At 28.9% G+C, this 101,112-nt stretch overlaps 2 protein-coding genes and 1 long non-coding RNA gene across 26 annotated transcripts in view; all 3 read left to right on the forward strand.

Annotated features, from left to right (window-relative positions):
- Positions 1 to 1,950: 1,950 nt before the first annotated feature.
- Positions 1,951 to 9,969, forward strand: LOC139425947 (uncharacterized). 2 transcript variants are annotated; one of them, XR_011637112.1, is made up of 3 exons: positions 1,951 to 2,041; positions 4,197 to 4,485; positions 9,746 to 9,969. It is a non-coding gene; the product is annotated as an uncharacterized lncRNA (long non-coding RNA). The 2 variants fall into 2 exon arrangements; XR_011637111.1 differs by lacking the exon at positions 9,746 to 9,969 and adding an exon at positions 5,833 to 7,616.
- Positions 9,970 to 21,946: 11,977 nt separating this feature from the next.
- Positions 21,947 to 79,214, forward strand: LOC107453710 (uncharacterized). Of its 23 annotated transcripts, XM_071183041.1 has the most exons (27): positions 21,947 to 22,077; positions 29,418 to 29,435; positions 32,567 to 32,584; positions 35,666 to 35,701; positions 36,020 to 36,052; positions 40,148 to 40,183; positions 46,312 to 46,347; positions 52,454 to 52,474; positions 52,846 to 52,872; positions 53,289 to 53,315; positions 55,807 to 55,827; positions 56,278 to 56,304; positions 56,722 to 56,748; positions 58,897 to 58,917; positions 59,289 to 59,315; positions 59,732 to 59,758; positions 62,204 to 62,224; positions 62,673 to 62,699; positions 63,971 to 63,997; positions 65,173 to 65,199; positions 65,397 to 65,426; positions 67,120 to 67,146; positions 67,633 to 67,659; positions 68,956 to 68,979; positions 69,924 to 69,950; positions 72,220 to 72,915; positions 79,103 to 79,214. In XM_071183041.1, exons 1-26 carry the CDS (start codon positions 22,017 to 22,019, stop codon positions 72,900 to 72,902), a joined length of 1,383 nt encoding a protein of 460 aa, XP_071039142.1. In that variant the 5' UTR covers positions 21,947 to 22,016; the 3' UTR covers positions 72,903 to 72,915; positions 79,103 to 79,214. The 23 variants fall into 23 exon arrangements, with proteins under 23 accessions (XP_071039142.1, XP_071039153.1, XP_071039152.1 ...); XM_071183043.1 differs by lacking the exon at positions 36,020 to 36,052 and having other exon boundaries at positions 21,948 to 22,077; XM_071183042.1 differs by lacking the exon at positions 32,567 to 32,584 and having other exon boundaries at positions 21,948 to 22,077.
- Positions 79,215 to 91,924: 12,710 nt separating this feature from the next.
- The window catches only part of LOC122270485 (uncharacterized), a gene marked incomplete in the record, with an annotated part of 34,920 nt that continues 25,732 nt past the window's right edge, over positions 91,925 to 101,112 (forward strand). The window contains 1 exon segment of the mRNA XM_071183064.1: positions 91,925 to 92,169. Coding sequence (XP_071039165.1) covers positions 92,109 to 92,169 — 61 coding nt within the window.

Raw genomic sequence — 101,112 nt, forward strand, 5'->3', positions numbered from 1 at the left:
GCTCTCCATCGTAGTTCTTCAGGCAAATGATGCCTAGAGGTCATTATTACGAATTGGCTATCTCAGATTTTCAATGTCGCAATCACAGTAAAATTTGTGTGCTTTCTCTCAAACTTGGACTTTTATGCTCCAGGCAGATGACGTAAGCCGAGTGCAGCGCCACTAATTTGCATATTGCAATTTTACTCAGCTACTCTTAGTGGACAACATATGCAAATTTTGCACGGTTTGGCTTACTTTTGAAAGAGTTATCGCTATTTTTGTGATTTTTCCTTAATTTATGATAACCAGTGTATATATATATATATATATATATATATATAAAGAGAGAGAGAGAAAGGGTTGACAAAAAAATGGAAACTCTTCTATACTGGAAATTTTTTTCATATTCCAAAAATACTAAGAGAATTATTCTATAACTTTAGAATTGTTTCCATCCTGCAGTAAAATGAAGTTTAAAACTTTTACAGATAGAGGGTTCGACTATAAATTTTAAAAGGAAAATAATATTTTCTGACACCCTGTACCAAAAAAATTAGCAATAAGTTTGTAACTTGTGACTGTTATTTTGGTTACAATAATTACACTAAGTTTAGCTTTAGTAATTATGGAAGTAAGGATATTTTTATAAAAAAACTAATCTTTTGTCTTACGTTTTTTGCTATAGCCCAAAAATATTCAATGAAGTTAAATGAAATTTTAAGAACAATTCAAAAATAATTATAAAAATTTTTGCTTTAAGCTTTGATAGAAATTTGTTTAAAACTGCTCACGATAGGAGTAATTAAATTAATTCTTTGGTGTTGCTCATGCTCGAGAAAATTTTAATTTTTTTTCTTAAATTCGCACTGAATTGTAATTGACAACTAATAAAAAATTTCAGAATTAAATGTCTTAAAAGGTTAAAAAGCAACTTTATAAATTTTATATTTTTTATATTTTCCACTTTATAAAATATTGCTCAAAATGATACTGACTTTTCCGTATATTTCATTTTGTGCCATTAAACAAGATTCATTAAAAAGGACACCGACGTCGATGGGAAGCATGTCCCACAAAAGTTTCTTTTTTTTCGCCTGTTTTCTTTTCTCATGAAATTACATTTCGGTGTATGGACTTTTATTGGTTTAGTGTAAGTTATTATTTTTTGCAACTGCATTTTGGCTTATATTACAAAATAATATTTGTAGGAAACCCCTTATTATTTTGAGGAGACCCCTTATACTTTGTAAATAACCCCTTATACTTTAAAAGTTGCTTGAAGCTTTTCAATTGCTTAAGACATTCAATTCAAACATTTATCATTAGTTTCCAAATATAAATTCGCTACAAAATTAAGAATTTTTTTTCTCGTGCATGCGCAGTATTACTTAACTACTTTAATCATATCTTATCTCATATCTTAAATTAATTTTTCTCAAATTTTAAGGAAAAATTTTATAGTTAAATTTAAATTGCTATAAAAATGTTGTCTAATTTTATTGAGCATTTTTAAAGTTATAGCAAAAAGAAGGTAAAGTAATTTTTATTTTATTATTTTTTATAAAAGCCATATTTCTATAAATATTTCAGCGTATCTTTCGAAATTTTGTGTAATTATTGCATATAATAACTAATATAATTGTCACGTACAACTGTTACTGTTCAAAAACATTAGTTATGGTTTGTAAATTTATTCTTGGTCCCTCATACCTCTAAAAGCTTTAAGCTTCTTTCATATGTATGTAAAATCGCATAATCTGAGGTCACGTTAATGAAGCGGGTTCATGTCATGAGATTTATACTTCAGAAGTAGGAATGTTTTCCTTATACTATCAGTTAAGTATCAAATACGTGAAGATGTATTTTAAATGATTATCTCTATACGAGATAAAAAGAAGAAAAAATTCGAAGAAAAAATTTAGAAATATATATATATAGATGTAGCTTCTTTATTTCATCCCATTTCGCAAGAGATTGTAATATAATCCATATTTACAAATGTTCTCTATTAAAATTCAAACTTGGTATTTAATTGGTATTGCTGTTTGCTTACTTTCTGGTAATGTCCATTCACTTTAATATTTAAGGAAAGCATAGAATAAATTTCTAGTTTAAGACATGTGTAATAAATTTTCATGCATGTTTTATTTTTATATATTTATAATAGATATTTTCTATTTTATATTGTATGAAACATTTCTGGTATCTGGAACAAACTCTTTTATTTTTATTTCAGACTCGGTAGTGTCTGAACTCTACTTTTCCTAAACAATATAAATTTAAGATAGTTAAAAGATAATCAACAGAATATTAAATATAAAATTAAATTAAAACATTTGTTTTAAATTTTTAGTTTTTAAAGCATACGTTTTGGCACATATTGCTTTCAAAAAATAAATTTATCTGTTGGAGGTTTTGAATTTTCTTTGAAGTATAATTATATAGCTTGCGTTCATTCCAAATTTTTGAGAAATTAGGAACAAAGTATTAATGTTACATTCGAATTGGCACATTATATGTACCGAACTTAGTAACGAAAAATGATTTAAAAATTACTTCGTTTTAAGCAATATTAAGTGTTAATATAAGGAGTATTAAAATGAGTGCCGTTAATATATTAATACATGTTTATAATTTTTGACATAAAAAGAACTATAATACCTATACATTTGAAAGTAACATGTAATTATAAAAATGGGAAAGAACGCGTTAAAAAACGAAAACGCTGATACTATTAGAATTTTTTTTTCAGTGTTTTCTGACAAATAAACTGTTTTTAACGATTTTAATTCCATCGTTTTAATTAGATAGCTTATGTTATATAATTATTCAAATATTTTACTATTTATATAGTGCATTTTTGAACTGATTTATATGATATTTTTGAAGAATCGTAACAATGGATCAGCGAGTATTCTGTATGCGCGTCAGAAAAAAATAACAGTTTTATTACGAATATATCTCAACAGATAAGTTGATATACTGCAAGTATGTCTTAAGTGCGTATTTAAACTTCTAAATAATTCTAATTTAAGTGAAAAGTTTGAATATTTGAAGTTAGAGGTATTATAATATGGCCAAAACCTTAAACTTATACTTAATTGTAAGTATAATTGCAATTATTTAGGAGTTTATTCGTAATTCAATTATTGAATTTTAATAGTATTACGCTGAGTCGATAACAGTCTGAAAATAATTCTCGTTAAACATTTGTTCAATCAAATAAGACTAATGATGAATTTTCGACTTTATTAAAAAATCATTAAATAATGTATATTATTGAAAAAGAAATATTCCTCCTTAGCATTCAATAAGTATTATGAATCCCTGTCATTGAATTAATATTGCGTAAGGACTTAATCAAAACGATTTACGTTAATCTATTAACTCCAAAATTCTTTTAACGACATCCAGATGAGTTAATGTCCTTATCAAAATTATACCTCGAGTTAGTCCATGAGATCACCTACTTTCGTTTATTTCAATGATGAAATACTTATTTCATATAAAATAAGTCCAGCTAATAGAGACAGCGTTTAAACTCCCTTTTGTTGGACCGATTCAAAAAATATATCATATGCCGGCAGGAATGAGTTTTTCAGAAAGTGATTAATTTATAGTGTTATTTTTATTTAATTCTGTAAATTGCAAAATGTTTTAAGATTTTCAATGAAAAAAAAAATTTTGTTTCTTCATTTTGAAGTCTACCTTAAAAAGGCAGCTAATAAAAACCAAAGGACTGAACAAAAAATTCTTCAAAATATGTGAAAAAATTTTCACTCTATTATATTTTAAAGTAATAATTACCTAATGTAATGTACATACATACAGCTATCAAATTTTCTAAAGTTCAGCGCAGTTGAACTAAATATTGAAGTAAAGTGAATACAAAGATCAAGCCTTAATCCATCAAACGTTAAAGTACCTAAGCGTATACGTGTGTATTCAGTTCAGAAAATGTTTTAATTTATGAACGCAAGCAGATAAACGAATTTTTTCTCTAAAAAATAAAAAAAAATTCTTTTCGGAGGAGTTTGACTTTTAAAATCCAAGTTGTCTCTATGTGAGGAATATGATGAAATAAGTCAAACTTTATAAATATTTATAACTTATGCAACTATATATATGCATTACAATTCAAAGAGCTAAACTTTTTAAATAGTAATGAATATAATTATTTACAGTATTTTTATAATATTAACGAAATATTTTAGGGAAATCTGTGTATCTCAGGAGATATGGAGTACGCCTCCGTATTAGATGACCCGGGATCGAATCCCAGCGATATTTGGTACATACGAATTCTGCACGTTTTCGTGGTTTTCTTCTCCGTGTAACGCAAATGCAGGTAAGTTTCATCAAAAACTCCTCCACGAAGGCAAATTTCTCCCAATACTTAATCCAGGAGAACCCTTGTCTTCTGGATTGGATTACAAATTACAAGGCTGCAGAGTTGAACATTGGTAGTCGAAAACGCAGAAATGGATCAGATGCCAAACCCAGGTAATAAAATAAATTAAAATAAAGGAGTTCTCATCAACATAAACTTCAAATGCGAATTTTAAAATTCTATTTACTCAGTTTTTTTCATTTTGTGCTTCAAAAATGCCTTAACATTATGAAACAAATCTATCGCAATTCAAATTTGAAGAATTACAATATTCTTTAGCTAAAAATCATAAATCTCAAAATTTCTCTCTTAAATTTCAGTATTTCTGCCTTCCAAATAGCAGATATTCAAAAAATTTAAACCTTTGCTATGAAGATTGCATTTTATCACTGATTAAGGTGTATTATTGTTGCGATTTTAATACATGCGAATAATATTTTATTTTTTAAAGTAGTAATTTTTTTTTCAGTTGCGCAGTCATCAGCCGGTGAGTAATTAATCGCTTTTGCATAAAACTAAAGGATTAACTATGCGAAAGTATTTTTTAAACTCAAAACTAAATTCGAAACTCTAATCTGAACTTTATGCTAAAAACCATACTACAAAAGTATAAATTTTTTAAAAATAAATATTTTGACTAACATTTTAGAAACGATGCCTATTATATTAGGGTTTCTACTTATCAAAGCTGTGTCTTCAATCGGTCAAGAGTCTAAACTTAGACACAGTGCGACAAAAGCGAAACGAACCACAATGATTAACTTCTGATCTAATGATCTTAATGGCTGGCGGGGGGGGGAAACAAATATGCTAATTAGTGCTTACGATAGTTTAAATTACGAAATTAGGCACACAAATTTGCTTTCTCTGAATAAGCATACCTTTTTTCCGATGAATTCGGATTTTTGACCATCAAATCATAGGGGTTGGTTGCAATCTCGGAAATATGGACCCAATAGTTTGGTCAGGAGAAAGCTCCAAAGTTTGGACCCAAGAACGTTTATTTTACTTTTTGGGTATTTCGCTATGTTTTGAGGACTTTTTAAGGGAATTTTGCACAGAATTATAAACTTTGTTTGACCAAAGATAATTCCATTTAAAAGCAATTTTAATAAATATTTATTATTTTTTATTATTTTATTTAATAATGGTTGAAAAATGTTGAATCGTAAACTATGCAAACATTTACACCATTTTAAAGAATGCAATTTTATTTGGCAAAATACAAAATTTAATAGAAATCGGTTAATGCTTAAAAATAATGAAAAAAATATTGTATTGCAATTCAGATTTTAAAAGAATACAATATTTCAAAATCTAAATTAATAAAAAAAATACTTTTATCTTTCAGATGCGAATTTTTAATTAATTCAAAATACGTAATTTAGATGCATTACTGATAATAGTGTATTATTGTTGAAGTTTTAACTTTTCTTATTAATAATATTTTATTTTTTTAGGATTTATTCCATAGAACAGAAAGTAGAATTATCGCGCTGAAAGAAACAGAATCCAGATGACTAATGACACTGATTTAATGTTCACGCCCGACATACATGGAACAGAGTAACTGCGTTTCTTTTGAAACGTATGAACTTGTATACAATTAAATAAGGAACAGGAAATGATGTAATAGTAGCTTCTAGACACTTCTAGCGGACATTTAAATAATTAATGAAATCTTAAACAGCATATATATATTTAAATTTTATTCCACTTGGGAGGATAGAATTCCGAAACTCTGATTCGCCAGGGCGATGACTTTGACCGCTCGGCTACTCGGACACAGGTCACAACATCCTCTTTAGAAAAAACCTGCGACCTCAATGTTTCACTTTATTTGACCTCTGGAACGGGATGTGGTGGTAGCACATTAATATGCTATCTTACTCTGGTTTTATTTGGTGTTAAAAGTCTGGTATTTTTTGGTGTTTCGTTATCGAAGGATTCTATTTGTCATGATGGATTTTAATATAGTTTCATGCTCACCACGTTCGTGGTGTCCGTAGTTTAACCTTAGAAAATGCTCGTTTTATACTATAAGATCCAAAATATTTTTCGATAACTTTTCAGACAACCCAACCTTTCAAGCAGGCATAAAATTCCAAGCAACTTCTCATGATGTATAAGAGACCGGCCTGTGATTTGCATTGCGTCTCATCTTGTGTATAGAGTTTACGCAGACGAGCAAGTTACTTAGCTTCTTCAGTTTTTCAAGGAAGTTGATAGGATTCATTAGTTTTAAGCCCAAGTTGATGAGGAAACACAGTGTTTAAAGTAGTTTCAGCCTCATAGCCATGGAGAAGATAAAATGGCATGAAACAAGTAGTTTCTTGATTGGCTGTGAAATAGGGGAAGGTGACGAAAGGTAAAATAATATAATGGTATAATAATATCAACATATAACATATAACACAACACCACCAATAACATATCAGCCGACCTTTTGAAAACTTAGGGGATAGAGAATTCGCCTTGCAATGAAGTGAACCTGGTTCAAATCCCAGCGATGGGTGATCGATACAAATTCCGCACCCAGCTCGCACCGACCACAGTGCTGATTTAAAATATCCTCAGTGGTAGACGGATCATGAGTTAGAGTCAGTTTACCATCAGGCTGACTGTGAGAGGTTCTCGTGGTTTTCCTTTCCATGGAACGGAAATGCAGGTTATTCCATTAGAAAAGTGCTCCACAGCTACGGAGTTCAACATTAGTAAGTCGTCAATCCAAAAATTAGGTTTGCTGTTCAACGACGGTTATAGAATAAAATAAATTATTTCTGTTAGACCATTTGTCTGAGAATGGTAGGCTGAGGTATTTCGATGTTTAACATTAGAGTTTCAATAATTCTTCTACCACTTTCGAAACGAATACCGTTCCACAGTTTGAGATTGGCATTCCTGGTGAACCATGCTTTTACAGAACATCTTCAAGTAGAAATTTCGCTTTCTCTGAGGCTTCAGCATTGAGGGGAGCGAGTGGGATAAGTACCGGAGAAAATTTTTGATTATGGTACTTTTTTTACTATCAGGAGTTGGTGTCGAGTAATAGAATTATACTAAATGATTGTGTTCGTATATGTTTTTAATTTTGTGCATGATTTTGCTATGTAAATCAATATCGATTTATTGGTAAAATGGGTCTTGGTTTGGATTAGATGGCGTTCACGCACTATTCAACTGCGTTCAAGAGTAATAGTAAACAGTGCGCATGCGTCGTCGTCGCATGCGTTGCTATGGCAACCGCTGCTGCTTTTATTTTCACTAGCAGANAACATTATGAAACAAATCCATCGCAATTCAAATTTGGAGGATTACAATATTCTTTAGCTAAAAATCATAAATCTCAAAATTTCTCTCTAAAATTTCAGTATTTCTGATTTCTAAATAGAAGATTTTCAAAAAATTTTAGCCTTTGTTATGAAGATTTCATTTTATCACTGATTAATGTGTATTATTGCTGCGATTTTAATACATGTGAATAATATTTTATTTTTTAAAGTAGTAATTTTTTTTCAGTTGCGCAGTCATCAGCTGGTGAGTAATTAATCGCTTTTGCATAAAATTATAGGATTAACTATGCGAAGGTATTTTTTAAACTCAAAACTAAATTCGAAACTCTAATCTGAACTTTATGCTAAAATCCATACTACAAAAGTATAAATTTTTTTAAAAATAAATATTTTGACTAACATTTTAGAAACGATGCCTATTATATTAGGGTTTTTACTTATCAAAGCTGTGTCTTCAATCGGTCAAGAGTCTAAACTTAGACACAGTGCGTCAAAAGCGAAACAAACCACAATGATTAACTTTTGATCTAATGATCGGATCTCTCGTTCTAGGACTCAATCTTAATGGCTGGCGGGGGTGAAAACAAATGTGCTAATTAATTAGAGCATACGATAGTTTAAATTACGAAATTAGGCACACAAATTTGCTTTCTTTGAATAAGCATACCTTTTTTTCCGATGAATTAGGATTTTTGACCATCAAATCATAGGGGTTGGCCACAATCTCGGAAATATGGACCCAATAGTTTGGTCAGGAGAGAGCTCCAAAGTTTGGACCCAAGAATGTTTATTTTACTTTTTGGGTATTTCGTTATGTTTTGAAGACTTTTAAGGGAATTTTGCACAGAATTGTAAACTTTGTTTGACCAAAGATAATTCCATGCATAAACAATTTTAATAAATATCTATAATTTTTCATTATTTTATTTAATAATGGTTTAAAATTGTCGAATTTTAAATATTTGACTTTTTTTAACATTTGTTAACACTTAGTAGTTTTTAATATAACTAATAGTTATTTTTTGCGTGGGAAAATATTTGGATAAAAAATTTTAATAATTGTATGCAAACAGTTTTCGTCACTTCAAAAAATCTCGAGCTATAGTGAAATACGCAAAAAGTAAAATTAAGATTAAGCGGTCCAAACTTTGGTCTGCTCTCTTGACCAAATTATTAGGACCCCATTTCCCAGATTGCGACTACCCCCTTCATTTTGTGAGTTAAAAGTGCGAATCTGTACATTTTAAAGTTTGTTTTTGCAACTTAAAATATCCTCTGCACTAATTAATTAGCCCCTTTGAGCAAGTAAGATTGAGTCCTAGAACGTGAAGGTCAAAAGATCAAAAGTTTAGTCAATTTTTTTGGAGCACTGTACATCACTTATTTACAATAGACAATTTTAACTTCTAACTTCGACACAAAGACAATGACAAAGACACAAAGACAATGACACAATCTTTTTTATTTCAATAGCTTATTATGAACTAAAAATTTTAATTTTATAGTGGAAATTGTATTAAAATTTACAAGAATTCTCTTAAATTTTTCAGATTTTAATCTAGAACACATTTCTAATGGATTTGACTTAGTAGCGAGTGAAGCAAGCATGGTTTATTCAAAGCAAATCATTTAAGATTGCATAGTAATTTTCGGGGATAGGGGAGATTCAGGGGATAGGGGAGTGTCAGCAGGCAGTGGGATTCAGCTCACTAGCTCATATTTTTTTTGACAATGTAACTAAAAAACTGAAATCCAAATTTCAGAAATCTTGGGGAAATTGTTACCAAAAAAGTGCAATCTTACGTATAAGAATTTTGAATTTAAATTGTTCAGAAGCCTTTTAGTTTCGTGTTTTAAAAATGCTTAAAAATAATAAAAAAAAATATTGTATTGCAATTTAGAATTTAAAAGAATACAATATTTCAAAATTTAAAGAAATAAAAAAAAAATACTTTTATGTTTCAGAAGTGAATTTTTAAATAATTCGAAATTCGGTACGTAATTTAGATGTATTACTGATAATAGTGTATTATTGTTGTAGTTTTAACTTCTCCTATTAATAATATTTTGTTCTTTTTAGGATTTATTCCATAGAACAGAAAGTAGAATTATCGCGTAGAAAGAAACGGAATCCAGATGACTAATGACACTGATTTATTGTTCACGCCCGACATATATGCAACAGAGTAACTTTTGAAACGTATGAACTTTTATACAATTAAATAAGGAAATGTAGATGATGAAATAGAAGCTTCTAGACACTTCTAGAGGATATTTAAATAATTAATAAAATCTTAAACAGTATATATATGTATTTTATTCCATCTGGGAGTATAGAACTCCGAAACTCTGATTCGCCAACTTTATTTGACCTCTGGAACGGAACGTGGTGGTAGCTCCTTAATATGCTATCTTACTCTGGTTTTTTGGGTGTTTCGTTATCGAATGATTATATTTGTCATGATGGATTCTAGTATGGTTTCATGCTCACCACGTTCACGGTGTCCGTAGTTTAACCTTAGAAAACGCTCGTTTCATACTATAAGATCCAAAATATTTTTCAACAACTTTTCAGACAACCCAACCTTTCGAACAGATCTAAAAGTCTAAGCAAATTCTCCTTTTACATAAGAGACTGGCCGGTGATTTGCATTGCATCTTTTCTTGTGTATAGCGTGTATGCAGATGAGCAAATTGTTCCGTCTCTTCTCCTTTACAAACAAGGTGAGAGGCATTATTAGTTTTAAACCCAAGTTAATGAGGAAATATAGTGTTTAAAGTTGTTTCAGCTTCATAACCACGGAAAAGGTAAAATGGAATGTGAAACCAGCAAACGTGAAACAAGAAACTATAGTTTCATGTTTGGCGGTAATATGAAAGTGACGAAATTTGAAGTAGTATCCCAGTCAACAGGTATAAAAATCCAAACAAGTTCTCCTTATGTGTAAGAGACCGGTCGGTGATTTGCATTGCGTCTCATCTTGCGTATAGAGTGTACGCAGACGAGCAAGTTACTTAGCTTCTTCAGTTTTTCAAGGAAGTTGATAGTATTCATTAGTTTTAAACCTAAGTTGATGAGGAAACATAGTGTTTAAGGTAGTTGCAGCCTCATAAACATGGAGAAGATAAAATGGCATGAAACCAGTAGTTTCCTGTTAGGCTGTGATATAGGGGAAGGTGACAAAAGGTGAAATAATATCCTAGTCTTTTTGATCAACATATAACACAACACCACCGATAACATATCAGCCAACCTATTGTTAACTTAGGGGATAGAGAATTCGCCTTGCAATGAAGTGAACCTGGCTCAAATCTCCCCAACGATGGGTGGTCGATACAAATTCCGTACCCGTCTCGCACCAACCACACTGCTGATTTAAAATAATCTCAGTGGTAGACGGATCATGAGTTAGAGTCGATTTGCCATCAGGCTGACTGTGAGCAGGGCTAAAGAGAATAGAAGGGCTGGTTCACTCCTTTGAAGTATCTCTTGCCGCGCCGATCCTCTGACTTCACTCTAGTGACGTCACTTTGGCGCAAAGCTCGCACTTTTACTTCAAGAACGGAGCGTTTGGCCTTACTAGCTCTAACTAATATTAGATCATTTCATTTTGCGAGATATTCTAAGACATTTGCTATTTTCTATAATGACTTTCCTCAGTTTTTGCAGTGAATTTACAAGAATTTAAAACTATTATCGAAATGCCNATAATAATAATCGTTTTTATTAGAATAATAATCGTTATACAATAATAACGATTTTATTTATAATAATATCGTTTTTATTTATAATAATATCGTTTTTATTTATAATAATAATCGTTTTTATTAGAATAATAATCGTTATACAATAATAACGATTTTATTTATAATGATATCGTTTTTATTTATAATAATATCGTTTTTATTTATAATAATAATCGTTTTCATTTCTAATTTTTATAATAATAATCGGCAATAAATATCGTTTTTGAATAAGCTACATTTTTTGTAATTTTATTCAAAAATAAGTAAGTTTTATTAATCAGTTAGATAGTTCACTCTTGTCGGTCAGAACTGTATTCTTTATTTCAAAATGATTTAAAAAACACTATTTATAAGTAGATTTTAATGGTTTAAAGAAGTTTAGTTAATTGTGCAAAAATGGTTACAGAAGCTTATTTTAAAGTTAAAACACGCAAAACAAATTTTCTTTGAATATTCCCAAATTATTTTTCTAGTCAAAAGCAGGAAGTAAATTTTAAACAGTCACATTTCTCTCTGGTTTAATACATTCAAAATTCCATCAAAATTAGGTGTTTTCACTGAATTTAAGATAGAATTCTTGTTCATTTTTTTTTTGCATTTCCTTCATTGTTTGTCTTTTTTTAAATGTTGTAGGAAAAAAATTAATTAATTTGCCTGAATATAAATGAACACAATTACAAGGGGGAATAATTGACTTTCAATTTTTTTCTGATGTAATTCAGAATATTCGAGACAATTAACTCGAAATAAGAAAAAACACATATCTCGTATTAAAGTCATTATCAATTTACCGCCGATATAAACTTTAACGTTTGTTTCGTTCTCTCTACTTTTATTAATAAAAAAAATATATATTGGACATCCATTTAATAAAAATGAATGTTTCTTTTTATCTTTTAGGTTAAGAGCGATCGTAGCTTCAGCTCTAAGAGCGGAGTGAACTAGCCCTTGTATTCTCTTTAGCCCTGGACTGTGAGAGGTTTTCCTCTCCATTGAACGTAAATGCGGGTTAGTTCCATTAAAAAAGTGCTCCGCAGCTACGGAGTTCAACATTAGTAGTCGTAAACCCAAAAATTAGGTTTTCTGCTCAACGACGGTTATAATTATTTCTGTTAGACCATTTATCTGAGGATGATAGGCTGAGGTATTTCGATGTTTAACATTAGAGTTTCAATAATTCTTCCACCACTTTCGAAACGAATACAGTTCCACAGTTTGAGATTGGCATTCCTGGAGAACCATGCTTTTACAGAACATCTTCAAGCAGAAATTTCGCTTTCTCTGAGGCTTCAGCATTGAGGGGAGCGAGTGGGATAAGTACCGGAGAAAATTTTTGATTATGGTACTTTTTTTACTATCAGGAGTTGGTGTCGAGTAATAGAATTATACTAAATGATTGTGTTCGTATATGTTTTTAATTTTGTGCATGATTTTGCTATGTAAATCAATATCGATTTATTGGTAAAATGGGTCTTGGTTTGGATTAGATGGCGTTCACGCACTATTCAACTGCGTTCAAGAGTAATAGTAAACAGTGCGCATGCGTCGTCGTCGCATGCGTTGCTATGGCAACCGCTGCTGCTTTTATTTTCACAAGCAGACATTTTCAATGTATTTACATAATAATAATTTAAAGTATTTTTATATCTTTTTTATTATTAACGTATTACTGGCTTGGTTGTGCTTTCAATATAAATATGAATGCTGAAGAAAGAAAAGTTTTTTTTTGACGTCTTGAAATATGTACATAGTCAGGATAGGAAAATCTATCCGAAGACAAACATCAATTGAGACTGTTTTTGCAACCCATGATTTGTAATGTTGTGGCGTTTAACGGAGTGTGGTGTAATCATCGTACTTGATTCGAGAAGTTCATGCTCTGGCGATCCTGAAAATTTCAACATACGCTCAAGGTATTTTTCGTAATCTCTTTTCTTGAACTTCACTTCAGTTCAAAGAGATTATGAAAAATACTTTGAGTGTATGTTGAAATTTTCAGGATCGCCAGAGCATGAACTTCTCGAATCAAGTACCATGATTACACCACAGGAGTCAATCCAGAAAGAAGAAGCATTTAACCAATGGGTGAACAGTGATCGTAATAAGGCGATTAAAACTTTTTTTTTTATTCGTTTCGTTATATTTTTATAATTTTTTTAAACGTTTTATTTTAAAATTTATTTTATTTTATTTGATATTTTATTTTAGATTTTATTTTATTTTATAATTTATTTCTTTATTTAATCCCTTACTTTGTTTTATTTTTTGAGGACAGAAAACTGCTTTGGCGAGTGTAAACAGTCACTAGATTTTAGCATGTTGAAATAATTGTTTAGTTTTACTTCAAAAAGAGACAAAGTACAGAGCTAGTAGCAATAATGACAGACTGAAGAAGTTGCCTAAGAACAGAATAATATTTATTTTCTAAGAATCATAAGCAAAGAAAATTTCTATTGAAGCTATATTAAGGGTCATTTTTTCTTGTCTCATTTAATTATTGATTCTTAAAAAAACACAAATTCCTCCTTAATGTATGGAATCTGCTGCTTCAAGTTTCCAATGTAATGCTGACGAATACCCTGTCTATAAGAGGAAAGCGTCGCTAGTGACATAAGGCGACATTTTCGTCAATGTGTAATTTTAATCCTTATGAAGTACCCTACCCTCCACTTTAAATTTTTCAACTGCTGTACTGAATCACCCTGTAAGTATTTTTTTAAATCTCAGTTAATGGAATAACAGAAGAATTAGGATTAAGTGTTCTAGGTTCGTTTGCACAGGAGACGGGAGGAGCAGGAGACTGGAGTGGAGGAGCTGGAGACGGAGGAGAGGATTTCCTACTGGATTATTCAGAGGATCAGGGGTGAAAGCTAATCAGGTAATGCAGGAACATGAGATGGAAATGGAGGAAGATCATGAAGTGGAGAAAGAGGAGACGGAACTGGAGGATCACACAGAAGAGTATCAAAAAGTGGAAGAATAGGAGACGGAAATGGGGGAGGATCAGGAAGTGGAGGAACATGAGATAAAAGTGATGGAATTGATGGATTGAAGAAAAGGACATGGGAAAAGAAGAATACGCGTGAGGAATGGCGAAAGTAGAGCGGGAAATGAAATATTAGAAACTTAGGACTGAATTGTAGTACGTTAGCTAGTTTCTTAATTCATAGATTTTTTTCTTATAATAAGCATTAGCAATAACAAAGTAACAAACAGTATGTCAAGAGTGTGTTAGAAATCCATGACTAGGTTAGCAACAGTTATAATTTATTACCAAAATTATAATTCTCTTTTTATCTAACTAGAGCCCCTGAATTAGACAGGCCGACTTATCATTTATTTTTGGAGCAAAGTGCTAACATAAGCATATAACATAACTAATACTAACATAACGTTAACTTGCGAACTTGTTTGCTCCAATATTGCTTGATAGGTCAGCTCTGATAGTATAGGAGCCTTATATCTAACTAAAATGAGCAGGCTGTGGAAAATAATAACGACTATTTCATAAACATTGTAGAAAATTTATAGTGGTTATGGAATATTTATGTAAATGTACATGTTAAAGAAAGAATATATACGAAATTTGATTTCCGTTACGAAAGTTTTCAGAGAAAATGATTAAATTCAAGTTTAATTATTAAATGTAAGGAAATATGTCCATGTCACCGTAATTGTGAAGTATAGGAAACTTTGTAACTGTAACTTTGCAGCTAGAAAAATACTGAATAGAATAGAGTTAAAAGCTTCACTCTGGGGGGGGGGGAACAGATGTGTTCGTGGAAAAATGAATACAAAATAAATTACCCTTCTGTAAAATTAATATAAACAAGCATTTACTTGAACTAAAGGTAAATTTTAATAAAAGTTTTAAAATTGTCATTATGAAGACCGTATTTTTAGTCATTATTGCCTTTATTAAGAGAAGTATTTTTAAATAAAGACTGTTTCTTGTTGTAAAGAGTTTATTTAGTTTATATGTGTAACAACATGATTTTATTTCAGTTTTAAAAAATTTTGATAATTTTATTGTAATTTGATTAATTCTCTATAAACTTCATTCCTTTCAACTTCAAAGAACTACTGTTATATCTGGGTTATACCGTATTTTGTGATAATGTTTTCCATAAGAAAAGATTAATTATGTGTAAAATGTGATGACTGTAGTTTACTCTCTGAGGTAGATTTTGTTTTTACAACATTTAAAATTAAAATAGTTTAAATAATTATCAGCTTATATAGCTTTAGTGCCTGGGAAAATATTATGTATAGATATATGCATTGTCAGAACAGGCTGTACTGCAAATAAATCTTTTATACAATAAAATGTTTTTAAAAGTATCTGATCGTCATGATTTTGTAAGCATTTATAACGAACAGAAAATGAGCTTTTATGAATTCGTCACAAAATAAAGAGCTGGGTGGTATTGCTTCATCCGACGAAGCATCTATTTTTCAGTGTATGAGCATTGTGGTCCTGGATCCCCGAAATTTAACTCTTTACCGACATTAGCAACGCTTTAAGGGTATCAATATTAGAATGGCGATTTTTTACAGTTCCTATAGCCGAATAAGTAATTTTACTCCATTAATTTGGCTTTTATACATAGCTTATAATTTTTTTTTAAATATGCAACTACTACCTTAATTTAATGAGCCTCATTAGTGTGAATAATAGTACAGAGATATTTTTTTGTTTATTCAAAACGAATTAGTACCACCTTTCCGTTAATGTTACCATTTAATACAATTACATGTTTTTTTCATTTCAATTACCACATATTTTAAGTTGTTCAATTATATAGAGATGTCTAAGCTGTCTTCCTTCACTTACTTGATCAATCAATCAATGATCAATACGCGAGATTTATCAACCAATAGGAATGCATTTCTACTGGGATGGAAATAGGTATCGTCCAATAGGAATATTGCAAACGGCTAGTTATTATTCACAATCACAAAATTATGACAGTGGGTGGTTTTATTCCACTCAAGGATGTAGTTCAGCCTCTGACTTGGACATCTCTTCAGAAACGTATTGTGAAAGATTTTTAAAAAAAAAATTAAAATGATGCTTCAGATAACTTTTAAAACACTGAGCCCAAGCTTCTACGCTAAATTTGATCATTGAAATTTTCTGACTCAGCAAATAAAAATAAAAATGTACAAGAGGTAAACTCTTTCGTTTTTGATCAAATAGAGCTATAAGCTAACAAACAATACTGGTGTGATCGTTAAAATATTTAAAAAATAGAATCGTCGACAGTTTAATCTAAAACAATGGCTAACGCTCAATCGATGAGAGAAATTCCATTTTTCAATAGCTCCCTCAAACGATCGTTTATATCATTAGTTAGTGATATTAGTGATATCATTAGTTAATATGTTAATAGTAGCGAAATAGATGATTAAATAATTTTGAAAAATAATTGACTGCTGGAAAAAAAAAATTTAAGTGGAAAAACAAAAAGATTAAATTTTTTTTAACAAGTGTTGTCTGTAAAACTCTATCCGTAATGTCGAGCTCAGTTAAAAAAGTATGATAATATCAAGAAAAATAAGTAAAAAGAATCTAATAAACAAAATCTAACGCTTCGATTTAATCCCTCATTTAATAAAAAAATTACTCCCATTTTTGGGATAGGTATAAGTATCTTGAAGCAATTGCATGCACCTTAACATCTAACGCATCTTATCTACTCATCATTTTTAGTTGTGGTATTGTGTTCTTCTCAACAGCTAATACACCAATATTTATCGAATTCTAAACTTGTAGGTCCCGCAGTGGACTGATCGTAAAGACATGGTTTCCAGTAGAATACCGGAGTTAAGCATTACTGGCTGCGGTCAGTCAGCGGGTGAGTGACCACTTTGATCAGCGTGCGTAGGGACCGAGGGTGAGCTGTCTCGTTCCTCGTTAATCTGTTTTACCTTAAAGTGCTCGACTTCGAGGGCAGGTATTTGAGCTACCAAAGCAGGAGAGCCATCCCCTCTGCAGAAGATCAAATTTGCGATGGTATGTCTTCGGATTATACCCAGGAATGTTTCCAGACTGTCGCCAATAGCCCATTGTGCAGTTCTAATGCGACGTAAATAAAGTACCTAAATTTGTAGATAATAAAACATGTTATGATAAAATGATAAAAAAGGCTCCTAAAAATGTAACAAGAAATATTCTCAAGACTAAAGGTTGATGCAATTGGCTCTCTGCCCACCATGCCAAATAGAAAGAAATACTTGATCACTGCCCTTGTATGTCGTCAGAATGCGTACATTAAAATAATTAAGGAAGTTGGAGTAAAAATTGAGTTAAAATTAATGCACATGTAAAACATAATTCATTAATCTCAAAATTGCTGTGCAAACAAATAGCATCTTAGAATAGCCGTATTAAAAGTTAAATATAATGAATAAAATATTATTAGTATTGTACCACATGGTAACCTACGAATATTTGAATATACAAAATTAATACCACACGAGGTGGTACAAAACTGAATTAAAAGTAGAAGTACAAATAGCGAAAAAAGTATTCTCTAGAAGTTAAAAATAATTAGAACAAGATATGTTAAGGCTGAAATAAAAAGAAAACATTAAACCCGCCAGAAAGGAGACAAATAAAATATACTCACAAATATACTCATATTTATTGAAGACATTATTGGCAAAACAAAATTAAGGAATTAAATAAAATTAAGCACTTAGCAACACATGCTACTACAACTCCATCATTATAAAGTAATTAAAAACGTTTCTCCTGCATAGTCTCTCGGATTAAATCCGATCAAAAGAAAATGTAACACTTGCTACTGAAAGGGCACGACGTTAAAAATCTCACAGAAGAGAAAAAATCAATTGCTTGGGGGCCGAAGCCCCCTCACATAGCTTCACCACTTCCTTATCCCATCTGCTTCACAAAAAAGAACCGGCTAGAACTTTCTTTTTAAACGTTGCCACTTTCTATCAGTAAGGTCATCACATCTCTCCATCACCCAGGTGGTGTCAGTGTGTAGATGTCTCTGCATTCCTGCGGCTGGTGGTTGCAAGGTGCACCCCGACCTAGATGTCTCTGCCTTCCCTTAGATGGTAGGATGGTAAAGTGTTGGAAGCATAAATAAGTTGTGCTCGTTACAAAAAAAAAGTGTTCCATGGAGCTTGCGAAATTGATCATGAAAAAGTGTTACAAATAAGAAAATGATCACTAAAAGTGTTACGAAATTGATCAATAAAAGGTGTTACAATTAAGTTGTAACACTTCTGCTCATCACTCATAGTCTAATCCCGTAGACATACCAGTATACTCTACACTGAATTTTTTAAGACCAAAGGCCCCCGCTTGGCATACATTAGCCTGGTATGCCCTACACTGATGTTTTTTTTTTTAAAGTTAGGTGCCTTAGGGAAGAAAAAATAAATTAATAAAAAGCAAAGTATTCGCTCAACAAATGAGTAACGAACACAAAATACGGGCATCTGCATCCAAAGTAACGAAGCACCTAGCATTGTCAAATTGTTTACGAGGGGGAACTACCAATACGCACGCGTATTGGAAATCTCAAACCAAATTCCTTGATAATTAAAACATTGACCAAACTTAACTGTCAATAATATCCGGCGGTAATTAAGATTCGTCGATTAATTACATTGATTGTAACATGCTCATATTTTTGGAATCTTTGTTAAAAATAAAATGTAAAACATATGCATAAAATGGGTGGCAAATTAATATTTATGTAATGCAAAATTCTAAATGCTTTTGAATTTTAACGAATTACTTCTAGAGAAAATGGGTCTAAATACATCAAAACATCTCAGATTTTCAGGATAAAATATAAATGTGATTATTAGAAACACATTCAAGTTTCATGAAATTCAAACTGGCTTTGGTATTTTCAGTTTCGCCTGTCACAGTAATGTAAATTGCTAAATTTAAACTAATTTTTTTCATCGTTTGAATCTGAAAAAAAATTAATTTTTTGTCAAGGTGCCCCCCCCCCCAAGAAATATAATAAGGTTTTCATTAAGAATTTCCTGTATATTTCCTATTTAAATTCTAAACTGTATGCAGATTTTTTATGTCAAATAATGCAGCAACCGAAAGGTAAAATTAAAATAAACATTTTCCTTTCATGTTCCTTTGCTTTAATAAAAGCAATTTATTTTTGATCAATTAGTTACATAAAATGAATTATTTCTCGTTTAAATTTTTTGTCGAAAATATTTTTGAGCAAAGATATAGGATAGATAAGATTATTATCCATTAACTGTGATTTACTTAGTTATATTTTATCCTTGTACTGCTTTTAAAAAAATTCATATTTATTGTTAACACACAGCACAAAAGAAAATATGATATATGTCCGTTTAAACATTTTTAAACTGTTTCATCCCTTTAGTAAAATTATATTTCATGATCACCCTAGTTAAAAGCTCTTAAAAAGAGTAAAATATTATCTCTATCATTCCTTTCTATTTTTAGTTACTTGAATCATAGGTTATATTTCAAAAAATTAAATGATCTAAATCACGATTTAAATCAGTAAATTCAATAACTTCATATAAATACCTATACAAAGTTGAAACGAATTTAATGAAATTAAATCAAATTATTCAATCAATCAAATTAAATTTTTGTGACAGACACTTTCCTAGATACGCAAATCACGTATAAAATTAATTTTGCCTTTGAAGAAATTACGATAAAAATACCAAAAACTACAATTGTTTTTCTTAATGCGTTGGTGTCACGATATACATCCCGCAGACGATGAGCCCTTGCAATAAGACCAATTCAGAAATTTCATTGTCTGCATTTTAAAAGGCTAAAACTAAAATATTTCCTATAAAAATACCATCTCTTTAGGTTACAAATTTCAGAATTTTACGAGTATTTTTCAAAGTAACAATTTGTTTGCCGAATAAGAATTTCATTAACGCGGAATTTTTATTGAACATAATTTTCATTTTTTTTTATTAATAAGGTCAAATATAAGTGAAAAATATTATATTTACCATTTTAATTATTTATGGTTAGGAAATATAGCATGAATCACTGGTGTATTTCTCTGCGGTAAATGTAAAATATTCCAAACACCACTCACTTCCGAACATCAATTTTTAAAAAATTTGTGAATTTTATATTTTAGTGCAAATGTAATTCTGATAATCTAAGATATTTTTTACTATTTATTAGACAGTTTTTATGTTTAAAAAATATCAAATATATTTTTGCCTATAAATAGAGCACTAGAAAATATATGTGTAAAGGCCGCCGGTATCCCATCTGTGTCAAAGGACTATCAGAGAAATTTTCTTCAATTTTATTTAGAATAAAATTTAATTTTTATAGCGTTTTTGATGATATGTTCCCAATTCTTTGCAAATAATTTTTCAACTTAAAAGTTTGCAAATATCTCATCAACCAAAGTCAAAACGTTCATTATTTTATGAGTTTTATTTCAAAATCAAATAAAATAAATATTGAAAAAGTAGGCTTCATTGATGAATGTCTTTCCAATACCTGGTTTGCTCGTAAAATTTATAACACGTTTTATTTATTTCTTTTATATTAAGTTATGATGTCTCCAATCATAAAAATGGTTTTAAATTACAGATTTATAGTGAATTCAAACATAAAATTAACACTCAAATTTATACCAAGTCTCTTAAATGATATCCCCTTAAGAAACTAGTACAAAGTTTAACAAACTGGTAGATGTTAATAAAAGTAATAAATGATTAAAATTGTACTAATTTTGAAAAGAGTAGGGATATTATCTTTAAACTAAATTGTAACTACACTGATATATTAATTAAAACGTAGTATTAATTTTAAAAATCTTTTTTAGTTGATACTCTTGAGCAATTGATCTGAAAAAAATAGTAATGTTCTTTCATATATGGAATTAAAATGAAGTCTGAAACGAAGCAATGTTGAATCAGGATGTGAAAATGATGTCTGAACAGAAAAAAAAATTTTGCTCTATTTGCTCAGATAGATATTTCATAAAAAAAATTTTGATTTTATCGGGCAGATACTTGTTTTTTTCAATTACTTGTTTTTTTCAATTTTAAAAAATATAACATTTCAGCGTGAAATAGTTGGATTAATTTATATTTAAAAAATACCTGAAATTATTTTTTGAAATCTTACAGCATTTAGATGCGTTCTTTTTATATTTTAAGATAGAAACTGGACTTCTAATTCATTTTTAAAAGTTAGATATTTTTGAGGATTTATTTTACCAAAAACACTTCTGAATAAACTTTCGCTCCAATCAGATGTCGACTTATACTTTCCTCAAGATCTAAAAAATCTATTGTATTTGACAGGTATTCAAAAGAATCGCTGATTAAATATCTTTCACATTCAACATGAGTATTAAGATGAAATATTAGGTCTAAAAAAGATAAGGTATTCTAATAAGGCGAGTTCATGTCCTAGGATTTACATTTCATTACATTTTCAAGCATCGCTTACGTGTTTAAAGGAATTATATCTAGCCATGATAATAAGGAAAATCTCTAAAACAATATATATAGAAGTAGCTCCTCCATTATATCGCATTTTATCATAGATTGTAACATAATTCCGCATCGTAAAAATGTATTCTATCAAAATTCAAACAGGGTTCCTGATTGGTATTGTCGTATGCTTACTTTCTGGTATGTGACTATTTAAATTTATATTTAAAAAAAGCATATGATTTGCAACATGTGTAAAAAATAATGTTTTATATTTTCTACGAAATTTCCTATTTCCTGTTTTATATTCTATGAAATATTTCTAGTGTTGAAAATTATGTCGCGATGAGTTTACAAATTTATGAAATTCCTTTAATGATTATGGAATTACAGTATATTTGTGACAAACTAAAGATAGGTTCATTAATTAGTTTCCGTTAACCTTCTACCTGCCGATGTTCCCAAATGGGAAAATTTTTGGCGAATTTTTTTTTTTAACCTAATTATTTACTTAGATTTGTCATATTTTCTGAAATGACGCAGAACAGTATGAATTTATTTTAGATGCTCTTAATTTTTGGAAAATTTTTTAATTTTTTTATAGAACTAAAGTCAAATTTACTTAATTTCTGAACTTAAAATTTTCTTAAGGTTTACAGTCTCTAACTTAAAAAAAATAGTTATAGAAAATGCATTTTATTGGCGTTATTTAGCAGCCAGGGGACATATATTTCGTTTTAACTTAAAATATTTCCAATTATTATTTCTAGGGAGTTATTTCTGTTAAAATTAAAATGTTCCCATTTGACATCCGCGTTTGGACTATAGTATTTGAGGGGGTCTTTCTTAACTCGCAAAATTTGAGTGAGATTTCTCTCTGTCTTTCACAATTATTTTGTGAAAGCAAACAACACCTGTCCACAAGACCCCCCCCCCTGTTTTTTGTTGTGGACCGGGGCTTGATTCCTTCATTCACGTGTTCAACGAACATCTGTTATCAGCTTGCCCTTCTCACCCTTATTCCATGTAATTCGTTTTCTCTATTGTTAGTCAATCACGGTTTCTCGGTAGGAAATCTTCATGTTTTCTACCCAATTCAATTTTTAAGAATTGCATATGAATTAAGAATTGCATATGAATTTTAAGAATTGCACTTTCCTTAGAAATGTATCACGTGGCTAACGGGGAGGTAAAGACACTTGCAAAGACATTAACTCGAGCAAGCAAAAATTCAACCTGAAATACTTTTTTAGGATTTTGCCGAGATCACTTAATATTTCTGATAGATTTATTTGTCAATTGTAATTCATAGCACTTTTCCTTTACTCCATCTTGAATAATAACATATGAGTAATGCAAATCAATTTATATCGTTTAATACGTATTAGATAATATTAGCTCGGATTTATCTTTAAAACAAAAGTGCTGAAATGGAAATGATTCGGGAATTGCAGTATATTTGAGACAAACTAACGATAGGTTCATTAATTAGTATCCATTAATACGTAATAGAAAGGGTCGTACAGGACATGCAAGGTACGGCATGTAAAAATTCTGCAATGTTTTGAGCTCTGAAGGCAGAGTGCCCAGCACTTTATAATTGAAGGAAACAGGAAAAAAGATAATTTGAATGATTTAGATATTTTATATTCTCTCCGATGTTTTGAAAGCTTATAACAAAAAAATGTTACTAACACACCAAAATTTTTTTATTTTACATAACATTACATTTTTTTTTAAAAATTTGCAGTTTGTATACGTCTGGTGATACATAGCCTGAAGTAATATCCATGCCGTAAGAGCTGTAACTTGTCAAGATCTGTAATAGCGATCGCGGTTGTGATCCTTTATCACAATGCCGTTTAATCACAAAACATACGGCATTAACACTCCCTCTTTGATATAGTCCCATAAAAAATTACTGGCTGTATTGTCTGGGAAGCCGGTGCCCATGGAAAAATTCGGGGGGGCGGGGTTCGTCGACTGACCCATTCTATCCAACTACTAGGAAGTTCGTTATTTAGGAAATCATAAACGTCTGTCTGATAATGAGTAAGATGTTCTCTCTCATTGAGAAATGAGGAACGCATAACTTCATGCAATTGTTCGATATGCGATATGCGGCAACTACAGTTGCCGCATATCGATGAAGGAACACAGCAGCATTCACGACCATTGTTCGTGGTATGTTTCAGCCATCGCAGCAAGAATTTTACTTAAAACTGGAAGCCTGCGACATCACGAAATTGCACATTTAGGATAAAAAATTGCGTTGTAAGCATTCCAAACCACACAGGGAATTGGGATACACTTTGTATATACATATATATATATATATATATATATCATCTAAATATTCCGTAGTAACACCATTGTAACACGAAACTTCGATATAAATTTTAAGATAATTGAAAAGCAAAGATAATTAAGGGACAATTAGCAAATTATAGATGGAAGTTTGAAACGACATATATTCTAGTTGTTTCGATTATTAAAGCATTTAAAATCTTGGATTAAAGCATTTAAAATCATCTTCGCAGGCAAAGTTCTGAGACCTGCCCCCTTAAAAATAGTTTTCTACTGTAAACGAAAGTTGACAACATTATTTTTACCGTGAATGACCGAGAACAAGAGAATGTCGACTTTCACCGGTGAATGTCAAAAATCACATAGTCGTTTTGGTAAATGTCGCGAAATATTTGTTATATCCGATTTGATATTAATTTATTCGGTGATATCGTATTTATTCGATATTTTTATACCTGTTGAGGATAGATTAGGAGAAACATCAGTGTTCGGAGTACCGGGCAAATGCATACTATGCATTTGCACTTGACCTTACAAAAAACATTGATGTAGGTCACACCGGGCAATTGCACGTAACTAAACCTAATATATATTTCGGACATGCAACTATGTGTTATCAAAATCACCAATTTTGGATTCACAATGATTCAGAGGATAGAGCCTTCGACCTCCAATGAGGTGAAGAAATGGTTCGAATCCCGGCTGTGGCTGTCGATATGAATTCCGCATCCGGTTTGCATCGACTGCAGTGCTGACGTGGAAAATCCTCAGTGGTAGACGGATCATGGGTTAGAGTCCCCTTTGAAGTCACGCTAAATGTGAGAGGTTTTTATGGTCTCTTTCTCCATGTAACGCAAAATAAGGGTTAGCTCCATCAAAAGTCCTCCACCAAGGCAAATTACTTGATCCCTTGTCTTCTGGTTGGAGTTCAAAATTAAAAGGCTACGTAGTTGAACATTAGTAGTCGTAAGCCCAAAAATTGTGTCAGCTGTTCAACGACGGTTACAAAAAATCACCAATTTCGGTCATTCTCATTCTATAATTATAACAAATCATGCATTTTTTTCTTACATAACATTGCGGACAATCGTTGTTGCCAAGAGTTTTTTTCTAGCAATAGTAAAATGTGTATATTAATATTTTGGTTTACATTAATAAATATGAGTATCAACTTGTAGTTCCCCAAATTTTAACCCTTCCGCAACGTGTTGGTCCTTAGGAAAGATGATAGAAGAGTTTCTGAAAAAGGGGCTCACAGAATATTTACCACAAGATTAGCTATCCTGGTTTTTGTTTCACAGCATGGGATTTGGTCCGGACTGGTTATAAAAGATATTAACGAATGGGATATTGATTCCCAATTTCCAAGAATCTGAGACATATGTCGCCTCATGTCAAAACAATGAATAATTTGTCAGAAGGAGCTGTGAAGCTAATTCAAGATTTCTTAAAACGCAAGAGCAGTTTTTGTTACAATTGGTTATTTTGTCATCGCAAAATAATCTCCATTCTTCTTAAAAAAAGAAACAATAAACAAATTTAATTTACGATGATTGTGATTATTAATTAAATGCATAATGTACTGCCTAATCTGAGCCAAATGTTTTAGTTATTGCTTAATATAGTTAGCTTGTTCTGAAAAACTGATTTCTATTAAAAAAATAATTTTGTCCTTGCCTTAGTGCGTATGAAAACGACATTGCTTAAAGATTAAATCAGTAAATCGTGCTGAGTGATCGAAAAATCGATAACTGGCATAAAATTTCATAAACATTCATATTTTTCTAGTCTGAACGTCATAGGGCAGGTGCGAGTTCGACTTTTTATAAGTATTTTTTTCACATACATTCATTCTAGGTGCGTTATTTGCGTTATTAAAAAAATAACACCGTAATTGAAAATGTAATTTACCAAATAGGAAGGCATGCAATAAATATTACTTAAGTATGAACACTAACATAGAAATATTTTTATTCGAGTCAAAAATTTGAATATTTCTTAAAAGTTATAATTAATTATAAACTAACCCTGACTAACTCAGTGGCGCGACAGCCCATTAAGAGGGCCAAGGCCGACTGTGCCCATCTCAGTTTTCTTGACCTTGGGCTCTGGGGTGCAGGAGCATATGTTCCGGTCAGGTGGTCAGCCGAACGCGGAACCCCCAGTGTTAGTTCCCAAGCATGCTTGGTACTCATTTTATCGACCCACTGAAGGGATGAAAGGCTGAGTCGGCCTTGCCAGGCCCAAGGATCGAACCAAGGACCTGTGGCACGACAGCGCGAAGCGCTACCGCTCAGCCACCGGGCTTCATAAACTAACCCAAAACTTGTAATTATTCAGATAATTTGTAAACTTGTAATTAGTTAGGAATTTCTTCAATATTCAAAAATAGAATTTCTAATTAAATTACGCTGATTTCATGACTTTCTAAAAATAATTCGTTTTAAATAAATTAGCTCAAAATTTTTTGTAGAATAAGAATAAATTTTTAACCGTAGTGAAATTATCATTAGATAATCGTTATCGTTAAATTAGGATAATCATTATCTTTGTGAAAGGAATATTTTTCCTTATTATTGAATAAGGATAAATTAAAAAATAATATATAAGCTTTTTATCTATAAGCTCAATTCATTTCTTATAGTATACTGATGAGTTAGTAAACTTATTGAGATAATTCCTGGTATTAATCCATGAGCTCACCTAATTTTTTGCATGTAATGATGATATAAATTCTTGCTTTATTGAAATAACTCTAGTTAATCCCATCAGCGCCTACAGTTTTTTAGGGAGAGCATATGCTCTCAAAAATTAATTTTTCAGCAAACAGGCATATTTATAATATACATCATTAATTAGATTAATTTTACTAAATTGCATAACAAGTTAAAAATTCCAAAGAAAAATAAAATTTTCTTTTTTTCAGTTTTAAAATCCACCTTAAAAATGCTAAATTCAGCTAATGATTTTCAGGATTGTACTGACCTCTGTACTCGGTTGTAAAAATCTCAGAGGAAAATTTTAAATTGCTCAATTGCAATTATGTTCAATCTATGCTATTAATCTATGCTTCTTAATCTATGCTCGACATCATTAATTGATTCTCTTACCAATTGTTTTAAAAAAACAACAGCATCATTTTAAAAAATAAATCATTACTAAAATCAAGATGCTGAAACAGAAACATAATATACAGATTTCGACTCTTTTCCCGTCATATACCTAGTTTGTACTACATTTTTGAAAAAATATTACAAACCACTCGAATATGCAACATTATTTTCTTCTAAATGTTCCATCTTTTTTCAATAACGGCTATTTTTACTTAACATACATTTTATGTATATTTCTTTACTTGAAATTTAAAATCAGAGTTGCTAAAGTCAAGTTCTACTAAAATTTCAAATTGATTAAAATTTACAATTCAACTTAATTGAGCCATCATGGGTCAGGGGATAGAGCATTTGCCTTCTAATGAAGTGAACCGGGTTCGAATCCCAGCTCTGGCTGAACTATACGAATTCCCCATCCGGCTTGCATCGACCACAGTGCCGACGTAAAATATACACAGTGGTAGACGGATAACTAAAGGGTCCCCTTGCCGTCTTGCAATCCATGGGAGATTTTCGTTGGCTTCCTCTCCATATAACGCAAATGTGGGATAGCTCAATCAAAAAGTCCTCCACGAAAGCAAGTTTCTCTCAATACTTGATCGGGGAGTTCCCTTGTCTTCTGAGCAGGGTTCAAAATTGCAAGGCTATGGAGTTGAATAATAGTAGCAGTAACCTCTAAGAAAAGTTTGGTCGGCTGTTCAGCGACTGTTATAAAATAAAATAAAATTCAACTAAATTTTGCTAATAAAAGGACCAACTTGCCTTCTACCACTAAATCTCTCAGACCTCATTTAGAAAGCCGATACGCCTATTTATAATGCTGAAACTCCTATTTATAAAACTAAAACTCCTATTTATAAGGCATATCAGACTCTTATTTATAAAGCTGAATATTTTCTTCCACTGAGAAAAACAAGATAAAACAAATAATACTGACAATTTTTGCAAAGTCCGAGATTTCTCAGGCTAACCATTAATTGCAGAATGCATAAACCCGAAATAACTGTAGATACTTCAATATCTGGTTAAAATTTATCTTCTTTTTAGAGGGAGGGGGTTTAGAAATCAAACAAATCTGCAAGAGCTTCGTCCGAAGAGTGATTCATCTCAACAACCACCAACAAATTTTCCAAACATGCAACGCTCATGAATGTCAAAGCCCTTATAAATTAAATTTAGAATGAAACAGAATTTCGGATGAGGACTTTAATTTCTGTATCTGAAACTTTCATAGTGGAGTACACAAGTGTGTTATATCAGGTAGACAATACATGGAGACACATAAAATGGATATCTAAATCCATTAGAAAACAAAAAGTCAGGAAGAGATTTATTCGAAGACTGTTTTGAATAATTCATTTCAATAACCTCTAAAAAAGTTATAAGAACAGGGTTTTAGAATGTCGAAGTCATTAAAATAACACCGTGAGATTTATGCGAATTCTGAATAAAGATTTTAATTTTTTTTTGTTTTGTTTTTGAAGCCTATATAACCAGCTGGGTGAGAAGTGTATTCCATCCGCAAGAGGTTAAATGGAACATTTTAATTGGATATGTAACTCACATTATATTTTCAGGAGTTTGTAGATCAGACCTAGAAATTAATAACCACACTTTGTAGTTTTTAGAATTTCCGGATGATAAGGAATGAAGTGTATTGATTCATATTTGTTTTCCATAGATTACATGAATAAATTATATTTTAAATTGTTTGACATTTAACACTAAATTCCAAAGCTTCGTTTTTAACTTTTTAAATAAAATATAAAGCCAAAAAATTTTCCCGAAGGAAATAAATTACTAGCATTGTTCTTATTGGTATTCGAACATTTAATAACAAAATAGAAATTCTAATTGAAAAAAAACATGAAATTTTAGAGATGAATGGATTAAAAGTTATAAATGCGCTGCACTTGCAGAAGTTTGTAACATTTGAGATTAAGCTTTTCTTCCGGATCTGTGAATCGTTGCAATGGTGTTTAATTCAGACCATTAAAACAGTCCACAGATCCAGACAAAAATCCCCCTCCAATATCCCTTTCCTTTTTTTTTAAAAAAAAATCTTACACATTGCATATGTAAAAATAAATACATAAATTTAATGTATTGTATATTTTACAGCTAATCTGGCGTCGGCTGGTAAGTTAATCTTTCTTTTATGTAAAAATCATTCAATGAAAGCATACATATTTATTATTATTCACTCCACCCTAAATTAGTTGTTACATTTCAAGTAGGTGGAGTCCTTAAAAACTTCTTTGCTGTTAATTAGATCATCACTGGTAAAATTACACAACTAAATAATTCTATAAGCTTTATAAGCTATACTCTGTTCCAAGTTAAGAAATGACTCTTGCTGTAAAAGATTTAAGTAATCATCCACGATTGCGTATAGTTCCGTTTTATTTCGTTATCAAATTATACAAATATGCTTTCAAAACAAGATAAAAAGCTTTTAAAATTTAAACACCTCAGTTAGAAAATTAACTTACGATATGAATCATAAAATTATTAAAAATAGGTTATAGTTTCGTAGTCTTACTGGATTTCTAGACTTGGCGATGTATTTCAGTTTCCGTTTTTCAAAGCGCTATATGTTGAGCCACCTCAGCTAGATTTGGCATGTCACATTTTAGCGGCAATCATTGGTCGATTCGCCGTGCATGAGAAATAGTAACGTAAACAAAACAAAGAAAACGTTGCCACCGGTGGAAAAGAAATACAGCCAAAATTTGGGAGCCACATGAGAGAATTATATATATTAGATTTTATTGACTCTGCTTACTTGATAATTGATTATAGTTGTTAATAAAAAAGCAAACAAAAGGAGGTTGTGCAATGTCGTTTCAGGAATTGGCGATATTGATATATGTTTTCGCTGAGGCTTGGCATCCATTTGGCGTGCACTTCGATACAAACAGGCTCACTCCATAGAGATAATGGTTTTTTCTTAACTTACAATAGAGTATGGAAGATAGTTTTATGCGATTACAGGACGAAGTGTCCTTACGAAATGGGGCGTGGCTTACGAGCGTGTGAACCTTGGGGTCTTAAAACTAATTTGGTATTGATTTAAAGAGGTAACGAAGGAATATAAGTAAATGTTCTTCATTGATAGCATAGTAACCTGAAATCTCTGAAAAATTTCCAAACAGAATCATAAAACCATCCGTATCAATAATCAGTTTAAAAGTCTTCACAAGTAGCAATTAATTTGAGTCTTAAGAAAGTATAATAATTATTTAATGCACTACTTTTAAGGAAAACTTTAACTTTTTTTCATATCAACTAAGAAACATATCAACTGCATCAATTTAAAAATGAAAACTAATATTTTGCAACCAGAAATGTATCTAGAAAAGTTGCTTATGTTGACTTGTAAAAAGTTTATAAAAAAATGACTTGGTGAAATACTTTTTGTAACAGTAAAGAGACTGTAACTAAAGCAAAATGAAGAGGACCACTATTTTGAAATTAAATTTGAAGCTAGCTCACCTGTACCAAAACTGTAAAAGGAAAAGTCAATTATGATGAAAAAGACTTATCCTAATTTATGAAGGAAAAGTTTATGGATGGCACTTACAGCAGTAGAATGCAAAGGTTAAATTTCCATGACACATACTAGAGCCCGAGTAAAATAAAATTTAAATAATAATAATAAATGAATAAATAAAAAACAGGTCTCCTGGCAAAAGGTTATTCCTAATTGCGCTACACTTGCAGAAAATCAAATTGTTCGAATTTAAACGTTTCTCGTATTTATGATTTCCCTAATATGTGTAATGACCTCATTCAGGTCATAGGAACAATCCACAAATAGAAGCAAATGATTCTCCATTTATTTTAAATCAAAATTTTCTAGTATATTGAAAATTTAAAAAAAAATTCATAAAAAAAAATGGATTGCATATTTCATTACAGTTATGCTCAAGTTAATATTTCTTTTTTGCACAAAACTTTCATTCAAATCATAAATCTTCAATATTGTAATAATGTTTCATTTTAATACATTTACACTAATATACATTACATTATTATATAATATTAATTATAATACATTCAATTTTAATAAATTACATACATTTGTTGATGAAATAAACTATTTCTTGGCAACGGTATTTATTTTTAACTTTTATAAACATTTTTTAGTGAAATATATCTGCTGTACTAATAAAGTAAAAATAAATATTATGTAACCAGACATGAATCGAAACCAAAGAGTTTTAATTCTTTTATCAATAAAAAGAACTATAAAACTGATTCTAAAACAGTTTAAGGCTAAGGGGTCTCATGATTACCAAACCTTAAAGGTAACTGTACTCATGAATTTTTTCTGAATGGTATATATAAAAGTAGAGTGCATTTGAAAAGTATACGTATATTTGAGCAAAGTTCCCAAAGTAAATACTTGAACCAGCGTTAAATAATACTAAAAAAATAATAAATAAATATAAGACAAAAAACAGATTCCAGACCAAAAGGTTTTTCATAAATTACACTTGCAGAAGATAGCAGGTTTTGGATTTAATTCTTTTTTTCGGATTTGTGAATTGTTCCAAGGGATATCTATTCAGACCATTAGAACAATTCGCAGTTCCAAAAAAAAAAAGAGAAGATAATAATAATTCTCCATTACTCTATTTATTTTCATTTTGAAGCAAAATTGTTTGTATATTGTATATTTCAAAATAAATCTTTAAAATTAATATTTTGTCCCTCTTATAATTGATATGAGAAAGTCAATGTTGCTTTTACGCACAAAACTTTCAGTGAGAGTATAAATATTTACAATTATAATGAAGCTTTTTTTTTAATTTATTCAATTTTAAGACATTTAGATAGGTAAAATTTATTTCTGAACAACTATATTTTTCAAAAACTGTTATAAATATCTTTTTAGAGAAATATAATGGTTCGTGAATAGGATTTATAGAAGTAGAGTGCAATAGACAAGCATATATTTAACAAAAGTTTCTTAAATTAATGTATGAGACAGCTTAAAAATTAAAAAATAAAAAGGTAACAAAACAGCTTCAAACATAAAAGATTTTTTATAAGTGTGCTACACTTGCAGAAAATTGTAACATTTGGATTAAGCCTTTCTTTGGAGCTGTAAATTGTTAAAATGGTTCCTTTATTCGCACCATTAAAACAATCTACGCATCGAAAAAGTGAAATAAAATTCGCTATGTAGTTTCGTTGTATCACTAGCTACTATATTTTATTGCTTTAATATTATTTTATCTTATTAGTAACAATTTAATTTTTAGGTTCAATGGGCGGAGGTGGTGAGTAATATGCATTATTTGTAAATGGGGGATATTTTTTGACATGTGAGGTAAACTGTGATATTCACGTTTTCAAGAGTTATTGGTCTCCAGTGATAGAAAATGTTTTCAGAACTTCTTGCGAGTCAGCAGAACAATATTAGGTCATGAATCAGCTGTTATTTCCGTGATGACTGATGCTTGCAGATCTACGAAAAATCATCTTATAAAGTTTATTTTTCTTCCAGTGATGTGCCTTAAATCCCCTCTGAAATACATATTGGCGGTTTTATTGTCAGCAAGCTAAATTAATATTCAGATTTCTTGTTCAATGAACGAATTCTATTTTCAATTAGGAAACTTTATGGCTTTTAGTTTCGTCTTTTAGTGTATGGCTTTTTTATGTATGTTTAGCATGTGAATGTGTTTATTATTGCTTTTTGATTTTTTAGTGGAAACTTAGAGATAATTCTTAGATATGAGTAGATCAATAATGAAGGCAGTAATTGTAACAGTGAAAGCAAACTGATTTCGATAATTCCTGATGTGACATGACAGTGCAAGTGGAAGGGAGGCAGATCAGGAATTATCAAAAGCTAATGATAAATCACACTCATAAAAAAAGATTTATAATGTTTCACTACGCTGTTTAGCGCTGTTAAAACTTTAACCTAAAAGAATTTCGGAAGACTTTTGATTAGACTTTGTAAAGGCCGAAAAAAAAGGGTTATATGTACGCCTTGATTTTGTTTGGTAATAGAAGAAACTAAGTAAAGAAAGATCCCACATCAAACGAAACTGCTAATAATTTGCTTCATGTTGATTTGAAAGTTTAGTTTGAAATTATAATGATGTAATTAAAATAATTAGAATAATAAACGAAATAATATACTTAAAGTGTTATTAATTACAATAAAATTGATAATATTAATGGAAATAGTTACAAAAGTATTCATAACTACAAAAAATAGAAAAACTTTTATTCCGATTTCTTTTGTTTTTATTAAAATATTAAAAAAATATATCAACATTTTTAGATGTATAGGGGGTAGAAATAAGTTTCCGAAGTTTTCTATCAAAAATTTGCAGTTTGTTGTGAAAAAAAGTTTCATTATCTTTTATTCATAGTATTCTCCAGTACTAGATATTACGTTTTCCCATCCTTCCAGGAGCATTTGAAATCCACGTTAGAAGAACTCTTCATCTATTGAGGATATCCACGAATCGACCCATTTCTTGGTGTCTTCAAATGATGTAAATTTTTGCTCAGACAGACCATGTGCCATCGATAGGAGTAGGTGATGATCTGAAGGTGCAAGGTCTGGCAAATACGGGTGGTGGGGTAGGATTTCCCATTGAAGTGTTTCCTAATAGAAAAATCAATTTCCATGCAAAATCAACTCTCAATGCGTCTTGGCTTCAGTTCGTATAGAACCCAACTTCCTTGTTTTTGGATCATTCCCGACGATTTTAAACGATGTGAAATTGCTTGCTAAGTCACTTGTAATGTAAGAGCAAGTTCTTTTAGCGTTTGTGACGAATCTTCTAGCAATAAATCTTCCAATTCCTTGTCTTCATATGATTTTGGCATTCCTTTGCGTTTTTTGTCTTCCAAGTCAAACTCCCCGTTTTTAAACTTTTGAAACCACTCACGACAACTTCTCTCAATTAAAGTAGATTCACCATATGCTTCTTCAAGCAATTGATGCCTCTCAGCTACAGATTCCTTTAAATTAAGGAAGTAAATCAAAAGTTCCTTTCAAATGAGGCTTATTTGGCACGAAGCTAGACATTTTTGCTCAAAACAAGTACTTAAAGCTTACACGGAATTACTAATACTTTAATGTTATGTTGTAACCAGATGAACAAACTTACAATAAGACGTTTAACACCAGTCAATTTCTACACAACATTCTGGTTGCGCCATCTTGTGATGAACAGCAAGAATTTATTTGTACACCCAATATAAACTTTTGTGACTGTTTTTAATATCAAGTTTTAATAGTTGATAGAATTATATTTTAGTCTATTTTAAGGCGATAAATTACGTATTACACACAGGTGAGAATTTTTTGCATAGAATATTTAAATTAAATATTTTGCATAACGCTTTACTTAATATATTAAAAAAAGTTTTTCAAACATACCTTGTAAATTCAGAGCTCTATATTGCAATTTAAGCTATGTATCCGACACAAGAAATTAAAAAAGAGTCCCAAAGTTACCCCAATTTTTCTAATATGAAATTCTTGAAAGACACAAAATATACTATGCAATTCCGTTGTATCACTGATTTATTTAAAACACTGTCGTCATTTTGATTTAATTTATGATAGAATATTTTATTTTCAGGTGGTTAGGAAGCATGTTAAGGGTAGGGAACGGTGAATAAATTTTAATGCTTGTAAATTATGTTTCGAACACTGTAAAAGTAGTTCTTTAATTCAAAAATGTATTCCACATTCTTAAAACGTAATATCTAGTCGATTTCGGTCAATTTCGAGGAGATAAATTACGTACTACCCACTGGTGAGCATTTGGACAAACATATTTTTTTTAAATATATTCCATAACGTTTTACTTATTATATAAAGATTTTCAAGAAAATTTTGTAAATTCAGAGCTATATATTGGCAATTTAAACTATGTATCCAAAGAAAAAAAATTAAAAATATTCTCAAAGTTACCTCACTTTTAATTACATGAAATTCTCGATAAACATAAAATTCGCTATGCAATTCCGTTGTATCACTGATTCTTTTAAAATACTAATGTGATTTTGATGTAAGTTTTTTAATTAAAAAATGTATTCCAATTTCAAAAAACATTTTTTATGCTCTAATAGATACTATGAAATAGTGGGAAAATTTTTGAAATAAAAATATTCTGCAGAATATTTTAGTAATTTTGGAGTACATTTGGAAAGTTTTTGTACCAGCTATAGAATGTTGGAACATGGAATTTTTTAATTAAGTAATGAAGAATATTTTTTCTAATTAGATAAATATTTAAAATTCCGCATGCTGTTTTATTGTATCCCTGATTTACATAAAGTACTGTTGTTATTTAGATTTAATTTATCTTGAAATATTTTATTTTTAGGTGATTTAGGTGGTTTAGGAGGAGGATCAGGTGGTGGTGAGTAAATTTTAAATTTTGTAAGTGATGTGATGAACCAAGTGAAAGTATTTCTTGAACTCAAAATATATTCCAAATTTTTAAAATCTTTACTTTTATGCTCTAATTTATAAATTCTAATTTATAAATGGAATGTAAATATTTTAAGAACATTTTAGAAATGAATCTTCTTTTGTGACAGATAATGGATGATGTAAAATGATATATAATTAAATGATAAATATTTAAAATTCCGTATGCAGTTTTATTGCATCCCTGATTTACATAAATTACTGTTGTTATTTAGATTTAATTTATCTTGAAATATTTCAATTTTAGGTAGTTCAGGTGGTTTAGGAGCCTTAGGTGGTGGTAAGTAAATCTTAAGTTTTCTAAGTAATATGATGAACCATGCGAAAGTATTTCTTGAACTCAAAAATATATTCCAAATTTTTAAAATCTTTACTTTTATGCTCTAATTTATAAAATTAAATGGAATATAAATATTTTAAGAACATATTTATATTTATATAAATATTTTTAGAAATGAAACTTTTTTACGACAGTTATTGAATGTGTGGGAAAATGAAGTTCTTAAAAATTTAATTATTAATATTCATTTATCTACTTAGGTGGTGGTATATTTATCAATTCTACAAAAAAATTAAGGAAAAAGGATGAAGTTTCAAACCTTAGCAAACATGGCATGTTTTATTTCAGCTTAAAGCTTAAAGTGTTTATTTTGTTTTAGTGCAACTTGGTTTTTATAAATATTTATAATTAACATTTCATTTTAAACTGAAAACTTTAGTTACAAATTTTTTTCAGTGAAATATGTGAAATTAAGGGATTAAATAAACACTATTTTAATATTTAAAAAAATATTTTGTGTAATTATTATAATTTATATACTTTTAACCACATAATACTGCAGTTTTGTTTAGAAAAACTACTTTTTCGAAAGTTTAGCAAGTACAAATACAAAAACGAAAAATTCTGCATTTGTAGAATTTCAAATGACAAATTTTTTGTTACGTTCGTAACAAAAAGTAAGTTAAAGTTTATGTACGTAGTATATCTTACGTCATTAATAGATCGAGAATTTGAATTTAAAATAAATTAAATTCTATAAATGATACTAATAGATCTAAATGCATTTTAAAGATAACAAATAATATTTTTATGTTGTTTCAATTATCCCAGAATTCAATTTTACATTATTTAGAATTTTTTTTCTGAACAACATAATTCAAATAAAATGAGTATTTTCAGATGATGTTTTGCCCTAACAAGTTGAATGTTTTGAAAAAAAAAAGAGAAAACCAATTTATGTAATGGCAACTGGAAAGCTTTCAAAAGACAAGAAACTGTGGTTGAACTTATAATAAAATTAAAGACTAACTTGAATAAAAATAATTTATTTATTCCAAACTTTTTAATACGTACGTACCTCCTTTTATCTCCGAATTGGAGCATAGGACTTCCATCATAGCTTTTCATCTCACTCTATTTGTAGCCAGATATTTCGCCTCTCTCCATGTCTTTCCTATTATTTTTAATTTGCATATAATCGTCCTGCGACAAGCATTTTTAAATCTTCCTCTTTTTCTATTGCCCCTGAGGGTTCCAATCAGGGACTTGCTACTTTGAATTTTTCAGGCTAACGCACAACATGACCAATCTCTTTTCCCTTACGTTTATGTTTTCCTTTTCTAAGGATTCCTGCATTACAAATTCTATGAAACCACTTGATACATAAGATTCTTCTTAGACAGTTGTTAATGAATACTTGAAGTTTTTTAATGTTGATTTTATTTAATCCGGTCAATAGCAATAAAAAAGATTGTTGGAGAAAGTATACAACCCTGTCTAACTCCGAAATCAACTTTGAAAAATTCTGATTGTCAGCTGGCATAGATAACTAGTATATTATAATTTTTATATTTATTTCTGATAATGCTTACGAAACATTTGGGAATTCCATAGTACTTCTATAAGTTCCAGAGTGCTTCTCTGTGCAAACTGTAGAAAACCTTTTTCAAAATCCATGACATTTATATGAATTGCTGATTACCTGTCAATTGCTAATTCGATTATAATCCTTAGTGTCGCATTGTGGTTGACGCATGATCTAATATACTTGTTTGCTTTGATCTCAGGCTTTTGTCATTTGCATCTTTTTCATTCTTTCCAGCACTACTCTAGTGAAAATTTTGCTGCATAGTGAAAATTTTGCTTTAACAAAGTGACATCTTCACATGCTCAGCAAGGCATCTTCCCTCAGGAAACCAGATTTAAATTGGACAGTGTTCACCATCGAATACGATTGGGGAGGCTCCTTGGTGAACATTTCAATCTTGTCTATGCTGTATAAAAGCATACTGTTTCTACGCCTGATTTGATGGTATTAGGTGCCATCGTAAACGACACACGATCATCCTTAATATTGATCCACGACTCCGTGAAAGTACTGCGTCACGTTCGTGATAAACTTGTGCTACATGTGTTGCTCTAGGGATCTCAGTAGCAATTCTTTAACAAGGCAATGCTCAGCCACGCGCAGAAAAAGGATGCCAGAAGAATGCCACCTCCACATTAACGCATTTCCCTGCTTTGCACTTTCCCCAGAATATCTGGGATCACATTACAAAGCAAGTTGGACTGCATCCAATCTGTATTTTAGCAGAAACTGTGGAATGACAGACCGCAGCACATCTAAAGGGAATTGTATGTCTCAAAGTTCAACAGCATCGCATCTTGCATTTGAGCTTAAGGTGGCCCAAGAGGGAACTAAAACCTCAATTCAATTACATTTTTTTCCATCAATAAATTATCACTTCACTTTGATTTTTTAATCAGATACTTAAATCAGCGCTGTTCCTTCGTAAGTAAAATTTCATTTCGTTTTGACAAATCATTTTTGGTGAGTTAATTTTTGTAGCATCTAGCGTATATAGGAACAGATGACGTAACGTTTGACATGGCAGCCTATGGGCCGATCAATCTGAGAGAGATAGAAAGTGAACTTCTTGTACATGCTCAGTACAAGTTGAACTCGGTAGATGTATGTGAGGGTTAGAAGCTCTTTTTCTGACGGTATCAGTTTTTTGCGTATTTTAAGAATGACTGACACTAATATAGAGCATTGGTCTTCTGTCAGATTTTGATTTAGATCTGGCCAACTACAACTTTTCAGAATTCCAGAAAATCTACGAAAACACTTGTTTTCTCAATAGCGCAGGTTTTTCCGTAGCTTAGGGCATTTTTATGAAGAGCTTTAACAAGAAAAAAGTCGATGGAAGATGAATCAAGCTGAGTAAGACTTTCATCTATAAGAATCGAGGGAAATAGAGACAGAATGCTAAATCTCGAGCCTTCAGATTTGATTTGACTTTCAAAGAGTTGAACTTTTATCAAAGCTCCGATTTTGAATAATAGTTTGATTTTGGACGAAGATTACCAATACTTGATCCAGTAGTTACCTTGTCTTCGGGATTGGGTTCAAATTTACAAGGCTACGGATTTGAACATTAGTAGACGTAAATCCAAAAAATGGGTTGTATGTTCAACGACGACTATAAAATAAAATACTTTGTCTGACTTCACCATACAAGAGGGAATGGTACAAATAAATAAATTATACTGAGCAAATATTGATACACCAACAAAAAAATGCACCTAATGTTTTACTATGTTATTGTTCAGTGTTTACAATTAAAGGAGACTAGCATTAGAATTTGTATATGCCATAAACTTGTGTAATATGTGCAGCCAGAGTTTTTCTAGTACAAGAAAAATGGAGAGAAAAAAAGATCCACATCCAAGCGAAGTTTATCATATCTTGTTTAATACTGATTTGAAAGTGTAGTTTTTTATTACAATAGCGTAATTAATACTAATCTAAATCATAATATTATCAAAATTGTTAATTACAATCAATCTAATAATTACCTGATAATTATAAAAATTATGGAATTATTCATAGCAATAAAAGAATTAAAAACTTTTAATTAGATTTTCTCCATCAGAAAATTATGAAATTTATATAAGATAAATTATATGTATCCTCAAACTTTTGCTTCTATATTCAATGTCATTGTTTACTATTTTCTAGAATAATATTTTAGTCCATTTGAAGACGATAAATTAGGTGTCCAAAATTAACTTCATCTAAAATGATGACTTAGTGTTAAGAAACAAATTTCTTAAAATTTTTCATGCCATTTAGTGCAGCGTTTCTCTTACAACATTGAAAAAGGTTTTGCAAACAAAAATTGCCAAATATTCAAAGCTCTACTTCGTAATTTAAACTGAATATCCGGAGGAAAAAAAATTAAAAAAGTGTCCCAAACTATCCCCACTTTGCAGTACATAAAAATTTATATTTTAAATTTTATTGCATCACAGATTTATATAAGCTACTGTCATTATTTTGATTTCATTTATGCTTAAATATTTCATTTTTAGGTGGTTTAGGTAGTTTAGGTAGTTTAGGCAGTTTAGGTGAGTAAATTTTAAATTTTGTAAAGTATGTGATGTACGAACCCTAGCAACAATTATATCTTTCCCCCTGTTGTGCTGGAAATTGGCTCAATATGGGTCCTATATGAACATGTTCCGCGGGACCAATATAGGGATGTCTGGAATCTTTCATATTGGTCCTATGCAATGTCTATATTGGCCTATATAGGGCTTATATTGGCTGAATAATGATTATAAAATATCTGGTGAATCTGACAATTCTATATAGGGTTGATATTGGTTGTAAAGTGACAGTAAAATACAGAATGAATTGGTGATTTTTATATAGAACCCATATCGGAAAAATATCAGCACTTTGAACCTTTATTGAGCCAAGATTCACCAATATTGGTCCAATGAGGTTCCAAGTAATTTTGCTGCTAGGAAGTGATAGAGTATTTCTTGTACTCAAAAATATATTCCAAATTTTTCAAATGATTTTTATAGTTTAATTTTTTAAAATAAATGGTAGGATAATATTTTTTAAATATAAATGTTTAAGAACATTTGATAAATAAAATTTTTTTTTGAACAGATAGAATGTTAGATAGATGCAGAATGTTGGAAATAGAATTGAATGAAATGGCATTTCTTTGCAACATCACATGGCAATAATACGTTTCTACGNAGTTGCTGGACAGAATGCTCAAATCACTTGTTCACCAAAAAAACCAAAATTTTTACTAATGATTTTTCAAAGATATTCTGGGATTTTCTATTCATCCAGAAATCATTTCTAAGAAATTTCTGGACTACAGTCCCTAGACAAATTACTAGACGCACAATAAGATTAAACCCAAAATCTTAATTATCAGGTAATACTATACAGCATTATTGTTCTTACGCGCGTCTGAAACCGGTTTATATTTGTTAACGTTTGTGTATCAGTTGGCTAACCATATAATGCAATACTTTAAAAATAAATACAAATGGAAAGTATATAGAAAAATTTCCTGAATAAAAGCCCTTTACATTTATGTTCAGCTATAAATGTATTGCACATAAACTCGCGCAAAACATGTAATTATTAATAATTTGGCTAAGGACTATATGGTATTAGGTAAACTAAATAGTGATAAAATTGAAGATTTAAATGTTACCTACATAAAAAATGAACACTTTCCATAATCTGATTTAAATTTAAAATATTTTAAAATCGCGGGCAATAAATATAAAACTTACCAATGACGAGCAAGAATATGTTACTAGCAAATAATGAAACCGTCACTTTTGTGATAACTTATAATATTTGTCTTTTCTTAGAGTTAATATCTAGATAATTTAAGATTCGCTATAATTTAAATAGGAATGACTGCTAAAATCATCAAAACCAGTTTGATTACCTGATGGGAATATTAAAGTTGTTTCTGATATTTCTGTTTTTAATTTTCTTTCTTATATTTAAGTTTTCAAACAAGTTTGAGATTTTTCCGTCCCACATTTCGCGGAAGTGATTCCTTAGATTTCGATAGCGTTTGTTTATTTTGTTTATTTTCTTATGCTAGCTCCCTTAATGCCGCGAATGCCAATCTTTCGATTTTCAACACGCAGAATAGAAAACATTTAAACTTGCGGTCCATCACTCAATTTTTTCGAGAAGAGTGAGTTATCTGCAACTCATGAAACTGGAGGCTGCAACTGGCGGTGCAGCAAATCATTAAAAAATACAAATTTTTTGGACATAACAAAATATGAAAACTTGTATCTGAATTAGCATTTCTTTGCAACAACTCATGACAATACATGGAAACTAAGGCAAACAACGTTAAAGAGTTTTTTGCAACAAGGTTTACTAAGGAGAACAACGTTCTTTGCGCTCTTTACCGTTGTTTGCCTTAGTTTTTATTTTATTTATTTACACTACATGGAATTGTTAGGCAAAATGCTCTAACCACATGTTCATCAAGCAATAAAAAAATCAAAGAGTTTTTATCAAAGATTTTTCAAAGATACTCTTTGATTTTCTATTACTCCAAAAATAATTTCTCAGAACTTTCGGCAATGGCATTAGGTAAACTAAATACTCATGATGAGCATACGGACGGAATTCAAGATATAAATGTTATCTACATAAAAAAATGAACTCTTTCCATATTCTAATTTAAATTCGAAATATTTTAAAATGGCAGAGAATAAATATAAAACTAACCAACGACAACGACGACGAAAAAGATGTTTGCAAGTAATAGAACTGTCACTTTTGTGATACCTTTTAATCTTTGTCCTTCATTATAGAGAATTTTTAAGGAATTTAAAATTCGCTTTGTAGTTTCGCTGTATCACTGATTAAAATCTTTTAATATTAATTTATCTCATTAATGAAAATTTTATTTCTTGGGATGTTTATCACAAATGATTGAAAACAGTGAATAAATATTTATTATTAATTAAGTGATGTAAGGAGCTAATCTAAAATGGAATAATTTTGTGACAGATGAGGCTACTTTAGAGGCTCTTACGGATTTTTGAGTTTATTGACTCTAAGTGACAGAAAAATTAAACCAAACAACTCTTTCAAAACTTCTGGTTCGTCTAAGGGACGGTATTAGGTTGTGAATCAGTCGTAATTTCAGTGATTACTTATACGTGTTGATCTACGAAAATTGCTATTGTGTGATGTTATTTTTTTCGAGCGAAGTGCTTCATATCCCATTTAAAGTTTTTGATTACGATACGTTATCGATAAGCTATTTAGTTTATTGAGGATGAATTGGGAATCCTGTTCGGGAATAAATTGCGGTGATTATGCACTAGATCTGAATGGTTATTTAATCATTCAGATTTATTGTATAATCAAGGCAATTTATAGTGAATGGCGTGATTAATAATGGTGAGAAGTTTTGAATTTTTAAAAACTTCGGAAACTTTTTTTTGCGTTCTGCACTTGAGTTACAGCAAAACGCGAAATTTTAGAAAATGGCGTAAACTTAAATATGTATAATTATGATAGTAGAAATACGAATATGCAAAACACAAAAGAGCCCATAAGTGTATATATATATANTGAAAATATCATTTATTTATATTTAGTTTTTTAACTTCTCGTTCATTAGTTCATTGCTTTTAAAAATATATATATATATATATATATAGCATAATAAATAAATACAAATAAACAAGAAGAAAATTAAAAAATACATCCTGTTACTCTGAAAGCAAAAGCGAAAGAAAAAGATTTTTTGAATTGCATTCTATACCCGATATTTTACCGTCTTATAAAGCGTGTGGTGATAAAAGATGCAGAACTTGCTCAAATAATTGACAAAAAACATGCATTTCTCAATAACGATAGTTCCAAATCTTTTTGCAAAATTAAAAATGTTATTTATATGTTAACCTGGGGTTTCTATCATATGAAATATGTTGGACAAACCAGTAACTCACTTTACATTCGAATTAATCAACACCGTTCTGATATAAACAGTAATAAAACTTTCAATAATCTGGAATTGAATTATTTCAGAGTACATAAATTTAACAATGTTAAAATTAATATTTTAGACATTGTAGAAGGTTCAGATTAAAGACTACAAAAACCAAAATTACTACATGCTTTTATACAAAACAATTTTGCCGTATTTGCGAAACGATTCCTTCTAACATACACAAATTAATTTTAATAACTCCTCAACTTATTCACTTTTTCATATGAAAGATAAACGTACAAATCGAGGTAAACGGGGATCAAGAAATAATAGAAACTCTCTTAATAGTGACAAATTAAATATAAATTTTCTTTCTAATATAGAAAAATATTTTAATAAGCATTATGACATTAAACCAATTAAAGATTTTGTTTTTTCCCTTAAGAATTATGATGTATATAAGCTTCACGATCTTATTATTAACTTTTCTTTCATTAATTTACATTTCAAAATTCTCTGTTTCGATCTTATAAAAGCCAAAATGAGTAAAATTTCGCCAAATAAAAAGAAAAATTTAGATAATTTATATTTTGTTATTAATTATCAAAATCCGATTTTCGATAAGATCAAATTTCATAATATTTTTGAAAATTTTGAAACTTTATTTCCATTAAAAGGTTTTAACATAATTAAATGCTTTAAACATAATAAATCTCTTGATAGAACTATATTTAATTAAAATAATATAAGCAAAAATTTATGGAAGATTAATATACTGGATTATGAATGTCTCTGTGAGGAAGAGAAATATTTTGATTTTGTTGATAAACATCATAAACATATTATTACTGGTAATTTAAATGTTATAGAAAACTTTGAACTTAGGAGTTTAATGACAAAAACCGCAAAATTTAGACCCATTTACCATATATCAATCAATAAAATTCAAAAATACTTTCTTAATGATCTCAATAGTTTTTGTTTAAAGATATCAAATAGATTCTCTTTATTTTTAGGTATGCTAACAGAAGGGAAATGGGGTGTTTGTTATTACTAAAAGCTTTGTTTTCAATAATAAGTATAATTTAAATAACAGTAACAATTTAACAATTTTTTCTAAAATTGTTCATTAAATTAAGCAACTTCAAAAAAAAATTGTGTAATTAGTCCCATAGACAAAGCTAACAATAATTAGGCAATTTTCTGTAAAAAATGCTATGTTGAACTTTTAAATACAGAATTAAAAAATAGTAAAAATGTTAAACTTTTAATTTAAATAATAATATTGTCGTTAAAAATAATTTAGCTTTATATAAGAGATTAAAAATTTAAATTAGCACAATACAGTTTCCTTGCTTAATTATCAAACCTAAATTTCGTAAATTTCCTGTAAAATTTAGAGCTATCAAATGTGGCTCTAATACTTATCTAACTAAACCTGGCACCATTTTCTCCAACAACTTAAATAAAAAAGAAGGTTTCTCTTGGATGATCACTTATAATCGGCCAATTTTAAAATTCATCAAGCATAATAAAATTAATTCTATTGCGAGTTTTGATTTCCAGGATATTTTAAATAGCATTCCCCTTTCGAAGCTAACAGATATCCCTTTGAATTATTACTATGATTTTAAAAATATCCTTTTTATTATGAAAAAAATTATACTCTTAGTGTTAAATTTGTTTTCAGATTTATTGATGATTTAATTATCCTTAATATTCACGAAATTATTTTAATTTTACTATAATTAAACTAATTACTTGGAATTCTAATGTTTCTAGGAACATCTATTTAAATACCACTTTTGCAATTTAAGCTATGTATCCAACACAAGTAATTAAAAAAAAGTCCCAAAGTTATCCCAATTTTTCTTATACGAAATTCTTGAAAGACACAAAATTTGCTATGCAATTCCATTGTATCACTGATTTATTTTAAATACTGTCTTCATTTTGATTTAATTTATAATAGAATATTTTATTTTCAAGTGGTTAGGAAGCATGTTAGGGGTAGGGAACGGAGAATAAATTTTAATGCTTGTAAATTATGTTTCGAACACTGTAAAAGTAGTCCTTTATTTCAAAAATGTATTCCACATTCTTAAAACGTAATATCTAGTTTTATGATTTGATAGAATTATATTTCAGTCGATTTCGAGGCGATAAATTACGTACTATCCACTGGTGAGCATTTGGACGAAAATATTTTTTTTAAATGCATTCCATAACGTTTTACTTATTATATATAGATTTTCAAAAACACTTTGTAAATTCAGAGCCATATATTGCAATTTAAAAAGAAAAAAATTGAAAAATATTCTCAAAGTTACCCCACTTTTAATTATATGAAATTCTCGATAAACATAAAATTCGCTATGCAATTCCGTTGTCTCACTGATTTTTTTTAAAATACTAATGTGATTTCGATGTAAGTTTTTTAATTAAAAATGTATTTCAATTTCAAAAAACATTTTTTATGCTCTAATTGATACTATGAAATAGTAGGAAAATTTTTGAAACATAAATATTTTGCTGAACATTTTAGTAGTTTCGGAGTACATTTTGAAAGTTTTTGTACCTGCTATTGAATGTTGGAACATGGAATTTTTTAATTAAGTAATGAAGAAAATTTTTTTTAATTAGGTAAATATTTAAAATTCCGCATGCTGTTTTATTGTATCCCGGATTTACATAAAGTACTGTTGTTATTTAGATTTAATTTATCTTGAAATATTTTATTTTTAGGCGATTTAGGTGGTTTACTAGAAGGATTAGGTGGTGGTGAGTAAATTTTAAAATTTGTAAGGAATGTGCTGAACCAAGTGAAAGTATTTCTTGAACTCAAAAATATATTCCAAATTTTAAAAATCTTTTTTATGCTCTAATATATAAAATTAAATGGAATACAAATATTTTAAGAACATTTTAGAAATGAAACTTCTTTTACGACAGATAATGAATGTATGGGAAAATGAAGTTCTTAATTATTTAATTATTAATATTCATTTATCTATTTAGGTGGTGGTATATTTATCAATTCCATAAAAAATTAAGTAAAACGATGAAGTTTCAAACCTTAGCAAACTTGACATGTTTTATATCAGTTTAAAGCTTAAAGTGTTTATTTTGTTTTAGTGTAATTTGGTTTTTACAAATATTCATAATTACCATTTCATTTTAAACTGAAAACTTTAGTTAAAAATTTTTTTCCGTGAAACATGTGACATTGAGGAATTAAATAAACACTATTTTAATATTTAAAAAAATATTTTGTGCAATTATTATAATTTACATATTTTTCACCACATAATACTACAGTTTTGTTTTGAAAAACTATTTTTTCGAAAGTTTTGCAAGTACAAATACAAAAACGAAAGTTTCTGCATTTGTAGAATTTCAAAATACAAATTTTTTGGTACGTCCGTAACAAAAAGGAAGTTAAAGTTTACGAATAAAAATAATTTATTTATTCCAAACTTTTTAATACGTACGTACCTCCTTTTTTCTCCGAATTGGAGCATAGGACTTCCATCATAGCTTTTCATCTCACTCTATTTGCAGCCAGATATCAGATATTTCGCCTCTCTCCATATCTTTCCTATTAATTTTAATTTGCTTACAATCGTCCAGCAACAAGCATTTTTAAATCTTCCTCTTCTTCCATTGCCCTGAGGGTTCCAATCAGGGACTTGCTACTTTGAATTTTTCAGGCTAGCGCACAACATGACCAATCCATTTTCCCTTACGTTTATGTTTTTCTTTTCTAAGGATTCCTGCATTACAAATTCTATGAAACAACTTGATACATAAGATTCTTCTTAGACAGTTGTTAATGAATACTTGAAGTTTTTTAATGTTGTTTTTATTTAATCCGGTCAATAGAAATAAAAAAGATTGTTGGAGAAAGTATACAACCCTGTCTAACTCCGAAATCAACTTTGAAAAATTCTGATTGTCAGCTGGCATAGATAACTAGTATATTATAATTTTTATATTTATTTCTGATAATGCTTACAAAACATTTGGGAATTCCATAGTACTTCTATAGCTTCCAGAGTGCTTCTCTGTGCAAACTGAAGAAAACCTTTCCAAAATCTATGAAATTTAAATGAATTGCTGATTACCTGTCAATTGCTAATTCGACTATTATCCTTAGTGACGCAATGTGGTTGACGCATGATCTAATATACTTGCTTGCTTTGATCGCAGACTTTTGTCATTTGCATCTTTTTCATTCTTTCCAATACTACTCCAGCGAAATTTTTGCTGCATACATTTAACAAAGCGACATCTTCACATGCTCTGCAAGGCATTTCCCCTCAAGAAACCAGATTTAAATTGGACAGTGTTCACAATCGAAAACGATTGGGGAGGCTCCTTGTTGCACATTTCAATCTTGTCTATGCTGTATAAAAGCATACCGTTTCTACGCCTGGTTTGATGGTATTAGGTGCCATTGTAAACGACTCACGCTCAGCCTTAATATATATCCATGACGCCGTGAAAGTACTGCGTTACGTTCGTGATAAACTTGTGCTGCATGTGCTGATCCAGGGATCTCAGTAGCAATTCTTTAACAAGGCAATGCTCAGCCACGCGCAGAAAAAGGATGTCACAAGAATGCCACCTCCACATTAACGCATTTCCCTGCTTTGCTCTATCCCCAGAATATCTGGGATCACATTACAAAGCAAGTTGAACTGCATCCGATCTGTGTTTTAACAGCAACTGTGGAATTACAGACAGCAGCACATCAAAAGGGAATTGTATGCCTCAGAGTTCAACAGCTTCGCATCTTGCATTCGAGCTTGAGGTGGCCCAAGAGGGAACTAAAATCTCAATTCAATTAAATTTTTTCCAGCAATGAATTATCACTTCACTTTGATTTTTTAATCAGATACCTAAATCAGCGCTGTTCTTTCGTTTTGACAAATCTATTTTGGTGAGTTAATTTTAATTGCAATTAGCGAAATTAGGGACACATGACGTAATATTTGACATGACAACCCATGGGCCAATCAATCTCGGAGAGGTAGAAGATGAACTTCTTGTACATGTTCAGTACAAGTTGAACTCGGTAGATGTATGTGAGAGCATGAAGTTCTTTTTCTGACGAAATCAATTTTTTGCGTATTTTAAAAATTACTGACACTAACATAGAGCATTGGCCTTCTGTCAGATTTTGACTTAGATCTGGCCAATTACAACTTTTCAAAATTCCTGAAAACCTACGAAAACATTTGTTTTCTCAATAGCGCAGGTTTTTTCGTATATTAAGGCATTTTTAATCATAGCTTTAGCAGGAAGAAAGTCCATGGAAGATGAATCAAACTGAGAAAGACCTTTATCTATAAGAATCGAGGGAAATACTGACAGAATGCTGAATCTCAAACTCTCACGTTTGATAGACGTTCAAAGCAATCAGGAAAGAGTTGAACTTCTATCAAACCTCCGATTTTGAATAATAGTTCGATTTTGAACTAAGATTCCCAATACTTGATCCAGTAGTTACCTTGTCTTCGGGATTGGGTTCAAATTTTCAAAGCTACGGATTTGAACATTAGTTGTCGTAAACCCTCAAAAATGGGTCGTCTGTTCAACGACGACTATAAAAGAAAATACTTTGTCTGACTTCACAATACAAGAGGAAATGGTACAGATAAACGAAGTACACTGCGCAAATTTTGATACACCAACAAAAAATGCACCTAATGTTTTACTATGTTATTGTTCAGTGTTTCAGAAAAATTTACCACTAAAGGAGACTTGTATTAGAAGTTGTATATGCCAAAAACTTGTGTTTTATGCGTTCTAGTGCAATGGAAAAAAAAGTACAAAATGGAAAAAAAAAGATCCCACATCCAAACGAAGTTTATCATATCTTGTTTATTGCTGACTTGGAAGTGTAGTTTATAATAGCGTAATTAATACTAATCTAAATCATAATATTATCCAAATTATTAATTACAATAAAATTAATAATTCTATGGAAATTATAAAAATTATGGAATTATTCATAACAATAAAGGAATTAAAAACTTTTAATTAGATTTTCTCCATCAGAAAATTAAATAATATATATATAAGATAAATTATATGTATCCTCAAACTTTTGCTTCTATATTCAATGTCATTGTTTACTATTGTCTAGAATAATATTTTAGTCGATTTGAAGACGATAAATTAGGAAGACGTAGTGACAAGAAACAAATTTCTTAAAATTTTTCATGCCAATTAGAGCAGCGTTTCTCTTACAACATTAAAAAATGTTTTGCAAACAAAAATTGTCAAATATTCAAAGCTCGACTTCGTAATTTAAACTGAATATCAAGAGGGGAAAAAATTTAAAAAGTACCCCAAACTAACCCCAATTTGCGGTACATAAAAATCTATATTTAAAATTACGTATGCAATTTTATTGTATCACTGATTTACATAAATTACTGTCACTATTTTAATTTTATTTATGCTTAAATATTTCATTTTTAGGTGGTTTAGGAGACCTATTAGCGAGTGGTGAGCAAATTTTAAATTTTTTAAACTATGTGATGAACGAACCCTAGCAACAATTATATCTTTCCCCCTGTTGTGCTGGAAATTGGCTCAATATGGGTCCTATATGAACATGCTCCGCTGGACCAATATTGGGATGTCTGGAATCTTTCATATTGGTCCTATGCAATGTCTATATTGGCCTATATAGGGCTTATATTGGCTGAATAATGATTATAAAATATCTGGTGAATCTGACAATTCTATATAGGGTAGATATTGGTTGTAAAGTGACAGTAAAATACAGAATGAATTGGTGATTTTAATATAGGACCCATATCAGAAAAATATCAGCACTTTGAACCTTTATTGAGACAAGATTCACCAATATTGGTCCAATGAGATTCCAAGTAATTTTGCTGCTAGGAAGTGATAGAGTATTTCTAGTACTCAGAAATATATTCCAAATTTTTCAAATGATTTTTATGATCTAATTTATAAAATTAAATGGTAGGATAATACTTTTTAAATATAAATGTTTGAGAACATTTGATAAATAAATTTTTTTTTGAACAGATAGAATGTTAGATAGGTACAGAAGGTTGGAAATAGAATTGAATGAAATGGCATTTCTTTGCAACATCACATGGCAATAATACTGTTCATGGAGTTGCTGGACAGAATGCTCAAATCACTTGTTCACCAAAAAAACCAAAATTTTTACTAATGATTTTTCAAAGATATTCTGGGATTTTCTATTCATCCAGAAATCATTTCTAAGAAATTTCTGGACTACAGTCCCTAGACAAATTACTAGACGCACAATCAGATTAAACGCAAAATCTTAATTATCAGGTAATACTATATAGCATTATTGTTCTTACGCGCGTCTGAAACCGGTTTATATTTGTTAATGTTTGTGTATCAGTTGGCTAACCTTATAATGCAATACTTTAAAAATAAATACTAATGAAAAGTATATAAAAAATCTCCTAAATAAAAACCCTTTGCGTTTATGCTTAGCTATAAAAGTATTGCACATAAACTCGCGCAAAACATGCAATTATTAAAACACTGCAGTTCGTCTAATAGTTTGGTCTAATTATTATAATATACTAACATAATACCTGATATAATAATTACTCTATGTTTAAATAATATGCAGTCTAATTCATCCAATCGTCGAATTTATATGATATGTCGTCCAATTTTACCAATTGATATACGAACGTAAACAAGTGCAAACCGGTTTCAGTCGCGTAAAAGCAATAAAACTGTATAGTATCACCTTATAATTAAGATTTTGCATAAAATATTTTAGTGCGTCGAATAATTTGGCTAAGGACTGTATGGTATTAGGTAAACTAAATAGTGCCAAAACTGAAGATTTAAATGTTACCGACATAAAAAATGAACACTTTCCATAATCAGATCTAAATTTAATATATTCTAAAATATATTCTAAAATAATTCAGGCAATAAATATAAAACTTATAAAACGACGAGCAGGAATATGTTACTAGCAAATAATGGAATAGAATTTTTTTTTTGTCCTTCCTTATAGTTAATTTCTAAATAATTTAAGATTAGCCATAATTTAAATAGGAATGACTGCTAAAATCCTCAAAACCAGTTTGATTACCTGATGAGAACATTAAAGTTGTTTCTGATACTCTTCTTTTTAATTTTTCTCTCTTATTTTTAAGTTTTCAAGCAAGTTCGTGATTTTTCCGTCCGACATTCCATGGTAGTGATTCCTTGGATTTCGATAGCGTTTGTTTATTTTTTTTATTTTTATTATTTTTTTTATCCTAGCTTCCCTTATTGCCACGAATGCCAATCTTTCGTTTTTTTACACTCAGAATAGAAAACATTAAACTTGTGGACCATCTCCCAATTTCTTCGAGAAGAGGGGAGTTAACTACAACTGATAAAACTGGCGGCTGCAACTGGCGGTACAGGAAATCATTAAAGAAATACAAATTTTTTGATCATAACAAAATATGAAAACCTGTATCGATAAGCTATTTAGTTTACTGAGGATGAATTGGGAATCCTGCTGGAAAGGATTAAAAGTTGGCAGATATATATTCGTAAGAAGAGTCTATATACAGAGCCGGATTATAACTTTCGTAGGCCCTAGGCACAGAGCTGGATTATACCTTTCGTGGCCCCTCCCCTCCTTCCCCCACTCCTCCCCTCTTTTCAAAATATATGCTAAAATTTTCTTGCATATTTTTTTTTACATTTTTATTAATATGGATTTTAATTTACAAATTTGTTTATCGAACTTTATCTGCAATACCGACATACTGCCGATATTGCAGTTGATATCGATAATACCATTATGATTAGTTCGATCGATAACTANGATTGTTATTTCTTTTTGATTTAGTAACAGGTGGTCTTGGTCTTGGTAAGTAGTTTTCACTTATCTATTTCTTTTTAAAAAAATTTTTTGTAGATTTTGTTCTATTTTTTGTCTATAAGAAATGTTGATGAAAATTATCAAAAAATTTCAAACCTTAACATGGTTTGATGAGGAAGGCTAAAGTAAAAAGAAAGTAAATTAAGAAAATTATTGATTCCGAGTTTTAGGTACAGTTATTTTATAACTGTATTTAATTGTCTTTGTTTCGATTATGCCGTATGGCTTTTGATAAATAAAATTACTATATTTTCTTGTTGACCAGTTAGTTTTTTGAGACTAGCAAATTTTGAAAAGTTATGCTATATTGTTGAATTTTCTATGAATTTTTTAAAACTTATTTTATGGTCTCGTTTCAGATCAATTAGGAGATATTTTAACCCCAGGTGAGTAATTTATTTAGTTCGTAATTTAAAATATTTGTATTCCGAATGGATTACGCACTTGCTGATACTATAAATAAAATCAAAATTTTATTAAAAGCTTAAATATATTTGCATACCTATTATAGAATGCTAATGTATATTAGTGTGAATACTAATAGTTTATTTTTCAATTACATTAATTATTTTATGACAGAATGATGTAGGACATTACAAAACAGAAATTTTAAATTATAATAAAGTTTTTTTCCACATGGAATTAAACTGTTACAGAATAACCATAAATATTGAAACTTTGCGGTCTAACGTAACAGAAAAATATGGAAAGATTTTAATTATAGTTTTGTTAGCGATACTTTTTTAATAAAGGATTTATTAAAAATTTTAACCATTTGTAAAATAATTATTTTTTTATTTAGACGGCTTTAAGGCATTGCTAGAACAGCGTAAGTAATTTTTCAATATTCATAATTTATGAATTTAATATATTCAAGCTGCTTCAGGTGGCTAGCTGATTTGTCAATTTAAAATTAGGAAAATTCTAAATTTAGAAAAAAAATGTTTTGAGGAAATGTTAAATATTATCTTTACATTATTTATTTATTATATTAAATGTAATTTGGATGAATAATAATTTTAACAAATTATTTTCAAAATATCAAATCATAAGTGATAGTTGTTATCCTATATCTTGATTTCTCATTTCTGGAAACCTTTAAGAAAATGATTAATTTTATATTGAAGATTTGAAAGATTTAACTCTTAAATAATTTAAGTTTTTAAAGTTGTAGTTATTTGAAATATTTTGTGTCCACATGTTTTATTAGTTTGAAGGGTACTAAGACCAAACTAAGTGTATGCTTAATTTCTATAATGGATTTTTTTTATATCCATATTTGAAGAAATTATAATTTTTGTTTCAAGTTAGTTGTTTTCAAATATGACTTTAAGGACTATGATGTCTAAATTTCAAACAATTTTTCTGCGTCAAATGAAATACTGACGTATAATTATATAATTAATTTTGATTAAAAACCATAAATATTTATAAAAAAGTATTTGAAACAACACCAGAATTTGCAATATGAGATCAATGTTCAAAAATAAACAAAAATCTTAACTACTGAATTTGAAACAAAATTGATTTGCGGTTTAAAGAGTTCTAACTAATTGATTAATTCATGCATAATATTTCTTTGTTTAGATGATTCAATGAAAGATTTCTTAGATATCAGTGCAAATAAATAAATAAACGCACCTATCTCGATAACTTCGAATCTGAAATTTGGACCTTCACGTGCTATTACTCCATATATACGGTTTGAGGGGGTGACCTCAAATATGTTAATTAATTTGCGCAGACCGTACTTTAAACTATAAAAATCAGACATAAAAAGCGTACATTTTCGAATTAATATACCATATTTCGGGCTAATTCCGATTTCTGACCCCCCAAAAATAGGGGATAGCCATACTGAGAAATATGTATATCCCATTTGCTTTCTCCTAAAATTGCTTCTAAATGTAAATTTTACTTTTTCCGTATTTCATTATCTCGAAAATTTTTTAAGCAGCTTAAAATATCTTTGTTCAGAATTGTAAAATACCTTCATTTAAAGATATTTTATTGCGAAAAAAACTTTTATTGCATATTCATTATATTTCATTATTTTATTTTACAGTAGTCGAAAAAATATCTAATTGTAAGATGCACAAATTTTTACATCACTTTAAACAATGTAATTTTAAATGGCAGAATTAACCATTTGTGAGAAACCAGTCAAACAGTTCCTGTGAAATCAAACATTAAGAATACGATATTTTCAAAGCTAACGATAGTTTCAAAATTTATGTACCAAAGTCCAACCTTCGTAAAATTCTTCTGTCTAAACTATATCAACAACATTTCCCATTTTTCGGCTACCCCCTACGTTTTGAGGGTGAGATATCCGCACCAGATCAGTCGAAAAACAAGGTACGCTTTCTTCCGAGAAAGTAAGTTTTTGTAACTTATTTCGTTGCTTAAAGTATCTCATGTTCTAATTAATAAGCAAAATAGAATTCAAGCTCTTGAATCAACAATATCTATTCCGAGAAAGAGAAGATTTGAATAATAGATGAAAAGTTATTCAGGGTATTCCATTTATCTTATTGCACACTGTATGAGTACATATATTTTATTCGTCAACTTTAGTTTTAAGCAATAAAAGTAGAAAATTAAACTTGCATACAATAACTAAGAGAAAAAGAAAAATACAGTTGTAAATGAATTATGGTTGAGAATTACTAAAGTTACATTATGTCTGTAAGTTTTTAAGGATCTTTATATTTTAGTGCAACATTCGGTTTTGTGTACTTTTTTCTTCACTTTTGTCTCTTGCTTTATATTACATGTTTATTTTAATCGGGAAAAAAGTAGGTAATATTCAGGAAAAACCATTTTTAGGCAACAGATGGCAACTAACACTCTTGATCATTTTATTTCGTGTTTGTTGATTTCTTATTTTCATGACGTTTGAAATGAATTTCTTTTTAAATTGTCTTATATGAAATTTTTAATTTTTTTTTAAATTGTCTTATAGTAAATAAATTAAACATGTTAATCCCTTTTTTAAATGCATTTTTTGGATGTTCAAAAAAATGGATATTTTTCTTTATATTTGTTTGTTAAGTTTTTTTTTATGTTTCAAAAACGTGTCAACAAATATTAAGCCAATGTAAGTATTTTCATATTAAAAACTTATTTAGTATTCCATATGGATGACGTATAAGTCCATTGGCAACATCAGAAAATTTCATTTTTCGAAGCTAGAGCTTTGAGATGAAATATGCATGCATAACTGAATCAAATATATCATATTTAGGAACATTTTATCTAGGAACATTTTATTTAGAAATGGTATTTTATTATATGATTGTTATTTCTTTTTGATACAGTAACAGGTGGTCTTGGTCTTGGTAAGTAGTTTTGACTTATCAAATTTTTTTTTTAAAATTATTTTTGTAGTTTTTGTTTTATTTTTGAGTCTATAAGAAATGTTGATGAAAATTATCAAAAAATTTCAAACCTTAATATGGTTTGATGAGAAAGGCTAAAGTAGAAAGAAAGTAAATTAAGAAAATTATTGATTCCGAGTTTTAGGGTACAGTTATTTTATAACTGTATTTAATTGTTTTTGTTTCGATTATGCCGTATGTAGTAGTAATTGTAAGCTAGATTCAATAGACTATATTTGGAAGCTAATGAAATTTTGACTAACCATTTTCACGTTAGCTTTTAATAAATAAAATTACTATATTTTAATGTTGACAAGATAGTTTTTTGAGAGAAGCAAATTTTGAAAAATTATGTTATATTGTTGAATTTTCTATGAATTTTTTAAAACAAATTTTATGGTATCTCTTCAGATCAATTAGGAGATATTTTAACCCCAGGTGAGTAATCTATTTAGTTTCATAATTTAAATTACTTGTATTCTGAATGGATTACGTACTTGCTGATACTATAAATAAAAGGAAAATTTTAGCAAAAGCTTAAATATATTTGCATACCCATTATAAAATGCTAATGCATATTTGTGTGAATCCTAATAGTTTATTTTTCGATTTTATTAATTATTTTATGACAGAATGATGCAAAACATTACAAAACAGAAATTTTAAATTATAATAAAGTTTTTTTTCACATGGAATTAAACTGTTACAGACTAACCATAAATATTGAAACTTTGCGGTCTAACGTAACAGAAAAATATGGAAAGAGTTTAATTATAGTTTTGTTAGCGATACTTTTTAAATAAAGGATTTATTAAAAATTTTAACCATTTGTAAAATAATTATTTTTTTATTTAGACGGCTTTAAGGCATTGCTAGAACAGCGTAAGTAATTTTTCAATATTCATAATTTATGAATTTAATATATTCAAGCTGCTTCAGGTGGCTAGCTGAATTGTCAATTTAAATTTAGGAAAACTCTAAATTTCGAAAAGATATGTTTTGATGAAATATTAAATATTATCTTTACATTATTTATTTATTTTATTAAATATTATTTAGATGAATTACAATTTTAATAAATTATTTTTAAATTATCAAATCGTAAGTGACAGTGGTTATCCTATATCTTGATTTCCAATTTCTGGGAACTTTTAAGGGAATTATTAATTTTAGATTGAAGCAGATTTTAGATTGAAACAGCACCACGTTTTGCAATATGAGATCAAAGTCCAAAAAAAAAGCAAAATTCTTAGCTACTGAATTTTGAACAAAATTGATTTGTGGTATAAGAAGATCTAATTAATTTATTAATTCATGCATAATATTTCTTTGTTTAGATGGTTCAATGAAAGATTTCTTAGACATCAGTGCAAATAAATAAATAAACGCATCTATCTCGATTACTTTTAATCTGAAAATTGGACCTCCACGTACTATGACTCCATATATACGGTTTGAGGGGGTGACCTCAAATATGTTAATTAAGTTGCGCAGACCGTACTTTAGACTATAAAAATCAGATATAAAAAGCGTACATTATCGATTTAACATTCCATATTTCAGGCTGATTCCGATTTCTGACCCCCCAAAAAATAGGGGATAGCCATACTGAGAAATATGTATATCCCAATTGTTTTCTCCTAAAATTGCTTCTTAATGTAAATTTTACTTTTTCCGTATTTCGTTATGTCGAAATTTTTTTAAGCAGCTTAAAATATCTTCGTTCAGAATTGTAAAATACCTTAATTTAACGATATTTTATCGAGAAAATAACATTTATTGTATATTTATTATATTTTATTATTTTATTTTACAATAGTCAAAAAAATATCTAATTGCAAGATGCAAAGATTTTTACGACACTTTAAAGAATGTAATTTTAAATGGCAAAATTAAAAATTTGTGAGAAATCAGACAAACAGTTCCTGAGAAATCAAACATTAAGAATACAGTATTTTCCAAACTAACGATAGTTTCAAAATTTATGTACCAAAGTCCAACCTTCGTAAAATTCTTCTTTCTAAACTATATCAATTACATTTCCCATTTTTCGGCTACCTCCTACGTTTTGAGGGTGAGATATCCGCATCAGTTCAGTCGAAAAACAAGGTACGTTTATTCAGAGGAAGTAAGTTTTTGTAACTTATTTGGTTGCTTAAAGTATCTCATGCTTTATTTAATAAGCAAAACAGAATTCCAGCTCTTGAACCAAGAATATCTATTCCGAGAAAGTGAAGATTTGAAAATAGATGGAAAGTTATTCAGGGTATTCCAATTTATTGCACACTGTATGAGTACATACACTTTATCCGTCAACTTTAGTTTTAGGCATTAAAAGTAGAAAATTAAACTTACAAACAATAACTAACTGAAAATGAAAAATACAGTTGCGCATGAATTATGGTTGAGAATTAATAAAGTTTCATTATGACTGTAAGTTTTTAAGAATCTTTATATTTTAGTGCAACATTCGGTTTTGTGTACTTTTATCTTCACTTTTGTCTCTTGCTTTATGTTACATGTTTATTTTGTTCGGGAAAAAAGTAGGTAATATTCAGGAAAAAACCTTTTTAATGCAAGGGATGGCAACTAACACTTTTGGTCATTTTATTTCGTGTCTGTTGTTTCCTTATTTTCATGACGTTTGAAATGAATTACTTTTCTAATTGTCTTATATGAATTGAGGAAAATGAATTAAACATTTTAATAAACTTTTAAAATGCAGTTTTAAGATGTTCAACAAACTGGATATTTTTCTTTATTTTTGTTTATGAAGTTTTTTTTTCATGTTTTAAAACTTTTTTAACAAATATTAAGCCAATGCAAGTACTTAGATATTTAAAATTTAGTTTGTATTTCCCTATGGATTAAGTATAAGTATTCATTGGCAACATCAGTAAATTTCATTTTTCAAAGCAAAAGCTTTGAGGTAAAATATGCATGCATAACTGAATCAAATATGTCTTATTTAGGAACATTTTATTTAGTAATGGTATTTTATTATATGATTGTTATTTCTTTTTGATTTAGTAACAGGTGGTCTTGGTCTTGGTAAGTAGTTTTCACTTATCTATTTCTTTTTAAAAAAATTTTTTGTAGATTTTGTTCTATTTTTTGTCTATAAGAAATGTTGATGAAAATTATCAAAAAATTTCAAACCTTAACATGGTTTGATGAGGAAGGCTAAAGTAAAAAGAAAGTAAATTAAGAAAATTATTGATTCCGAGTTTTAGGTACAGTTATTTTATAACTGTATTTAATTGTCTTTGTTTCGATTATGCCGTATGGCTTTTGATAAATAAAATTACTATATTTTCTTGTTGACCAGTTAGTTTTTTGAGACTAGCAAATTTTGAAAAGTTATGCTATATTGTTGAATTTTCTATGAATTTTTTAAAACTTATTTTATGGTCTCGTTTCAGATCAATTAGGAGATATTTTAACCCCAGGTGAGTAATTTATTTAGTTCGTAATTTAAAATATTTGTATTCCGAATGGATTACGCACTTGCTGATACTATAAATAAAATCAAAATTTTATTAAAAGCTTAAATATATTTGCATACCTATTATAGAATGCTAATGTATATTAGTGTGAATACTAATAGTTTATTTTTCAATTACATTAATTATTTTATGACAGAATGATGTAGGACATTACAAAACAGAAATTTTAAATTATAATAAAGTTTTTTTCCACATGGAATTAAACTGTTACAGAATAACCATAAATATTGAAACTTTGCGGTCTAACGTAACAGAAAAATATGGAAAGATTTTAATTATAGTTTTGTTAGCGATACTTTTTTAATAAAGGATTTATTAAAAATTTTAACCATTTGTAAAATAATTATTTTTTTATTTAGACGGCTTTAAGGCATTGCTAGAACAGCGTAAGTAATTTTTCAATATTCATAATTTATGAATTTAATATATTCAAGCTGCTTCAGGTGGCTAGCTGATTTGTCAATTTAAAATTAGGAAAATTCTAAATTTAGAAAAAAAATGTTTTGAGGAAATGTTAAATATTATCTTTACATTATTTATTTATTATATTATATGTAATTTGGATGAATAATAATTTTAACAAATTATTTTCAAAATATCAAATCATAAGTGATAGTTGTTATCCTATATCTTGATTTCTCATTTCTGGAAACCTTTAAGAAAATGATTAATTTTATATTGAAGATTTGAAAGATTTAACTCTTAAATAATTTAAGTTTTTAAAGTTGTAGTTATTTGAAATATTTTGTGTCCACATGTTTTATTAGTTTGAAGGGTACTAAGACCAAACTAAGTGTATGCTTAATTTCTATAATGGATTTTTTTTATATCCATATTTGAAGAAATAATAATTTTTGTTTCAAGTTAGTTGTTTTCAAATATGACTTTAAGGACTATGATGTCTAAATTTCAAACAATTTTTCTGCGTCAAATGAAATACTGACGTATAATTATATAATTAATTTTGATTAAAAACCATAAATATTTATAAAAAAGTATTTGAAACAGCACCACATTTTGCAATATGAGATCAAAGTCCAAAAGCAAACAAAAATCTTAGCTACTGAATTTTGAACAAAATTGATTTGCGGTATAAAAAGTTCTATTTAATTGATTAATTCATGCAAAATAGTTCTTTGTTTAGAGGGTTTAATGAAAGATTTCTTAGACATCAGCGCAAACAAATAAATAAACGCACCCATCTCGATAACTTTTAATCTGAAAATAGGACCTTTACGTTCTATGACTCCATGTATATGGTTTGAGGGGGACCTTAAATGTGTTAATTAATTTGTACAGACCTTACTTTTAACTATAAAAATCAGATATAAAAAGCATACATTTTCATATTATCATACCATATTTCAGGCGGAATCCGATTTCTGATCCCCCAAAAGTAGGGGATAGCCATACTGAGAAATATGGTCCCAATTGTTTTCTCCTAAAATTGCTTCTAAATGTAAATTTTACTTTTTCCGTATTTCGTTATCTCGAAAATTTTTTAAGCAGCCTAAAATATATTTGTTCAGAATTGTAAAATACCTTCATTTAAAGATATTTTCTTTGAAAAAATAGCTTTTATTGCAGATTTATTATATTTTATTATTTTATTTTACAGTAGTCGAAAAATTATCTAATTATGAGATGCACAAATTTTTGCATCACTTTAAAGAATGTAATTTTAAATGGCAAAATAAACAATTTGTGAGAAACCAGCCATACAGTTCCTGTGAAATCAAACATTAAGAATACGATATTTTCCAAACTAACGATAGTTTCAAAATTTAAGTACCAGTGTCCAACCTTTGCAACATTCTTCTGACCAAACTATAGCAGCTACATTTCCCAATTTTCGGCTACCCCCTACTTTTTGAGGGTGAGATATCCGCATCAGTTCAGTCGAAAAACAAGGTACGTTTATTTAGAGGAAGTAAGTTTTGTAACTTATTTCGTTGCTTAAAGTATGACATGTTTTATTTAATAAGCAAAACAGAATTCCAGCACTTGAACCAACAATATCTATTCCGAGAAAGTGAAGATTTGAAAATAGATGGAAAGTTATTCAGGGTATTCCATTTTATTGCACACTGTATGAGTACATACACTTTATCCCGTCAACTTTAGTTTTAGGCATTAAAAGTAGAAAATTAAACTTACAAACAATAACTAACTGAAAATAAAAAATACAGTTGCGTATGAATTATGGTTGAGAATTAATAAAGTTTCATTATGACTATAAGTTTTTAAGAATCTTTATATTTTAGTGCAACATTCGGTTTTGTGTACTTTTATCTTCACTTTTGTCTCTTGCTTTATATTACATGTTTATTTTGTTCGGGAAAAAAGTAGGTAATATTAAGGAAAAACCTTTTTAATGCAAGGGATGGCAACTAACACTTTTGGTCATTTTATTTCGTGTCTGTTGTTTCCTTATTTCATGACGTTTGAAATGAATTACTTTTCTAATTGTCTTATATGAATTGAGGAAAATGAATTAAACATTTTATTAAATTTTTTAAATTCATTTTTTGGATATTCAACAAACTGGATATTTTTCTTTATTTTTGTTTATGAAGTTTTTTTTTTTATGTTTTAAAATTTTTTTAACAAATATTAAGCCAATGCAAGTATTTAGATATTTGAAATTTAGTTTGCATTTCCCTATGGATTAAGTATAAGTATTCATTGGCATCATTAGTAAATTTCATTTTTCGAAGCAAGAGCTTTGAGATAAAATATGCATGCATAACTGAATCAAATTTGTCTTATTTAGGATTATTTTATTTAGTAATGGTATTTTATTATATGATTGTTATTTCTTTTTGATTCAGTAACAGGTGGTCTTGGTCTTGGTAAGTAGTTTTCACTTATCTATTTCTTTTTAAAAAAAAAATTTCTAGATTTTGTTCTATTTTTGAGTCTATAAGAAATGTTGATGAAAATTATAAAAAAATTTCAAACCCTTACATGGTTTGATGAGGAAGGCTAAAGTAAAAAGAAAGTAAATTTAGAAAATTATTGATTCCGAGTTTTAGGTACAGTTATTTTATAACTGTATTTAATTGTCTTTGTTTCGATTATGCCGTATGTAGTAGTAATTGTAAGCTAGAATCAGTAGACTATATTTGGAAGCTAATGAAATTTTGACTAACCATTTTCACGTTAGCTTTTGATAAGTAAAATTACTATGTTTTCCTGTTGACCAGTTAGTTTTTTGAGAGTAACAAATTTTGAAAAGTTATGTTATATTGTTGAATTTTCTATGAATTTTTTAAAACTTATTTTATGGTATGTTTTCAGATCAATTAGGAGATATTTTAACCCCAGGTGAGTAATTTATTTAGTTTCTCAAATTAAATTATTTGTAGTCTGATTGGATTACGCACTTGCTGATACTATAAAAAAAAGCAAAATTTTAGCAATACCTTAAAGCTTAAATATACACCAGAGAGCCATTACATTATAACCAACCTGCTAATAACATGTAGAACCGCCTTAAGCCTGAAGTAAGCGAAGATAGCTCCTTTTAAATACTAATATTTTGTTGAACATATTTACATTATGTACAAGTATGTTTGAATTACAAGGAACACCATCACAGCAGGTGATGAGAGAAATACGGACAGGCTGTCATGTGCGTTCTGGAATTTATACGTTTCTAAGAATATGACATCAGAACTCTTAATTCAGTTCACTTCAAAAATAATTAAAAACACAATTGATTAAAGACAAACAGATAATAAAATGAAATAATCTTGATTTTACGATGAGCGGCGAACCCATCACCACAAGCCCTCAAAACTGCTAGCATCCACCGTGGCATTAATTCTGATAGTTAGTCTGAGACATCTGGTACCAAGCGCTCATCAACTGGTCCTGTAATTCCCTCACCTTGCGAGGGGGTAGCGTGGCAACATGAATTTGATTTTTCAAGTAGGACCACAAATGTTCTATTGGATTTCGGTCAGGTGAATTTGGGGGCCAAGACATGACTTGAAAGTTACTGGAATGTTCCTCGAACCAATCCATGACGATCCTTATGACGTGGTGCATTATCCTGCTGGTAAACAACATCCCCGCAGGAAAAACTGTTGCCCTGAATAAGTGAACCTGGTCTGCAGTAGTATGCTTTCAAGTAACTTACAGACGTCAGGGATTGTTCTATGAGGATTACGGGTCCTAATGTGCCCCTTTAAAACATTGCTCCTGGGCGATAAACCATGAAAACCTGGGCGAGCCTATTGTTATAGATGGAGGGTGGTCATAATGTAATGGCTCTTCGGTAAATTTGCATATCTAGTATAAAATGCTAATGTAAATTTGTGTAAATACTAACAATTAATTTTTCGAATTTAAGAATTATTTTACGATTGAATGATGTAAAACATTACAAAACAGAAGGTTTAAATTTTAATAAAGAATTTTTTTCGCATGGAATTAAACTGTTAAAAAATAACCCTAAATTTTTAAGCTTTGCCGTATTTTGTAACAAAAAAATAGGAAAAGATAGTAATTATAGTTTTGTTAACGAAACTTTTAAATAAATGATTCACTAAAAATTTTAACTATTTGTAAAATAATTATTTTTTTTCATTTAGAGGGCTTTCAAAAGCTGTTAGGAAACCGTAAGTGATTTTTCAATATTCCTAATTTATGAATTCAATATAGTCAAGCTGCTTCAGGTGGCTAGCTGACTTGTCAATTTAAATTTAGAAAAACTCTAAATTTCGTAAACATATGCTTTGATGAAATATTAAATACTATCTTTACATGATTAAATTATTATATTAAAAATAATTTTGATGAATTATAATTTTAATTAATTATTTTTAAAATATCAAATCATAATTGACAGTGGTTATCTTATATCTTGATTTCTCATCTCTGGGGAATTTCAAAGGAATGATTAATTTTATATTGAAGATTTAAAAGATTTAACTCTTAAATAATTTATGTTTTTAAGGTTGTAGATATAATGTTTTGTGTCCACTTGCTTTATTAGCTATAAAGGGTCCTAAGACCAAACTAAGAATATGTTTAATTTCTTTAGTTTTAATTTATTATTATTCATATTTGAAGGAATTATAATTTTTGTGTCAAGTTAGCTGCGTTTCAAATATGACTTAAGTTGCTTTTCAAATGTGACTTTAAGATAATTATACAAATAATTTTGAGTAAAACCCATTAATATCTGACAAAAGAACTTGAAACAACACCACGGTTTGCGGTATAAGATCAAAATCCGAAAACAATACAAAAAATCTCAGTTACTGAATTTAAAAAAAAAAATGATTTGCGGTTTAAAGAGTTCTAATTAATTGATTTATTTATGCACGATATTTTCTTTTTTTGTTTTCATGGTCCAATGGAAGTTTTCAGAAGCATCAGTGCAAATAAGTAAATACATAAATGAAAGCACCACTCTGGGTAACTTTTAATCTGAAAATTAGGCCTTCACGTACTAAAACTCAATTTATGTGGCTTCAGGGGTGACCTCTAATATGTTAATTAATGTCTGCAGACTTACTTGTGCTTTAAATTATTAAAATCAGATATAAAAAGCGTACATTTTCTGAATTGCTTTTTATTACTTGCTTACTTTGTTCTTGAAAAAAGTAGGCAATATTCAGTAAAGCCCTTTTTCGGGCAAGGGATGGCAACTAACACTCTTGGTCATTTTATTTTGCATCTGTTGATTTCTTATTTTCATGATGTTTGAAATATGCATTTATAGGAAGTTCAACAAGTTTGGGATTCTTCCATATATTTGTTTTCTAATTTAATTTCTTTATTGTTTTAGAAGATTTCCAAAAATTTTTCGGCCAATGTAAGTATTTACATATTAACAATTTATTTTTATTCTGTATTGATTACGTAAAGAGTTTATGATAAAATCTCCGAGCTATATGCGATAATTATGTTAAAATATGCATGCGCAAACGAATTAAATGTTTATTTTGCTTAGGAACATTTGATTTATTATTGATATTTCATTATAATATTAGATTTTTTTTTATGATTTAGTTTCAGAACTTCTTAGTGGTGGTGGTGGTGGTGAGTAGTTTTCACATGTTTAAATAAAAGCTATTTTTTTTCTTTATTTTTGTTCTTCGTTTGAGTCAATAACAAGTGTTGATGCACATTATAAGTGAAATTCAGTTCTTAACATGATTTTATGAGAAAGGATGAAGTAAAAAATTATTGATTTCGAAATTTAGAAAATATTTAATAATTACATTTAATTGTCATTCTTTTGATTACGCTGTATTCAATTCGCATTTTAATTGTAGACTTGATTCCATAGGGTATGTTAATTTAATTAAATTTCGACTGACCAATTCCACCTCAGCTTTCAGCAAACAAACTTACTGCTAGCTATGCTTTGCAATATAAGATCAAAATCCAAATACAAAAAAAAAAAAAAATCTTAGCTACTGAATTTTTAACAAAATAGATTTGCGGTATAAAGATTTCTAATTAATTGCATAACATTTTTCTGTTTCGATGGAAAAAAGAAAGATTTTTTAGACAACACTACAAGTGTGCAGTGCGAAAAACTAAATTTATGCAACTATCTCTAAACTAGAAAATACTATTTCGCTTTATATGTCCTACATTGACCTGTGATTATGCAATAAATTTTGACTAAAAACCATCAATCTCTAACAATAACATTTGAGACTATACCATATTTTGTAATGTAAGATCAAGATCAAAAAACGAAAAATTCTTAGCTGCCGTATTTAAAACAAAATAGGTTTGTGGTTTAAAAAGTTCTAATTAATTTATTAATTCATGTATAAATTATTTTTGTTTAGATGTACCTATGAAGTACTTCTTAACTAACAGTGCAAGTGCTCAAAAAAATAAATAAGCGCTAAACTTTGAATAACTATTAATCTGAAGATTGGACCTTCACGTACTAAGACTCAATCCATATGTTTCGACGGGGTGACTTCAAATATGTTAATTAATTTGTGCGGACGAAACTTTAAACTATAAAATCAGATATACTTTTCTGGAGTACTTTTCTGAATTAACATACTTCTCTTTAGGAGGATTCAGACTTCTGATCCCCCAAAAATAGGGGGTATCCGCAATCTGGGAAATACAGTCTCAAAAGTTTTGTCAGAAGGGAAGTCCAAAGTTTGCACTCCTTAATGTTAATTTAACTTTTTGCGTATTTTGCTAACTCGAGAAATTTTTAAGCAAATTGAAATATCTTTGTATACAGTTGTGAAATTTATTTATCAACGGATAATTCCAAATAAAAAAATAAATTTTTAGTAAATATTCATTATATTTTATTTAAAAATAGTCGAAAAAATTTATAACTGTAAGAAGAAAATAAAATTACATTAATTTAAAGAACGTAATTCTACATGGCAAAATCCAAAATTTGAGAGAAATTGGTAAAATAGTTCCTGAGTTCCTATCACATATAGTTCCTATCAAATTTTAAGAATACTATACTTTTAAAACAAGTGGCATTTTCAAAATTACCGTAGAAGAGTCCAAACTTTGTCATTCTTTCGATTATGATGTATTCAATTCACATTTTAAGAATTGAAGGTTAGATTTATTAGGCTATATTAAGAATGTGTTGAAATTTTGACTAACTAATTCCACCTTTCATAATTTTATGTCGAAAGCAAAGAAATTTTGATTTCTTTTTTGGGTTGGGATGCAAATTTTCAAAAGTACTTTTAATTGTTAAATTTTTAACTAATTTTATGGTCTTTTTTAGGTAATTTAGATCAAATTTTTACCCCGGGTGAGTGATTTATTTAATTTCGTAATTTTAGTTATTTGTATTCAGCATGTTTAGTTATTTGTATTCAGCAACTCAAAAGTAGTTTTTGATCCTATGAATAAAAGCAAACTCTTCGTAAGAGCATACAGCTTAAATATATTTGCATACCTAATAGGAAATGCTAAGATAAATTTGTGTAAAAACTATGTATTCATTTGATGATTTTACTAATTATTTTGCGATTGATATCAGTAAGTCTCAGATTAGATTAGTTTGTTAATAAGGATGTAAAATATTACAACACCATAAATTTAAATTATATTGATGTTTTTTTATAGAATATTGATTAAACAGTTAAATTTTTACCATAAAATTTGAAACATTGCCATATTTTGAAGAAAATATATACAAATATAGCAATAAGAGTTAAGTGAACAAAATTTCTTGAAAACAATTTTCTTTCTGGAGTTTTTAATATTTGTAAAATAACTTTTTTTTTAAATTTAGAGGGTTTTAAAGCTCTGTTTGGAAAAGGTAAGTGATTTTTTAATGACTTTAGTTTTGTATTTTATTTAACAATAATCTGAAAAAAATTTTAATTTGAAGTATACAAAACTTTTTATCATTTTTAAGAATGTAATTTTAAATTGTAAAATACAAAATATCGGAGAAAAGAACCAAATATTTATTAGGAAATCATATTTTAAGTTACGATATTTTCAAAATTTACGACTATTTCAAAATTAACATAGAAATATCTCAGTTTTGTACTATTCCTCTGACTAAACTAATGTGATCATACTCCCAATTTGCGGCTACTCCCTATATATTAATGGTAAGATATTCGAATCTTTCGAGAAAAAAAATATATTTATTCGCAGAGAACGCAAGTTTTTGTGACTGATTTCATTGCTTAAGCAATCGTATGTTCTAATTTATTGGCAAAATAGTTGTGTTTTATGCATTAAAAGTTGAAAATTAGACTTACATACAGTAACTCACGGAAATTAAAAATTACGTAGGGAGTTATGGTAGAGAAGATAAACAGTTGAGAATTAGCAAGTTTTAGGGACTGATTTCGTATCTTAAATATCGTATGCTCTAATTATTTAACAAAATGGAATTCAACCACTTAAATCATTAATATTCAGTCCAAGAACGTGAAGATACGAACATTAGATCAAAAGTTAAAATTTATTCCGAACATTAGGCATAAATAATTAATAAACTTACATTATGACTGTATTTTTTTAAGATCTTTTTATTTTAGTACATGATTCGGCTTTGTTTGCTTTCATTTTCCCTTTCGTTTCTTGCTTTATATTACATGTTTAATTTGTTTCGGATAAAACAATTAATATTCAGAAAACAGTTTTTTCGGGCAAGAGATGGCAAGTAATACGTTTGGTTAATATTATTTCGCATCTGTTGATTTCTTATTTTCATTGCGTTTAAAATAAACTACTTTTCTAATTGTCTTATATGCATCAAAATCAAAAATTTAAGCATTTTAATGAAATTTTATTAAATGAATTTTCAATTTTTTTAAACGAAGTTAAATAAACTGGGGATTTTTCTATATTTTTGTTTACCAAGTTTCTTTTATGTTTCAAAAAACACGCTACAAATATTAAGCAAAGGTAAGTATTTGCATAATAACAATTAATTTTGTATTCCAAATGGATAACGTAAAAGTATGCATTGACGTCATAAATAAATTTCAACTTTCATCTGGAGCTTAATAATAAAATATGCATAAATGTGTTAAACTAAGGAACAACTATATTCAGATTTATTATTTTGTTATATTATTATCATTTTTCGATTTAGGACTAGAAGGTTTTGGTGGTGGTGGTAAGTAGCTTTCACAAGTCTAATAAAAGTCTAATTTTTGCTTCGTATTTGTTCTATGTTTGAGTCAATGAGTTCACATTATCAACAAATTTCGAGTCATAACATAACATGATGAGAAAGGCTAAACTATAATGAAAAGCAAAAATGAAAAGTAAAAAAATTATTGATTCCAAGTGTTAGTATATATTTTATAACTGCATTTAATAGTCATTGTTTTAATTATGCTATATTCAATTTACATGTTTAGAAAATTAGGCTGGATTCAACAGGCTATATTCAGAATCTAATGAAATTTTGACTAACCATTTCCACCTCAGCTTATAATTAAGAAACTTACCATAATTTTAAATCGAAAGCAAAATCACAAGTATTTCGATTTCTTTTCTGAATGCAAACTTTTGAAAGTTCTTTTATTGTAAAAATATTAACTAATTTAATGGTCTTTTTTCAGCTAATTTAGCTGAAAGTCTCATCACAGGAGAGTAATTTAACTAGTTGTACAATTTCAAGTATTAGTATTCGGTATGGATTACATAAAAGTAGTTGTTGATCCTATAAATAAGAGCTAAATCTTAGCAAGACCTTAAAACTTAAATATATTTGCATACCTACTAGGAAATGCTAATGTAAATTTGTGTAAATACTAACTTTTTATTTGGTAATTTTAGTAATATTTTGTGATTGCAATCGATAAGTCTTAGTTTAGATTAGTTTGTTAATAATGCTGTAAAGTACTATAATACGGAAACTTTAAATTATATTAATGTTTTTTATGGAACACTGATGAAACTGTTGAAGTATAACCATACTTTCTCAAACATTGCTGTGATTTGTAAAAAAAAATATACAAATGTAGTTATAATAGCTTAGTCAGCAAATTTTCTTTTAAATATAGGATTCCTGAATTATTTTAATTATTTGTAAAATAACTTTTTTTGTTTTAGATGGTTTGAAAAATCTGTTCGGAGGCTGTAAGTGATTTTTTAATATCTATAAGTTCTTAAATGAATATATTCAAGCTGCCTCAGGTGTCTACCTGATTTGCCAGTTTAAATTTAGAAAAACCCTAAATTTCGTAAAAATATATTTTGATGAAATATTAAATATTATATTTACATTATTTGATTATTACATAATTTATAATTTAGATGAATTATTAATTTGGTTTATTATTTTGTAAATATAAACTAAAAAGTGACATTGGTTATCCTATGACTTGCTGTTTCATATCTCCGGACTTTTGAGGGAAAGAATAATTTTATATTGAAATTTTGAAAGTACTGTACTGTTAAATAATTTATATTTTTGAAGTTATAGTAGTTTGAATTTTTTTTTTGTTCACTTGTTTGTTTTCTTAGCTATAAGGGTCCTAAACAAAACAATGAATAGGATTAATTTCTTTAATTTAATTTATGTTTTATTCATATTTGCTAGAATTATAATTTAGTTTCAAGTCAGTGGTTTTTTTAAATATGACTTCAAGGACTGAAATGTCAAAACTTCATAATACTTTTCAGCTTAATATGAAACACTGTCCTATAATTATATAAATTTTAATTTTGACTAAAAACCGTAACCATGACTCTAATAATACAATTTGAGATACTACCTTATTTTGTAACATAAGATCCAGATCCGAAAAAAACTCTTAGCTACTCAATTTAAAACAGAATTAATTTGTTTTTCAAAAAGTTCCAATTAATTGATAAATTCATGTATAATTTTGTTTCTTTAGATGGACCTATGAAATACTTTTTATCTAACAGGGCGAGTGTGCAAAAAAAAAAAAAAACAATAAAACATAAATGCTCCACTCTGATTAACTTCTAATCTAAAGATTGGACCTTCACGTACTAAAACTCAATCTTAATGGTTTGTGGGAGGGGACTTAAATATGTCTATCCATATGTTTTGAGAGGGTGATCTCAAACACGTTAATTTGTGCAGGCGATGCTTTAAACTATAAAAATCAGATGTAAAAAGAGTACTTTTTCTGAATTAACATACTTTTTTTAAGACAGATTCAGAACTCTCACCCCCAAAAAATAGAGGGTAGCCGAAATCTGGAAAATATGATTCCAATAGTAGTCAGAAGGTTAGTTCAAAGTTTGCAATCCTTAATATTAATTTTGAATTTTGCGTATTTCGTTAACTCAAGAAATTTTTAAGCAAAATAAAATATCTTTGCATACAATTATAAAAATCCTTTATCTAAAGATAATTCCATGACAAAATTAAAATTTAGTAAATATTTATTATATTTTATTATTTCTTTTAACAGCAGTCGAAAAAATTTCCAATTTGATGGTATAACAATTTTTACATTATTTTGAAGAATGCTATTCTCCATGGCAAAATACGAGTTTTAAAAAAAATTGGCGAAATAGTTCCAGAGAAATCAAATTCTAAGTACACGATATTTTCGAAGTAAACAACTGCTTCAAAATTAACATAGAAGTGTCCAAATTTTAGAAAATTCTTCTGTGTCAAACTGATGCGACCAATTTGCGGCTACCTCCAATATTTTGGGGGTGAGAGATCCGTATCCGTCGGAAAAAAAAGGTATGCATTTTCCGAGAAAGTAAGTTTTTGTTATTGATTCCGTTACATAAACTATCGTAAATTCTAATTGTTTAGCGAAATAGAATTCAGCCTCTCGAACCAACAGGATTGAGTTCAAGAACGCGAAGATCTCAAAATTAGATTAAAAGTTATTTAGGTTAGTCAATCTATTTCTTCGCGTACAGTATGTGTATATGCATTCCATTCGCCTACTGGAGTTTTATGCATTAAAAATGGAAAATGAAACCAACATACAGTAACATACTAAAATTTAAAACTACGTATGAGTTATGGTTGAGAAGATAAGCAGTTGAGATTTAATAAAGTTTCTGAGTATTAACCATCATACCAACCATCTAATATTACGCATTTTGTAAAGGAGATAATTTTTAAAATTGATCAATGGTCCAAAAATAGTAATTTATATGAATGGTCATTCACACAACATCTTTCTTTACCTTTTGTTTAATAAATGGACATTATGAATAATTCACTTTTATTTTGTTTCTGAACCTTTATTTGCTGTAGCTGGCATTATTCCTAATGACTTATTGCGTAATTCTGGCAGTTCTTTTACTCATCTAAATTAAATGATCAATACGTAATTTTTAATCTTTAGGATGCGCGTACCCTCTCTTTCTGTGTATTAAGTTAACCTGCATTTGCTTTTCATTTCAGTTAACGGAATAGGGAAAGGAAATGGAGGAGAAGATGGAGGAGACGATGAAACACCTGGAGGATTAGATGGAGGAAATGGAGGAAAAGATGAAGAAGCAGGAGGAGAAAATGGAGGAGCAGGAGCAAAAGATGGAGGAGCGGAAAAAAATTACGGAGGAGCAGGAGGAGGAAACGGAGAAGCGGAAAAAAATTACGGAGGAGCAGAAAAAAATTACGGAGGAGATGAAGGTCAAAACCATTATGCAGGAAGTAGGGGTGGTGGAGCAAGTGGGACTGCTTATGCTAGGGCCGAAAATGGAGGAACAGTAATTTATAACAGAAGATATGATGGTGCTCAGGTTGGAAATGGGGCAGCAGGAGGACAAGAGGGATATGGTAACCAATATGTTACAGGAGGTAACAGACGTAGAGTAGTTCAAAGGCGATATTATACAGGAGGTAGTGAAAGCGGAGGAAGTGCTAATGCTAATGCTAGGGCCCAAAATGGAGGAGCAGGAGGCCAAGAGGGATATGGTAACCAATATTTTACAGGAGGTAACAGAGGCGGAGGAGGATTTCAAAGGCAATATTTCACAGGAGGTAGTGAAAGCGGAGGAAGTGCTAATGCTAATGCTAGGGCCCAAAATGGAGGAACAGGAAGCCAAGGAGGTCGTCAGTGGGAAAGAAGAATTCGGACAAATTAAACTCTTCAGCTAGGTAAATGTATTTTTGCTTCATAGTTTTATTATAGTTCAGTTTTTTTTAAAAATTTCATTATTAATACGAGTAGTGTTAATAAAAAGTCAAACACTTAGCAATGTATTAGCTTGGAATCCATGCTTTTGTAAAAACAGTTATTAATTTATTACCAAGATTATAATTCTACTTCAATACACATAATATTAGTTGTTGATCGAAAAAATGTATGACAACTATTCTAAAAAATGAAAGCATTGTATGAAATCTTTATTTTTAAATACATATGTGATTGAAATATGATATAATTGCAATATAATACGATTGTAATATAATATAATATAACATAATATAATATAATATAATATAATGTAATGTAATGTTATGCAATGCAATGCAATGCAATGTAGTATAATGTAATATAATATAATATAATATAATATAATATAATATAATATAATATAATATAATATAATATAATATAATATAATATAATATAATATAATATAATATAATATAATATAATATAATATAATATAATATAATATAATATAATATAATATAATATAATATAATATAATATAATATAATATAATATAATATAATATAATATAATATAATATAATATAATATAATATAATATAATATAATATAATATAATATAATATAATATAATATAATATAATATAATATAATATAATATAATATAATATAATATAATATAATATAATATAATATAATATAATATAATATAATATAATATAATATAATATAATATAATATAATATAATATAATATAATATAATATAATATAATATAATATAATATAATATAATATAATATAATATAATATAATATAATATAATATAATATAATATAATATAATATAATATAATATAATATAATATAATATAATATAATATAATATAATATAATATAATATAATATAATATAATATAATATAATATAATATAATATAATATAATATAATATAATATAATATAATATAATATAATATAATATAATATAATATAATATAATATAATATAATATAATATAATATAATATAATATAATATAATATAATATAATATAATATAATATAATATAATATAATATAATATAATATAATATAATATAATATAATATAATATAATATAATATAATATAATATAATATAATATAATATAATATAATATAATATAATATAATATAATATAATATAATATAATATAATATAATATAATATAATATAATATAATATAATATAATATAATATAATATAATATAATATAATATAATATAATATAATATAATATAATATAATATAATATAATATAATATAATATAATATAATATAATATAATATAATATAATATAATATAATATAATATAATATAATATAATATAATATAATATAATATAATATAATATAATATAATATAATATAATATAATATAATATAATATAATATAATATAATATAATATAATATAATATAATATAATATAATATAATATAATATAATATAATATAATATAATATAATATAATATAATATAATATAATATAATATAATATAATATAATATAATATAATATAATATAATATAATATAATATAATATAATATAATATAATATAATATAATATAATATAATATAATATAATATAATATAATATAATATAATATAATATAATATAATATAATATAATATAATATAATATAATATAATATAATATAATATAATATAATATAATATAATATAATATAATATAATATAATATAATATAATATAATATAATATAATATAATATAATATAATATAATATAATATAATATAATATAATATAATATAATATAATATAATATAATATAATATAATATAATATAATATAATATAATATAATATAATATAATATAATATAATATAATATAATATAATATAATATAATATAATATAATATAATATAATATAATATAATATAATATAATATAATATAATATAATATAATATAATATAATATAATATAATATAATATAATATAATATAATATAATATAATATAATATAATATAATATAATATAATATAATATAATATAATATAATATAATATAATATAATATAATATAATATAATATAATATAATATAATATAATATAATATAATATAATATAATATAATATAATATAATATAATATAATATAATATAATATAATATAATATAATATAATATAATATAATATAATATAATATAATATAATATAATATAATATAATATAATATAATATAATATAATATAATATAATATAATATAATATAATATAATATAATATAATATAATATAATATAATATAATATAATATAATATAATATAATATAATATAATATAATATAATATAATATAATATAATATAATATAATATAATATAATATAATATAATATAATATAATATAATATAATATAATATAATATAATATAATATAATATAATATAATATAATATAATATAATATAATATAATATAATATAATATAATATAATATAATATAATATAATATAATATAATATAATATAATATAATATAATATAATATAATATAATATAATATAATATAATATAATATAATATAATATAATATAATATAATATAATATAATATAATATAATATAATATAATATAATATAATATAATATAATATAATATAATATAATATAATATAATATAATATAATATAATATAATATAATATAATATAATATAATATAATATAATATAATATAATATAATATAATATAATATAATATAATATAATATAATATAATATAATATAATATAATATAATATAATATAATATAATATAATATAATATAATATAATATAATATAATATAATATAATATAATATAATATAATATAATATAATATAATATAATATAATATAATATAATATAATATAATATAATATAATATAATATAATATAATATAATATAATATAATATAATATAATATAATATAATATAATATAATATAATATAATATAATATAATATAATATAATATAATATAATATAATATAATATAATATAATATAATATAATATAATATAATATAATATAATATAATATAATATAATATAATATAATATAATATAATATAATATAATATAATATAATATAATATAATATAATATAATATAATATAATATAATATAATATAATATAATATAATATAATATAATATAATATAATATAATATAATATAATATNAATGCACAGGTTTAGAATTTTCTACAGTGAAAAGTTTTCGAAACTTCAGTGTTCAAAAAAGTATACTAAAGCTAGACGTTAAGAATGTATCCAATGCAAAGCGAGCAGGGGGCGAAGCCTCCTAATATGTATATATTACCTAAATTAAGCGAATCAAATATATTATCACCAAATATATCAATGCAATATTTTATACCTAAATATATTTGGTACTTATTGCATAACCCTTCAACATTTGAGTTTATACATATTTGTCAGTATCAGCCAACTAAAACCAAAGTTTTAAAAAAATATATATACTGGAACTTCATAAAGATTTTGGAGCATGGCCATTTCTCTATCTGACCTCTAACTTACTGTTAAAATATTTATAAGTAGTGGTGGAAAAAATTTCTTTTAGTTATGATTCTTTAAAATATTAATACGCTATCTTGGCTACCACTGGAAAAAATATTTTCTGAAACTACGGAAAACCCGTTGTTGAAATGTTATCAAAACCAATTCGCCAATTCCCATTATACCAGTAGTACATATTACCGTCAGTGATACATATGAATTAAGTGACATCTGTGAATGGCGATTTTCTGCACTTTTCTTAAGCGAATTTCCAATTAATCTTTCTTCCATGAGCTAGGCTTTTTTCCACATAGCTTATTTTACTTTATGTCAATTAATACTCATTATCAATATTAATTTAGCATTAGTGTCAATAATAATATGCAGATTTTTTAACGGTTACCCAAAACGCGAATAAGTATCTTTTCTACTTATTTTTGCTTTTTAGTTCAGAAGTTACTTTATTTTATTTCAATCAATATATATTACAATCAATATATATTAATTAAACATCATTGTCGTCAATGATAATATGACGATTTCTTACGGTTCTTCTAGATCTAGACAAATAAATACCTTTACTCTTTTTATTTTGCTTTCTAGTATATTGCTTATTATTTTATTTCAATATGCATATATTACCTTAATTAATTAATCATGGTTGGCGTAATTAAGCCTCATTGGCTCCAATTTCTTATATTTGTCCTAAACGATTTAATACCACTTTCAAATTAATTTTTGATTTTGATTGCATAAATATTTTGTTTCTATTCAATTATCGTTGGTTTCAAATAAGTAATTCTTTAGAAACAGGTTTAAAAGAATTAATATAAATAAAATAAAAACACGTAGTATCAGACAAAGTTTAAATTTGTTGACATAAACCACGCGTGCTACCACGTAATGTTCATTAAATTCATCTGACATAGCAAATGTAAAATAATTAAATATTTAAATACGTGCAATAAACTATTTTTTGATCAAATAGAGCTATAAGCTAGCAATTATCAATGATGTATCTTTAAAATATGTGAAAATTAATCGTTAAATATAAACCAAAATCTAACGCTTAACCAATCAGAAAATTCCATTTCGTTTTTCTCTCATCCTATTAGAACGATTTGTCGTAGTGTTCTATTGTCAACTGTGAACTTCCTCGTGCTTGCCAAATTTCATAACTTTCGGTTCGATGGTTTAGGAGTCTATTAAGGACACACAGACTGACATTCATTTTATATAGATAGATAATACTAGTGGGCTGCGCCCCCTGCTCGCTAGCGCTCGCCAATCCCCGAAAATTGCTACGCAATTTTATATGGTTTGCTTCGTAAACCAAGTTCACTTCGCTCGCTACTAACTTAGGTACATTGCAAATGCACAAAATTCTAAGAATTCAAAACAATCATTCAAATCCATCTAACAAATTTTTTTTTAAAAAATTACATCTTTTTAGTAAATGCTAAGTCATTGAAATAAATTTGATTTCAAATAAATGACATGTAAATAAATAAATAAATTCAAATAAATGTAAATAAATGTAAATAAATGTAAATGATTGTAAATGTAAATTCAATGTAATGTAAATTCCAAATGCCAAATAAATGTAAATTCATTAAACCTATTAGAAATGCGCTATAGTATAAAATTTCTAAAACTTATATCTCTTTGAAAAGGTTAAAATTTTGGCTATAGATTTTTCCATCATCTCAGCATTTGTTATATTTCCCAGAGGAATTTTCTTCTTCCGCCCAGAAGTGAGCAGCACAAAAACTACAAATTTCGGTTGTGTTCGACAACATCAACAGTTAAATCTTGAATAGCAGCACGTCGTCTGCGCATTCTTTCACCACTACGTCTTTCATAGCTGTTATCAATGCTCTCTTCCAATCTATGAGCCCCTCTTCTTTCGATTGTACTTCAAAAGCGTAACCGCACGACTGAGATTCATTTTTATATTAATAATTAATAACTAATAACAATAATTAAAAAAAAAATTCATGACATAAATCAAAAATGGAAAAATAAATTCGTAATATATAAATTCGTGAAAAAAAAGCATTTTCGACAAAATACTAAAATAGAGATCTATCGACAACGACTACTCACTTCTTCCTAGCTTAATAGTATGAGATTGCCGCAGCTGATAGTATGAATTTAGGAAGTGATCACATTTGGTGAGGATGCTCTCTCCGGTTATATCAGTTTCCGTTTTTAGAAGAGCTATATGTTGAACCACCTCAGCTAGATTTCACATGTGACATTTTTAGGGGCAATCATTGGTCGATTTTCTAGCGTTGCCATTCAGGGAGCTGTAATGTGGCTTTTTTTGGTCTCCGTGTAAGAGAAATAAATATATATATATATTTTCCCCTAAAACTGTTTTGAAAACAGTAAAGTAATAAGAATAAGAAAGCACATGGTTTTCAATATACTCTATATGTTTTGCATTCACCTATGTTTTTTTCTAAAANTAATGTAATGTAATATAATATAATTTTTTTTGTGCTAAAAAAGGCTTAATAATGGAATTAATATGTAAACTGTAGTTTTATCACAGCTTTATTTTTTTTATAACTATTAAAATTATAATAACTCAAATATTTTTCAGGTTAACCTGCTTTAATGTCTGGTGAAGTATGATGTATATATATTGTCAAAAAATGTTGTATTTCTAAATTATCAGAAATTTATATATGATCAATAAATGTTTTTTAGAAGCATATGGTGTTCATGATCTTTCAAACTAACTTTAAAAACAGAATCAAACTTTTGTGAATACTTCAGATAATCACAGCAATTTACTTTGAAATTTAATTAATTTCGAGAGCACTCATACATTTAAAAAATATATACCAGGAGGAATCTTATAACTCCTATAGGAATCCTACAACTTCAAGAGGAATCCTGTAACTATATTAAAATATCCTATTATATACGCTCTTTCATTATTTTTTTTATATAAAATGATATTTTCGAGAAAAAAGAGAAAGAAAAAACACAAAAATCATTTTGTTTATAAACTATTTAATTATTATAAACCAATTTTAATCTTTTTACAATTCATTCAGTTATTTCTAGAATTTATTTCAATTATTACAATTTCATGTAAGCAAATTTTGTTAATATATTAATTGCAACGAATTAAACGATTACCAGAATTTGAAAAAATAATCAACTGCAATTACACATGAAAATAAAAGAAAACAAAATGTGTGACACAATAAGAAGAAATAAAAGAGAAGTGCTTTTACTTGTTACCATTTCAATATTGATACCAATATAACTACGCAATATTGGAATCAATATTAGAGTGGTAATTTTTTAAAGTTCCTCTAGACGAATAAGTTACTTTATTAATTTTGCTTTTGTACATAGCTTACAATTGTATTTAAATATGCAACTATTACCTTAATTTAATGAGCCCTATTAGTGTGAATAATAGTACGGAGATTTAATTTTTTCTTTTTTCCAAACAAATTAGTGCCACCTTTTCGTTAATATTACCATTTAATACAAACACATTTTTTTTCATTTTGATTATCACATATTTTAAATAGTTCAATTTTATAGAGATGTCTAAGCTGACTTCACTTATTTGCCCACTGATAATCCATCAATGATCAATTCGCTGGATAGCAACCAATAGGAATGCATTTCCAGTAGGATGGAAATAGGCATCGTCTAACAGGAATAGTGCAAATGGCTAGTTATTATTCACTATCACAAAATTAAGACAGTGGATTGGTTTATTCCACTCAATGATGTAGCACAGCCTCTGACTCTCTGATACATATTTTGAAAGAATTTTCAAAAAACAAATTAAAACGAATTTTGAGATAACTTTTGAAATACTTAGCCCAGGCTGCTACTGTAAATGTAATCAAGGAAATTATCTGACACAACAACTAAAAATAAAAAAGTACATGCGGTAAACTCTTTTAATTTTGATTAAATAGGGCTATAAGATAACAAACAACACTGATGTGATCTTTAAAATATTTAAATAAAGTGGAATAGTCTACAGTTTAATAAAAAACAATGGCTATCGCTTAACCGATGAGAAAATTCCACTTTTAATAGCTCCCTCAAACGATCTAATTGAAAATTTCGAGCAAATTTAAGGATCGTGAACTTGCGTTGACCCTTCCAGACCCTGCCTTAATTTAAGAACAATAAAATAAACGGCCGTGGAGTTAAATTATAGAGGGACAACGCGCAAAAACTCTTCATTTTATTATTATGGATTACTATTTCATGTATGCACTTTTAATTAATATGACTATCGTAGCGAAATGTATAATTAAATATTTTTGAAGAATAATTTACTTTAGGAAAAAATATTTAAAATGTAAAAACAAAAAGATAAAAAAATTTTTTTTTACAAGTGTTGTCTGTAAAACTCTCTCCATAATGTAATGACGAGCTCAGTTTTCCATCCAATTCAGTAAAAGAAAAGAGAAGTTAAAATTAGGAAAACAATAAATTTCATAAAGTAAATCATGAATAAATTATTATAATTTCATGAAAAATAAGTAAAAAGAATCTAATAAACAAAATCTAATGTTTCAATTTAATCCTACGTTTAATAAAAAACTTACTCCCATTTTTGGGGTAGGTATATTAACATGAAGCGAGTGCATGCACCTTAACATTTAACGCATCTTATCTACTCATCATTTTTAGTTGTGATATCGTATTCTTCTCAATAGCTAATACACCGATAGTTATCAAATTTTAAACTTGTAGGCTCCTCAGTGGACTGATCGTAAATACGTGGTTCACAGTAGGATACCGAAATCAAGTATCACTGGCTACGGTCAGTAAGCGGGTGGGTGACCACTTTGATCATCCTGCGTAGGGACGGAGGTTGCACGGTATCGGTCCTCGTTAAACTGTTCTTCCGTAAAGTTCTCGATTTCGTAGGCAGGTCATCCGGTTACCAAAGTAGGGGAGCCATCCCCATCAAATTTGCGAGTCTTCGAATTATCCTCAAGGATGCTTCCAGACCGTCGTCAATGGCCCATTGAGCAGCTCCTGTGTGACGTAAATAAGGTATCTAAATTTGTAGATAATAAAACAGGTAATGATAAAATGATGAAAAAGGCTCCTTTAAAAATTGCACCGGTTATACAGGAAATATTTTCAAAACTGAACGCTGATGCAATTGGCCCTTTGCCCACCATGCCAAATAGAAAGAAATACTTGATCACTGCCCTTGTATGCCGTCAAAATACTTAGAGGCCATCCCAGTAAATGATGTAGGATCTGTATGGGGGACGGATGCCTCACTTAATACTTTTTGTACAACTGGTTTCCCAGAGAAGTTCAGTGTGAACTAGGAACTCCTTTTATGAACATGCTTTCAACTGAGTGTTTGGATCATTTTATCCTAAGGGTACGGCATACTTTTGTTCTTCACTCACAGTCTAATCCCGTAGGCATACATTTGCCCGGTGTACCCAACAATGATTTTCTTAAGGCCAAAGGCCACTGCTCGGTACACCCTACACTGATTTTTTTTTAAAAAGTTAGGTGCCTTAGGAGAGAAAAGAAAAAAAAGTAATGAAAAATTATCAAAATCGTCTTGCACAAAGTATCCGCTCAACAAATGAATGACGCACACAAAATGCGGTCATCTGAATTCAAATTAAAGAAGCACCTACATCTTAGTAGTCAAGAGTTGATAACTTGGCTCTTCCTCCTCAGACGCAGAGTTCATTTCTGCGCGACAGGGAGGACAGAAACATCTCCGTTCTTAAAATTTAGACAAACCTTAAAACGCGCTAAACGCAACACTGAATTTTTTCAGTCACTTAATTTTTCAGTCACATCTGCTATTATGCCTTTCATTACTCTAGCTAATGAAATATATTTTAAATTTAAAACTTCTGCTTTCCCAGCAAAATTTCTCAAAAAAGACAAACTATTTACTCAAAAGAGAGAAATATCATCAAATTTATGAAATATTCAATGTTAAAAAAATTCGCATAAAGATTGCAAATAAGTATTTTTGCCATACGATCGCCAAATAGCAACCTTGTTCAAGATTGTTCACATCCTTCTCCCAAAAATAGTGAAATAGTATAGTCGGATACCTCGTGATGAAGGTGGAGTCAAGTGCCTATACTCCTGGTGAACGAAATATAGTATTGTCAAGTTGTTTCTGAGGGGAAATTACCATTGCGCATGCGCGAATTTTATTTTATTTTATTTTATTTTATTTTATTTTATTTTATTTTATTTTATTTTATAACCGTCGTTGAACAGCGGACCCAATTTTTTGGATTTACGACTACTAATAACAAGCTTAACCCCGCCCGCCCCCGAAGGGGGCATCCGGAGACACTCCGAAAGCTCGAAGTGCGCGCAACAGTTCAATCACATAAGCAAACATATTCAAAATTTTCAAATTAGAGTTTTAACAAATAGGTAAAATATTAAATATAAAATCCAGAAAATAGCGTTACTTAGAAATGAACTAAATACAGACAAACTTAGAAAGAAAATAAACAGTATCAATCAGAAGAGATGTCGCATCTTCGGTAGGGTTTTCAAAGTTAATAAAAGGAAACAATTTCACATGGTTAAATATAAGATATTTGTATTTCAGAATATAATTACAGCTGGCACAACAGTACTTTACTACAGTATTTTAAATACTCTTTAGAGTTGCTGTTTTCCAAAGCTTGAAGACTAGACAGGGAATCGGTATAAATTGAGTTTTATCTGTAATTCTTTGCTCTTTAATCCAACGAATTGACTGGAAAATAGCCCATAATTCAGCCTTAAACACGGAAACGTGATCAGAGATGCGAAAGGATTTTCTTTCAACAGGTTCTCCCTCCTGATAGACCACGAAAGTGCATCCTGTCTTAAATTCATTGTTAACTAAAAGTTTCGATCCATCTGTGAATAATTCTAGTCCTTTATGAGTAGGTAAATGTAGTTGATATTTAAGTAAAACTTCTTCAGCCCGATGGCAAATATAAGATGTAGGTAATTTTTATAGATTATGTGTTCTTCTTCATGTTGAAAAATATTAAGTTCAGCTTCTACGTTTACGGCCATGTCTAGAGGGATTGTCCCAGTAAGTACTTGGAGAGCGTCAGTAGATGTAGTCTTGTATGCTTCAGTGATAGATAGTAAAGAAGCTCTTTCAATTTTTTTCAATCTATCAATGATTCCTACCTGTTGGGAAAACCTAAATTGCCCCTTCATAGAAGATAAGTTTCTGAGTGCTGTTTAGGTAGATGAACATCAAATCCAATTCCCCAGTCAACCCCAGAGATTCTATTTACTTTAGCTTGAAATTTAGTAACTTTGCTAAAGATAAAGTCAAGGTGGGGCAAACCAGGAAAGCTGATAATGCAATCTAAATCCCAGATAATGAATGATTTCCCTCGTTGCAATGTTAACTCCACAGAGTTTTATAGTTGGTCGTCTTGAGACCCGTTTGACCTTGGGAAATACTTGGTACTTGGGTACTGAATGGGAGATTGTGCGACGCTGCCCAACTTTCAAATTTGGTCAAAATCTCTTAGACTTGGGATCCAAGTCTATCAAGAAATGCTACGTTGAGAAGTAATAGGAAGTCATCAGCGTATGCAATTAATTGCTCATTAGATTCCCTTTTCATATTTAAGAGAGTGTTCGCTATAAGTAGCCATAAGATCGGTCCAAGACTTGACCCCAGTAGGACTCCTCTTGCTAAAGGCCTCTCCAACTTCTCACTCAGGATATCAAACAGAATCCTTTTGTTGTCCAAAAAACTTGAAATCAGCTTAACCAAGTCATAGGAACAGTTACAGGAGTTCAATTATTCTATAATTTTGCTCCAAAGGACGCTATTAAAGGCACCTTTGATATCAAGGAAAATTTCCAGTGCGTGATGTTCATTATCCCTTATTTCTTTTAGTTTTCTCAAGTAAGGGCTTCATAGTTGTGGTAGTCGCTCTACCTCTCCGAAAACAGTGTTGATCTGCATGAAGAATGTTATTAGATTCAAGGTAAAAGACTAATTGATTTGTTATTAATTTATCCAACACCTTCCCCCAAACTGGAAGAAGAGAAATGGGACGATAGCTTTCTGGTTGGTGTAAATCCTTTCCAGGTTTAGGGAGAAGAACTAATTTAGTTTTTTTCCATAATGTAGGGAAATAATTTAGAGAATGACATTTTTTAAGGATTTCAATGAACTATTTTAGTTCGAAGTAGAAAATTGATTTAATGACTTCGGGGGGGGGTGTTGTCGGAACCTGCAGCCTTATTGGTCTTTATACTATTAACAACAACTGTAATTTCATTCCTAGTAAATACTTGATCTTTGTTACAACTTTCAGGTTCCGGCAAAGGGGAGGGGAAATAGTCCAATGGGAAATGATATTAAAGGATAGCTTCAATTGTGGTTTTTTTGTGGTGGTGATAGTTCCATCTGATTTATGTATCTGTTTAAAGTCATGATGGCTATTAAACTTGTCCCTAGATATCAAATAGCCAGGACCAAAGCATTCTTGAGTTGTAATATTTTTAAGATAATTCTTTAGTTTTTCCTTTTTCTTTTTTTAATGTTTTTTTATAGAAAGCTTTCTTTTATATTCAATTTGTTTTTTAATTCTAAGTTGAAGATCCTTTTCAGCTTGAAAAAGTCCTCTTCTAGCTCTCAGCGTCTTTCTTTGTATATAGAGGTCAACCGACCACCATTTAGGGCTATGTTTATGGCTCTTACAGATTTTCTTTTTCAAGCTATGACAAACATTGGTAATCTTCTGAGTTACCTCTTCAAGAAAATCGTCCAATTGAGATGTAGTGGTATGATGCAGTAATGCTGGGTATCAAAATAAAAACAAAACAATACTAATGAATTTAAATTAACAGGAAAAACTAAAGCTACATTTTAAAAAAAAAAATCCGACAAAAAAAGAAAATGGCACATGATCAATCAGTGAAAGTACATAAAATCGAAGCACTATTTAACCTAGAGATACTAAACACCAAAAACAAAACACAATCCTAAGGAAAACAGAGATGAAAATTACAATATACCTTTTTGCAGTAGAGAGAATAGGTCACTTTCTAAATCTAAAAAAAAAAAAAACTGTAAGAGATCATAAAAAAAAGTCAAATGTCTGAATGAATGAAGCTCTTTTTATTACTTTTCTTAACTTAGGCTTTTAAGGCAGCATCAAAAAAAATTCACAGACAGCAATCAGATGGAGAGTGTGGTGGTCAGGAACAACTGGGAGTTTTCACACTATTCAGACAGAGCAAATCCCCAAGAAAAACGCAGTTGTTGACGGATATCCAATTGAAAAATTTGGACGAAAGAATCACAAAACGCACAGGTATTGATGGAAATCAGATCTTTGCCGCAACATCGGAGCAGGTTTATGGGTACTGAAACTCCACCGAAGATAAAAATGGTCAAAATTAGAAATCCACAGTCAGCAAAATTTTCTATTGTAATTAAATCCAAAACTATAATATTTGTGTAGCAGTATTTATTGTAGTAAAAACATGATGCAGGACCAGAACGAAAAAGGTACGTTGTAGAAAATCATCATTGCACGGCAGAATTAGCCGGTGAAATGGCGTCAGATATGACGCCATCAAAAAAGATGTTCCCTTCCTCTGGAATAAGAAAGATGAGAGGAAAAAAAATTAAAAAAAACCACTGAGGTTCAAAATCACTTAGAGTGGATAAAATCTTGAATGCTAATGAGCGTTAGGCGCTCAGGATATTTATACCCTTCGTGTAAGTTGAAGCGTTATTTCCTATTTTTCACAGTGTCATTCCCTCTTTCTGAAATTGAAGTACGAGTGTTTAAAAACTAGCTCTCGATCATGGTTATGAAGTTTCGAGCAATCGCACGTATCACGTGCGAGAAAGCCGATGTCAAAGAAAGCCGATCAGATGTTCTTCCGAGAAAATGGAATGTCCGGGGGAAACTGATCAAATTGCACTAAGGTTCAAGGGGCGATGTTTGATTCGGATCAGGATTTTAAGTTAAGGCTTGTGACTCGATGTCACAAGCGACTATCTCTGCTAGAGCGTCTTTCGTCTCCCTCACAAGTCTCTTAAAGGATGACGAGAAAGTAAAGAGACCCAAGTCATGATAATTTATGCCAAAGAAGGTGATTTTTCCAAAGCTATTGACATAATTAAAATCCTATGGTCACTCATTGTTTCCTCGTCAGATACCTGCCAATCTGTTACATCGACGTCACCATGGGTAAATGTGACGTCAATCCAGCTCCGGCCCGTGATTGAGTCAAAGGTTGGAGGAGAGTTAGAGTCATTTTCAATCATCATATCCATTAGGATAACAAACTCCACCAATTCTCGACCTCTGTCATCCTCAACAGGGCCCCACAAGTAACTCTTGGCATTGTAATCCCCATTGATATTAATTTTTAGGTCGGAAGCTGCATAAGATGCATTTGGAGTTTATCCTGTGATGGCAACCGAAGGGGGGACATAGATTCTCACAAAGTAAAAGTTGATGTCCCGTATTCTAATTTCACTGATTATTAAGTCTCTTTTAGTAGTAATAGGTTAAAAAGTCAACTAGTTCATGATTTAGGAGAATTGCCGCTCTTGGCTTATGATCACCAGCAATTATATCTATTCCAGTCTGAAATTCTGTAATTTTATTATCTATGTTGAAATAGGGTTCATTTAATGAACTTACAGCAATCTGTTTAGAGATAGAATCTGCGGAGTGTTCAGCATTAGCAAAATGGAAATGGTTAAAATTAATATGAGCTATTTTAAGTTTGTGAATATCTTTATCCATAATTTATTCTTTTAATAATCTCTTGTCTCTCCCAGATGTAGGTTTCACAGTATTTATAGAGTGAGCTATGGTTTGTAGGAAGATTTAAGTTGCATCTCTGATTCGATTGTTTACAATTAATGCACCTACCTTTGGCAGTGCAATCATAAATTTTGTGGCCCTTTTACTGTCACAGTTTGCTCATACCTCTTCTGCTTTGCAGTTTTTTGTTATATGGCCAAACGAGCAACACTTAAAACATTGCATGTCTCGTATATATTCCTTTGTTCTAATTCTGCACCAACCCAAGTTTATTTTTTCTAATCGTAAAACTGCCTTAAATGTATCTGGATCAGTTTCGATAACCCAGTGGTTACCATTCTTTGCCCTTAATGGAAATTTCACGTCAATGATTCCGTGTTCAAGGGCTGGGTTTTGTTCCTTAATTTTTTCTACCAATTCTTCCCTAGTAAATTCTTCTTGTTCGTCATTTGGTATTATTCTCGGATTCAATTTCTTAGGCTTACCACAAGTAAAGTCTTTTCCTAGGTCTCCTTTCTGAATTTCGTTTTTCAGTTTTTCTATTTCCTCCTCCTCGCTTACCTGCACAATAATGCCACCATTTCTAATCTTATTGACACGCTTGACTCCAATCTTAAGTTTAATTGGATCAATCTTATTAGTGATCTCCTGTAGAGTGGCATCGGATGAGCTATCCGGATTCCTCGGGTGAATTAGAAAGACGTGCTCTTGTTTGCGTCCTGCGAAGGTGGATTTCAAAGTTGGTCCCACCGTGATGGCTTGAGTGGAAGTACCCAATGCAGTCACCGCAGTTGCAGTCACCGCAGCAAAAGTTGACCGTAACTGTTTAATGATCTCAGATTTCTCATGTATTAGTCCTCTTAAAGCATAAATAATAGCATTCTGTTGGTTTATTAAGCTAAGAAATGAAGCAGCCCCATCCATGATGCGTTTCTTTGAATCCTTCGAAAATTTGCTACTAGTCTTTGCCAGGAGAGCACTGAGTTGTTTTTGGATACCAATCGCTTCCTTGAAAAAGTCTGTCTTGGGATCTAGAACATCGGGGTTGACCGTTGAAAACTCCCTAGCTTGCTCCAGCAGCTGACCCTCAGAATCCGATCCAGAAGAATCACGAATTCACGACTGTTAATGTTCAATTTCGTAGCCTTGTAATTTTGAATCCAATCCAGAAGACAACATAACTTTTGGATCAAGCATTGGGAAAAATTTGCCTTCGCGGAAGACTTATAGATGGAATTAACCCGCAATTTCGTTACTTGGAGAGTAAGTTCACAAGAACCTCCCACGGTTATCCTGACGGCAAGGGGACTCTAACCCGTTATCCGTCTACATGTGGTCGATGCAAGCCGGATGTGGAATTCGAGTCGACTGGTATTCGAACCCGGTTCACCTCATTAGAAGGCGAACGCTCTATCCCCAATCCGGAGCCATGAAGGATCACTTCATGGCTCCGTTTGCGCGTATTGAAAATCTCTAACCAAATACCAAGAAAATTACACGAATATTTTTGGAATACATCTGCATATTTTTGGAATCTTTGTTAAAAATAAAATATGAAAAGTATGCTAATAAGGAGTAGCAAATTAATGTTTATGTAACGAAAAATTAAAAATACTTTTGAAATTGAACGAATTACTACTAGGGAAGATGGGACTAAATACTTCAAAATGTCTCAGATTTCTAGATAAAACATAAATATGATTATTAGTAATACTTTCAATTTTTCATGAAATTCAAATTGGCTTAGGTATTCTCAGTTTTGTCTTTCACGGTAGTGCAAATTGCTAAATTTTGATCAATTTTTTGTATTTTTTGAGTCTGAATTCGTGATCTTAATTATCCGTACCCTTCAAAAATTAATTTTTTTATCAAGGACCCCAAAAAAATACCATTAGGTTTCTTACTAAGAACTTTCTGTATATTTCTTATTTAAATTCTAAACTGTATGCAGATTTTTTTTTATCGAATAATGCAAATAGAAAGGTAAACTTACAATAAACATTTTCCTTCTATTATTATCAAGTTCCTTTGTTTTAATAAGAGCAATTTAGTTTTGATCAATTAGTTACATAAAATAAATTACTTCTTTTTTAATTTTTTTGTCAAAAATATTTTTAAAAAAAGATAAAGGATAAATAAGATGATTATCCATTAATTGTGATTTACTTCGTTATATTTTGTCTTCTTTAGGCTTTAAAAAAATTCATATTTATTGTTAACACACAAAACAAAATAAAATACAACCTATGTTCGTTTAAACATTTTTAAACTGTTTCATCACTTTAGCAAAATTACATTTCATAATCACCCTATTTATAAGCCCTTAAAAAGAGTGAAATATTATCTCTATCATTCCTTTCTATTTTCAGTTACACGAATCATAGATTATATTTCAAAAAATTAAATGACCCAAATAGCGATTTAAATCAGAAAATTCAATAACTTCAAATAAATATCCACACAAAGTTATAACGAGTTTAAGGAAATTTAAATCAAATTAATCAAGCAATCAAATTAAATTTTTGTGACAGACACTTTTCTAGATACGCAAATCACGTATAAAATTAATTTTGCCTTTGAAGAAATTACGTTAAAAAGACCAAAAATTACAAATGTTTTTCTTAATGCGTTGGTGCCACGATATACAGCTTACAGACGATGAGCCCTTGCAATAAGACCAATTCAGAAATTTCTATATTTTTACTTTAAAAGGTTAAAACTAAACGATTTCCTATAAAAACTAGAATAAAAATTCTATTGCCTCAGGTTACGAATTTCAGAATTTTGCGATTATGTTTCAAAGTAACAATTTCTTTACCGAGTAAGAATTTAATTCCTTGATGCAGAGTTTTTATCAAGCATATTTTTCTACATTTTTATAAATTAGGTCAAAAATAAATAATTTATGGCTATGAAATATAGCATGAAACATTGGTGTATTTCTCTGCGTTAAATGTAAAATATTTTAAACACGGCCCACTTCCGAACAATAATTTTTAAATTTGTGCTAATTTAGGTCTAAGAGAAAAATTATTTTATTTTTGAAATTTCTTTAATTTACAAAATCAATTATTGATTGATTTTTGAATATCGCAAACTACATTTTTGTGCATTTTATATTTTAGTGCAAATTTAATTCTGATAATCTAAGATATTTTTTTACTATTTGTTATACCGTCTTTATATTTAAAAAAATATCAAAATATATTTTTGCTTGTAAATAGAGCATCAGGAAAAATATATTAAAGGGACACCGGTGTCCCATTTGTGTCGAAGGGTTATAGAATATTTTTTTTTTAATTTTATTTTAGCATCTTAAATGTGATTTTTTTAAAATTTAATAATTATAACGTTTTTGGTTGAATATTCCCGATTCTTTTCAATTAATTTTGCAACTTAAATGTTTGCAACTATTTCAGTAATTATTAAACTGTTTTTTATCATTAAAAATGCCAAAAAAATATTTCTGCTCGTAATTAGAGCTTCAGAAAAACTATATAAAAGGGACGCCGGTATCCCCTCTGTGTCAAAGGACTATCAGAAACTTTTTTTTCTTGATTCATTTAAAATTTAATTGTTTATAATGTTATTGATGTTATATTTTCAATTCTTTCTAAATAATGTTTCAACTTAAAAGTTTGCAAATATCTCATCAACCAAAGCCAAATCGTTCATTATTTTATATGTACTATTTCTAAATCAAATAAAATAGATGCATAAAATATAAGCTTCATTAACTAATGTCTTTTCAAGTATCTGGTTTGTTCGTAAAATTTATAGCACGTTTTATTTCTCTGTTTTACATTAATTTATGATGTCTCCAATCCTGAAAATTGTTTTAAATTACAGATTTATAGTGAATTTAAACATAAAATTAACCCTCAAACTTACACCAAGTCTCTTAAATGATATCTTCTTAAGAAACTAGTACAAAGTTTACCAAACTGGTAAATTTTAATAAAAGTAATAAATGATTAAAATTTTATTACCTCTAAAAACAGTAGGAAATTTATCTTTTAACTATAATGTAAATGAAACGTAACTACACTGTTATATTAGTTAAAGCATAGTGATAGTTTTTAAAAAATTTCTTTGGCTGATACTCTTGAGAAATTGATCTGAAAAAAAGAGTGATGTGCTGTAATATATTGAATTAAAATGAAGTCTGAAGCGAAGCAATGTTTAATCTGGATGTGAAAATGAAGTCAGAACTGAAAAAAATTCTTGCCCTATTTGATCAGATGGATATTTCATAAAAAAAAATCTTGATTTTATCAGGCTGATGATGAAAATATCGTTTTTTTTATTTCAAAAATGATATCATTTCAGCGTGAAATAGTTGGATTATTTTATATTTAAAAAATACCTGAAATCAATTTTTGATCTAAAAGCATTTACATACGTTTAAGACAGAAACTAGAAACTAATTAATTTTTAAATGTTAGGTATTTTTTAGGATTTATGTTACCAAAAACACTTCAGAATAAACTTTCACTCCTATTAGATGTCGACCTACACTTTCTTCCGGATCAAAATTTTTTTATTCATTTGACACGTATTCAGAAGAATCGCTGATTAAATATCTTTCACATTCAACTTGAGTATTGAGATGAAAAGTTATGTCTAAAAAGATAAGGTATTCTAATAAGACGAGTTCATGTCGAGGGATTTACATTTCATGTAAGGGAGTTATATATAGTCTTGATAATAAGGAAAATCGTTAAATTAATATATATAGAAGTAGCTCCTCCATTGTATCGCATTTTATCATAGATTGTAAAATAATTCCACATTGTAAAAATGTCATCTATCAAAATTCAAACAGGGTTTCTGATTGGTATTGTCCTATGCTTTCTTTCTGGTATGTGACTATTTAAATTTATATATATAAAAACGCATATGATTTGAAATATGTATAATAAACTATTATGCTTGCTTTATGTTTCATATTTTCAATTACATTTTATATTTTCTGTTTTCTATTGAATGAAATATTTCTGGTATAGAAAATTAAGTCGAGTTAAGTTTATAGATTTATTTTAGCTTCAATAAATTTTAAAATTATGTAGATTAAGGATGGACACAGTGCTATAAAAGTTAATTGCCCAGCAAGGCTTGATGATTTAAAATTTACTTTTTGGCATAGATATCTAACTTTCACATACTAACCCGGGCAGACGAAGAATGAACCACAAATACCTTTTCAGGATTTTGAAGATATTTTGTAACATTTCTGATAGATTCTTTTATCGATAGTAATTACTAGCACTCTTCATTTACTCCATCTTGAAAAATAACCAATGAACAACGCGAAACAATTTCGAAGCGTTTAATGCATATTTGATAATATTAGTTGGGATTTATTCTTAAAATAAAAGTGTTGAAGTGGAATTCATTATAGAGTTACACTATATTTGAATGATTTATACTTTTTATATTCTCTCCGATGTTTTGAAAACTTATAACAGAAAAAGGTTACTAACACATCGACAAATTTTGTTATACATAATAACGAAACATTATGATTTTTTTTTCAAATTTTCAATTTGTGAACCTCTGGCGATACGGCGGCCTGAAGCCATGCCGTACAATTTGTAACATGTCAAGATATATAATAGCGAATGCGGTTGTGATCCTTTGCCATATTTCCTTATCACTAAGCATAGGTCACAAACACTTACTCTTTGAAATAGTCCCTAAAAAAAATTACTGGGTCTGGAGAGCCGGTGTCCATGGAAATATTCGAGATGTCGTCGCCTGACCCGCCCTATCCATCTACTAGGAAGTTCGTTATATAGAAAATCATAAACATCTGTCTGATAATGAGTAGGGTGTTCTCTCTCATTGAGAAATGAGGAACGCATAACTTCCTACTATTGCGGAATTAACCACAGTTGCAGCACATCAACGAAGGAACACAGCCGCATTCACGACCATTTATCGTAGCATGTTGCAGCGAGCGTGGCAAGAATTTGACTTTAAAATTGAAGCCCGCCACATCACCTAATAGCACATTTATGATAAAAAAATTTGGTGTTCCATTATCTGATGAAACAAAATTCATGAACGTGTTGATAATATTTTATTGTTATGAGCATTCCAAACCCCGCAGGGAATTATGATACACTCTGTATATATATATATATATATATATATCAGGGGTCTGTCTAGGTTTTTCTGTGAGGTACCTATTTTGTGAAAATTTAAACATAATTTGCGAAAAATTAAAAATTATATAAAAAAATCAACACAAAAATGTGGATTTATCNACATTAGTTGTACTAAAATAATACTCTCTGAATAACTTCTGATACTAAATATTTTAAAGTTTCATAGGAATTGAATAGGGAAAAAGGACATTGATTGATTTTTTTGTTTAAATTAAGTATTGAATTATTAATATATATATGAAAGGGTAGCAGTCATGGTGAGTGTTGTTAGGCCACGCAGACAGCAGTTGGAAGGCAAAAAATACTTTATTAGCTTCACATAGTATTTAAGACATTTTCTAGCAAAGGCAGAGCTCAAATTCGCCCTCAAAAACTGTGTGCTTCAGTTTTTATCTTAGGGAAAGTAGCAAAGGAATTTCCCTCTATTTTATTATATTTGAGAGGTAAAGGGAAGTCCCAAGGATTACTATTGGTTTATGAAAGAGATCGAGCGTTTCCCACACAGAGCAAGGGGAAATATGTCCTGCTCTTAATTAAATGCATAGTTGAGCCAAAAATAGATTTAAGAACAGGATGTGGCTTTTAAAAGTGTGAGAAAGTATTTCAAATAGAATAATTAATTAGGATTAAAGTAGGAGTCGTTTTATAGCAAATAAACTAACATAAAAAGATTAATAGAAGCTTTTTATGTTACATCCCCCCTCGCCGAAAAATTTTAACTAACATCAAAAAAAAAGTTTTAAAATTATCCCTTTGCAAAACTTTCCTTATGATGACACAATTAAAATAATAATAATAATAATAATATTTGTAATATCAACAAGATATAAAGTAACATGAATTTAAAAAAAAAAACACATTTGTACACTATGTAAAAAAAATTTTTCATAAAATGTTAGAGGAAAAAAAAATTTGAAGTAACAAAATGAAATGTTAGATCACCATTTTCAAGAATTTTTTGTGATTAAGTTTTTTCAGTCCTTCTTGATAATCACAGTAAATAAAGTTATTCCTCATACAGGGGACCCGGAAAGTAAAAAATATCAAAATTTTCGAAAATACTTTTTTTATTTCATTAAATAATTTNGTGATTAAGTTTTTTCAGTCCTTCTTGATGATCACAGTAAATAAAGTTATTCCTCATACTAACACAATTAAAATAATCTTTTCCATAAAACAAGAAAAATCTATAAAAATGTTCTAAAACATGTAAATATTCATATTCAACAACATGAAAGATAAAAAAAATAATGAAAATGCAAGTGATATGAGATATAAAAATACAAATTGACACTTTTTATCAAAAAAAATTCCAATATAAAATTTAAAAATTTTTTGACACAATGGTCTTTAATCTGACTTCAGTATTTTTATTAGAGGAAATTGTTTCGTTGGATTAGGGGCTGTATTCCCCAAAAGGAGGAAAACAGTCCCTATTCTCAACAATAATGTGCTGGAAGATCCTAGATTCAACAAGGTGCATAAATATTTAATTTTTTGGTTTTCTCCAGAGACAAAACTACGATCGCCCCATATCCTACTAGATTTGGGTAAAGTTGAACTTGAAGAAAATTTGAAAAGTCGGATCTTCCAGAAAAAGGGGACCACATGTTCCATTGAACCATGTGTATTAATGTCATATTTGGTATTTATAATGTTTTTTTAACAAAGAAAAATCATTGAATTTAATATAAAATATAGTCAATTCCATTTAAATAATTACATGTCTTTTATTCGTGACATAATTTCAGTTTGTGAGGTGGATGGTACCTTCTCAATTTTGATATATGAACTATTTCTGTATTTTCTTTATTATGACTATTCTTCTTATTTATTTTATAATTAACATCAGAAATTTTTTCAAGAATTATATATGGACCGGAAAAAGTTGGGGTAAGTTTCCTAGTATTGGGGTATTTAAAATCTTCATATATGACAGTATCATCAGGGGAAAATTCAATATGGGTAAATCTTGCATCATAATAAATTTTATTTTTTTCATGATAATGTTTAGTTCTTTCAACTGCAATTTTTCTTGCTTCTTATATTAGTGGAAAAATTTCTTCGGATAAAGGATGATTAAATGAGACTTTGCCAAACATTAAAAAAGCTGGTGGGAATTTAGTTACTGAATGTGGAGTTAAATTGTATTCTTCGGTTACTTCTTTTAATAATTTAGGCCAAGGAACTTTTTTAGAAGAATCATTAATTTTGCATTTTAAACGTGTTACAATGGTTTGTCCTAAACGTTCAACTTTTCCATTAGTTTCAGGTCTATGGGCTGTAGTTAACAATTGTTTGATTTTGCTATGTTTAAGAAATTTTTTAAAGTGGGAAGAAGTAAACGCGGCATTTCTATCACTCAAAATACTTTTAGGGGTTTGAATTTGAAAAATTTGGTGCAAAAAATTTACATAGGTTTCCGTAGTTATTGATTTAGATGCAAAAGACCACATATATCGAGTGTGATGATCAATTACTAAAGTTAAATATTTTTTGGTAGAATTGTAATAATTAAAACCACCTACACTATCGATTGCAATTATTTCAAAAGGTTTGTCAACTGGGGGCATTTCCTGAAGTAACCCAAATCTTTTCTGTCTAGGTTTTTTATTAATTTGACAAGTATGACAATGTTTGTTAAAATTTGTAATGTCCAAAGTAATATTTTCCCAATAGTAAACAGGAGTAAGTAAATTAATAGTTTTTTGAATTCCGGGATGGCCAAATTTTTTATGAGTAATTTCAAGTAATTTATGCCTTAAAGAAAATGGAACAACAATTTTGGTAAAACCCTTTTTACGTATACACAAAACATTATCTATTTTAATAAAATTTCCAGTTAAATTATCATTTTGTTGGGCTTCGCGAATTTCGTCTAATTGCAAAAGATGTGAAAAATGGCTTACATTATTTAAATCAACATTACTATTGTGTTCAATATTGTCAGGAATATCTCGGGATAACATGTCAGCTTCAAAGTTTAAGGTGCCTTTTGTGTATTTTATATCATAATCATACATACTCAATAGTAAAGACCAGCGGAACAATCTACCTTTCAGATTTTTAACATTTTTTAACCAAACTAAAGCCGCATGATCTGTATGTATGGTAAATTTATTTCCAAATAAATAGTGATAAAATTTGTTTAATGCATCAACAATAGCAAGACATTCCAGTTCTGTGATAGCATAATTTTTCTCATAGTCTCTAGGAGAACGAGAATGGAATGCTATTGGATGTAAGACACCTGTAACATCTGGCTGTTTCAAAATTGCTCCAACACCACTTTGACTTGCAACAACAAAAATATGACATGGTAATTTAGGATAAAATATTTTCAAAATAGGTTTACAAACTAAAGCATTTTTTAAAATTTCGAATGCTTCTTGACATTTGGGAGTCCAACACCAGGGTGTATTTTTCTTTAAGAGATTATTTATAGGTGCTCTAACTTTAGCATAATTGTTTATAAATTTATTATACACATTTATTGAACCTAAAAATCGTTGAAGAGATTTAACATTAGTTGGAGGTTTCAAGTTTTTAATTGCTTCAATGTTGTTGTTATCAGGAGTTACTACACCATTGTATATTTCATATCCCAAAAATTGAATTTTAGTTTGCAAAAAAGAACATTTAGAAGCTTTTAATTTTAAGTTTTCAAATCTACATATTTCAAAAATTTCCTTTAGATGATTTAAATGTTCTTCAAAACTATTAGAATAAATTATGATATCATCAAAATAATTAGCTGCAAATGAAACTTTATGTTTAGTGAGTATTCTACCTATTGTTCTTTGAAAAATACTAGGGGCGTTCTTCCACCCAAATGGCAATCTTAACCATTCGTATAACCCACTGTTGGTGTCAAAAGCAAGTTTTTCAGTGTCTTCGGGGTTGATTGGAATTTGCCAATAACCACTTACCATATCAAGCCTACTAAAATAAACACTGTTCCCTAATTTATCTATAAGTGTTTCTATAAGAGGCAACGGTTCTGCATCCGATTTAGTAATTTGATTTAATTTTCTGAAGTCTATACACAATCTACTTTTTTTATTTTCATCTTTTTTATAAACTAAAGTTACTGGAGCAGAATAGGGAGAAGAGCTTTCTTTAATTATATTATGCTTTAACAATTCCTCAATTTGTTTATCGATTTCCTCTTGTTGTTTTGGGGAAATTTTGTATGCTCGTAAGGATATTGGTAAGTCAGATGTTAATCTTACCCTTTGAGGTTCAATTCTTATTGTACCTACATCATATTTATCTTTAGCAAAAATATCTGAAAAATCTTCTAAAGTTTCCTGAAGTTGGAAATTTTTTTCATCATCTTGAATTTGCATAATTCTGTCAACATGATTTTGACAATGTTGGCCGCCATTATCACATTTATTCTCAAGAACATTTGAAAATTCAAGATTATTTTCAGTTTTGCTATTTAAATCTTTATGTTTAAGTCTACTTTTTGCTTTATTTTTCTTAGAATTCTGTTTGTTTACCTTTTTATTTTTGTTTATTCTCATGTCCAAAATTTTATTTTCCATAACAAATTCTTCCTTTTGTTTATTTTTATTTGATTTAACATTTTTTCTTTTATTTCTACTTTCCTTATTTTTATTCTTAGCTTTATTTTCTTTATTGGTATTTTTGTTGCAATCATTAACCTGGATTTCAGGAGAAATGTGTAAAGACAAGTTGCTTTTATAATCCGAAAAAGTGATCAGTTTTCTCTGATTTTGCATTACAACTCGTTCAACACAATCTATCACAAATTTAAACCCATTACATTCCTTTAAACCCAATATGGCATAAGGTAGATCAGTATTTAAAATGCAAAATTCCACTGACCTAGCTATATTTCCAATTTTTAAATTTAAAGTACAGGTTTGGTCAAGTTGCAAAATACCTTTTGTTTGTTTTACATTAATAAAGTTTTTCCTTTCTTAATGGAAATAAGTTTTTCAAAAAGTTTAGTTGGGATGATATTTAAAGTACTACCTGTATCAATATTTAACAGGATAGTTTTATTTGTCAAAATTGGGTATTTGTCACTTTTATAGTTGTCATAAGTATTTAGTATGTATCCGGATACTATTAATTGTCAATTTCGTGGTTGGTCACTTTCTTGTTTATGCTGAGTTTGATTCTTCAGTCATAAAAGAATTAGGTTTGTTTATACAGTTTTGGCCCCAATGATAAGCATTGGTTATACCAAGCTTATCACAGTATTTTCATGGCATAGGAGGCAACTCCTGGGAAGCCTAGGCGAAATAACTAGTTTGTTGTTTATTTTTATGAAACTTTTCATTTTGAATTTTAGGTCTAAATTGGGATTGTTGGTTATAACTTTGACTTGGCCGGGAAAAATTTTGATTTTGTCGAGGATTATAATTTGGATAACCCAAGTTGTTAAAGAATGGCCGCCTTGGTATCCAGCCTTGATATTGTGGCCTATACCCATTAAATTTGGATTCTGGTAATTTTTTAGTTTTAGTTTGGGGTAAGGCCGTGGGTACATCATGTATTATTTTTGAAACAATTGTGAGCCATTCAATTGGGGTTTTGGGTTCTTTTAAAACCAAAAGTGTTTTAATTTGGGGAGGCAAACCTATAGATAGACCCTCAATTATATGATCATTACTTAAATTTATTTTTCGACCTAACTCTACCTTTTCAGAAAAATATGAATTTAGGTCTTTAGCTTGCCCAGAAAATTTTAAATTTTGAAAATCGTTGAAGCCAAAGGGAGGTGAAAAATAATGTTCTTGAAAAATTTCAACTATTTCTTGATATGTCTTACAATTAAGGCAGTTATTAATATACAATTTCAAAGCTGAACCTTTAATGAATTTTTGAAAATTTTTAAATTTCCAATCGTCATTTAATTTAGCATCGATAGTTAGTTTTTCGAAATGTTTGAGCCAGGCTGTGAATTGAACACCAATGTCAGGTTCAAAGATTAGTATGTCTGGTTTATCATGTACATTTTGATCTATACTTAATTTTTGTAAATTATCATTTACTTCATTTACAGAATTTTCTGCATTGCTTTTAGCATTTTCATCCATGTTAAATTTGTAGTTTTTGCCTCTCCGTAAGGGCATTCAAACAACCAAAATAAATTTCATTAACTAAATATAACATTTAGTAGGAAAAAAATTTAAATTTATGAATAGCACACATTTTGCTTTTTTAAACACCATAATAAAATAAAAATTTAAATTTTACTTCTACAATCAATATAATATACACTGTGATATATAATGCAATAGAAAAAGTGATTCCTTAAATAATGATTAAAACTATAATCATACTGAATCATAAGCGGGGAAAAAAATATGTGATAGCACTAAATTTTAATATCATTATTTAATTTAAACAAATGATATTATATACCATTGAATAATAGCATCAATAAATGGAACTATTATCAAAATATAAATATCAATAGATAAATATTTGGAACAATAAATATCAAGTATTCACGTTTCAAAAGTATTCACGTTTAAAAACTTAAACTGGTATAGAAAATTTTGAGAGTAAATACCAATCACATCTGTATTTAATTACCAATAAATCACTTCTAATATTTGATGAATCACGCGCACACGCGAGCGGAATCATAGTCACCACTTTAGATCACATTTTTAGTCATCTTCCGTTCAAGGAAACACAGAAGAACACTCGAGAAAATCGCCAAAAAACGAAATCAATTCGAACATATGCTGAACCTTTATCAACCCTCAATGAGACCGACAAGCAGCAAGCAAGTAGGGCAACACAGCAAGCACTTGCTGTAAATCCGCAAGAAGCTAATTGTTGATGGTAACACACGGTAGGCGAAAACGAAACCAAAACAGCGAAGACATCAATTCTTTAAAGGCGATTCCGGTACGACGATAGAAGCAACGTCTGGATTATTAAGGAGGAAAGTCCCGAAATTCTCCTCTTTTAATTTTTTGGCATCATATTCTTTTAGTCAGGATAATATCTGTTTCACGAGCAACGCCGGCATCTCCCAAAACTTCATTCGATTGTTTTCTACTTTCCTTTTGTATTTATATATTTTTTTTCTACTTATTTGAAAAAAGCATTTTTAAAACGGAACCAGTGAAAAAAAAAGTGCCAAACCAACTGCAAAATTGATCCTGCAAGGCTTGAAAGGGTAGCAGTCATGGTGAATGTTGTTAGGCCACGCAGATAGCAGTTGGAAGGCAAAAAATACTTTATTAACTTCACATAGTATTTAAGACATTTTCTAGCAAAGGCAGAGCTCAAATTCGCCCTCAAAAACTGTGTGCTTCAGTTTTTATCTTAGGGAAAGTAGCAAAAGAATTTCCCTCTATTTTTATATATTTGAGGGGAAAAGGGAAGTCCCAAGGATTACTATTGGTTTATGAAAGAGATCGAGCGTTTCCCACACAGAGCAAGGGGAAATATGTCCTGCTCTTAATTAAATGCATAGTTGAGCCAAAAATAGATTTAAGAACAGGATGTGGCTAATTAATTAGGAATAGAATAATAATTAGGAATAAAGTAGGAGTGGTTTTATAGCAAAGAAACTAACATAAAAAGATTAATAGAAGCTTTTTATGTTACATATAGGGGAGAGGGGGGCACATGTGAAC

Source organism: Parasteatoda tepidariorum, chromosome 7 (assembly GCF_043381705.1).
Source record: "Parasteatoda tepidariorum isolate YZ-2023 chromosome 7, CAS_Ptep_4.0, whole genome shotgun sequence".
In the NCBI taxonomy this organism is placed as follows: domain Eukaryota; kingdom Metazoa; phylum Arthropoda; class Arachnida; order Araneae; family Theridiidae; genus Parasteatoda; species Parasteatoda tepidariorum.

What these genes read in the sequence shown, in the direction of transcription:
- LOC107453710 (XM_071183041.1), top strand. Translation starts at nt 22,017, where the DNA reads ATGTATTCTATCAAAATTCAAACAGGGTTCCTGATTGGTATTGTCGTA. An exon ending in TTTAGGAGCCTTAGGTGGTG is followed by an intron (nt 36,053 to 40,147) that starts GTAAGTAAATCT and finishes TTTCATTTTTAG; the next exon opens with GTGGTTTAGGTAGTTTAGGT. An exon ending in ACTAGAAGGATTAGGTGGTG is followed by an intron (nt 46,348 to 52,453) that starts GTGAGTAAATTT and finishes TTTTTGATTTAG; the next exon opens with TAACAGGTGGTCTTGGTCTT.